Below are 144,179 nucleotides of genomic sequence, written 5' to 3'. Positions count from 1 at the left end.
TATAGGTTACTTGGGAGATACATGATTGTAAGCCAATAAATCAAGATGAGGTCATTACGGCTGGGTGCCGTGGCTTATCACTGTAATTAAAACTTTTCAATTTTCCCCAAAAATGTAGCATATCTATTTCAATTAAAAAGATTGGTATAGGCCAGGCTCAGTGGCTCATGCCTCTAATCCTAGCACTTTGGGAAGCCTAGGCGGGAGGATTGCATGATGCCAAGAGTTCAAGATCAGCCTGAGCAAGAGTGAGATCCTGTCTACAAAAATTAGAAATAGCCAGGCATGGTGGCACATGCCTGTAGTCCCAGCTACTCGAGAGGCTGAGGCAGGAGGATCACTGGAGCCCAGGAGTTTGAGGCTGCAGTGAGCTATGATGATGCCACTGCACGCTAGCTTGCGTGACAGAGCAAGACCCTATCTCAAAAAAAAAAATGAGGTCACTAGGGTGGGCCCAAATCTGATATGACTGCTGTCCTTATAAAATAGGTTCCCCCATTTGGACACAGACATGTACAGAGGAAGACCATGTGAGGACACAGGGAGATGACAGCTATAAGCCAGAAGAAACCAACCCTGCTGACACCTTGATCTTGGACTTCTAGCCTCCAAAACTGTGAGAAAACAAATGTCTATTGTTTAAGACACCATTCTGTGGCACTTTGTTACAGCAGCCCAAGCAGACAAAGATAGTCACACAGACAGTGGGTAGATGGCGTCTGGAGGAGGCCCATGTAATTCAGAGTAAGTACTGTGACAATTCTGTGGAGGACAAATAAATGTCAGCTACAGGCTTCAGCACAAAACTCACAGTGAAGGTGGCAGTGGAACAGGGCCTTGAAGAAGCACAGACGGAGCCTCCAGGACTAGAAAGATAAAAAGGGAAGCTGGCTGGGTGCAGGCAGGGAGCCCAGGAGGTACTTACTGCCTCTGCAAGCAGGGGGGGATGGCTGGGGCTCCACAGGGTGGGAGGCCACTGGCGGCCCCAAGCCTGCTTCTCTGGCTGGAATACCGGGGAGGGGGCAAGGGGACCTGCCAGGACAGCAGCCAGCTCAAAGGGGAGCCCACCAGCTGAATCTGGAAACAGGCCCGTGCTGGGAAGCTCTTAATCTGCCTCAGCAGCTGGCTCTGGGAGCATTGGCCTCCAGGGAGAGGTGCCTTCTGTTCTCGGCAGGAGGTTCCCATCTGCTCACCACCCTGTGAAAATCCACAGCTAGGACCCGCGTGGCGCCTCTCCCTTTTGACCTTTCCCATGTAGAGAACTCAGTTTATTTGTTTTCTAGTCTCATTAGGAGATATTGCTAAAAGGCTTATCCACTAAAACTTCTATTTTTTAGTCTAGCAGGTGGTGAAACTCTCCTATTTAAAATAAAATGTCTTTACCCATCCCCTGTTTCTCCCACTGTGAGGGTTAATTTTATGTGTCAACTTGGTTGGGACACAGCGCACAGATATGCAGTCAAACACTTTTCTGGATGTTTCTGTGATGGTGTTTTTTGGGGATGAGATTAACATTTAAGTCTGTGGACTTTGAATAAAACAAGTTATCCCCCGTAATGTGAGTAGGCCTCAACCACATTCTATTGTGCGCGCATGAGAGAGAGAGAGAGAGAGAGGAGGAAGACAGACAGGTGCTGTTGAAGAGGTTTAGCATTAGAGATTACCAAAGAGAATCAGAGGGAGAGTTTTGTTTTCACATTTTCCTAATTAATTACTGAGAAATAAACCACCTGATCCCTCAAAATATAAAATGATTGAAGGGGAGGGCAAAAATATGTCTTCCGAGTGATTCAAATCTGTGCATAATCAGCATGAACAAAAGCTCCTGCGGATGGGCAGGGAGAAAACCAGGCAGGTAGAGTGGTGTAGTTGAAGTGGGATTGTCATATGAGTTACTCCAAAAGGCATTTTAAAAAAAATACATATTTTCTATTGCATTGCAAAATGTGTATTTTTTTTTTTTTTTTTAACTCTGAAAGAAAGGAAATAGAACTGTGACTTATGTTTCAGAATTTCTGCAACTGATTCCAAGTGCAATCAGGTCGACGATAGTGGCATCTGTTTTTCTACTGGTTAAGTTGTTGGGGAGGATGATAAAGTTCCTGTCTTCTTTCTTTTCCTCTCCTGTGATGCTACTTTTGTGCTAGATTATATAGAGGAAACTGCAGGCTGGTCAACGTTGGTTTCAGAGCTCTGATCTTGCTGCTTTGTGGAGCAGCACTTAAGATTTAGGGCCTTAACTGAAAGCAGGGACTCAGACATTTGTACACCCGTAGTCATGGCAGCATTATTCACAACAGCCAAAAGGTGGAAACAATCCAACTGACAGATGAATGGAAAAACAAAATATGGTATATATAATATAATACATACAATGGAATATTATTCAGCCTTAAAAAGGAAGGCAATCCTGATACATGCTATAACATGGATGAAACCTTGAGGACATTATGATAAATGAAATGCACCAGACACAAAAGGACAAATATGATATGATTCTACTTATATGAGGTACCTTGTAGAGACAGAAAGTAGAAGGTTGGTTACCAGGGTCTCAGGGGAGGGGAGAATCTGAAGTTATTGTTTAACGGGTGTAAAATTTCAGTTTTATGACAAAAAATTTCTCCAGATGGATGGCAGTGATGGTCACAAAATGTGAATGTACTTAATGCCACCAAACTGTACACTTAAAAAAGGTTAAGATGGTAAATTTATGCTATATATATATTATCACATTTCTAAAAAAAAGAAAGAGAAAGAAAAAGACTTAGGGCTTTAGGGTCAGCCTATCCTGGGTTCAAATCTGTATGTACCACTGACTGGTGATACTACTTTGATCTTGACCAAATTTGGGGAGCTAAGAGCCAATTTTCCCATCTCTAAAGTGGTGATAATATGACCTGCTTCACAAGGTTATTATAAGGGTAAATAGCACAACATACGTAAAACTCTGGGCCCAACACTCAGCACATAGAAATGTTCAAAAAACGCTGATTATATCATTAGCCGTTATCTGCTGGGATAAGAGAACTGAAACTTCTAAGAGGAACTAACAGGTTGTAATGCTCTTTCTCTTCTGCTGAAGTTTTCGTGACCCTATGCATAGGCAGAGGAGTTGAAGAAATAACCTCCTCAGTTATGCAAACGTTCCTTCACAACCATCCAAGTTACTCTAGGAGTAAACAACTCCAAATTAGACGAGATCGGACACCTGAGCAGGAAGCCAGACACACTGAAAATGCAAATAAACATCGTCTGCAATATCACAAAATGAACTTACAACACGATATGAACAACAATTTAGGCCGGGCGCGGTGGCTCACGCCTGTAATCCTAGCACTCTGGGAGGCCGAGGCGGGTGGATCGCTCGAGGTCAGGAGTTCGAGACCAGCCTGAGCAAGAGTGAGACCCCGTCTCTACTAAAAAATAGAAAGAAATTATATGGACAACTAAAATATATATATACAAAAAAATTAGCCAGGCATGGTGGCTCATGCCTGTAGTCCCAGCTACTCGGGAGGCTGAGGCAGTAGGATCGCTTAAGCCCAGGAGTTTGAGGTTGCTGTGAGCTAGGCTGACGCCACGGCACTCACTCTAGCCCGGGCAACAGAGTGAGACTCTGTCTCAAAAAAAAAAAAAAAAAACAACAACAATTTAAATGGGGGGGGGGTGGAAATCATGAAGTGTTTAGCAACCAGGAGATAGTATCTGGCAATTAACTGTCCAGTGCCCTTTAACTCAGACCGTGTTTAATGTTACCGACAGTCAGTTTATATCAGTGTGCCCTCCATTGTTTGAGTTTAGAAAATGTATACTATTCCTAAGTTCCTGCAACATTGCTTCTTCTGTCCTACTTTTCCCAAAAAGCCTGAAGTTACTTGGCCATGGAATTTCCTACTATCTTGATGCTAAGTTTCAGGAAAACTTTCATGAAGTTTTCAGGAAAATAACATTTAAATTTTAAATGTTATTGCAAACACTTTTTATCTATCTCTTATCCTTCTGGATCACAACCCATCAGTTGCCAAGTCCTGCAAATTATACCTCCTTATTAATTCCCACATCTATATTCTCTAAAAACCCTACTCAGGCCCTCAGTACTCCCTGCCTTACACACAACGTTCTTGATCAAAGAGCATCAGAGTCTTCTATGGAGCTTTATAAAGTGCGCACTCCTCAGTCCCACCTCTGCAGATTGTAAGTCAGTAGATCTGGGATGGGGCACTAACATCCCTACTTTTAAAAGGCTCTACAGGCAGTTTTGATGCACAACTCTGGTTGAAAACCATAAATTCAGACTCTGGCCCCTCAGTGCAGAGAAATTAACTTACTTGCTCCAAGTTACACAGCTATTAAGTAGTGGAGCTGGGAGAGGAACCCAGGCAGCCTCTAAAGAATGAAAATGGAAGGCTATGAAATAGCCTCCTCCCCCCCCTCACCTGCCCAGGACCCAATGAATGTTACTACCACATGTGCACATAAATGTTGATCAATTAATACCAATTTGATGGTGAGTACAAGTGGTGCTTGTTTTTCCATTCTCGTGATATTTCACTTAGTAGAATGGGCTCCAGCTCCATCCAGGATAACACAAGAGGTGCTAGATCATCGTTTTTTATGGCCGAGGGGTACTCCATGGTATACATATGCCGCATGTTATTAATCTACTCACATACTGATGGGCACTTGGGTTGTTACCACATCTGTGCAATTGTGAATTGTGCTGCTATAAACTTTCAAGTGCAGGTGTCTTTCTAAAAGAATGTCTTAGATGAGTGTGAGTTTCATCTTTTTAAATTAGTTCTTTTCCCATGTTCACAAATATTTTTTGTTTGTTTTTTAAATGCACAAAGATAGTCATTAAAGCATTATGTATAATGACAGAAAGTATAAATAATATAACAAACAAGAGGGGATTGGTTAAAAATTATGAAACAATAATGCAGCCATTAACAGGTATGTTTAGTGGGAAAACACTCATGGACTATCAAATGATGAAAAGTCTGGTGATAAAGTAGTATATACATACAGACAGCCTCTGCTCAGTTGTCCCTAAGGCCTCAAGACCAGGAACAAGACTAAGAAATCCTAAAGCAAGTTACTAGACCACCTATGTAGCACAAGCCAAAAGATTTTGAAACTACTTTTACTACTCTTGGCTTATCATCACTCAGTTCCAGGTTTTGAAAGAAGGGAGGTTGGAAGTTGAAGAGGCCCATAGAGAAGTATTTGGGAGGGACTTGTCCTATGCTACAGTTCCTCCTGCCTGAGCCCAAGGGAAAGATGGAGCATGAGGGATACTCTTCCAGAGCTTGACAGGTGTCCTCTGTGGTTTGGTTTATGACTCCTCTTGAGAGAAATCTCTAATCAAGAGCCTATCTGTAACTGGTGAAGAAAAAAGAAGACTGCCTTGGTGGCATGTGGCACTTCCCCCAGAGGAGGGCAAAGGTAAGATATATGCTTCCTATGGACCAAATACAGGCCCTAGAGAAAGGGTCCTGTTATAAAGGACCCCACTCAGGGGGACCTCCTAGAGGACCACATATTGACAAATCTTGATTAAAGAATCCTCTAAGCATTATAACACAGAAGTGTCTTTATTTGTTGAATGGGGCTTACCACTGGGCTTCAAAGTCCTGGAGCACAAATACAGAGTCCCCCAAACAGAATTCTGAGTTAATGAGGTTTCTACCTGGTGGGTGTACTATATGTCACAGACACTCCCCTATCAAGATCCTGGTGGCCTTTTGACTTGAGAATTTTATATGACTCTATGACACCGTTACTGGCAGCCTTGATTTGTTCTTCAGAGAAATCACAAAGGCATGGCACCCCTCCCCTTCCTATTTATTCCCACCCAGACCCAAAGGGGAACTGAAAGAGGAACGCATACCCTGGTGGAGCAGAGACAGAACAGTGAGTGTATGCACAGCCCTAACTACCACGTACAAATGCCTGTGTGCTGTATGTTTATTTGCCTCACCTCAGTGTCCTAAAGCTATGATCTCTGTTCCCTCCCTTGGTTACTCAAGACAAAGCAGCTAATGTACTTCACAAGCAGGATCCCTGCCATGTCACTGGGTCACAGTAGTAGCTGACATTTACTGAGCTCTTGCTGCATGCCAAGCCCTGTGCCCAGTATGTGTCTCAAGAGAAGTCAAATAATTTGCCTAAACTGACGCAGTTAGTAAGTGGTGTAGCTGAGTTGTGAACACCAGCAATATTACTCTAGAACCCAGATACTTTTCATCGTGATCCCATTCTTTCTGCCTTAACTTTAACCTCAATTTCTTCAAAATAAAGATAATAATAGTACCTTATGTATAAGGTTGTGTGAGGATTAGAAAAATAATTAGTAAAATACTTGACACGGTGCCTTGTACCAGGCAAAATCTTAATCAGTGTTGGTTGCTATGGATAGTTGAGAACTTGCCCGGAGTCACAGTAGTAAGTGGCTGAACCAAAACTCCCACCCGGGGAGCCTGCTTCCGGAATTTTCTCTCTGCTCCTGCCTGCTGCTCTGAGTCAGTGGCAGCACAGGTCGCAGGGCCAGCGCAGTGACTGGCACAAAAGGAGCACTCAGGAAACGTCAGTCTCTTTCCTCTCACACGTCTCCCGCCTTCTCCTCTCCGAGAGACAAACCAATGCACAGAAACATTTTCTTATTTAAGGTAATGACAAGCTTGAAAAAGAGACGCCTGGTTTAATTCCATCTCAGACTTCCTTTCTTGTGCTTACATACAAGTCGAAAAGTCCATAAAATAGAAGGCACAATTTTAAAAAATATATCTGTGTATTTGGTTTTTATCTTCCTCACTGATTATTATTTTGCTCCATTCTGTTCAAACGGCCAGGACAGAATGCGTCCCGGGTTAGTCATGATGCATGATCTGCCTCGTGGCAGACGTAACGCTTACATTGCTCACACACTGCGCGTCTCATTGTGCAATGACAACACTTGCTGTGAGCAGGCACATTCGAGTTTCAGTTTTGCAGGAAGTTGGCAATTACCTGCTATGTCGTTCGCAACGTGACAGTGCACTTTTAGGTTTTCCTCCTTAAGAAATCCTGTACTGTACATAGTGTGGAAGACGGTCATCTGACTGTGTCCTCGGTTTTCCTCCTGCTTTGACGTAATCTTTAAAATCATGAGGCGATCCCTCTGGCTCATCTGTAATCTGCATTACAAATCAAATTTTAAATATTCCCACAGAAAAATTTAGGAGTTTAGAGTCTTTTTAGGAGGAAAATAGCACACGGTCCTATTCTTCACCTCCCTCTTCGCTCTCTTCCGTCTTCCACGGCCACCACCTTAGGGGAGTCGGGAATCATCCCTGAAGTTGGAATGATCTTCTTGGTCTCCACCACTCCCAGCAACTCTGAATACCACTTGCTGACGTATTTTAAAAACATGGATCTGGTGTAGTATTTTTTATGTTAGGACTCGAACACTTTGTTTCATGCATTACCTATATATCCTGTCCACTGCAGCTCCTTTGACCTTGTGAGAGTGGAGGCCATCCTACTCATCCTTGTACGCACAGATCCTATACTGGCCTAGCACATGATAAACAGATATGAAATGCTCTTGTATAATGAATGACATACACAGATCCATGTGGCTCATGACTGGTGACATCATGTTTAAGAAACACACTTCAACTAGCAGAAGGAATTAAAAATAAATTGTATTATTTACTTAAGTAGCTTGTAGGACATTAAAAAGAAATCCAAACCTTCCTTAAGCCCTCCCTCCAGAAGGAAAATACTTTCTCCACCCTCAAAGTACCAAAATTATTCCCTTTTCCTCTTCTCTCTTCTCTCTTCCTGTCTTTTTCAGTAATCTGTTGTGTAGCCCGGCATGGCAGCATGCCTGCAGTCTTGGCCACTTGGGAGGCTGAGGTGGGAGGATCGCTTGAGCCCAGGAGTTACAGGCTGCAGTGAGTTATGTTTGGGTCACTGCACTCCAGCCTGTGTGACAGAGCGAGACCCTGTCTCTAATAAATAAATAAATAAACATATTATATAGATGGATTTTTCTTCCAGCCTAGCAAGAGGGAAACTGGGTTGAAAATGATAAGATTCTTATTAGGGGCTGAAGAAGCAAGGAAGTATGTGAACACTCCTACATTTATCATTTTATCTTATCACAGTTATAATAATAAAAGAGTTTGCCCATCAATTAAATAGGAGCGGAAGCAGGAGGTGAGTGGTTTGTCTTTATGACCAATGAAGAAGACCTTGGCATGTGCTTGTCCATAACTGTGTTCAGTAGCTTCAAGTAAGTGACTCTTCTAAAAGTTTTATCAATGCATATCTCTTTTATTTTTCCTTGGGAAAGAAAATTCTTAAATCTTCCCCAAACAGGACTTTTTCGAATGTTTAAATGGCTTCTGATGTACTGAGTTCTATATAAACATTACCCACAAAGGCAGATCCCTTTGCTCATCAGGAAATGAGCCCTAATCTCCACTCGTCTCCTACTTGCACACTCCATTCTGAATATTTATTGAACTGGGCTCATTACTACAGCATCTTTTTTGGATATGTCTTTCGACTAGAATGGGATGGGGGGTGGGAGATACCTTAAGAATCTAGAAGCAGTGTTTCTGGCCGTGGTAGTAGGTGAGAACAAGCAGTAGTCTCCATGACTTAGAACTATTAATAATGCAAAACTGTATACTGTGCTGGGTCAGGTAGGGTCTAAAGACTGTGCAGAATAAGCATGGCCACTGTTATGTTTCTTCAAGTATTTTCTCAGAATGATATTTTCCCTTTTGGATTCTCTTGGATTTTAGTAAATTTACATTTTAAAATCCCAGTATACTTTAACTGGGCTAAGGGGAAATAAAGAAAGAGCTTTATTTTGCCTGTTTGGGGTCAGGGAGCAAATGAGAAGCACTGGTACCTGGGGGCTTGTAATGTACTGACTATGGAGTTAAAAGAAGATAAATTTATTATTTATTTATTTATGTATTTACTTTAGAGACAGGGTCTCACTCTCTCACCCAGGCTGGAGTGCAGCGGTCTGATCATAGCTCACTATAACCTTGAACTCCTGGGCTCAAGTGATCCTATTGTCTCAGCCTCCCAAGTAGCTAGGACTACAGGCATGTGCCACCATACCTGGCTATTTTTTTTTTTTTATTTTATTTTATGTAGAGACGGGGTCTTGTTATGTTGCCCCATCTGATCTTGAACTCTTGGCCTCAAGCAATCCTCCCACCTCAGTTTCCCAAAGTGTTGGGATTACAGGCATGAGCTACTGTGCCTGGTAGAAAGTTATAGTTTAAAAAATGTATGCGTTTGTGTACATGTATGTGTGTATATGTGTTAATGAAAGAAAATAGGAGAACGTAAAAATTAAAGAAAAAATGTTTAAACACCACCCATGACCAGAATTCTCCTGGTGTGAGACCAGCCTTTCTCTTCTCCGGCTTTGTTTGTGTGCCTGAGCCCCGTGTCCATGTCCCACTGCTTCTCTGGCTTTCTATACTCATTTCCTATCACTGCCATGACAAATGAACACAGACTCTGTGGCTTAAAACAACAAAAAATGATCATCCAATTATTACTGGAGGTCAGAGTTCCAAAATGGCTCCTACTGGGCTAAAATCAAGCCATAGCAAGACTCTATTCTTTCTGGTGGGTCTGAGGAGAATTTGCTTCCTTGTCTTTCCCAGAGGCACCCACAGGGCCCTGTCTTCTATCTTCAAAATCAGAGTTAGCATCTTCAAGTTCTTCTCTACACCCCGCTTCCCGCTTTCACTTTTACAAGGTCCTTGAGGATCAGATTGGGCCCACTCATATAATCCATAATTGCTCCATCTCAAGATTTTTAAGTTAATCACATCTGCAAAGTCTCTTTTATCATGTAAGGTGACATATTCACAGGTCCTGGCAATTATGGCATGAACGTTTTTGTGGCGCTGACCACACTTCAATGCTCTGCACTTTCTGTCCCCCCCACTTGACTGTCTTGCAATAAGGTGGTGCTACACGAAATGGTAACTCAATCCACAGGCTTTCTTCACCAACGTAGTGTTTCTGAGCATTAAAAACTTGAGCAAGTGCCCTTCTGGGACCACTGCACAACCTTTCTACTTCCAAGTGCTTTTCTTCCTTCCTCAAGCATCTTCTCTTTCCTTTGCCCTTCACCTTCATCTTTAGAAATCCAACTTCCTGAACCTCGTTTCATATCATACCTCCTCCACAAAAACTTGCCAGGTCTCCCTAACCATAAATCAGGTGTTCTCTCTCCTTTGAAATACCATCATGTTCTCTTTCCTTTTAAATACAGACATAAGATGATATATACACACATATGATGCATATGTATACATATAATGCATGTGCATATATGAATGATACCTATACATGTATACACATTAGTCAATTTTAGATATGATGAAATAAAATCAGAGAGTTTAAGTCTATATGCCCAAAGTCATAGCCTTATTTTTTTTTTTCTTTTTTGAGACAGAGTCGCTGTCACCCAGGCTAGAGTGCCACGGTGTCAGCCTAGCTCACGGCAACCTCAAACTCCTGGACTCAAGGGATTCTCTTTCCCCAGCCTCCCAAGTAGCTGGGATTATAGGCGGGCACCACCACACCCAGCTAATTTTTCTATTTTTAGTAGAGATGGGGTCTCAGTCTTGCTCAGGCTGGTTTTGAACCCCTGAACTCAAGGGATCCTCCCACCTCGGCCTCCCAGAGTGCTAGGATTACCAGCGTGAGCCACAGTACCTGGCCACTAATTTCAAATGTCCTTTCTTCTACACTATGGCCCTTGTGTGAGCCATAGTATTCATAGGTTTGCTTGTTTTAACCCTCCCTGATGAACTGAAACTAAAGTTACAGACTGTGTCTTATCTTGTTATTACACCCAGTGTTTAATAACTATTTCTTGAATTCTTAACTATAATGAGTCCTCCAGGATTTTGTATGCTATTATACAGTGTACCTGTCCACCTGAATAGTGAATGCACCCTTTTATTCTTTAACAGGGATTAGTATGTCTTCAGAAATATAATAGTGCTAAAGATGAAAGAGATCATCTCAATAAAGAGTTCATTGTTCTCTCTGTACCAGTGGGAGAAAATAGAATAATAACAGTATGCTAGCTGAATAAACCTCTGAAATGTTATGAAATTGTTATTCAAATTGACCAATTTCCTAGTTGATGAGAAGTGACTCCATGGTGTCCAGAAAGGGACTGACACTTAATAGACCCTTTAAAAAATTTTGGCTTAATTAATGAACAAAGTTGTGACTACTAAATACCAAAACAATAAGTCAATTTGTCCAAATGTTTTGATCAGTCAACAAAATGGAAAACATCAGTCAAGACATTTATTTGAATCAATTTGTTGTTAGATTGACAAGAATGAGTTTATCAGTCAAAACAGCTAATCCACATGTAAACTCAAAAATTGTTTGAAAAAGATAATCTTATTCACAGCAAATGCCCTTCCAAAAGTTGTTGACATATTTTCAGGGTTAATATGGGGTTTGTTAACATGTACACTTTAAGCTTCATTAAAAGGCATGAAGTTGACTCTACTTAGTTTTAGGGATAAAATTTCATTTTGTAAAGTATTAATTTTTAAAAAGAAAATCAGATTTGCCATTTGAATTATTTATGAAACCTGATTACCCAGACTACATTTCATTAGATCATTCTAACCTTTAGATTCTATTCAATGTAATAACAGAAAATTGACAGAGAATATTTTTTAAAGCTGGGTGAACATGTTAGAGTAAACTCAGTACTGTTCAAGTTCACAGGGTATTCTGGAGGGAAAACAGCTAAGTATAGAGTAGAATTGACCAAGGTTGTTACTGTCCTTTCTTGATCTTTAACAAAGTGTGCAAGTGTGCCAGTTCCCAAACACTTAAAGTGGTACACATTCTGAAAAATGCTTGCCATATACAGATTACATCTGTCAAAGGCAAGAAATCTAACTTCCACATTTTACATAAGATTTTCCAAATTTGCACAACTCAAATTCGATACTCAATTTGATATATACTCACAAATTTCCCAGTTAAAATGATTCAAAACAAAGTATTTTCACTATGCTCCTATGGTGTAGTAGGTCAAATGGCATTTTTTGTAGGGTAAAAAGTAGTGTTCTTATCTGTACTTTATTTAAATGCTTATATTTTCATTCAATCTTTGCTTAAAGTGTGGCGTGCCATTGAAGGTAGAGAGCAGTCTGCCCTTGTCATGGAGAACCATTTTAAACAGAGAAAAGACCTCGAGGGTTGCTCCAGGTATCTTTTCCCTAATCTCACCACCTTCGTCATGGATGCCAACTGGCCTTTTAAAGCACCATGGAGCTTTCCAAAGACAAGTGCCTGCTAGCACAGAAAGGATGGGTTACATTTTTTATTCTCTAGAGCCAAGCTATATATTTCTTGAGGAAGGTATGCCCTAGATTTTAGGGTTAGATGACTAACCCTACATCACAAGTTGAGGCAGGGGTGGGGAGAAATCTCTTTTGGAGCCAATATTTGCATTTCTAAGTCTTGTTAGGACTCTGATCTTTTTGGACAAAACAGAAAATGCTTTTGTGCTGCAAATGAAATCTTTGCTTTCTTTGCTATTTTCCTCACAAAACCTCTCCTACCTATCTATCTCTTCTCTAGGAACAGCTTGAAGATATTAAAAATGTACTTACCACAATGCAAAGAATTGCAAGGAGATGTTGCAAATCTCCTCTGTCAATGTAATGTCTAAGTTCTCAAATTACTATGAAACATATCTTCCTTATAGAATACAGTATAGTAAAAGTTTTAGATTACTACCCTCAGAAACATATTAAGAGTTATTACAATCTCAATTTTGAGAAAAGAATAATAAAGGAAATTGGAGCCAATACAGGCTTAGACGCTGGGTTGTTGGTTAAGCTAATTTGCTGACTAAATCACCAACAATCATGTGCCTTCTGGTCAAAACAGTAAACTTTAAATGCTTGAAGAGAAGGATCAGCTGTGTTTGTTTATACATCTATCAGCCAAACAAGATTATGAGTTCCAGGAAAGCAGAGTCTGTGTCCTGTTTCCTGCACCAGCGCAGGACCTGCCTGAAGGTGAAGCTGCAATTAAATGAGTGAATGAGTGAGCGTTTACCCAGATCCTGGGTCCGAGCTCTTGGCTACTCCAACTGCTCTCTTACCGCTCATATTGTGAAGTGTTTCTCTCGTTTTATTTCCAGAAAGCAAGCAGGCAAGAAGCTGGCAGGCACCTTTGTGCACTGAACTCTTAATGAGCAATAATAGCATGTGTAGAAAATTCATGGATAGTCCCAAAACTAGTCTTTCCCACATGTGAATTTAACTCAGAGAAAGTTTTGAGTGCTGGGGGAATCAGACCCATTAGGGGATGCACAGTGAAAGTTGCACAGTTCAATTCAACATGCATTTTGTAAATACCTGCTGTGTTCCAGGTACTGTGCCAGCTGTTTAGGATACAAAGGTAAGTTACATATGAGAGACAGAGGGTGAAAGAGAGAGAGACAGAGAGGCAGAGAGAGGAAATGGGCAGTATAAATGGCTAGGGAAGAGGCTTCCCAGAGGTGAATAGGCTTGCGCTAAGTATTGTAAGATAGGCTAGAGTTATCAGGACAGAGAACTGCAGAGATGAAATTGATCATTGATCACTGAGTAGAGGCAAGGAATCAAGAGTCAGCTTGAAAGGGGTGGGTATGAGCAGGTAGAGCAGCTCCATATTGCTGGAGCCCAGAGCATGAGGAAGGAATGTGGGAATGAGGCTGACAGGAAGATGGGAGCCAGACTGTGAGGCCCTTGGAGACCACACTAAGACTTTATTGGGAAAGCCGTGGTGAATCACTGAAGGATTACAAGTAGTTCGCATTGCACCCACCTGAATTGCCCTCTGACCTCTGACCCCTCCCTTGACCTTCCTTTTCCTCACCCTTCACCTCTGTGTATTTCTTATGCCTGCTGGGTGTCCTCTCCCATGCTTTGGAAAGCACTGTAAACCAAAACATCACCAGCTTAGACCATCAAGTCGTCTCCCCCAGAGACTTTGGAAATTATTAGTCAGGACAAGATCACCTCCAGTGCATTATGGTGCAGTTAGGATGCTCTGATAGAACCAAGGGCATTCAGATGGAAGATGTCAAAGTATAACAGAAGAAATGGCTTGGAAAAAATGGCAAAAATGTCTTATGTGTCTCTAAAACATCCCCCTCTCCTTTTGGAGAGCTAGGACCTGCATCCCTGCCTTAGGCCAGGGGTTGGGAGGGACAAGGGGGTGTCCTTTGTTCTTTGTGTCACAGAAGATGGGATTCATCTGGGCGGAGGTGACAAGATTGTTTTAGCCAAAGATGGGAGGATGGGCTTTATCAGAACCTTTAAAAGCTCTGCACTTATGCTCAGAAGCAGGACGTTGGTACTTTGAGTTTGCTAACCTCCTCATTTGCTGGCAAAGTAATAAACTTCTCTTCCCTTCTCCTCAAACCGCTTGTCCTCCTCGTTCTTCTGATATGGCCTCAGGGACAAGTGCTGAACTTTCAGTAACAAAAGGCCTCCACCATTACATTCAAACTTGATGCCTAACAATTGACTTAATTCCACTAAGATTCAAAGTGGGGGAAAGAAAAGGAAGTTTGCTGGAAAATGAAGACAACTGGCTTTTTCAGGATGCTGCTTTACTTCACCAATTGCCTTATTTTAGCTAGTCTTGTACATTCTGGAAGCAGCGAGATAAGAAGTGAGTTGTGATTATATGTGCTCAGGTGATTGTTTGGGGTCCTAGGATGGGGGGAGTGGTGACCATAGAACATGAAGTCCACAAGCACAAAGCTTTAGCGCTAACAGCCAATTTCTTCACCCCAACAATCTCCAGTTCTGGTTCCTACCTTTTCACCTCGTTCTGTTGGTGCTAAAAGGGGCACAAACTGAGGGCTCTTGGGTGAGTGAAAAGCCAGGCTGATTCAAAAATATGCTGGTGCTCTGAAATTCACTTACTAGGTGTTATGGACTCAGTTGTGTCCCTCCAAAATTCTCATATTGAAGCTTTAACCCCCAAGGTGACTGCATTTGAAGATAGGGCCTTTAAGGAGGTAATCAAGGTTAAATTAGGTCATAAGGGTGGGGCCTTCATCCAATAGGATTGGTGCTTTCATAAGAAGGGGGAGATCTCTCACTGTCTCTGCACAGGCACAGAGAAAGATCATGCGAGGACACAATGAATAGGCACAGTCTGCAAGGAAGACAACCTCACCGGAAACCAACATTGCTGGCACTTTGATCTTGGACTTCCAGTCTCCAGAACTGTGAGAAATAAATTTCTGTTGCTTAAGCCACCCAGTCTATAGTCTTTTGTTATGGCGGACCCGACAGGCTAAGACACGTGAGATTTGAGGAAGTTTTAAATTCTTCTCACCCCAGATCCCTGCTCCTGCAGTCCTCCTTTCCCAGAGGCAACCACTGGAAAATACTACTATTAACATAGTAGAATATAGGCAGGTAGACATAGGTAACTGCCCTTTTTATGTGAATGAGGACATTCTACATATATTGTACTGAACCTTGTTTTTTTTTTCACTTCTCCATATTTCACATAAACTTATTTCATAGTAGATGTACATGGAGAGGGGCTTCATATTTTAAAAGTTGTGACATAGCATTTATAGGGATGTAGCACAATTTATATAACCTGTCTTGAGTTGAAAGGATATTTAAATATTTTCAATCTTTGTGCTTCGATACAAATGATGCCACAATAAAACAGATGCACATTTATCTTTGGCACCTATCCTAGTATATGTATAACAAATTCTTAGAGATGAGATTCTGGTTTGAAAATATTTTTATTTTTAGGTGTTTTGTATTTATTTTATAGATACTGCCAAATTCAGCCATTCTTCCAATTTTCAGAACCATCAGGAGGCATTTGGTTGACTACATGGCTACACCTCTCCATGGTGTCATTATCAAAGATCTTTCCTAAATAACCTCCGAATGTGTAATGCTGTAGAACCATCTGTGCCATATAACCTCTTCCTGAATATCCTTCGAACTGGACATAGGGAATGATCCTGGAATGCTGGGCCACCAGAGAAGTCATCTGATTGGCTAAGCCAACAGACCTTCCCTCTGTCATTACACCTGGCCCTGGGCTCCTTCTTCCTGATGCCACAGAAATTGTTTGAACTCAACCTTTCAGATTCTTCTTAGTTTTTACCTAGGAATACAAAAGAAAGGGAATAGAAATAAAGGACTTTATTTTACTACCTCACAGTAGAAACTATGTTTAGATTTAAAAAAAAAAAAAAAAAAAAAAAAAAAAGCCCTGGAGAGAAGAGATCATTTTCTTGAGGAAATGTTCATTGTCTTCACGGATATTTGAACAGGGCTGGACTGCGTCAGAGGATGACGTCAGGTTTGCTCAGGTGAGTCAAAGGTACTTTAGCTTTTTATTTTCCTTATTCCCTCAGTGAAGAGGAATGTAATAAGAAACTTTTGCACTTGTAAATTCTACCAAAAGACATCAGGGTGTGAGGATTTCCACAACTCCAGCTGGAAATCTTTCCTAACAAAACTGAATCTGCTGGATTAGAAAGCAATAAACCCTGATTAATTGTTACTACCATCCTATTATGTTTTAAACTGTTAGAGATTTGGTTTGGGGACCCAAAGTATAGAAATGTCAGGAGATTAGTAGTTTACTAAAATACTATACATTTTAATTCATTTAACAATCCATAGGGGCTTCCTAGGCTTTTGGTATTATAGCTGAACATTTCTTTTCTTGCTAAAATTACTTTTCTTTTAATGCTTAATTATCATTTGAAATATCTTTTAGTGGGTTTTGTTCATCCTTTGGCTCTGAGCTTAAGCATCGCCTCCGGGAAGCATTTCACTGATGACCGTGACTAAGTCAACCCCCAACTTTAAGACAGAAGAAAGCCCACCTCCTTCTCTTCTTAGCACTATCACAGCTGAAGTTTACACTTGTTTTATTTGTTGATGAATACTTGATTCCTACCTGTGCTAAGCTTCTGGAGGGTACAGATAATGTTTGTTTTTCTTCAATAGTACATTCCCAGCACCCAGAACAGGGCCAGGCATCTAACAGGTGTTCAGTAACAATTAGTGGATTAATGTGTTGGCTGTAAGTAAAGTCCATCAAGGGAATTAAAGGTAATTTAGGACACAATGTAAAGGTAGTTTAAGACAAAAAGGTGAGTTTAGATCATTTCATTAAATTGGTCTGGTGTCAAGGGATAAATTAATCTAGGGCTGAAGGCCTAACACCAGAATCTCATACATATATTTAAGTAAATGCATGGTTTATCTAAAGGAGGTAGCATCCAGATGAAGCCTCCTTCTCTGAGCTACACCAGCAGTTCCCACAAGTGTGGTCGTTGGATCAACAGCATCAACATCACTGGGAACTTGTTGGAAATGCACATTACCAGGCTTCAACCAGACCTGCTGAGTCAGAAATTCTAGTGATGGAATACAGCATTCTCTTTTAACATGCACTCCAGATGGTTTTGGGGCACACTAAAATCTGAGAACCACTGACATACATAAATCATATCACTGTTGAATGATGGAAAAGAAAGACCAATGAAAAAGTGGAGTTTAAGTTCTTGGTGTAAATTTGAATGAAAAATGAAGCAAAGAATTGGAGACCAAAGTCCACACAAGATTTCCTAGCTGTGTTCAACAGTTTCCAACTAAAAGTGCCTTGGAGAGAATAAACCTCACTACATCTCCTTTCTCACCACCATGTCACTATTTTTATAGAGTCTCATGTAGAGCCTTGCCTAGCTGCATACAAAGCACTTAAAGCACCAAATGTGGTCTGAGAATAATCCCATCACTTAATGAAGTTCATCAAGCAATAATATTGAGACAACTATAATATGAAATAACAATAATAATAGACAATATTTATAGGAGGGAAGTAGCATAATGATTAAGAGTACAGGCTAGATTTAGACAGCCTGGTTTTGAATTTTAACTCTACCATCTCCTATTTGTGTGACTTTGGTCAAGTTATTTTACCTTTTTGTAACTTGGTTTCCTCATCTAAGCATGGAGTTCAATAATAGTACAGTCGGTCTTTACCTCATGGGATTGCTTTAAGGATTAAATGAAATAATACATATGGCCTTGGCACATAGTTGATGCTCAATAAATATTAATCATGTAATATACAGAATGTGTATACATATACAATCTGCTCTCTGTATCTGCTGGTTCCCACATCTTCAGATTAATCAACCATGAATCGAAAATATTTTGAAAAAAATAAAAGATAACAATACAACAATAAAAATAATATAAACCAAAACAATACAGTATAACAACTTTTTGTATGGCATTTACATTGTATCAGGTACTATAAGTAATCTAGAGATGATTTAAAGCATACAGGAGGATGTGTATAGGTTATATGCAAATACTATGATATTTTACTTTTTATTTTTAATTCATATATATATATTTTATTTCTAACCACTAGACCACCAGGGACTACATCATTTTATAGAAGGGACTTGAGCATCCATAGATTTGGGTATTCAGAGGGGGTCCAGGAACCAGAAGCCCCGCAGATACCAAGCCATGACCATACCTATACACACACATACACACACACGTAAATTGTCTTCCCTCTGCCTCCTCAAGTTAAATCCCAGGTAGCGTCATGACAATAGGGTTTCTGCTGTAAGTTTAAGATACAACAGGACCTTAGGAGGACTTGGGCCTCTTGTCCACGTGAAACTACATGCCTCAATGAGGAGACAGCCCAACTTCCCCCCACCCGCTCAGTCACACACACTTCCCCATCATGTTGGGAGAGTCCGAGAAGGGTCCAGAAATTTCTATCTTCCCTTTCTCCACCCCACCCGTCACCACTAGAGAATGAAATTTGCCAGCAGGCTGGAAGGGTTCTCTTGATCGGGAGAAGGGGAAGGCTCATCAGAAGCACGTGGCAAGAGGACTCCAGGTGCCAAGAAGGAACTGAGTCCATCCTGGCTGAGACAGTCTGGCTGCCCTTTGAGGGGCTTCTCTGAGAAGAGGACGAGTGTTCAGATGATGAGAAGTCAGAAAGACAAACGTTCACTCTGAATGTCACGGACAGGAATCCCTTAACGATGGAGGGAGATCGACTCCCATAAAAGTACCATGGTTTGTCAACCACATTTGACAAGACAAAGCGATCGTAACAAATAGGTTAAAGAAAAAATAATTAAAATGGCTTCAAATATCTATGTTTTTAACTTTAAAAAGGAGCTCTAGAAGACATCAGCTTTCAAAACATGTTAGATTCATCAAAACGTTGTGAAGCAGCTGGGCCGGTAGGTGACCCCTCTGCTGAGGGAGCCGCCGCCCCGACCGTTTAGGAAATATGGCGTCTGCGCCTGCGTGGGCAGCAGCTGAGGAGAGTTTAACCACAGATTTTATGGAGGAAACCTGCACCTCTTTTGAAGGGGGAAGTTTAGGGTCATTTGCATTAATTAGTACAAGGTTCCTTTTCAAGTGTGAGCAAGATGCTGGGGTAATTACTGACCCTTTCACACATTAGCACGATTCTTCTCAGGGCTTGGTCTACACATACAGAAAGTAGGGCATAAACAGTCTCCTTTCACCTGACCCCCTGGACCTGTCCCCGTGCTCCATTATGAGAGAAAGAGGCCATAATTACAGTCCGAATCTTTAACTCTGTATGTAGAAAAAGCATCAAAGAAATCCTTGGAACACAGGCGGAAAGCCACGTTATCTCAAAATAGCACTCAGCACGGGAATGAAGGACATCTCTTCATCCATACGTGTTAATACACACACATTGATATTTGGAAGGATGTTCCCAAAAGGTCAGTTGTTATCTCTAAGTGATAATATTTTGAGGAATTTTGCTTTCCCTTATACTTTGTTATCATGCTTATTTTTAAAAATAAACATAATTTTGATAATCTGAAAAACAAAATTATTTTAATCTTGGAAAAAGGTATTACTATGTTTGTTGAAAGTCCTAAAATGTAGAAAAATGCAGAGTCATATTATCATGCCCTGCCCAATAAACAGTGACAGACATTTTCATGAACCAGATTAGATGAGGCAGTGAAGAAATAGGACAGCACCTATTTCTTGGGAGAAGAATTTGACACAATCTTTCTGGGGAGTAATTTGGCAATTTATATCAAGAACACTAAAAAGATGCGTTCTACATGGCCCTGAAATTCTACCTTTAGGAGTCTATACTAATACAATAAGCAGAGAAATGTGCAAAGATATATAGTTAAACATGTACATCATAGATTTGCTTATAACATCTTAGAGACACAAAATTATGGCAGGTAAGTAAATGAAAATACATCATAAGTAATATGCAGCCAATACAAGCAATGATATAAATGTACATTTTTTAAAATCTGGGGATACGTTCACAATATTGTTATGTAATAAAAGCAAGTTACAAAAGTTTGTGTGTGGTATAAACTCATTTCTGTTTGAAAAGAAAAACACTATACACATGTAGATTTACAGTCTTTTCTTTTTGCCTATCTATATTTTCTAACTTTTCTGCAATCAACATGATTCACTTGTGTGATTAAAAATTAAATATCAGGAAGAATATTAGTTGTAGATACTTAAATTTATAAAATAGTTCATGTGTTCCCCTTACACACACACACACACATACACACACGCACACTTCTTTCTTTTTTTTAGAGACGGGGTCTTGCTCTGTCACCCAGGCTAGATCATAGCTCACTCACTGCAGCCTTGAACTCCAGGGCTCAAGCAGTCCTCATGCCTTAGCCTCCTGAGTACCTAGAACTACAGGCAGGTACCACTACACCTGGCTAATTTTTTAATTTTTTTGTAGAGATATGGTCTCACTAGGTTGCCTAGGTTGGTCTCAAATTCCTGGCCTTAAGCGATCCTCCTGCCTCGGCCTCCCTAGGTGCTGGGGTTACAGGCATGAGCCACTGCACTCTGCCCACATTTCTTATGTACAGCTGATTATTTGCTCCTGGTTCTGGGAAAGCCTATATATGGTCTGGCACCAGCTTCAAACGGTCCCACCGCAGCCTTAAAAATAGCTTCATAGAGTCAATTTAATAAAATGTAATCTTTTATACAGCACTGTTTCCTTTAACTGCCAATCAGCTATCTTTATCTAGAATTCTGTGATTTTCTATTGGCACATCTGAAAAAGATTTTTTCATTCCTTTCAAAAGTCTTTTTACTTGAAACCTCATGTTAAAATCTAAGGGCCACAGTTTGTAGAGAAGGATGCAGTCAGTAGGTATTTAATTTTGTTTTCAATATGTGCTTTCCTATTCAGTGTCCTTTAGGTGAGTGATGGTTTGTTTTGTGTAAGGAAAGAAAGAGGGATTATGTTTTTGCAAGCTTCATTCAGGGACAGAATGTCTAAGCTTCCAATCTGATTGATTGAGTCATTCCCACTAAAAGCAAACTGTAATTTTCATTGGAATAGAAATCGGTGTGATTTAACACATTCCCTTTTTACAGAAGACTACATTTCACAGCCTATAAGGGGACTGCAAGTGACAAAAAGAGCAAAATTCTCACCAGCACAATTTTATGATGAAATGTGTATTTAAGTTTGTATTTTATAGAAGAAGTAGTGGGTGGGGAACCTGCAGCCGGGGGGCCACATGTGACTCTCTGGATCCTTGAGTGCAACCTTTTGACTGAATCCAAATTTTACAAAACAAATTCTTTTAATCAAGGGATTTGTGCTGTGAAGTTTGCGTTTGGTGGAGGGGCCACACTTGGGGATCTGGAGGGCCACATGTGGCCTTGAGGCCTCAGGTTTAGGGACAAATAAAAATTGAGTCTTTTAATAAAATATTTGCCTTTTTCTTAATCTTGATAATGATAGCCCACAGCCAACTCTTAGGCTTAACTTTTGGGAGTTTCTCCTTTGGTGCTGCAGTGAATAAGTTTTTTTTTCTTAATATTTTATATCCAAAGTTTTTCAAAAATTTGGAATCTTCAGATCATAATCTGTTCTATGACTTGTAATCTTGTTTGGAAGCTCTGAGAGGCTGGAAATCATGAGATAAAGGGTCATATATAATTGATAAATTAGAAGTTTGGGGTCATAAGGTGTTACTTTGTGTTAGTATTGATGCCTAGATATTCCTTTCTTTTAAATCATTTAGTCAAGCACACCATAAAAATGTTTTAAATATTTGAGATTCAAGATAAAAAATAGTACTTCTCTAATGAGAATGTTGTCAGTTTAATAAAAAGTATAATACTGTATCATACTGCATATAGTATAATTTTTAAAATATGCTACATTAAAGAGCTTTTGCATTAATTGATATGGTTGATTGGCTTGTATTAAACAAGGGAGACTTCAGCAGACATTTTCCAGCTAGTACTGTATTTGAAGGCCAAGTAACGGGACAACTCTCAGAATGCTTAATTTTATAATAAAAATTAACTTTTAGTGAGAATCTGTGAAGTATCAGTTGCACAAAATATACATACATATGTAGCTGCTATGTCTTGGTGATCTGACCAAGTGACAACCAGGAGGCTGGGTAACAACCTGGCTTTTGGATGAAAAGATAAGCTGAGCCAATCAACATTACTCATGAGTTATAGCTAAGACATCTAGATAAAATATTCAGTTATGGTGGGAGCTATAGCTTGAAAGCGACAACAGAGAAATGGAACCCAAGAGGCTGTTATGTATCATGTATATTAAATTATAAGAGAACAGAAACTATGAGTAAGCAAAGAGGCCGCTCAGTGGAGAAAGGCACTAGAACAGATGTATAGAAGCAGAGATTGGAAGAGAGAGAGAGAAAGAGAGAGAGGGGTGCTGGTCGCAGAGCTTCCTGAAGGTCCCTGATCCTAGCTTAGCCTTTCTGAGCCCTTGCCATATTTTTCTTTTTTTAAAAAAGAAGTCACTGAAGTGACTTCTGACCCTAATTATCAAGAGTAAAAGCACTAGGATTGTTAGCAAAAAAAAAAAAAAACCCAGAACAAAATATGTTATATTTATGCAATATCAAATTATATTAAAGAGGATATAGTCATCAAAAAAACAAGTTGTTGGCAGAGCATAGTGGCTCATGGCTGTACTCCCAGCACTTTGGGAGGCCAAGGTGGGAGGATGGATTGAGGCCAGGAGTCCGAGACCAGCCTGAGCAACATAGCAAGACCCATCTCTACAAAAAATATTTAATAAAAAAAATTAGCCGGGCATGTCGGCATACTGCACCTGTAGTCCCAGGTACTAAGGAGGCTGAGGTGGAAGAATTGCTTGAGCACAGGAGTTTGAGGTTACAGTCAGCTATGATGATGCCACTGTGCTCTAGTCAGGGCAACAGAGCAAGACCCTGCCTCAAAAAAAAAAAAAAAAAAAAAAATGTTCAATAGTAGGTTGTGTAGCAGACCTCTGTTGTGTGGGCCTGTCTCCTTATTCTAATAGTTCTCTGATTTTCTTTTGGGGATTTTGGATTATCCCACACACTGACCCCTCTCCTCCACCACCACCTTCACCAGGGCAGGCATGTGACTCAGATGTAACCAATCAGTGGATGGATCTCAACACTCAGCCCACAGTGACAGGCAATGGCTGTGAAAGCGTTATATAAATATGAACTATTTTAATTCTTGAGAAAAAAAGATGTGTCAAATAACGTGTGGAGAAAGAAGGAAAAGTTGCAATTAGGATCTGGGGCCATAATAGTCTTCTAAATAATAAGATCAACTTCCAACTCTGCTATTAATTACTCAGCTGACTCCAGTCAAGTCCCTTCCCTTTCCTGGGCTTTAATTTCCTTGTGTATAAAATGAGTAGCTCGGTGAATTTTTTTTTTCTTTTCTCTTACCACAATGGCTCAAGAGATAAAGCTCAGTGAATTTGTAATCAGGGTCCCCTCGGGCCCTTTTCTTCCTAAACTGTAAACCTACATTTAGAAATTCAGTAGTTAGGTAACCACCTTCTTCTGGGGCATTTGGTCTCTTGGTGCTAAGCTTGGGGATATAATAATGGTCTTGGCCCTCAGGGAACTTCCAGTAGATAATTTGGAAGCAGGCAAAGTATTTCCCCACCCTGCCCTGTGGTGTAAAGTCTTTGCCTTATCACTCTTTCCCAGCCATTAAAACTGGCCCTCTTTAATGACAAATAGTTAATGTGAAAATGAATCTGTGCTAATAGTTTGCTTTATTTTTTTCTCCTGGAGAGGCTGCTGTCTTCTTCCCTTCCTTCATTCCAGGAACACAGATGCATTTGAAAGAGGTCATTGGGCCACAGCAACTACAACATGGACAGAAATAATATCTCATTCATTTTTGATTTCCAGAGCATCTCAGAATTCAAAAGTGGAGTGATGGAATGAATGGATGCAAGAGAGCACTGTTACAGATCAGAGCTGTTTTGAGGACTCTGTTCCCTTCAGTCACTCTGTACATAAGGATGGTCCTGACTACAGGACCTACAGATCTGTTCAGCCACTTAAAGCTAAAAGAACCAAACTATGGCCCCCACCTTATCTAGGCATCTATTTAAATGCTTCTCCTCTTCAAGTGGGAGACCATCCTTGGGCTTAAAACCAATGAGAATAAATTGAATGCTAAAAATATTCATCTATTTCACAGAGGAACTGGTTACATTAATTAGGTTCTCCTTTACATCATTTCTAGTTCAGGTATATTTGATTGTCTTTTTTTTTTTTTTTTTTTTTTTATCATTAAGTGAGCAGTTAGCTGTACTGGACTAGAAAGCCGCCACAAACTCCTTGTAGTTCCTCTAGTTTTTTGCAATGTTCTACTATCAATTATCACATTATCATTATAATAATGGCAATCCTGATTTCCTGGAGAGAATGTGCTTTAATTTTTCCAAGAAACTAGAAAACAGCTAAGTATTTTTAAATGTTTCTTCTTTCCTTTTGGTATCCAATTTTGTTTTCTAAGCACATTTTAGTGAATTTGTATTGGTTATTATTATTAATTTTACATTTTAATGATCAGAAAAACAGAAACTTTTATATGTTTTGTTCATGTTTTATCCCAGGGTTTAGAGTACAGTAGGCATTTAATAATTATATGTTGAATAAACAAATGAGTGAATGCATGCATGAATTGTATAAGAAAATAGCATTTTAGCACCAGTACATAAAAAAGGCTAAGCTGAATTTATACTTTAGGCCCAGGGTAGAGGTTTTGGTGTCAAGCCACAACTTTGAGTAGTATGACAAGGACGCTCCAAGAGATAGTTGTTGCGTGGAAAGGTATAACCTTTCCATACCCATCATAAGGGTCACAGCTCATAATCCTATAACAAAAGGCAGGTAAGCAAGAGAAAAGCATAACAAATTTATTTAATCAAAGTTTTATGTGACACAGGAAACTTCAGAAATGAGGACCCAAAGACCCAGGGACAACTGTCTATTTTTACACTTAGGTTTGATGAAGAATGGACAGCTGTGTGCAGATGTGATTGGACAACAGGGTATGATCTAATGGTAAGAGACTGAGGGGGAAACCGAACAAAGCCTGTCTGTTCAGACTCTTCTTGGCCTCTCTGTGTGGTATTTCTTCCTCCCCGGTACAGGGCAGGACCCCTTTGGAAAGAGGACCTGCTATCAGACAAGGTAGGCCAGAGAATTTCTTTATTTTTCTATTCTGTATTCTTTATGCCAGCTCCTAAACAGAAAGGTGGGAGAAGATTACAGGAATATTTCTAGATTTTATGGCTTCCTTTGGGAGAGGGGTTTTAGTTTTTATGACCTGCCTTGGAAAAGAAGGAATTTTGGTTTCTAAGACTCATTTCAGGGGAGAAAAATGGCCTGGAGACAGGAGGGCAGGAGAAGATCAGAGGGACTTTGCTTCTCAGGCTGCTCCTGAGGCCTTCCAGTTCAAAGCACTCCACATGCCAAAGTGCCATACTTTGGGGTATCATTTTCAGAGCGGAACACAGTATTAGCGCACTTAGCAGGCCTTTTAAAAATGCCAATTACATCGAGTGAAAGAATATCTATGGAAACACTTCCAAAAACTTAAAAGTTATATAAATAAATATTAATGCAATTTTCACATATGTATGATTTGTGATCTCATTGTTTGTTGTTTTTTTATTTGCCGATTTTGTGACTCGAAGGCACTACACTGTGACTGCAAGTGCCAAATGACATTTTTGAGTTTTGGTCAAATATGTGAAGTTTCCCTTCATGCCTGGAAGTCTAAAGTGTTCGCAGAAGAGGCAGAAGATCTGTCAAAAGAGGCAGATTGGTCAAATAGCCGGTCTAAGCTTTGGGTAAGGAAAGGGAGAGTTACACTGCTTGAGAGCCCAAGGGGTAGGAAACGAACAAGGGCTGTGGTGGCCTCACTAGAAGGGCTGGAGATTCACTTACTTGGCCATTTGAAGTAATTCAACAACACAGGTCAGAGTTTTATAAGTAAACATTTTGAAGTCCATGCAAGACAGTCTCTTTTGACTGCTTTGCTCATTTGGAAAGGGAGAAGCTCCTGGGATTGTCCAGCAGCCACGACAAAGCAGAGTCTGGTGAATTCCCATCTTTGGAAAGAGGAGCCTCTTTTTGCTGAACTATTCCCCAGATTTCCTGGGTGAAAAAAAAAGAAAGGTCATCAGATATGTAGGCAGATGGTCTGCGGTCACCACAAGAGACTGGAAGTACTTGGGGAAACTGAAACTGTCTAGGGACAAAGCTTGCCTGGTTTGTGTATCTCTGGTTTCCCCGATTTTCAAAAAAATTTAATCCATCTATTAAACGTGGATAAATTTCTAAATTCTGCCATGCCTAGTTTTCGAAGCTCCAAATGCCTGATATAGGAACAGCTGTGGTGTGAATTAGTTGGTCTAAGCTGTTGGGCTGCTTCCAACTTCGCTATTGCTCATGCCCTACAGGTCAAGGAAAGAAGTGATGTAATGCACTTAGCTGGGCCACTTTAATTACAATGGAGTGGAGAGGGGGAGGGGTCACAGCAGTGACAAGTGTAGCGCATGACTTGCCCTAGGGATGGAGGAAACAAAAACATCGACAACCATTGGCTGCGTCCACTTCCGACCAGGGTGTCTAATCTAGCTCCAGGTCTGGAACCTTGGAACACAGGTTTCCTGGGAAAAGGGGTGGCGCTATCCCATAGAGCGTCAACCTCAAACACACAAACAGCACACACACACCCACGCAGGCTCGCAGCGTTCTCCCTGCTGGGATGGGCGTGTGGCCCAGTGCTTGGCACACGGTCCCCAGAAGGTTCCCCCGAAGCCAGCCCGCAGCTGCCCAGTTCGGCGCGTAGAGCTCGCGGAAGAACCGCATCCGCGGAAGCTGGTGTCACCCGCGATCGCTCCAAGTGAGCCGCTCTGTCGTCATTCATTCGCAGTGCCCGGAGCGTCCTTCCAGCGGGGAGCGGGGCTTCGCTGGCGGTGCAAGTGGCCGGGACACCGAGTGTTAACGCACGGCGATTGCGGGAGCTCTGAGCAGGTAGAGACAGAAGCGACCCAGGAGTGCGGGTGGGAGCAGGATCGCCCCGGGCCAGCTCGGCCCTGACCGCGGAGCCGAATCTGTTCGCGTCGCCCGCAGCCGTGACCGCTGCAGAGCCGGATCCCAGGACTGAGCTACACCACTTCCTCCTCCTCCCGCTCCCCTTCCTCCTCCTCCTCCCGGCGCCCTGGGCCGGAGCCGGGCTGCGGAACGGCAGGCCTGGGCGTCTGCGGCCGCGGGCTCGCGAGGGGCGGCGGCGCCGCGGGGAGGATGCAGCTCGGCGTGCCCGCGTCCTCGCCGTCCTCCCCGGCCGCCTGCTGGGGCTTTGTTGTGGCCCGGGCGCCGCGGGCCGCCCCCTGGTGAAGTCGCTGGCCGCCGCCGCCGCCGCCGCACCTAGCGGGCGAGCGGGCGCGCGTGTGCCCGGGAGTGCGCGCCTGTGCGCGGTGGTGTGTGCGGGACCCGACCCGCGGCCCCTTTGTGCGTCCGCCCGCGGCCGCCGGGAACATGTGGGTGAACCCCGAGGAGGTGCTGCTGGCCAACGCGCTGTGGATCACCGAGAGGGCCAACCCGTACTTCATCCTGCAGCGGAGGAAGGGGCACGCCGGCGACGGAGGCGGTGGCGGCGGACTGGCGGGTAAGGGCCCCCGGCCGGTCCCCGTGGGAGGGGGACCGAGCGCTGCGGCGCCGCCCGGGTCCTGGGCTGCGGGCACCGGAGACGCCGCCCGGTCCCCTGGGGCTGGGCGACCCGCCCTGCCGTGTTGTGTGGAAGGCAGCGGGAGTCGTGATTTTCAGACTGTAAAGAGATGCTTCTTTCCCACCCTGTCGGGCTATGGGCCCCTTAGCGTACTGGGCGCTCCGTAAGTGGGTGGTGATGGTGGGAGCGCAGAAGAGTGAGCCTGGGGTGGAGGGAGTATTGTCCCTTATAAATTGAATGCGGTATTCCCACCCCTCCCCCCTTTCTAAAAAAATATTGCTTTCCTTATGGAGAAGAGGGATGGAGGAATGTTTTTACTTCACTTTCTTCACTGGCAACAGCAGGATCAGGTATAAAATGCTCTTTTGTTCCCACAGAAGCAATCAGTAAGGAGCTGATGTGGTCATTTCCTATATTAGTTATGACCTAAGGGAAATGAATAAGGAGACAGGAATTCTTTTGTTGCACCTAATTAGACACAAAACACAGCAAGTTATCGGGGTCTGGTTGTAAAGAGAATTGGCTGTATAACTGCATTTTAACCATTTTGGCTCCATCACCTCTTCCCCGAACCCTCTCACAAGGTATTGTTACCGAAGCCATGTCATAGCAATCAGGATTACAAAATCAGTCAAACCCATAAAGTAGTGCCATATTAGAAAGGTCTTCCTTTATTAACTAATTTGCATGGTGGGAGGTTACAGACAATATGGAACACATACCATACTAGAGGAATTGGACCTTCCCCGTCTCTCCCTCTTGGAGTGAACAGAACTGGAATACTTTTTACAGTGAAAAAGTTAACTGAAGAAATAGTAGATGTTTCACTAGAAAGGAGACTGTCAAAAAGAGATGAACTTTGACCTCTTCAGAGTTGAGTATTGTATCACCCTTCCGGAATTTGCATACTAGGTAGAGTGTTGTTTTCAAAATGCCCTGCTATGAAATGAAAATTCTTGGTGTAATATGTATTTAGTTGTGATTATTTTTATAAATTAGTTTTCTCAAGATAAAATCCCCGTGCCCTGAGGTAAAATGCATAGTGGTATCTGTTTGAAAGGTCTTGCTAGCGCATCAAATGGCTCATAGGCAGTCTGATTTTTGTTGTTGTTGTTGCACTTTTCCTACAGTAGAAGAGAAAGGAATCTGCAAAGCTCCAGACCCCGTTCTGGAAATGCTGACCAGTGAACTGGAATCAGAATTTTCCAGTTCATTTTGTAGAAGTCTAACTATAAATGTTAATATGTAACTTGCATATCTAATACTGGGATCACTCTATCCTCCTTTAAGCCTATGACAACAATGTGGAGTAGTTAGTTTAATGTAGTAACGAAGAATATTTCCTGCTGGAGTTAACCCTCTTAGGTCTTGTAACCATTAAGTATCTATTTACCTGGCTCATGTGCAATAATAGGGTGTGAAAAATTCAGGGATGCAGAGCCTTCTTTTCCTATTTAACATTTTTATTGTGCTCCTACTGATTCTTGGAGCTATAACTGACTACAGTCCACTTGGAATCACATCTCATCATTGATGACTTAGTTCTGATAGATAAAATTATATCTTTTAAATTGAGAAATCACGGCTATTGCACTTATTGCTGGAATCATTGAAATTATTGTCATGAGTAAATATATTCATGACAACAAAGGCTATTTTCAACAAACAATGGTTGAAATGTTATACAATGTATAGTATATTCTTATTCTAATGTGAGTTCATTCATTCATTAACTCACTAAATCGTTTAACAAATATTTGTTGGCACATTCTGAAGTGCCAGTGTTATGAAGCTCACAGTCTAGGAGAAGACAGATGTTGATGAAATAATCACATAAATTAATGTACAACTGCCACTCCACAGGGTCCCAGCAGAAAACAGAATCCAACCTAGTTCAAATGAAGAGAGTTTGGTGAAAAGGCGACTTAGAAAGATGGAGGCGGGGTTATGAGAACCTTACACTGGGTTTAGCAGTGAGGAGCTGGTAAACCAGAGGCAGGGAGGATGTTTCTGGAGTCCGTGAGAGCTGGAGCCAGGGAGGAGGAGCGTGGGCCTGGAGAGAAGCAGTCACCCCTGGAAACAGATCATGGTCAAAAGGGAAAGGGGAGGCCATGCCCTGACTTCTTTCTTCTCCCATCCTCCCTTGCTTCTGCCATTGCTTCCCGTCAGCAGAACCTGATAGAAGCCACCTGGACTGGGAGTTCTGGTGATGGAGTCCCTGGGGATCAGCTTCCCAGGGATGGATCTGAGGGGTGGGGGCCAACGGACGGAATATGGCCAGAACAAATAGCGTAAGGAGAATTTCATGATGTTGGTTAGTTCCAGTAAGGAATGGGGGTAGTGGTGGGGGTAAAGGAAAGATTCCCTGAGGAAGTGACCCCTGAGCTAAAAAGATAAGAAAGAAAAAGATCTGCCTGTGAGAAGGGAGGGAGGAGCAAGTGTTGGGTATTAATGGTTGGAAATTTTCTAGATCTCAGGACATTTATATAAAGTTCATTATCTGGACCAATGCAGCCGTGTCCACTCAGCAAGTGGATGACAGATCAGTGGAAAAGGTACTCAGTGTGAACTGTCCGGGAGTGTTCAATGGGTGGCCATTATGATGTTTGGTAAGATGTCAGCACAGAAAGCTACAAAAAATAATGGACCAAAATGAGGATACTTGACACTTTAAAAAAAAATCAAGCTATTCTGTTCCTGATTACAGGTAATATGCATGGGTATTGATGCAATGCAATCTTCTATTATAGATGCATTTGATTGATTTATTTAATTCCTTTTAACTGAGATTTCATACACATAAAAAAAAGAACACAAACCAGATGAAGAGCCGCAGTGATATATTACAAAGCAAACCACTCCTCAGCCAACAGCAGCATAAAAAAATAGAACATTGCCAATGTCCAGACCCCACCCCATGTGATTCCTCCTCAGTCCCTACTCTTGTGCACTCCCGAAGGTAAAACTATCCTGATGTTTTTTGATAAACACTTCCTTGCTTTTCTTTATAGCTTTTGCAACAAAGAACACTTCCCTAAACACAACATGCTGGTGGTTTTGCCTGTGGGTTTTTTTTTTTTTTTTTTTGAGACACAGTCTCGCTCTGTTGCCGGAGCTGGAGTGCCATGGTTCCAGCCTAGCTCACAGCAACCTCAAACTCCTGGGCTCTAGTGATCCTCCTGCCTCAGCCTCCCAAGTAGCTGGGACTACAGGTGTACGCTACCACGCCTGGCTGATTTTTTTTCTATTTTTAGTAGAGACAGGGTCTTGCTCTTGCTCAGGCTGGTCTCGAACTCCTGACCTCAAGGGATCCTCCCGCCTTGGCCTCCCAGAGTGCTAGGATAACAGGCGTGCCCAGCCTGCCTGGTTTTTTTGAGCAAAAAATTGAAATGGAATTATAGAGTATGTATTTGTTTGTGTCTGGATTCTTTTGCTCAGCCTTGTGTTTGTGATAGTCAGGTATGTTGTTGAGGGTGGCTGTAGTTCATTCATTTTCCTATTCTGTGTAGAAAACTATGATATGAGTATATCACAATTTATTTATTTATTGTTTATCAACTGTATTATTGGTGGGCCTTTGGATGACCCATTTTGGGGTATTATAGATAATGTGGCTATGGTCATTTTGGGCCGTGCTTCTTGATGCCTGTGGGCATACGTATCTATTTGGTTTATACACAGGAGAGGAATTGCTACCTTATAGGATAAATGTACTATAACTTTAGCAGATGATACCAAACGGTTTTCCAAAGTAATTGCATCAATATACTCCCACCAGCTGCATATGGGAGTTTCCCTGGCTCCATCCCATATCCTTGCCAACACTGTCAGTCTTTGTAGTTTTAGGCATTCTGGTAGTTTTGCAGTAATATCACGTTGTGGGGTTAATTTGCTTTTTCGTGACTGATGAAGTTGAGTATCTTATCACATATTTATTGGCCATTTGAAATATTTTAACAACCATGTTAGTGACATGGTTGTTCAAGTCTCTTGTCCATTTTTCTACTGGATTGTCTTTTTCTTACTGATTTGTAGGAATTTTTAGAGTATATTCTAGATACAAGCCCATTCATTTTTGGTTATACATGTGGCAAAATCTTTTGTTTCTTGCCTATTTATTTAGTAAAGGATGAAAAGAAATTCTTAATTTATTAATTCGTTCAAGTCCTTTATAGATTCCATTTCCTTTATGGTTAGTGTTTTATTGTGTCCTGTTCAATAAGTCTTTTCCTACTCTGAGGTTATAAAGATATTCTTTTATTTTATCTTCTAGAAACTTTGCAATTGTAACCCCCAAATCACTGGCAATTAATTTTTGCATATTATGTGAGTTTGGGGCCCAGTATTATTTTTTAAATTTGTTGTGGACATTCGTATGCCCCAGTGTGATTTACCGGAAAAGCCATTCTGTCCCCACTGCTCTATAGGGCTGGCTTTATCAGAATTCACGTGACCAAATATGTGTGGGTCTATTTTGGGTTTTCTTGTCTATTCCTTTTGTTTATTAGTATATTCTTGCACCAAAACCACACTGTAGTTTTATAATAAGAGTTTATATTCAGTAGATCAAGTTCTCTAATCTTGTTCTTTGTTCTCGAAGAGTTTCTTGGCTATTCTTTGACTTTTACATTTACACAATACATATGCTCCTCTACTTATAATGGGGTTATATCCTAATAAACCCATCATAAGTTGAAAATATTGTTAAGTCAAAAGTGCATTTTTGATTATGGTATCTTCAATTTACAATGATTTTATTCAGATGTAACCCCATTGCAACTTAAGGAGCCAACTGAATGTGTACAGTTTTTGCATCACTGTGAAGTCAAAAAATAGAAAGTAGAACTATCTGTATTTTAGAGTCAGCTTGTTCCACCAAAACAAAACAACAGCAGCAACAAAGACTACAAAACTATTGGGATTTTGATTGAGATTATATTGAGTCTGTAAATAAATTTCAGCAAAGTTGTTACCTTTATAGCATCCAGTCTTCTGGTCCTTGAACATAATATATTCTTTATCTATTTAGATTTTTTTAAATTTCTCTCAATGTTTCAAAGATTTTTATGTAGAGGTCTTACACATATTTTATTAGACTTATTTCTAGATATTTCTTTTTTTTTCTTTTAAATAATAGAGACGAGGGTCTCACTCTTGCTGAGGCTAGTCTCGAACTTCTGACCTCCAGCAATCCTCCCGCCTCGGCCTCCCAGAGTGCTAGGATTGATTACAGGCATGAGCCACCACACCCGGCCCATATTTTTTACTTTGTTGTATATAATGTCTTTTTAAAATTTCATTTTCTATTTCTTTTTGCTGGGATGGAGAAGTATAGTTGTTTTTTGTATTGACTCTGTATCCAGAATGTACCTAACTTAAGAAATGAATTCTGGTAATTTATCTGTAGATCCTTTTGTACTTTCTATGTATACAACCAAATCGTCTGATCATATTGACAGTTTTATTTTTTTATTAATCTCTATGCTTTTTAAAAATTTTTCTTTGCCTTTCTTCATAGTCTAGGACATCATTACAATTACAAATTGATGTGGTGATGTCCCTTCCCAGGTCACAAAAGAAGGACTTTCAACATTTGTTCATTGTTAAATATGGTGATTTTTGTAGATTTTTTTTCATTTTAAGGAGTTCTTATTTCTAGTTTGTGAGGAGTTTTTAATTATATAGGGATGTTGCATTTTAAAAGATGCTTTTCTGTGTTTATTGAAATAATCCTATGACTTTTCTCTTTTATTCCATTAGTGTGATGACTTATATTAACTGATTTACAAGTGTTTGACTGAACTTCCATGTAATAATCCTAATAATATAGCATTATAATTTATAATTGTAGTATTTTCCTGATGAATTGAGCATTTTATCATTATTAAATGTTCACGTATATCTCAAGAATTGCTCTGGCCTCATAGTTAGAACAGATTTATTTGGTTAGTGTTCGTATGGTATCTCTTTTTCATACTTTTACTTTCAACCTTTCTGTATCCATATGTTATAGATATGTCTTTTATAAATAGCAGATAGTTAATTTTTTCCTTAATACATTTTGAAAACTTTTCCTCTTAATTGGATTATTAAGTCAATGTGCATGTGACTTAGGTTTAAATCTGCTATTTTACTAAGTGCTTTCTATTTTTTCTACCTGCCCTATGTTCTTTTTATTTTCCTTCCTTGCCTTTTGGTGGGATATGGGAATTAATTCCTTTTCTTTAAGTTACATTTTTTGAGCCTCTGTTAGCTAGAAGTTATATATTCATTTCCTTATTCTTTTAGTAGTTACTCTGGAGATTACAAATGATTTTTTACTTATTAAAGTATACTGTTAACTGGTACTTTTATTTTTAAAATTGGTACTTTTAATCTTTTCTCAGATAGTGCAAGGACCATGGAATACTCTTAACTCCCCACTCCCCAACAATTTACATGCCATTGTTGTAATGTATTTTAATTTTTAACATATTTTCAACCCAAGAATATATTACTTTTTTTCTTTTTCTTTCCTTTTTTTTTTTTTTTTTTTGAGACAGGGTCTCACTCTGTCACACAGGCTGGAGTGCAGCGGCATGGTCGTAGCTCACTGTAATCTCAAACTCCTGGGCTCATGTGATTGCCCTGCCTTAGCCCCCTGAGTAGCTAGAACTACAGGTGCATGCCACCATGCCCAGCCTATTTTTTAAAAAAATTTTTGTAGAGCTAGGGTCTCACTGCATTGCCCAGGCTGGTCTTGAACTCTTGTTCTGAAGCAATCCTCCTACCTCAGCCTCCCCAAGTGCTGAGATTACAGGTGTAAGCCACTGTGCCTGGCCAAGTATTACCATTTTAAAAGTCTATATTTTCAGTTAGATTTCCACGTTTACCATTTTTGCTTTGCTTTTTTCTTCCATCTCTGACCATTTTTTCTGGAATCCTTTTCTACTACCTGAAAAACATCCTTTACTCTTTGCTTTAATGAGAACCCACTGGGGACAAATTTTCTGCGTTTTTGTGTCTGCAAATGTCTTCATTATGCTTTCATTGTTGAACGATACTTTTGGTTTGAATGCTTGGCCATTAATATTTTTTAAGCATGGTTATGATGTTGTTCCATTGTCTTCTGATCTACATTATTTCTTTTGAGATGTACTGCCACTATGAATTATTGCTCCTTTGTAGGTAGTATGTCTTTTTTCTCTAACTGCTTTTAAAGTTTTCTCTTTGAGTTTAGCTTTCTGAAGTTTAGCTTTTCTGAAGTTTACTAGATATTTGTGGATTTAAAAAAATTCTGTTTGGAAGCTGGTCGCAGTGGCTTATGCCTATAATCCTAACACTCTGGGAGGCTGAGATAGGAGGATCACTTGAGGTCAGGAGTTCGAGACCAGCCTGAGCAAGAGCGAGTCCCTGTCTCTATAAAAAAAAGAAAAGAAAAGAAAAATCAGCTGGGAGTGGTGGAGCACATCTGTAGTCCCAGCTACTCGGGAGGCTGAGGCAGGAGAATTGCTTGAGCTCAGGAGCTTGAGGATGCTGTGAGCTATGACGATGCCACTGCACTCTAGCCAGGGCAACAGAGTGAGACTCTGGCTCAAAAAAAAAAAAAATTCTTCCTGGTGGTAATGGTTCTTCTTTAGGATGTCTTCCATTGGTTTTGTAAACTTCTAATCCACTGTTTCTTTAAATATGGCTTTGCCCCTGTTCTCTCTTTCTGCTGCTCCAATTACATGTATATTAGACGTTTTCATTGTATCTTCTATGTCTATTACTTTCTGATTTTTACTTACTACCTTTTTAGTTATTTTTTTCTGATCCATGTTTCAATTTAATAACTGTCCTTTCAACTATATTTAATCTTCTGTTCAGCCCAATGATTTAAAATAATTTTTTCAATTAGAAAATTTCTGTTTGGTTCATTTTTATAATTTCCGGTTATCACAATGCTCAATCTTGTTTTCTTTTTTGAGCAAGTATAGTTCTTTTAAAGTTTCTGTTGACTTAAATATCTTGAGCCCACATGGGTCTGTTCTCTTGTGTGTTATTTCTCCAAGTTTTCATTCATGCTGTTAAGTCATCCTTTATGCTTGGCTGCCTTTGATTATGAAGGGGACATTGTACTTCTCCTTTGTAGAATTAATCTGAAGCAAAAGATAATGTTATTTTTTATTAGACAGAATTTTTTTCCTGCCAGTTGCAAACTAAAATCACTTTAATTTTAGGTATCAATATATTCTAAAGCTGAGCTCTAACCTGGGTGGTTTTGCTTACTTAGGTAGGATTCATACTAAGTTGTAGCCCTCCAAGCTTCCAACCCAAAAAAAGGGGAGCATCATTAGCCTCCCTACCTCTTTGGTGGCACTGACCCCTACCCTGGTCTACCCAGTCCATACTTCTGTTAAAAGCACACCCAGACTACTCCCAGCCACTCAGCAGGTCCTTCTGGAAGAGGCAAATGCCTCCCCAAACAATAGTTGCCCCAAATATAGGGCTGTTTCACCTACGTCTCTCTTTCCCCCAGGTGAGGTAATTCGTCTTTTTAAAAGTTTTTGATATTTTAAAGTATATTTTGTCTGATTTGTATAGTTTTCCCTAGTAGTGGATATTGGTATAAATTACCTTGTCTGCCATTATAAGGTAGATGCCATTATTATCCCCATTTCATAGAAAAGGAAACTAAGGCTTCAGAGAGATTGAGTGACTCACCCTCGATCCCACAGCTAATAAGTGGGAGCCTACTGAAATTTGTATTTATTTAGTATTCTTTACAGGATCAATTATAATGGTGTATGTTAACCTTATTTTCCTCTTACAACCCCCCATCCCCTTGAGAATCGAATAAAAGCTATGGACTCCACCTCCAGAAAAATGGAAGCACTCCAAAAATTTGTATGCAAGTTTAGGAGCTTCGTAGATCCCAGGTGAATTAGAACATAGGGGCTTCAAGTTAGAAGATCTCATCAAGAGATGCGGACATATCCTCATAAGCTGTTCTGTCAGAAATGTGTTGAGTACAACTATGCTTATATAGAGAGAGTGTGAAACTTTACAAAGATGTCAGAGAAAGAAAAGGTAAGTTTCTGCTGCAGAGCCATTAGTAACCTAGTGATCCAACCTGCATGAACGAATGCGGGAGAGTTAGGAACGCAGGCATGGAGATGGTATGAATGCGGACTAATTAAGGCTGTATGACATTGTTCCGTGTGAGGTAGAGCATTGTACTGTCCAGGAATCTGACATTTTACACACAATGGAGACTGTCCCAGCTAGGGAAACTTTCCATTTGATAATCAAATAATCAAGTAACTCTCAGTGGTAGGGGAGAAATAACAAAGCAATGTTCACGAAACCCTGATGAGTGCTTGTTTTGAGGAAAAATGATTTCATCTTGCTAATTCATAAGTACTATATTAGCAAAGTTGCAACTAGTTGCCCGTGTGTATTTTTTTATGCAGTTGACCCTTGAACAATTTGGGGGTTAGGGATGCTGATCCCTGTGTAGTCGAAAATCTGCATATAACTTTTGACTCTCCCAAAACTTAACCATTAATACCCTACGGTTGACTGGAAACCTTACCTATAACACAAACAATCTATTAACACATATTTTGATGTTATATGTATCATGTACTGTATTCCTACAATAAAGTAGGCCAGGGAAAAGGAAATGTTACTAAGAAAATCATGAGGAAGAGAAAATATATTTACTCTTCATTAAGTGGAAGTGGATCATCATAAAGGTTTTCATCCTCATCTTCACATTGACTAGGCGGAGGAGGAGGAAGAGGAGGGGTTGGTTTTGCCGTCTGGGGGTGGTAGAGGAAGAAAGAAATCCACTGCACCTGCGTGGTTCAAACCCATGTTGTTCAAGGGTCACCTGTAAGTAAAAGCAGTTAAAGTTTGCGTTAGTTCCTAATGGAGCATAATGTTATGATTAGTGACTTTTGTGTGTGGAGTGGGCAGTAGTCCATAGCTGTGTACGGAGTTGGCTCATAATCGTTACGTAATTAGCAAGTGCTGCTAGCAAGAAGCACGGTTAGACAAAAGCAGATTTTGCTTGCTTGTTCTATGAATTCCTCCCCCTCTGTTATTATCAGCTTTAAGAGAACTTTGTCCACAGAATGATGTCATCACCCACACCAATTTTTCTTGAGCCTTTGCCTTATTCTCCAAAGAAGTAAGAACGAATGCATATAATTTGCATAGGATTTGAGATGACATTTGATATCTTCTGAGTGTTTGTAAACTAATCACAAAAACTAGGCAAGAGAAAATTTACCCTAAGCTTCTTTTCAGAAATGTGAGGAATTTGAGAGGTTGAGGCAGACTTTCTGTTCTAGGGACGCTGCATGTACTCTCTGCTTTGCCATCCCCATGCACGGAGAGGAAACAATTTATGAAGAGATCAGGTTGTAAACTGTGGTATGATTCCCAGGCCTGCCCACAGAAACCTATTTTGTCGTTGTGTACGAATCAAGAATTTATAATTTGGAAGTGGGCAGCTTATAATGCTAACAGCTATAGTAAGCGCCACCTTGGGTTCTAGGTCTTGGAGGTTGAAGCCCACGCATGCTTCATGGTGCACGGTGCCGTGCAGGGAATACCACAGGCAAACTGAGAAAGCACGAGAAGCCAGGTGGCACATGCCTGGCCCCGGCTACTTGGGAGGCTGAGGTAGGAAGATCGCTTGAGCTCAGGAGTCCGAGCCTACAGTAAGCTATGATCGTGCCACTGCACTCCAGCCTGGGTGACAGAGCAAGACTTTGTCTCAAAAAAAAAAAAGAAAGAAAGAAAGAAAAAAAAAGAAAAACCATGCAAGCCTTGCTCATCGCACAACTTCTTTGTGTTTTCTAACCGCTCTCACAGGGATCTACGCGTCAGTCCCTCACTTAGTAAGCAGACAACTGGATTCCAGTCACAGCCCCACCTGTTAGAGACCTGATTTAGAGTTTTCTCTTTCTTTCTCATCTTGATTTCCTTGTTTAAAATGCTGCCTAGTAACTTTTTGGCACCGGTTGTGAAGATTCTATGAGATAAGTTGCATAAAATACGGGAAACATAACCATTCATCAATGACTGCGCCTGTCATTGTCCTCTCCTTGCTGCAGATCTCATGTAGGGATTGGGGGCAGCTGCCCCCCCCCCCCCGCCCCCTCACTGCAGTGTGTGAGTAACTGAAGAATTTGGCAGTTTACAGAGACATTGCATTTTCTAAAGGATTCTCTTAAAGCAAATGGATATCTGTCTGATATTTAGGCAGCTTAACAAAGTTAAGTCAAATATTCAGGCTTTTTGGAGAAGACAATTTTTGATCAGCAGACTTACATTGTTTCTACATAGCTTGCTTTTTCCTTCCTTCCTGATATTGTATGCACATTTTGAAAGTTCTTCCAGTAGAGGGTAGACAGTCTCTCTCTCTCCCCCTCCCTCCTCTTCTCTCTCCCTTTTCTTGTACAAATAGCTCTCTCTGGCAGTGGCAAACTGGGACTGATCACCAGGGAGAGGACTGGAAAATATATATATATATATGGAATTTGGAATTTGGAAACATCCTCTACTAGTTAAATCAGGGGACTGTGAAGAAGTCATTAACCCATTTCCTCCTTTTCTTTGGTTTCCTTTCCTGTCAGGTGTGTGTTCTAAAGAGCTCAGAGGACAGGACAGTCATTTTTAAGGTGTTCTGCAATTGCCACTGGCTTCTAGTTTGAGTCAAATGGCATTTCACAGTTTTGTTGTTAGGTTGTTTACACATCCTTTCAGGGAGCATTGGACCGCTAGATTTCCCAGCTGGGGGGTCCATTCAAGAGACCCATTAAGGTTCTCCTCTACCTCTCCACTGGAGATCTGGATTAGAAATGTTCATTTGCATGAAATCAACTCTTCTACTTTCCGTTTGGGTCCAAGGAGCACAGAGTTAGGTGAATAGTCCCCAAGGTGATGTCTGGGAAATGCACCCTCATGATTACACCTCCATGCCCACCTTTTCAGTTCCATTATTGTAAGGCTTGCTGGGCAGGTATTTGCTAGAGTGAAAGTCAAGTAGAACATTGAGGACTGGATCTCTGTTTACACTTTAAACAAAAATAGTGAACTCTTTGTTTATCTAATTCTGTTTTTTTTTTTTTCTATATTACTTGTTTTGAATCCTTCTTAACACGGAACACTCTCTACATGTCAGTAGGACGTACAAATGAATTTTTAAATCTTAGTGTTAACCTAGGAACCAAAGTGGTCTTTAACAAAAATAAGCAGAACTTAACATATTTACAATTGGACTCTTTAATTAAAGCATAAAAGGAAGAAATCATTAATTCATTTACTCTTTTTTACTCCATTTATGTTTTATCACATTTACATATATATTACTAGAATGAATAATGTAAAATATATTATTTCTAAAAGCACCTTTGTAATAAAATTTCAAATCTATGTGATCTACAGCTAAATTTCAAAACATCGTTATTGCAGTTATTAATGCATGATTACATTTTCAAAAATTAATTTTGCAGTTTACACAGAGAAAGTATAAAGTCAGAGGAGCTAACATTTGCTAAAATCCTCTGTTCAAGCATTGTGCTGAGAATTTTTCATACGTTCACTAATTTGATTTTCATAACAACCCTGTGGGCTAGGTATTCTCGTTTATAGATGGGGAGACTGAGTGCTCAGAGAAGCTAGTATTTATTAGATTTGAAGAGATCCTGCTAATAGCAGGCAGAGCTTGAATTTGTACTCAATTTTGAGTGACTTTGGAAAGAGAGAAGCATTAGAAAGGGAGATTTTTTTTTAAAAAAAGGAGAGAGGAAGATGATCTTGGAATGCATCCTTTGGAAAGCTAAAGGAAACTGAGGCAAAGTGGGTTCCAGTTTTGGAAATGCAATCTTGAGTGTGGAAATGAGGGAAGCTAGCAGATCGAAGCCACACCTTCTCCCATGTGTTTTGATGTCACTGGCTAGCAGCTGTCATGGGTTACAGTTATAGAACTGTATGCCAAGGAGGAAGTCTGAAAACTGTCTCTGGATTTTCCAAAAAAAATTTTCCAGATTTTCCCTATTTGAAGTCTTCTCATTCAGCTCTCTTTGGAACCACAATATGGAGCCATTCCAAGTTATGAAATTAAGAGGACATTGAACATCTGAGTGGAGGACCAGACACAGGAAAGACTTGTTTGTATGAGTAGTCAACGAAGAAAACAGATATTCATGATTATCGTGAGGGTAGGCACTCTCAACAAGTTTATAGCTAACAAAGAGGAAAAATGTAAATTTGACATACCATATTGATTTTCATTAATGCAATTTGTGTTACATGTCATAAAGATTTTCTTTATTTAATATCTGTTACTTTTCCATTATGGGCATAAAACAATTATTAAGATTTTCATGAGATCGTTACGACCTTGGCTCCCCAATCTATTTTTTCTTTTAGAGATACTTAAACTTGTAGCAATTTCAGGAGGTCCTTGAACAACCTGAAATTATATACAAGATCAATAGAATTGAATGTGAATGTGTATTTTTCTGGAGCTGAGGTTCCACCACTTTACATCAGCTCCTTAAAATGAATTGTGAATCAAAAAATTAAGAGTCAATATCCTAAACTCTTACATTGCTCAACTCTGGATTTTCCCCCAAAGCAATTCTCAGAAATTTATTATTGTGCTTGAAACAGGATCCCTGTAAATTGTAAGGTGTCTTATACCATTTCGAGGTAATTTTTTTAGCCTTCCAACCAGTTAAAAATGTTCAGTTTGCTATATATTGTTCAAACAATAGGAATATATAATACTTGTCTTTCACAACAATGATAAAAAATGTTAGTGCTTCTCTCGTGCTCTTACTTATCTGAATGCCCAGATGTGGGGCCCTGCAACCACAGTTCTTAGTTTCTTATTGTGGGGAACACCATAGGGGTATGAGTGTGTGTGTGTGTGTGTGTCACACAGAGAGACAGAGACAGAGAAGGGGGAGGGAGGGAACAGGGCATGGAGTGAGCAGATGGAGGGTGTTGCCTCAGTCTAAGGACTGATACTGTTCTAGCTGCTCCTTTTCGTTGAAGAGCCTCCTTTCCGCAGCAGCTTACTAGGATTCTCTGTAATGTAGCGCATGCAGCTCTGACAAGTGACTCCCCTGCTTGTTCCTTAGCAATTTTCCTTCCCCTCAGGGGAATGGAGAGGAGAATGGGGTCCTAATACGGAACAGTGAGTTGGCATTTCCTTTTTGCACTTGGCAATTCAGGCATCAGCCTAATCATTGTCCAGTTCTGGTTGGGTAGCATGGCTAATCCTTACAGCCCACATTCTTTGCTCCACTTAACTGTCAGGAGGCTAATCCTCAGCACGAAAACCGCAAACCCATCTTTCTTCCTATTCTCTATTTTGCAACGGGACCACCTCTAGTGTCTCCAATACTGCTGCAGTGTAACCTGTGATCTCCCGGGAGAGGGTGCCATGTGCCCTTTGACTTTTTCCTGTTTATCCGCTCTCACCTGTGCATCGGAGCCCACTGGCTCTCTCTCCCTCCCTAATAAAACCCAGTTCCCCCCACTTCTGACAACCCCAGCTTCACTGAAGATTCTGTGGAGTCTTGATAAAGCATCATGCAGTTTGGTTTTTGTAAAAAATTCGTAAATTTGGTCATTCTTTTCAGAACCTTACTAATCTTGTCAGTATCACTCCAATTTCAGGGTGTGTGTTTGCCTAAAAAGCACTCCGTGCCTTTTTTGTAACTTAGGTTATATCCTTGCTAGAAATATGCTTACTGAGTTGTGATCAATCCCCTCTTTCTTAGTGCCAATAAAAACTTTGTGGGCTGGCAAAGGACAACACCTACTCTTTTGTTTTTGTTGTCATTTCAGTTTGTCACAGGGTCTGTGTACAATTAAATACAATAGCTGTACAAAACTTTAGCATGTGTGCTTTTAAAGGCCACTCGCAGGCTGGGCATGGTGGCTTACTCCTGTAATCCCAAGTTGAATCGAGAGGATCGCTTGAGGCCAGGAGTTTGAGACCAGCTTGGGCAAAATAGTGAGACCCCCATCTCTACAAAAAATAAAAAAATTAGCCGGGTGTGGTTGCTTGTGTCTATAGTCCTACCTACTCAGGAGGTAGAGGCAGGAGGATCTCTTGAGCCCAGGTGTTCAAGGCTGCAGTGAGCTATGATTGCCCCACTGCATTCCAGCCTGGGCAACAAATAAATAAAGGCTAATTGCAGGTTTTTATTTCTGTTGTGCTTATCACCCATTTCCTTAAAGTTTAGATGAGCACAGGATTTTATAATGTTCTTAGATGAATGTTATTTTTTCCCTTTGCTCTTACTCACTAGATCTTTGTTTTAGAGGACCCATAATGCTTATGCAAAATGGGAGACAGTATGTTCGGAAAGCTTAGTAAACGTAGGCAGTCTCTTTGGGGTTAATCATCTTTGAAAGGGCCTTGGGAATGTCCTTCAAACAGAATATAAATGTCAAAGAGAATATCTGTTCCTGTTTGAGATCCTTCGTGGCAGATAGAAAGGGTTTGATAAAAAGAAATTCTATACTTATCTTTCATTGTAATTAATATTTTCAGTGAAAGAGTTTAAACATTTTTGGTGGTTGCTTTCTTTTGTTTTTTCTTTCCCTCCCTCCCTCCCTCCCTCCCTCCCTCTCTCTCTCTTTCTTTCTTTTTTGTTGAGACAGGATCTCACTCTGTTGCCCAGGCTGGAATGCAGTGGTGTGATCATAGCTCACTGCAGCCTCGAACTCCTGGGCTCAAGGGATCCTCCCTCCTTGTCCTCCCAAAGTGCTGGGATTATAGGCATAAGCCACCAGACCCAGCTGATGGTTGTTATCTTAAAGGACTTTCTGGAATGGAAGGATATGCAGCAATGCTGTCTCCTAAATGTGTGGCTGTGGTTCTTAACTTTTTTGAGACGTTTTATCTGAAAATGAAAATAATTCCTTCTACCACCTTACATGTTTATTATGAGGGTCAAATGAGATACTGAAACTCCTTTGTGAGCAAAAAGTATTAGGTTTAATGTGGCATTAGGATTCTGTGGTCTCAAATGTAGTTCTCTCTTATCAAAGAATCATCTATCTACTCAACAAAATTAGGAACAATGGCAATGGCAATATCAAAAAGCTACTAAGTAGCCATTGACTCTGTGGCAGCAGGTACCAAGTAAGAATAGTGTAAATAAGGCAGCCTGTCCCTAAGGAGCAGACAATCATTAGAAAGGAGAAAAGAAAGAAAGGAAAGAAGGGAGGAAGGAAGAAAGGAAGGAAGGAATGGGGAGGGAGGGAGAGAGGGAGTGAAAGAGGGAGGAATGGAGGAAGAAGCAGAGGAAAAAGAAAAGTGTTGGTTATAACTGTCTGGGATACTAAATAGTCAGCCCATTGTTTTCTGAATCTAGGTGGAACAGAATGGCTAGTGCTTATTTCTTTGGAAATAGTAGAATGCATTATTTTTATATCTCATGTAGAGTTATACAGAAAGTGTAGGCAGTTCCATGTACCTTGAGGTTTCATGAACCTTTAGATTCCATGTGCCCTGTTAAGATTTTATTCAAGGACAATCAAAGTAGGAAACAGAGAAAAAGCGCCTACTTAACTATTATCTGCACTTGATCTTAGCCAAAAGTCGTGATTTTAACTATTATCTGGAGGCCATTTGTTCAGACTACCCGGGTATAATCTGGCTTTATGGAAATGAGCTTGTAAACACACATAATAAGAATGCAATGTTTTTTAGTTTAAAGTTGTAGGGTTGTTTGCTGAAATTAACAAGGAAAATGAAGATCCGAGGCATCAAACAGTATCAAAACTTTCAGTCCCAGAAAACCCCTGAAGGATCTAGAAAATATCTCTCAAAGAAATTTCTCTGGAAGGACTTTTGTTTTTCCTGGACAAGTCCGGTCCTGACACCAGCTAAATAAAGGAGGGATTAGTAGCTGGATGTTTAATAACTCCTGGCATTTGAAAATCACACAATTACTTTTGAAGGGAAATGAGGAAAGAGGGATGTTGCCTATATTGTAAAGGTCAAATTTTCAAAACTTTGAACACTTAGGAATATTCTTTTATTACACAAAGAAATATCTTTTCCTACATATTTTAAAACATGTAGTCATCTCAGTCTATCTTTTGTTTTTCCACCTTTGACAAAGATATAGTTTATGCTTCTAGACATACATTTCTCTACCACAAACAAGGTTTCTAGATTTTTACGAGTACAAGGTGATAAATCGAAACTGACACCCAGTTCTAATGCCAGGGAGATAGTCTGGAGTGGTGGGGACTGGGGGAATTGGGGAATCCGTGCCCTACAGAAATAAATAATCAGAGGCTATTATTTACACTGGCAATTGTATGGTGTCACCATGATGTATAATTTGCAAATTGTGCTGTTGGTTGGAGTATATCGATAGGAATGTTCATTCCCTAATATTCATTTAGCATCTTTGAGATTAGTCCTAAAGTGTTAGTGATATGGATAATCACACTTTCTACAAAAAGACTCCTGCTTTTCTGATAACAGGGAATGCTGGGGCTTGGTTGAGCGTGTGTCCCTTGGTGCAGACAGCTATGGAAGATTTGAGTTCTGTAATATATGAATGATCTTAACTGGTAATGGCGTGGCTGATGTTACCTGACCAAGACTGGATTTCAATTCAGTTAATGAAATAAGCACTTAATGAGATGAGATGAGAACTGAGCAGTGTTTTATTTAGGAGTTGGAGAACATCAATGAATAAACAGTAACAATGTCCTAATTGGGAAAGGTGTTCTGGTTTCTCAAAAGTTTCCTTATAGTTATATTTGAGACATCTTACAATAGTATCTAGCTATTAAGGCGGAAAGTGTTTGCAGATTTAAATGTATTTGCAACTGTATAAAGATATCCATTAGTGTTTTGTTTCCAAACAAGACCTGTGACAGGTCTCTGACAAGGATGAGCAACTGTCCATGGACATTGCTATCTTGGAAGTCAGGCAGAGAAGATTAAGGTATGATCTCCCCTGTACCTCTAAACCTCATTCCTACTTAATAACTGAGAACCATTACATATTATACATTATTCACACATGTATCAGTACTCTTTTGAGTTTATATTTTCAACTGGTACTCCCTCTAGGGACAGCAGTCTGGTGCTTAAGAGCATGGACTCGTGGTTAGGAGCATGCCTTTGGAGCTGTTACTTGAGCAGGTCCTACACAGGGCATTATGTACTTAGAAAAAGGTGCCCTTCTGAGCTATGCCACCAGGAAGGCACAGCCTCCCAGGCAGAGCTGGGGCAGATTTCAGCACCACCCATTCTTCTCATCCAGGTACGGTTATGCAATGCACAGGCTGCCCAGAGGTATAGAATAGCACTGCACCTGAGTTTGAAATCCACTTACTTCCAAGTGATTTAGGGCAAGTTGAGATTCTCTGCCTTAGTCTGCAGCACTCAGCACCTACAGAGAGCTCATGTCATAGCTATCATTATGAGTAGTTAGAGAACGAGGAGCGGGAGTTGGGAGGTTCAACTAATGGTGCTCAGCTCCATTCCTATTTGATGGTGGTTTCCTTTATTTTAAAGAGGTGGAAGCTTGAAGTAGCCACGCTTCTTATTGGATTCAGCCTGGAGGTCCCATGCACCAGTTAAGGAACATTTTCCTCTCCTGGTATAATGGAGAAGAGAAGATTTAGAATAAGAAGACCTGGCTTTGAGACAAATTCCACCAGTATGTCTTTTTATATAGATACAAGGCAAGAAAAATGATATCCGCTCCTTAGAATTTTTGTAAAGATCAAATGAGTAATGAATGAATACACTGAAGTACTCTGCAGATGTTTAGGGTTTGTGTGTGTGTGTGTGCATGCTTTAAACCATGAAATCATCGCATAGGATTTTAGACCAGGTGTTCATTCTGTAAGACTGGCACCAGCTTGGAAACCATTTACCCTTTTATGAATCAGTCATTTCAGTGGTTTCAGAAACCTTTTTAAAAAAATGGATAGTCAGAAGACAATTTCTGGATTTTGGCAGTGATAATTCCACATAACAATTAGCAATCCTAATAATACTACATAAAACCAGTTGAATGCTTCCTTGAGAGCCTGGCACTGTGCTGAGTGCCCTACACATGCTCTCCCATTTGGCCAACATGACAGCCTCAATGGGTAGCACTTACCATTATCCCCGTGTTGCAGAGGACAGGACCGAGCCTGACGAGACACAGCAGTAAGTGCTTAAGCTGGTGGTATGTGAGCCCAGGCAGTCTGCCTTGAGTCCCCTGCTTAAGCACTCTGCAGCCTACCTTCCTTATCCCCTTGCATCTCTGGAACCTAAAATGCAAGTTTAGCAGGCCCCATGGTCTGAGTTAGAATGTGGCTGACCATCTTTGGATAAAGCACAGGTATCATTTACTTAACTTGAGTTCACTGGTGACAAGCAAGTCCTGTCTGATTGATTGCTTAGAATAGCAGCTCAAAGCATATTCGCGGTGGACAGTGGTTGTTCCAGTAATTGGAATGTCTGTCCACGCTGTTCTCCGTTTTAGGGTGGCAAGTACTCATTATTCACACTTGCTCCATAGCGTTGTTGTGCATCAGTGCTTTGGTGTGCAAACAGCCTCAGGTACTGTTTCTTGGTGTCTCAGGTAGGCAGGGCCATCACACCCATTATTTTTTAAGGTACCTTTGAAAATTTTAGACAATATATGATGACCCTTGGTCATCAACAATTTCAGGTGGAAGGCTTTTTCCTAAACATGTGCCCTTGGTCTCAGACACACTCTGGGCAGGGAGAGACAGTCATTGTCAGAGTAGTCTGCTGAGGAGCTCGATGGTCCCATGCAGGCTTACTAATCGTCTCAAGGACTGAACTCACAGAAAAAGCTTTTTAGTGCCTTGAGTCAGAATGGGACTCCAGGGTTGAAGCTCTGTGAAGTTACAGGAAGAGACAAAGAAAAAGTGGGTGAAGATTTTTTCCTAGCCTCATTAGCCAGGAGTCCAGGCAGGGGAGGACATAATCCCTGCCGCTTACTGGCACTTGGAGATTTTTGGCCCCACAGAAGCCACAACAAAATATTTGGACAAGTCGGTGGAGATATCTCTTCAAAACAGTGCTTGCTCAGATGCAAATGAGATAATTGCTCAAGGGGATTTTTACAAAAAAAAAAAATATGGTAAGGGAGAAAACCCTGTTGCATCACTATTTTTTATTCTATTTTGAAAACCAAAAGGAAGGGAAGTACAGCCCGTTAGGGAACGGAAGTTATCTCCCTGGTGCCTTCACTGGGCTCTTTTCTGTTGTGACAGACAAGTTGAAGTTTGGAACAGTGGCTGGATTCAGTCTCATTTTCCTATCATCAGAATCTTCTAGCATTAGTTAAATCTCATTAAAACCATAGGGATTTGTTCAAACCATGCATATCTCTAACATATTATGAAAAAAAAATTAGCTAATGGACATCTGTACCCACATGACTTTTTTGAGAGCTTCACATGCTGAAATTCAGGGAGGTGGTTTCATTGTATTGTTGCATGAAAGCTGAAATGTCAGCCCGGAGAGAGGGCAACCAATTAATGGTAATTGCGTAGCTCTGGTGAATGAGGCCTGCATGGCAGAGAGAAAATCCCAAAAGGGGAAAGAATAAAAATCAAGAATAGAAAAGGAAACAAAGCACTGCTAAAAGGAGCTAGCGTGGGCCCTGGAATAGTGCTGATAATTTATTTGCATTCCATATGTCTGAATCTTCATGGAAGGAAGTAGGTTTCTGCCTCTTCTAAATTGGTTAACTTAAATTAATGGAAAGCTTTGTTAGCTCTGTTACCTTTCTACCACTTAAAAGTTAAAACCAAAAATCTTTGTATCACTCAGAAACTACTTGAACTTGAGAGAGAATTTCAGTTTCCTTTCCCCTTTTTCTTGGATTATGGCCAACATTCTGGACTGACGTGGAACATGGTATCAGAAGAATGTGTCTAAACTATGTAGCCAGTGACCTTTATAATCACTGTTCAAATTGCATTTGCTAGAACAGTGTTTACCACATTACATTCTTTATTAACTTTGGGCCAGCAGAGCCTACTTGGTTTAGCTTTAGCCTTGGCATCAGGCCAAATATCCGAAGGACTCCTTAGACTGCACCTGCAAATGCTTTAAAAATAAATGTGCATGGAAATGCTACTCCATATTTTTCTGGTGGGCTGTGATTCTTAAAGAACATTTTATATGGAGAAAGAATTTAATTAGGAAAAGATAATACTACATCTGTACAATTAAAGGGATTAGAGATAGCAAAGAGAGACCACCTGGCTGCTCCGGTGGAATCTACCAGCATGCAGTACTTGGATGGGTTCTTCTTTTGCCATTCCCTTTCTTTACCTTTCTGGCTAATTCATCACCTGCTCATCCATTCATTCATTCACTTATTCATCCATCAAACAGCTATGACATGCTTATTACATATAGGCAGTAAAATGCAGAAATATATGACATCTTCCCCAGGCTTGAGAGACTTAATTCAGCAAGAATCTGCACAGATGTTTAATACTGAAATTAGTTTCTTGGTTTTTTTTTAAGACTTAATGAGAGAGTCGTTGAAATGCTCACTGCATTATATGTGCCCTCTGCAGAGAATTGTTATTTGGGCCAAATGGGGATTATAACATTACAAATTGTCCACGCTCTCATCCTAGGCCATAGGTGGTTTGAGACTGCCCCGGGCTGGGGTCTGAGAGCCTGGAGGTGTTCACAGGAAGGGGGCCTGGGCTACCTTACAGCTATGGCGGTGACGGGAGAGAGAATGGAAGGAGAAGGTGCACTAGGGCGCCAGGAGGGAGCCAGGTAGGGTCAAGAGAGGCGTGGAAGTCAGGTCCATGGCAGAGTCTACAACTGGGGCAGTGAATGGAGGCACTCACTGCCTTTCAGACTAATTACAGCTAATTAGTTATTAACTAATTACAGCTGTGTTTTGCCTACTAGGCTCTGCAGACTTCTGGGGACCTGTATACAGCTCAGAGTCTAAGTTCTCTCCGTAAGTTTTAAATCTGATGTTTTCATTTTTATTATGATGTTAATAATGCTAACAAAGTAACCTTAATGCAAGTTTCTTGTGGGTTATCAGAATAACCACCGTATGACCGACTACCGACACCCAGTTTTAGCGTTTTGAGTTAGCACTTAGATTTATGACTCTATCGGCCCCATGTCAGCTGTTAGGAGCCTTTGAGAAAGTGGCGGAGGCAGCTCAGATACGTAAAAGATGCACTGGGGCAAAAGAAGGTCAAATGATTTCACACACTAAACAAAGAACAGAGGGAAAACGGTGGTAGAGTAACCGTGTTGCATGGCAAAAGGTAATGCAGTGTGCTGAATTCAAGAGAACCTGGGCCACGTTACTCTGATCAAGTGATGATTTAGTTTCAACAAAACAACCTCATCTTTCACAATAAGTCAATATGGTTGTTTTAGACTTTTATCGGTTTTATGATTTTTCTGTATTTAATTTGTTAAATATATTTTGGGTTCATAATTACAAATAAGCTTTGAAAATAAGAAGTTTATACTGAGTTTTATGTTTGCTTGTATTTAAGTAACACCATTTTAAGAGAAGGTATTTCTGCGGGGAGGCGGGGGGTTGAAAATGCTTCTCCCTCCAAGGTCCATAATTCACATTTGGGAAAAGACACAAGAGGAAGACAGACTGCAAGTGCCGACCCTCAGCAGCTCTCCCTCAAGCCTCTCCTAATTCTTCAGGTTAATAATTTATTAATCACCTCTCAGCAAAGAACACCCTTGACACAGTCAGGAAGACACCTTTTGACATTTAAATAAGTTTTGAGTAATAATACATTCATGTGGTTAAAAAATACAAGATATTAAAAGGTATAAGAGTGGAAAACTTCTCAGCCCTGTCACCCAACTGCCTGTTATCACCCACTCTAGGTGACCCCTGGATTGATTTTTTTCCATCCTCAGATTCTTTTTGCATGTACAAGCAAATAGCAATGTGTAGTTTTATCCCACCCTTCCCCAAACCCTTTGCACAGAAAGGTTTCTCTGCACCATGCTTTTTTTTGCAGTGAACAGTATATCTTCCTGTATCAAAACACGGGATGTCATCATTCTTTTTATTTTTTATGGTTGCCTATGATTCCATTATATGGCAACGTCATCATTTTATTTAACTGCTCTCCAGTTAATGGACATTTATGCTGTTTTCAAACTTTCACTATAAAACCAATGATGTAATACATAACCGTGTACGTGTGTTATTTAGCTAAGTGATATATATCTGTGGAGTAAACTCAAACAAGTGAAATCAAAGGGCTGTTGGGCATATGCATTTGGAATTTGGATAGGTATTGCCAAATTGCCCTCCCTAGGGGTTTTACCAAGTTACAGGCTCACAAACAAGGAATGCGTGTTTTTCCAGTCTTGCTAACCAGAATGTGTTATCATACTTTGGATTTTTGCCATTCTGACAAGTGAAAATGGTATCTCAGTGTTTTTGTAATTTGCATTTTCTTTTAAGTGATGTTGAACATTTTTCATGTTTATGAGCCATTTTTATTTCCTTTTCTGCAAACTGCTATTGTTTTTTGCCCGCTTTGTAATTTGGTGGTTATACCTTTTCTTACCAACCAATTTCAAAACTGTTTATATATTAGGTACATGAGGCCTTTGTGGTCTGAACTACAAGTCATTCTTTTTTTTTTTTTTTTTTTAATTAGAGACAGGGTCTCACTCTGTCATCAAGTCTGGAGTGCAATGGTGTGATCATAGCGTAGCCTCAAACTCCTAGACTCAAATGATACTCTCACCTCAGCCTCCTGAGTATCTGGGACTACAGGCACATGCCACCATACCCAGCTAATTTTTAAAATTTTTTTTAGAGATGGGGTCTCGATATGTTGCCTAGGCTGGTCTCGAACTCCTAGTCTCAAGCAATCCTCCTGCCTCAGCCTCCCAAAGTGCTGGGATTACAGGTGTGAGCCACTGCACTTGACCTTACTGTTTTAATAATAGTTGAAGAGGAAAAATAAAGTTTAGAATGATATCACTTTTAAGAATTATTAGGTCAGAATCATAGTGTTACCTATCATATGTTACTCTCCACTAAACCAAAGTTTCCTTAAGATCAACACGGCATCACTATGACCCAGCCCAATGTCAGACACATGGAAAGTTACTCAGCAAATGTTTTCTGGATGAATAAATGATTGAATAATAAATAAATTATCTGTTTGGGGCATGTTTAGGCCTCTGACCTAAGTTCAGACTGAATAAAAATATTTGTAGTCTTGGCTTTGTTATGACAGTAATTGACATATCTGTCTATAGCAGCTGTCCCCAACCTTTTTGGCACCAGGGACCATTTTCACGGAAGACAATTTTTCCACAGATGGGGGAGAGGGGCAGGATGGTTTGGGGATGATTCAAGCACACTACAATTATTGTGTGCTTTATTTCTATTATTATTACATTGTAATATCTAATGAAATAATTCTACAGCTCACCCTAGGTTGGGGACCCCTGGTATAGAGCCAGGGGGGAAGGGATTTCAGCAACCACACTTGGATGCAGTTTACATTGCCGCCGCTCCTTCTATATTTCTGAACTGTTTTTTCCTTCATTTATGGAGAATGAATGAGTGAAATTTAAAACTAATCAGGGTTCCTTTCCTTGCTTTCATGCCATTGGAAGCTATTCTTACTGTTGAAACCTGGTCTGAGTAAACCTTTTCTCACCCCCAAAGGCTCCCTGCTAGTATGAATTGCACATCAGTTATTACTTCCATTGATTGGAAAACAGACTCTAGACCCTTTGAGAATCCCAGAACAAGGGAGGGGATACATCCTGGGTTGGTGATGGGACAGGCCAGACCTGGGAGAATGGAGCTAGGAACTTAGACCCACCGAGGCTGGGTGTGTTGTCTGGTAAGAGCTCAGCAGAAGGGGCAGTTGGTGAAGGTCTAGGCAGAGATGGGCAGGTGTTGGCAAGTGGAAGGTCTGCGTGCTCAGGGGAAATTGAGTGTTGGGTGTCATACCAAGACAGGTGTTCAACCACTGGAGAACAACTCTAGACAGTAGGTCAAAATGATCCTGTTATTAATAAGACCAGTGGGCGGATGGGGGCTCCTCAAATACTCTCTCACAAAACAGAGCCCATGGCCAAGTGTCGGTGTGTCTGGTCCCCCCACTCTGAGATGTAGGAAGATGAAGAAAGAGGAAATGGAGTTCACTGGGCCATTGCAGGCTCTTCGGCTGGGTGGCTAAGTCAGGGTCAGAAACAGGGTAGCCAGTATGCCCAGCTGTCTCACAGCCTCCAGGGTCACGCCTGTTGTGAGTGTTTCATCTTAACTGTGAGGCAAGTCTGTGGATTAAAAATTTCTAACAGTTACACAAGTGGGGATTAAGGAGAATACTGATATTTTTATAGATTGTCAGTAAAAAAACAAAAATAGGAAGGATGCTGTGGCATCCAAAGTGGATAAGGACTGAAATAAGGCTCAATTTCTGGAAGCGAGAGACCATCCTATTCCCCTTTGTACGACTTCCCTCTGAGCATCCTCAACTCCTTTGAAGAGATTGTCCTAGAAGCTGATGCACGGACACTACCACAGGCTTCGGGGTCCCAGGTAGCGGCTGCACACCCATGGGGCAAGTTTCTGCACTTCTCTGAGCCCAATGTCCTCATCTGTTAAACAGGGATAATAGTTGTCTGTATGTTGTGAGGATTAAATCAGAAAATGCATATAAAGTGATAAGGGTAGTGTCTGGCATATCATCATTGCTGTTAGACATTATTGGTGATATTTGGTCATTATTTTAAGCATTAATTGGAATAATATATATGCTTGGCATACAGAGCACATATTAATTTCATTTCTGCTCTTTTGTAACTAATCCAACCAGAACGTAAACAAGGCTTCTAGTGCAGATGAAGACCATGTTCCCCAGACCACCCCCGAACCCTCGGGGAGGGGCCCTGGGGACCCCCAGAGCCTTCCCCACTCTTTAGGCCCAGTTACCTGCTGCCCGTTAGGTGCAGGCGTAAGTCTGGAAACTTCCTCTGAAGGCTGGCTGAGTGAATGAGGGCACTGCCCTCTGTGAGGAAGCACTTCCTAGAAACTGAGGCAGGAGCTGCCGTGGCTGACTGGGCCGCAGGGGCGCCCCTCTGGGTGCTCACACAGAGCGCTGGTCTGTGCTCCCAGGTCCAAGGGTCATGTTCTCTCAGGGAGAACAAACAGAAAGTTCTAACCTGCTGAGACCAGAACTTGTTAGTGAGGTTGGAAGCTTATGGGTCACCTTGGAAACCAATTCTTCAAAGCCAAGTCCTCGGGGAGAGGGTGGATTAAGAAGCCTTTACCCTAACAGAAATAACGGCAGAGGACTCGCCCCTTTCCCTGAGGTGGCCAGTGTTACCACCTAATACTATGCTGGGACTCGGTTTCCCCAGCTCCGCCCTGCGGTCCACATCCCTTCTCTCCTTGTGTGTGGGAAGCAGCGTAGTGGACTGGCTTGGACAGGCCAGTAGATCCCATCTTTGCCCAGTTAACGTCCCTGAGCCTCCATTTCCTCATCTGTGAAATGGGGATAATTACCTAGCTGGGTTTTTGTGAGGACTAAGAGTTAATTCTGTATTAGGAACGTTCCTAGCATAAAAGAAGGGATTCAATAAATCTCCACCTCCTCACAGAAAGTTGCCTAACTGGTCTTCTGCATCTGTTTCCCCTTTCCTGACTACTGCACACTGCTGTTAGTGTGATTTTTATACAACACCACAGGTGACTCTAAGCTTAGCCCGGAAACTTTTGTTAGTAAAATAAAGTCCAAACAGTTTAGCGTGAGGCCGCTGGCCTCGATCTGTTGTCGATTCCAAATCTTTCCAGCACTCCCTTGCCGGTGAACTGATGGACTTATTGCTCCCCACACATCCCACGTGCCGTCCCAGTTTGGTGGGTTACCCTGCCACACTCCTCAGCAACCACAGTAGAAACTATTTATTGAACACTTACTGAGTGCCAGGCACTGTGCAAACATGTTTCACATGCATCATCTCCCTTAATCCTCACCACAACACTGTCAAGAAGACACTGTTATTATCTTCATTGTGTGGGTGAAGAAATCGTGTTTTTTATCAATTATATCAATTGTATAGCTCGCCACAAGGTCATGACCCGAGAAAACTGTGGAACTTAGATTCCACCCAAGTTCCCTTTTCTTTTTCTTTTCTTTTTTTTTGGGGGGGGTGGATAGGGTCTCAGCTCTGCAGCCCAGGCTGGAAGGCAGTGGCGCCATCATAGCTCACTGTAACCTCGAATTCCTGGACTCAAGTGATCCTCCTCCCTTAGAGTAGCTGGGACTACTGGTGTGCATCACCACTCCTGGCTAATTGGTTTTTTTTTTTTTTTTTTTTTTCAGACAAAGTCTCGCTTTGTTGACCGGGCTAGAGTGAGTGCCATGGCATCAGCCTAGCTCACAGCAACCTCAAACTCCTGGGCTTAAGCGATCCTACCGCCTCAGCCTCCCAGGTAGCTGGGACTACAGGCATGCGCCACCATGCCCGGCTAATTTTTTCTATATATATTTTAGTTGGCCAGATCATTTCTTTCTATTTTTTTTTTTTAGTAGAGACGGGGGTCTCGCTCTTGCTCAGGCTGGTCTCGAACTCCTGACCTTGAGCGATCCTCCCGCCTCGGCCTCCCAGAGTACTAGGATTACAGGCGTGAGCCACCGCTCCCGGCCTTGGCTAATTGTTAACCTTTTTTTTTTTTTTTTTTTTGGTAGAGACAGGTCTCACTGTGTTGCCTAGGCAGGTGTGGAGCTCCTGGCCTCAAAAGATCCTTCTGCCTTGACCTCCCAAAGTGCTAGGGTTATGGGCGTGAGCCACCGTGCCTGGCCCTATCCAAGTTCTTGATGTAAAGCCCATGGTTTTAAAAGCCCACTTCTACCAAGCCCACCTCCAAGGTGCAGTTCAAAACTGTGTCCTGCATGAGTACCTAAGCCGTGGGTAATCACTGTGTAAATCTGTTATGTGTACCCTGTGTTGTGTACCCTTGAACTGACTGAGCAAATGATCATTTTAATGGTTGCTGTTTATATGTGCTGCTTCTGTCTTCCCAACCAGATCCTATTCTCATAGACAGAAGAGATAGATTATATTTCCAATGCCCAGCAAGGCGTCCTCTCCACAGGTCTCAGTGTCTATTTCACAATGATAAGGATGAAATCACACGCCTCCAGGACTGAGACCGTATTTTTCCTTCACCTCTTCTAGACACTAATAACCATAGTGGCTGCTTACTAAGATTCAGAACATAAACTTAGCAAACACTTTCTCTTCTAACACTCAATCACCTTCTCTTTAATACAAGAAGATGGAAATGTAGATTTTGAAGCTCCTTCCTTGCTCCAAAATTAAGCATTATTTCAAGAAAAATCGTAGTTACATTATACAAGCAGGATACTTTACAGTTTATGAAGCATTCCCATACATAGTATGTCATCTGATTTTCTCAGCAACCCTAGGAAGCGAGCAGGGAAGGTAAAATATCCCTGACTTGGTGGTAGGAAACTATGGCTCAGAAAGGCTAAGTTACTTGTCTGAAGTCACACAGTTTGTCAGTGGGGAAATGGGGACTTGAACCCACCTCCCCTGATTACTTAGCACAACACAATGTTAGAAAGATTCCTATGTCTACCAAGGAAATAAACCATAACAAACATTTGAACATTTTCCTCGAGTTGCTGGGTGCTCTCCCAGATTCAAGTTAAAAAAGCTTAGCTTTCCTAGGGGTTTCCCTGGTGATCTTTTTGGAAATTATTTGAAAATAGGCATGTTGGTAATATCCTAATTTTTTGGCTTGTTCATTGTGAAAGTGTTCGTTCATCATTGTTGTTTATTCATTGGACTGTCTGGGAAAGAGCCAAAGAGGTGTGAGACCCTTTGTTTATATGAGGTGATTATTATATGGAGGATTGTAGGAGGGTAGCTCTGACTTATTTTGCCTCAGGGTTCATTCAGAGGAGCAAGGAATGAGGGTCAGAGAGCTTAACTCTTTTGCAAAAAGTGGATTATTCTGCCCTAAACAAAATTTTCCAAGAACTAGCCCAAATAGCAGCAAAAATCAGGCAAATGTCATATGAGTCACCTTCCAATGTGCATATCTAGATGTATTTTTCCTTAAAAAAGGAAAAGAAAAAAACAACGTATATTGTATTTAAATAAAATAAAGCATACTTAGTGTAATTTTATAGGCAAACTATGGGGAACTATATATTATCAACTGAATGGAATGCTGTCAGTATGCGTTGAAATTAAACGTATAGAAATATTGTGGTGTAAAGAACTATTATGTGCAATGCTTTTAATGCTTTGTTTAGTCTCAGACAGAGCTTTCCACCTATTAAAATATTTTCACATCATAGTACACTTAGAAAATGGTAGTATTTGCATGCACACCAGGGTACCACCAAGCTGTCCTAAGAGCCAAGAGATCAAGTATGCTGCCAGCTTGTCACCATTTCCTGGGGCGCCTCTGGGAAGCTGTGGCCGGTAGATTCAGAGAATTAAGTGGTGGGCCCCTGGGAATACTGTGGCTTCTTTCCCGTCTATCTTTCCCGACTGCACCGTGCTGCACCCAGTGGAAACCCTGAGAGCATGAAGCACACACTTCTCCCAATCACATAATCTTCACGCTACCACTGAGCTGTGGAAAGAATATGTTTTCCTGATCTGTGTTCTTGATTTCACAGAGGCCCTGGCTTCCGACCAGCAAAGGGAAGGTTTGGAAGCCAGCAAGGGCAGGGATGAGATGCCTAGTGCTGCCCTTGCCCATTTTCTGCTGAAGGTGATGGTTTTTTGTGCCCAATATATGGTTATGATTGACTTACTGTAGAGAAATTAATTTGATAGTTGGTATGAAATATTGTCACCACAGGAAACTAGAGTCATGTCTAAAGGGATAAGGGATGGTGAATTAGCCATCAAGGAAGAATCATTGGCATTCTTGAATCATTTATGTAGTAGCTATCAAACAGGAAAGCCTGCACAGTAAAGAAGCATCTTAAATATTGTTATTTTATAACTGCAAAATTAAAAAAAAACAACTTGGGCTTTTTCTCTCTCCCTATTTCTCTCTCTCTCAATTTCTCTCTCTCTCTCTCTCTCTCTCTTTCTCTCCACCCTCAATACAAATGACAGGAAGGAAAGTTTTGCAAAATCTTCCATCTGTATATTCTGGTTCAGGGAACATATACTGATTCTCTACGGAATCATGACCTTTATTTAGGGTGGCCTAACAGAATCTGAGGAAGAGACTGAAACTTTTATTTATTCAAAGAGGATATTGGTTGAGAAACATTGGCATAATTCTTCCATGTGATTTGTCTTTTTAAAAAGTTTTAAAATATTTATTTTTATGTAACACTGTTCTTTTATTGTATCATTGTGTTTTACTAAATGCAAAGATAGATTGAGACTAAACTTTGAGGGTTTGTTTTAGAGCAAGCCTCCATGCTCTACACTCAGTTTAAATGAGCATGCTTTAAATGAGCAGCCATGCTCATTTGTGTATACATGTGTGTGCATGTTCGTGTATGTGTATGTATGTGAGAGAGTTTTGCTTCAAAGATTATGGAGCTAGGTGTAGAAGATATAATTCAGGGTGAAAGAAACAAAAGCCCTTCATTATTTTTAATTTCCCCATTCATTAATAAAACAACAATATAAAAATAATTCCCCTGTCTTTCATCTTTTTTGAACATATTGAAGATATTTTATGTATATGTGGACTAAAATCCAGAATGTATAGAAACTTCTATAAATCAATAAGAAAAAGGTAGACAACTCAATAGAAAAATAGGCAAAAGACTTGTACAGGCTGCTTGCCAAAGAGAATAATCAACTTGCCAAGAAACATGAATAGATGCTTGACTTCAGCAGTCATCAGGAAAATGCAAATTATGACCACAGTGCTACCTCCAGAATAATTAAAGTGAAAAAGATAATACCGAGAGTTGGTGGAACTTTCATACATAGCTGGCGGGGAATGCAAACTGGTACAACCACTTTGGAAAATTGTTTAAATACTGATAAACTAAACTGTTTATCAGTATTCTACAACTATGTTTAGTAGGAATATACCCTATGGCCAAGCGATTTTCCTCTTGGGTATATATTCGAAAGAAATGCACCCATATGCTTTTTAAAAGGGCATGTATAGAATGCTAACAGAGCATTATTCATTATAATAAAGAATGGGAACAACACAAATGTCCATCTGCAGTAGAAAGGATAAATAAATTGTGACATGTCCCACCTTTCATTTTTGCTCATCAATCTCTAATTGAAGACATGGGGTCAGTGACATTGTTAGTATCATATTATTCTGTCTATTGTGACAAGTTTATAGCATGAAAAAAGAACAGTTTCTTGGAAATGACTTTGAAATCACTTTGCAAAGAAATGCTCCCCCACCCCAGTATACTGCTGTTGTTATTGCCAATAATCTTTTCTTTCTATCCATTATTGATACTTTTCAAAATAGTTTACAAGCTATTTCTAGGGCATACCTGAGCTACTCCTTAGGAAATCTCAATCGGATCTAATGTATTCCATAAGGGACTCATCTACCTTTGTAGTTCATTTACTTGTATTGGAAAACACATACTGTTACAATAGACACCTTGACAAATATAAGGGTGTTGCTGGTTACTATACACCTGGCTTTGCAAAATCAAACCATCTTTGGCAGGCTTCTTTGTTTGGTTTCTCTCCCTTGTTGGTGCCATGGTGTTTTCTTTATTTTCACATCCTCCCAGCTCTATTTTCTCTTTTATCTGGACCTTAAGTGAAGATTGCTCTCACTTGATCCATCAGGCACTGAAATTTCTCTGTGCAGTGTTCCTGTGTCTTACCCAGGTGGCTGAAGGCTAACTTAGACCTGAGATTCGGAAGGAGTGCAGGGGGAGTTGCGTGTCCTCAAAGAGGTGAGGTCACACAAAGCTGCAGTAATTAAGCCAGGCTGCTGCTGATCTCCCCTGTAAATACCACGATTGCTTTAATTACAGTTCTGTAGCCACTATTTTTATCTGTTTTAGAATAGTTGGATACAAGACTGGAAAGCATATTATTAAATTGCTGTTAATGCCTTGGCACCTTGTTATATAACACTTGGCTCGCTAGTGTAGAAGGGAACATTTACTCCAAGAGCCCATCTAGATGGAGCCAAGGGGGTTAGTTAGGGGTTTGCCTGGGCACTTTGGGTTGCGAGGAACAGACGCTTGTTCAAGTTACCTTGAATTTGAGTGCCTGGGTTTTGTCACCAGGATGCATGTGAACTGGAACCAGGCCTGGACCGCTGACTAGAGGCAAGACAGCTGGAGAGAAGTGGCTCTCTCCTCCCCCTCTCTGACTCTCTAGGATCACCTGACCTACTCGTCTGTTTCCCTGCACATTTTCCCTCCCTTCTCTTCTTGCTGATGACTGGCCTTCTCAATCTCTACTTTCTATTTATGTTTTTTTTTAGACAGAGTCTTGCACTGTCACCCAGGCTAGAGTGCAGTGAGTGGCATCAACAAAACTCACTGCAGCCTCAAACTCCTGGGCTCACGTGATCCTTCTCCCTCAGCCAGCCCCCAACCCCCAACCTCCATAGCTGGGATTGCAGGCACGCACCATCACACCAGACTAATATTTCTTTTTATAGAGACAGGGTCTCACAATGCTGCTTAGGCTTCTTTTTCTTTACCCTAAATGTTTTCTGCTTTCATATTCTGCCTTACTTGCTACATTCCTTTTTTAACAGACTTTTTCAGCATCCTCTTCTATAGCTACTTGGCTTTTCTCTTAACATTGCTCAGCTCAAATTCTTGAGAAGATGCTTGGTTGACCTGCCTCATCTTTTTACTCTAGGCCACATTTTAGCCCTTCGTGTTTGCTCTACTCTGAGTCCCTGGTGGGAGGCAGCCCCAGGCAGCCTAATTCAGCACCATGCACACTCTGCCTCTCCAGCCCTCCAGGGTGATCCCGAGGGTTGGGATTCTTGGGCAGCCAGTGACCTTTACAGAAAGCAACCAGAGCCAATTGGTTACGTAATTTCATATTTATAAACTCTTATACTGGGATCTTCATTATAATATTTTGTTATTCCTGTGTTAGTTATTTTATTTTTACTTTATTATAGTACATGTATTATAAATAATTATGATTATAAAGTTTTATGAAGTATAGTTCCAAGAGTATAAAAATTACTTTTAATAATATAGCTCTAATAGTTAAAGTCTCTGATTTCTCCCCTATCAGTGTCATTCCCCAGAGGGAACCGTCATTAACAGTTTCATGTGCGTCCTTCCAGGCATTTCCTTTGTCAATATAGGCACAGACAGCCTCCTTCTTGGTCTTGCTTATATATAGCCAAAGGCAACACGTGGTACTTACAGATTTAATAAATATTCAGTAATGAAAATGGTGAAAACAATTTCATTCATTTGAGTTTTGTAATTTTCGTTCTGACAGTGTAAACTTCCTAAGAAAAGCTAGTTATTAAACACCCAGTATCAGCAGCTGGGTGAAGCGATATGGTGCAGTGTATATGAACACGTACCAGTTGGTAGCACTGAATAGCTTCCCATACCAGAGGAATAAAATGAATTTCCAAAAAGATTTCCAAAATGTACAAACCAGGCCCCTCTCCGTCAAAGCATATTTTTGCTGGAGCCACTCATTTAGATACGGACCCTCAGCTTGCACGTTGCATCTTAGCAACAAGATTTCTGTAATGAAATAGCAGCTTTATTATAATCACAGTAACCATCTATTTACTTGATGGCACGATCTCTCTTCGAGTAAAAAAAGTCCAAAGCATAAGCTCGGAGATAATTATGAAAACTGTTAGTTTTCCCATCATAAAAGTATTGTGTGCACATTTGAGAAATTTTCGAAGACACAGAAGAGCATAAGGAAGAAAGTGAAATTATCATCTCACCTACCAATGATAATATTTGCATTTATTTTTGCAATATTTAAAAATAATACATACATTATAATTTTTAATATAGGTGTTATAGTTTTTTGACAGATTGGGATCGTACAGAACAAGAATTAATTGTGTGCTTTTTTTTTTTTACATAACATACTAGGTGCATTTCACCGTGGCATTAGTTATTTGAGAACATGACTTCAAATGTCTACTATCATTATGTAGATATACTATAATTTATTTAGACATTCTGTGTCATTACCTAAATGTAATTTTAAATCCAGCATTATTTCTACTTTATAATTTTATTTCATTGTCGAGTTGTTCTGTAGCTCGTAGATGCTCTCAGTTATGTGCAGACGTACTAAATAAGAGTATGCATGAATTAGAAGAAGAGTCGACATCTTGGGGCAGTAAGTGGCTCCTGCCAGTGGGGCCCACTGGAGAGAAGGGCTCTGAGGGGCATTCCTCCCAGGTGTCCAGGAGGGGATTGATGTGGCATATCTCTCTGAAACAGGGGTGGGCTTCATAGCGATGAACTGTTCCCACCACCAGCCCCTAAAAGGTTTCTCCTTCATCTCTCAAGGCTGAACTTGGCTGCCTTGACCTATCAGTGTCAGGTGTTCAGACCCGTCTCTACAGGCAGCGTTGGAATCAATATACCTTCCTGTGGCATAAAAGGAAGCCGCTGTAAATCTAACAAAGCAGTGTCTACTTTGCTATCACACAGGTGAGGGCTTGATGCATTGGATCACCCAGGTGCCTGTAGTGTTTTTGAGTAAGTTCAGCCCCATTGGCCTCATTGGCTTATGTCAGAGCAGACTTGAGTCCCACACGAAAGTCTGAGAACAACGAGCTTGTTTGTGGGGAAAAACTAACCAACACACTGCTAGGGTCGGGCCGGCTGTGTAGCCTGTACACAGGGACCTGCGCCAAGAAGGGCCCTGGGTTTTGTTTAATATTTTACTGCCACCATCCTGAAATTCTGAAGAATTTTTGAACATGGAGACCTGAATTTTCTTTTTGCACTGGGCCCTGCAAATTATGTAGTTCATTCTGACTACGACGTGAAATAAGATATCACATAAAATTTTTTTTTGAATCATTCCTTGTCGGACACCACCCCAAAGAGAAGGAGAAGCCTATTCCCGCCGCTCTTCCTCTGTGCAGGAGGAGGCGTGTGCGAGGTAAGAGCAGGGCCCGCGGGCAAAATGGAGCAGCTCGTGGAAGACCATGGCCTTCAAGGGTGCTTGGGAGGTCGGAGCAGCACATGCTAATTGGCTACAGAAAAAATGCTCTTCAGATTTCAGTTTTCTGCTCTGTTTGTTTAGTTACAACCCAGCCTGGGCTTTAGCTTTTGAGGTGGAAAATATGAAAGTCATGGCTTCTTTCTCTCCCTTTGAGCTTTAACTTTCTGGGTTTTTATATAAACATGCATTTCAAAGCCCCTGTGATCCAGGTTTGCTGTTTGAAATACTACAGAGTGGGTGCTCTCTAGTATTTGAGAACATGGCTTTAAATGTCTACATGTCATTATGTAGCTTAGCTTTTGCATTCTGCCCCCTTTAGCCTGCTCCTTTCTTTTAAAGAAATGAGGCAAGGGGCTCTCAGGGACCACCCTAATGGTCCACACTTTTAAACCAGTGCCCCCTGGGGGATAAATGTGCAACAAAACCTTCATGCCCCCTCCACTCACGTACCCCTGCCTTCCCCTGAGAAATGATCTTGTTGAGTTTTGTTTTAGTTGGCATTGTGAAAATAATAATTTTTTCCCAAATAAAAAGTTATAGAATTGAATGTGCTCTTTAAAACTATACAAATGATTCTAATAAACACAGTGAAAATGACTGCCCTAAAGCTTCCCCTCATTAGTACTGTCTGTTTTTAAAGGCCGGATTTTCAAACTGTTACCAGTCTGCCTCCAGCTAAGAACAGAGATTAAGATTAAGCATTTAGAAACCTAGAGCAATTTGCTGATTAAATTTAATAACAAAAAAAAATGGGAGGCTTGTATTTTTTATATCTTTTTTATATCATATAAATATTTTAGTATTTCATATGCATCCTATTTTACAGAAGTGTGAATCTATAGCTGCTTGGAGACTAGAAAAGAAAGAAACAAAAACTGGTTTTTAATTGCAAGTAGGACGGGAGGCACTGTCGTGATCGACACTCGGCAGTGCATTTGCTGTACTACTAGGCTGCTCTGTAATTCATCTTTCCACGGTGACGAGTTCCTATGTGTGTTGAGGGGGTGAGACTGGCTCCCTCACCTCAACTGAAGTGTTATCTCTGAAGGCAGCTGTGACATAGGTGCAGCTAGAACAGTGTCACGAAAGGCCGCTATTAAAGTTGAGAGGAAGGATTGTGGATGGCCTGACAACATTCCATAGTAGGCTTATTAAAAACCATTTAAAAAAATTCTTTTTTATTGATACATAATAGTTGTACGTATTTTGGGGGTATATGTGATATTTGGATACACGCCCATGATGTATAATGATTATATCAGGGCAAGTGGGATATCCATCACCTTAAATATTTATCTTTGTATTGGGAGCATTACAATTCTTCTCTTCTAGCTATTTTGAAATATGCAATATGTTGCTGTTAACTATAGTTTCCCTACTGTGCTATCAAACACTAGAACCTATTCCTTTTATCTAACTGTATTTTTCTACCCATTAGCCAACTTCTCTTCATCCCTCCCACTTCCCTTCCCAGCCTCTGGTAATCACCATTCTTCTGCTCTCTAGCTACATGAGATCAATTTTTTATTTTTTTTCAGCTCCCATACATGAGTAAGAACATATGATACTGAGAAACCATTTTTATCTAAAGATGCCGGAGGGAGTAGGAGATCATTTAATACATATGAAAATATAACTGCTCCCAGACAGTTCTACACGGAAGGTCGAATCCTAGTATTGAGATGGGTTACATGCCTATCCATATGCTTTTGGTCTCTTTCCCTTGTACAGATATTACCTTATAGGCAGTAATACCTGTACTTGAGAATAACTGTAATACTCTTTGAACTTATAAAGCAGAGAAAAATGCATTGCCCCCATCTCCTGCGCCAGCCACCTCCCCCAGCTAGCCTTCCGTGTTCCCACCTCCTTACGTAGAGAACAGTGGGGCTGGCCAACGTTAGCCCATGCTTACCTTCGCATTGTTTGTGGTGACACTACGAACTAAGGTGCACTTATAGTTATGGAGGTGACCCTCACCTGGCAATTTCAGCATCCTTCGCACATGCACACAAGATCATTTTCATATTCTCTCCCCTGTCTCCTGGCCAGTATGGTATGCAAACACAGTGTTTACCAATCTGTGTGTTGGGCACAAGGGTTTCAAATGGTTAACTAAATGTTTGGGTTTTCTTGGTTTTTGACAACGACTGCTAATCTCGGGACTTACTTCCCAAAGTAGGAAAATAGGAGACTTGTCCTTTCCCTAAATATCTCTGCTTTTGATCCAACTTAATTACCGATAAATCTCAATATCGATGAAAAAGTGACTAATTCCTTCTGAAATTAGAGAAATTGATTTCCCAAGGTACACAGTGTCAGACAGGAGTTTGATTTGCATTACCTCACATTCTTTTGAAATGAGATTTTTCTGGCCTTTTTCTCAAGTCTTGGTCTCCTTAGATTGTAAGATTCTTAGACAATTTTAATTATTTAATGCAGATCTGCTAGAACTTGCTATATTGGGAACTGTGGTACAAAGATGAATAAGTTCTGAAAATAATTCTTGGTTTCTCCCAATGTTATCAAACTGAAAACTTTGTGGTCCATATTATAAATATTCAGCCTAATGTGCTGAGCATTGTTGTGGGCTTTGAGAATTCCCAGATAAATAAGGCAGTGCTTGTCCTCAAGGAGCTCACAGTCTGGTGGGAGGAAATTGCACCTTTTTGTTTTTTGCAGTAGAAAAAAATGTGATAATTACCTGAGTAACAAAAAGTGCAAGTGGTTAGCAGAGCCCAGAAAAGGGAGCGGTTATTGCCAGGAGATTTGGAGGCCTGAGTGTTGAGCGTGTGGGGAGAGTGCTGGGAGAAAGCAGAATACATGCCTTAGGTGATCTTGACCTGGATGTTGAGGGAAATAGAAGTTTTCCAGGAAGAGAAAAAAGAAAGAACATTTCAGATCAAGTGAAACCCTTGTGCAAAGCCTTGAAGGCTTTCAGATCTAACAAGCAAACAAAGCTTGTCAAAAGAAGTTTAAATGTTATGGTACTAGAGTTTGTATGTCTGTCTTCAGCTGTTTCCAGATGTTTTTGTTTAATTACTTTCTGTGCAATATCATGTAGCCCATATTAGTGCTAAGACTTCCAGGGAAGATATCAGTTACATCTAGGGAACAGCAGGCAGAAGAACAAGGTGGCAGCAGGTGATGTACAGAAACCTCCATCTTCCTGGACAGTAAGCCAGACATGGGAGTGATGCATACAAGTTGCAAAAACTGATACAAAATTCTTACATTTATATAGAAGGTGTAAAAAGAAGTAAATCCAAATATACCGCTTCTCTGGCTTTAGAGAGGTCAGTGAATATTTGCTGAAATGAATCAAAATCTACTGTCTATATTAGTGAAAACCTCCAGATGGTAAACTCTGAATGTCCAACCTGGACCTCTCAGCAAATGTCAGCACAGTCAGAAAGGCAGATAACTCATAGAAAAGGAAACTGGAATGGTCATTAAACTGGAGAAGATACTCAAACTCACTAATAATCAGAGAAACACAAATTTAAAGAAGTAGATACCATTTCTCACTCTTGAGATTGGTGAAAATCTAAAAAATCTGATAATACTAAGTATTGGAGACATGGGGAAACAGGTATTGTCACACTTTCCTGGCCACTTTGCAGAGCAGTTTTGTGATATTTAATAAGGTTTTAAAATGCACAATTACATTCTAAAGAAATATGCTCACATGCTTAAGAATTCATGTACATAGAATATAATTACAATGTAAATTATAGCAAAAAATTGGAGATAAACCTAAATGTCCTTTACTAGGAAAATGGATAAGTTATAGTATATTTATGCAGTGAAATATTACACTATATTTAAAAAGAATGAATCACATTGACAAGTATAACCTGGATAAAGTTTACAAACATATTATTGGATAAAAAAAAATAAGTTGCAGTATAACTTATAAAATGAGTAAATTGTAAAATACCCACCAGTGTTAAATCTAGTTCTAGGTACATACATATGGGTCAGTAGGAGTATAAGGACCTGGATGGGAAGAATATAAAACAATTTAAGAGTGGTCAATGGGGAGAGAGAAATAGGATTGAGGGAGTGCAAAGGAACCTTCACTGTGTTACATTTGCTTTTTTCAAAACAAACAAACAAACAAAAAAACAGATCTGAAGCAGATAAAGCAAAATGTTAAAATCAGAGTAGCAGTACATGCATTTTGTAATTTCCTATACTTTTCTATGGTTTTGAATACTTCATGAAACAGTAGTGCTTGGTACGTACCAGGTACGCTCTGGGGTAGGTACTATTTCCACGCCAGGACGCAGGGGCACAGAGAGACTGAGGAACTGGCTAGTCTGTGAGGCGAGGCCGAGCCCACACCTCTGCTGTGGACCACCTGGCCCCTCTGCCGTGGACTTCATAGGTCTCTAACCATCTCTGACTGGCTTCGTGGCAGAAGGAGTAGAGGAGGCCAAGTGGTCTTTAGGATCCTGTCCAATTTAACATTAAATTATCCGAGATCATCAGTAGATGGATTGGTCGTTTCCATGAGCACATCTCGATGTGCCCAGCACTCTCCTGACCCACCCCTGCATGGAGGGGCGGTGGGGTCCCCCCTGCAGCACTGCAGACCTGCTGGATCCCACCGCAGCCCCGGCCGGGTCCCAGGCAGGGCTCTAGGTGTGGAGTGGTTCACACATCCTCTAGTGCCCACAACCAAGGGGGAGGCTTAAAGTACCAGTTTGGCCAAGTGTTTCCCGAATCTCCTTGCAAACAGCACTTTTGTGTTCCAGGATGCTCCCCAACCAACGTAATAGGTAGATGCAGAGAAGAGTTATTTTGAGGGCCGTAGTTTGATTTAGTTATCTGAGGCAATCAGAGATTGTTTAATGCCAGAAATAGCTGACTAGAACAGCTGCTAAAACAGCGCTTTTTGTGGGGAATGATAAAAAGGTTCAGTATTTTGACAGCTATTTCGGAGGTATGAGTAATAAGACTTCTAAGAAAATCCTAATTGATGCTTTTTTTTTCCTTTTCTTGATTCTCCAGACCAGATTTCCCATCTCCTAGTATTCTGTGAATAGGAGGAGGATTTTCTCTTTAGAGTCTTGACTTCTTATGTCAATAGAGTTTAGACAGCACAGTGATCATTTATTATTTAGGTTTTAAAAAAGGTACCGAACTTATCTATTCATCAAACATGTGTTCAGGGCCCCAAGCAAAGTGCGGGGCCTATGGGTCCAAAGGAATCAGTTAGACCCTGCCAAAAGGAAGCCCCCAGACTGGAGAGAGAAGAAAAAAAATAGAGCAAGGCAAGATGTGCAAGTAATTTTAAATAAATATAGTAGGCATTATAGAAGCAGAACTGGGAGAGAAAGTAGAGTTATAAAGAGGAGGCATTAAATAATGAGGAGTTTGTCGTTTGAGGTGGTGGGAGGCAAGAGCAGACAGACAAGCACTGCCCAGGAAAAGCCTGGTCAGTGTTGGCAAAGGCAAGAAAAGGCCCAGCACATCTGGGTTAATGTGGAAAGAGTGTGTTGATTTGACTTGCCAACTGCCTACCTCAATTCGCAGTATTACTTTCTGTTTGGATAGCCAGCGCCTTAAGTTTTCAGGGAATTTTCACAAATATTTTCTCCTTTAAATGCACCTAATGTGAGTCTCCCAATATTATATTGTCCGTAATTTATTTTATAATAATATTTCATCATGAACCTGTGGTAAGTATGTGTCTATTTGCTGGTTTTCATCTGTACCATAGTGGAAGCTGGCGATGCCGGTTGTGAATGCGTATGTAGAGTTGGTGAGCTGCCATCTGATCAGAAACCCTCACTCTAGGGGGGTCTACTTGAAGCAATTCAGTTTTCTTTACCTCTGATTGACACCAGAGGTTTTGTTAATTATTGTAGAACAGTGCATGTTGGGGTTGGGTTTTAATTGGAAACATTTGCAGTGATCAGGTTATGGTGGATTGGGTTGGACCTTTTCCGAAGTCTTTCCTCTTCTGTGTTACAGAGTACGTAAGTTTAGTGAGCCATTAAGGACGCAGAAGCTGAGGGTGCAGGAGGCTGGGTCTTGGGGTTGGGGGTGGCACAGCCAGGGCTGAAGCATTCCGGAACCAGGGTTGCCTCTGTCCGCTGCTCTGCCCGGTGAAGTATGCTTGCCCTCGGAAGCGACTTCGTCTATGACGCCGTGACTCTTTCAGAGGCTTGTTAAACCACACAGGCTAATTCTCAACTGCAACTGCCTAACCCCAGAATAGGGTTTGTGTGCCTTAGAACCAACTAATGTGGCACTTCCGGTAGTTTTAAGAGTTTTATTTCTTCTTTTGATTCAAGAAGAGAGAGGTAGTACAAACACCGAATTATCATGGTAATACATTTGTAGTTCTAGTTAACATAGAAGGAAATCCAGTTTTCTCAGCCAGCACTATTTTCTATTTTTCCTGTTACTCTACTCTTCCATCTGTAGATAATTGAAAAATATTCAGAGGTCTTTGTAGTAAGCCTGAGTCACAGTAAAGCAAACAAAAATGCATATATGTGACATTAGGTGGAAATCTACCCCGTTGGAAAACTTTGCAGGCTTGAAGAATTTTATTTTTAATATATTTCATACAGGCCAGAGCAAACAAATGAGTTAATTTCCACTTTAGCAAAAGTGGGTTTTTTTGTGTGTTTTTTTTTCCCGGCGTGTTCAGGTCAGCTAATGGTCACTGTGGTTTGGAGTTAATCTAAATAGATTCCTTGCCCTTGGACAGAGACCAAGGACAACTGTAGGACTTCCCCATGGTCTACCTCACTTAGGCTTCTTGATTAATAAGCCTCGTTTAGGAAGGCAAGCGCCATTACGATCACTTTACAATTGAGGAAATCAAAGTGACGAGAAGTTAGATGGCCTGTCCCACTCCACAGAACTAGTTGTAACAAAGCGAGAGCCAGAACTGAGCTCTTCTGAACATGAATTGACTAGTTCATAGCTCTTTCCATGACCTCAGGCTGCCAGAGAGGAGGGAAGTACATTTCAGTGGTACTGTGTTTATCAAGGTATTATTCAGTATGGTCAGAACAAAACCTCAATACATTATTACAAAACAACACAGCAAAAGGTACTGGGGGTAACATTTTCAGAAGAACCTGTGGCCCAGATTCAGCACAACTTCACAAGAAGCCTGCACTCATGAAGTCTTCAGTGCCCTGATGGCTGACACCAAAGTTAGTGGCTTCCAGTGTGCTAGACAGTTTCAACAGTGGCAGAGTAAGGGAAACTGGGGACCTTTAGCCTCTGCCTCCCAAGTCTAACCACCATCAGTTCCATCCCAAAGCCATCCTCAATAAACGTGAAACCTAAATAAAAGTAAAATTAAGTTAAAGGCATGTCTTGGTAGGCTCTAGTCAGGTGGCCTAACCTCTCGTTCCCAATAGCCTGCCACCCCTAAGTCCTATTATCCTCGGTCTCCAGAACAATCCTGTGGTGGTGATATTGTCTTCATCGGGCACTTGAGAAATCCAAGGCTTTGGAAATGAAGTGTCTCGCCCTACAATTATTCAGCTGGTCTAAGTTCCTAATTGGTCCTTCTGAGTGCAAGCCCTGCTCTGTGCTAGATTCCATTCATCTTTGGGGTCATTATGGGCATTTAAATTGTGGGAATTTAATTATTTGGATTCATCCTGCCAATTAAGGGATCTAGTTTATTCTACCTTAGTGCATATGTGTGATTTTAGAATCGTGTAGAAGATGCTTGGTGTCTAATCCCGACTCAGTGTGGTTAAAAGGTGGTTAACGGAGATATCTGCACTGATGACAGGCTCTCAGTTTGAAGCTGTCAGAATCCTTTTGCTGTCATCACTGTTCCTGACAACTTGGCTTGGAATACTGAAAAAGGCTTGCTGAGTGAGGAACAGGATCGTGCGTCTGCGGCACGGCTGGAGTGCCTCCGCCAGGTCATCTGGGTAGACTTCTCCTTAGAGGCACCTTCTAGCTTGGATCACTGAATTACCTTCTGCTCTTCATTTCCTTTTCCTTGTCAGCTTCCCTCCTGGAAAGAGAAGGCACTGACTCTTCTTGAGTGAGCATCAGTATACTGGGCATTTGTATTTCTCACAAATAAGTTGCTAACTTCATTTGCTGAACAGCCAGGCTTGTCTGGACTCGGAAAATGTGAGCAAATTTCCCCAAGGGCCTGGTCAACTGTGGATAAGTGGATCATGAGGTTCCTGACTTAGAGAATTCAACTGTGTGCTACCTAAATTGCATGTCCTGATCCTCAGCCTTATTCCCGCGTTATTAGAGTATAGGATGAGGCTCCATTTTCCCTGGGTATCATGATTGGTGATAACAAATGGCAAAGAACTCCACTGTTGAGATGGGAAGGTCCTTCTGTTGCAGGGCCCTTGCTCTCTCCTAAACATAGCACGTAAGCACTGCTTGGCCTTCTCCTCCACTGGATTATAAATGCCCTACGGACTCTGTCGTTCTTCAGCTTTATGCCCACAGGATTAAACTTGCACACAGTAGGAACTTAGTGTGTGCTGAGCTCAATCTGTGTTGATTTTTTAAATCCAAAAGGAAAGTGGGGCAGATTAAAATAACAAGTGGGGCAACCTGGCCAACTATGTTGTGATTTTTGTCAGGTTACTCAATTTAAGGATTTGTTTTTTAGGTGAAAGGGGAAAATAAAAACACATCAGGCATTAATGTAGGTAAAGCAGAGACCGCCAACATACAAGTGCTTAATGCTTTGCAGATTTTTATTTTAAATAGACATTTATAAATACCATATGCCAGAGACTGTGCTAGGAGCTTTGTTAGCCTTCCATTGTTGGTTTTCTTTCTTTCTTTGTTTTTTGAGACAGAGTGTCGCTCTGTTGCCCTGGGTAGAGTGCAGTGGCATCCTTATAGCTCACTGCAACCTCAAACTCCTGGGCTTAAGGGATCCTCCTGCCTCAGCCTCCCAAGGAGCTGAGACTAGAGGCACGCACCACCATGCCTGGATATTTTTTTTTCCTATTTTTAGTGGAGATGAGGTCTTGCTCTTGCTCAGGCTGGTCTTAAACTCCCGAGCTCAAATGGTCCTTCTGCCTCAGCCTCCCAGAATGCTAGGATTACAGGTGTAAGCCACCGCACCCGGCCGCCTTCCATATTTTTTAAAGCAGCAGACTATTTTTCAGCTTGTGCAGTGTCTCCTGGAGTCTGTTGGAACACACAGTGTAGAGCCAGCATTATCATGCCTGATATGAAATTTTGTCAAGGCACGATGCAGTGGGAGGTGGGGTTGTTAGAAGAACCAACAGAAGGGGCACAGTCACACTGCCCTTGGGAATCTGGGAAAATACAAAGGAAATCCTTACCTGTTTCTCCCCATTTTCCACCGTCAGGCCTCCTGGTGGGTACACTTGATGTCGTGTTGGACTCCAGTGCCCGGGTGGCTCCTTACCGAATCCTGTACCAGACTCCAGACTCTCTGGTCTATTGGACCATTGCCTGTGGTAAGTAGCAGTATTCTGAAATACACGAGTTTACAGAGAAATGTTAGGATTAACAATTTTCTGTTGGTCGGGAAGGAATGTGTACTTGCTAAGTGCAATCACTGGTATTTGAGGGTAATTAACCTTAGCCATTTCAACACATGAACTCAAAGTCTCAATGGCTTAACACTGTAAGTTCTTTCTCACTCTGGTAAAGTCCTGTTCGGATCATGTTGCCTCCTTCATCTGTAGTGACACCCTCTAGAACACAAGGCCTCCAAGGTCAACTTACAAGGGAAGAGTGGGAGGTTGGAGCACACCTGTGTTTAACTTCCTTAACTCAGAAGTGACACACTCCACAGTCTGTTCCACTCATGCCTCATTGGCTAGAAGTAGTCACATGGTCCCAGTATAGCTGCAAGGGAAGCTGGGAAATGAAGAGGACCATGTGGAATACGTGGGTATATTAAATGAGAACCAAGTATATCCTAACAGTACTTCCAGAGTAGGGATTGTTTATTTCTTATGATGATAATCTGTAATGCTGTGCTGGGCTTAAAATGGTGGTAAGCAATCTTGCTATTACTGGATCTCTCACAAGAATTCCAATCCAAAATGGCCAAGTTATTTATTAGTTATTTGTTGTATGTGGCTTTTAAAATAACCATAGGAAAAGCAAGGGCACTGAATGAACACTTTTTTTAATTTTAATTTTTTTGCCTCTACTTGATTTTTTATTTTTATACCCTCCATAATTTCCACTGTTATTAACATCTTAGCATGGTATGTTTGTTGCAATTAATGAACCAGTATTGATGCATTGTTACTAAGTAAAGTCCATAGTTTATTCAGATTTCCTTAGTGTTTCCTAATTTTCTTTTTCTGCATCCCATCCAGTGTACCATATTATATTTAGTTGTCATAACCCTTTAGATTCCTCTTGACTCTGGAGGTTTCTCAGACTTTCCTTGTTGAGGATGATCTTGATAATTTTGCAAGATATTAGTCACGTGTATTATTGTAGAATGCTCCTCTATTGGAATTTGTCTGGTGTTTTTCTCATGATTAGACTGGAGTGGAGAAAGATCACAGAGATAATGTGTCATTTTGTCTTGTCATGTCAAGTGTATATATTATCAACATGATTTATGACTGCTGATGTCCTCGATCACCTGCCTGATTAGTGGTTTTCAGGTCTCTCTACCGTACAGTTACTCTGTTCTCCTCTTTTCACACTATACTCTTTGGAAGGAAATCACTATGCACACTTAAAGAGTGGGGAGTTTTTTCTCTCTCTCCTTTAGGGTAGAATATCATAATTTATTGGGGATTCTTAAGTAGTTTTGTCTCTTCTCCCTCATTTATTAATTTATTCAATTATTTATTTTTCACTCTGGGTTATAATCCAATACTGCTCTATTCTTTGCTCAAATTGTTCCAGTTTTGGCCATTGGCAGGTTTTTTAGTTGACTTCATTCATTTTTTAAATTGATCTTTACTTGGTAGGAAGTGCTATACTGGGATCTGAAAATATAAAGACAATTAGATTTGATCTCTGCTCTTGAGAAGCTTACAGTCTAGTGAGGATACAAATAAATAGTCAATTACAGGCCAGTGTGAACAAGTACCATACATTCCCATTTGATGCTGGGTGCCCGACTAAATACCGGAAGAATATAGGCCAGCCTTCTACATAAATAGAGCAGCTTGTCTGAGTGTGATTTCAGGCTGCTGGAAAGCTCCAGTGCCCTGGTGATGCCCTTAAGGATTTAGTGGTACTTGAAATTCTAACTGTAGCTATATCCCTTTAAATTTACACTGGTTGAGATGCAAACAGCCCCATGAGAGACAATAGACTATAACTCTCATTTGTATATGCCTGTGAATGAGGGCTTCAGGGTTTAGGGAATTGGGAAAACTCTTCTAAAAGTGAAGGATGGGAATGAGAGGAGGGGATAAAGGGTAAAGGAAGAGGGAAGCTGAGATGCTGAAGACAGACTTCCCGGTGCAACCTAGGCTTAGAGAAAACAGCACTCCAGCCACCTGTACAAGTTCACTCACTGCTAAGGAAAACTGTAGAAGGTGCAGAGCCAAGTGGCCTGTGGTGGCTGGCTGGGAAAGCGTCACATTCTAGCAGCAAACAAGCTAGAATAGTGTTTCATAGCCAGCAAGTAATGAAGTAAAGAGAAAGGAAGTTAAAATCAGGGAAAGCCACTGAACCACTCAACTTGATGGCAGTGTGGAAAGGACCCTGTGGCCTCGGTTGCACCCACCTTCCACCGATCCCACTCCTGGTGCCCAGGTGAGATCCTTGGGAGGTGGGGAACCGCCCCCTGCCCCCTGCCTGCTCCCCAGCCCTCAGATCTCTCATTACATCCCTCCAGGCTCCTGGTCTTCCCTGCTCAATTTATGGTGATATGAGGAATTGGTTTGTGCCTCTGGGACTTTTCATCTTCTACCCCTCAGCAGTCACCATTTTTGTCATTGACGTTTATATTAATAATGTCATTGCCTAACATTATGATGACTCAGTCAGTTTCTTGGGCTTTGGCACTCCATGAAGCAGATCTTCCTACAAATACTCTTATGGGGTAGAACCGGGAGTTACAAAGCTGAGTTATTTCTGAATTAATTTGCTGAGCCAGGCTAAGGAACACTATGCTGTAAATGCTGATGGTGTAATTTATATGCTAAAGAGATATACTTTTATTTTCCTAGTAATGCCTGTCAAAACGGCATGATCTCATTATGATACACTCAGAATGGTTTTAGCTTTTGTATGTATTGATTACTCATAGACATAGCTCTGGAATTTCCTTATGGAGGACTCAACAGAAGTGACAACTGTTGTGAAAGTCCCATTCATCCATTAATTATTCTTTCTCATCAAGTTCTGTTTAAAATCCAAATTTACTGGCTCCCTTTCATGAGAAGATTTTAAGAGTGAAAGCTGCTGCCATAAGATTCTTTTTATATTCTGACCTTTCTGTTTGTAATTTTAATTTTTTTTAATAAACTACAAAGTTGGTATGTAGTAGAAAAATAGGCCGCAAGGTTTTAATTTGCTTGAATTTCATGAATTGTTGCTGTAAGATAAACTTCTGCAGAAAATTGGGTGAGGCTAATTCACTGCCTTGTAGGGTCTACAGGATTATAAAACCTTATTCTCTAAACTTATTTGTGTCATGTGCCTTGTAAATCTTCAGTAAGCATAGACTGAATTAAAGGGAACATTTCCCATTAATATTTTGACATAGACCACTTGCTATAGATCAGCAGTGTTACTGAAAGCTCAGCACTTGTCCATGAGGCCACATCAGAAGAACCAAGAACAAGTGGTTTGAGGAGGGAGGAAAGAGACATTTTAATACTTTGCCAGCAAAGCAGAAGGATGGAGACTGCTGTCTGAAATGCCATCATCCTAATAATAAGCAGAAATACAGAGCTTTTAAAGGATGGGTTCTTAGCTTCAGGCAGTTACTGTTCAACTATAGATGATTCCCGTGCTCCCCTCTCCCGCTGAAGACAATCCCCTGACCTCCACCCAGGACCTCCCTTTACCAGGTCCTGGCCGAGCCATCTCCTTTAGCACAATAACAAAAGACTTAGCTGCTTCTCCCAACCACTGGCTGGAGGCAGGGATGCCGGTTTTAGTTCTCAAAAAGGAGTGGAGGATGTGTTAAAGAGACAGAAAATATTTTTGCCCTTTTTTTCCAGGCCATTCCCTCTGTTACAGCAGTAGTCTTCATGGTAGATCCTAGTTGTATTATTTGCCTTAGCCTTGAGCCACGTGAAACCAGGCAGGAGGAATTTTTCCATCCTAGTGTAACTGATTGCCAGTATAATAATCACCTGGCCTTTGGCAATATGAACCATACAGAAAGCAAGCGGGGCTAGAGTTATCTGGTGAGACATTACTTTCACACACTTCTTTTTATTATCTTCTAATGGTCTATCCAGATTGACTTGAAGAAATCGATTATTTACATTTCCTTGGCATTGAGAACTTTAAATGGGAAAGGGAGTCAAAACCTTTCCTAAATCATGACACTTTCTTTTCACTAGAACACAAAATGCAGTCTCTGTTCTCTTTGGTTGATGGGCCATTGGGCCAGCAATCCTAGCCTACAGAAGAACATTTTGCTTAGTGCTTTGCACAGTAAGTTGTACTTTGTGCCATCTCTGAGAACATAAAGGAAGCAGCTTTGTAGGAATTTCCAGCCTGTTTGTGAGCTGGTTATGCTGTACACTGACAATTCGATTCTGGCACTCCTGGCTTACCAGTCAATTGACTGGTATTTTGCACCTGGGCTCACCTTACAGTACTAAACAGGGGCAAGTATGCCTCCAACAGATGGTGACTTGGACGTGGTGCCCCAGAGGCAGAAGACAGCCCAGTCATTTGTACTCCGTGGCCCTCAGTGGGCAAACGGAAAAGGGTACCCCCTTTGGCTTTCTCCATTATAAGAACAAGAAGGTTCTCACAGTAAGAAGAGTTATACAATCTCAATGGGAACATGGACACATAGAAATGCAGGTAATTTCAAGGATGTTTTCTAAAGAAAAGAGTTCTGGGACAGCTTGGGAAAAGAATTAGGGAGAAAGAGAAAGAAGGAGCTGTTGACAGTTCCCTCTGGATACGTCTGAACTTCGAACAGAACTAATGAAGGACATGGAGTGGAGGGGATGTGTTTGACCAACAGCTCACCGATAAGGCAGCACTGAGCAGTGCCTTGATTTGGCTGCCCATTGGTTCGGTTTGCCTTTTCTTTACCATTCCAGAATCTCATCTGGCTAGAGGGTCATTCCGTTTCAGAACTGAAAGACACATCGGCTATCATCTCGTCTGCCCCTCTTAGTTTAATAAGATACAGAGGCAAAGTGAATTGCCCGAGTTTGCATCCTACTTATAGCTAATTGTGTGTGTTGGGTTTGTTCTGGGTGGGAACCTGAAAAGTATGTATAGGAAGTAATGCTGTTAATGGAAAACTTAGATAGTGATCATAATGCCTGAGAAACAAAAGCTGCAGGAGTCTGGAGAGTCTGGAGGTTGTAAATGTGACTCCCACCACAGACAGCTGCAGCAAGACTGGCATTCCTGTCCCCACTGCTAAGGACGAAGCTACCCCCTCCCCTATCTCTGCAAGTGTTGCTCACCACACCGCCCCCCCAAAACCCTCTATAAAACCCAAGGCCTTCCCCTCCCTCCCCTCCCTCCCCTCCCTCGGGGTGGATGCCTTTTTCAACCTCCACCCATCTGCACACAGATGCTCAAAATAAACAGCATTTTGCCACACATGAGGCTTCGTGTGTCTCCCTCCTGGCTCCAGACCTAACAGTGCGGAGCTCATACCAAGTCCTCAGGTCTCCCCACTCCCATCCCAGGACTTTTTAAGTGGTACCATGTGAGCTTTTATGATTAAACATTCTTTTAGGCAGCAGCTGGTAAGAGCCAGAGTTTAATCAGAGATTGCTAATAGATTCTGCTCTTGCCATTATTCTCCACAGTAGACAGAGAACATGTTGGGTCATTTCGTTGCCTTCCACATAAGACAGACATAATGTGAAAGTTCGTGAGTATTTTTATGATCGTTTCTTGGTCTGCATACCTCCTGAATAGTTTCTCGTGTCCTTGGCAACACAGCAGGTTAAAAAAGCAAACAAAAAAACTTGCTCTTTTTTCTTCAGACAATACATGTTCATTGCAAAAATTAGAAACTATAGATAAGGAAAAAGAATAAAAAAGAAAAAACTATATAATGCCACATCTCAAATCATCACCTTCCAGACTTTAAAAAGTACATAATACACTTTATATATTTTATATATCTCTGTATAAAATATATATGTATATATACCATATACACTATGTATATGCTCTCTATATATGCTACTTATATAAATATATATAACATATATTTAAAAGCAAATAAAAATGAAAACAGTATTTAATGTAATGAAAATAACTTTCCATAAGCTTTCAATAAAATGTATTTATTTCTATGACACCAATTTTAATAGGTAGATATTCTATTATGTATATAACACAAATTATCTAATCAATTGTGCTATTATTGGAAATCTAGGGATTTTCTCCTAATATTATTGCATTTTGAACAAACTTAGTGAATATCCTCCTAACAAAACCTTTGCACATTCTCTTAATTGTCACCTTAGGATAAACTTATGGAAGTAACAATGTTAAATCAAAGAATATGCATATATTTAATATTTCTAGCCCAATTACCCTCCAGAAAGATAGCCATTTACATTCCCTCCATCTGGGTAGGAGAGTGCCATGGCACTTAAGTAAAATAATGTCAACCACTGATTCTTAGCTGCCAAGGTCAAATGAATTACCTGGGGCTCTCTTTTTTCAAAGTGATTATAAAGCTATGAGCATATATTTATGACCTGTGAGAGATTATAAGCAGAGTTATGTCAATACTTATAATAGTTACACAAGGAGTTCTCGGCATATCATATGTACCCTTTACAATCAAACATAATGGTGCCAGGGCCAGAGAGATTTCTGCTGAATGCATATTATTCAGGCAATAATTAAGCATCTGATTTTGTGTCCTGACATCAGAAGTTAGAACTATTTTCTGAATCACATTTCAAGATGGGGTCTTTGTGTTTTGCTGCTTATAATAGCAAAAGTAACTGTTTAGTGCTTTCTATGTTCTAGGCTTATGCTAAGGACTTTCCATGTATTATTGTCTGACTTAATCTCCAGCACAAACCAGTGTGGTAAGTGTTATTACCTACATATTACAGATGAGAAATCTGAAGCACAAAGAGGTTAAGTAACCCACCCAAGGTCCCTAAAGCTAGTATGTGGCATTGTGGGTGTTTGAAATCAGGTGTACTTTTTGACATCAAAGTTTATGGTCTGAGGTATTATGTAATATTGCCTCCCTGCTAACCAGGCTCCTGATTACTCCAGATAATCTAGCCTCTATTCATAATAACCGCACTTGTAAAATATGTTAGGAGATGGCAAACTGTACAGTTAAGAGCATAGGTTTTGGAGCCGGCAAAATCTGGATTTGATTTCAGAGAAATGTGAAAGCCTGTCCTCATTTATAAAAGGGATTATAACTGGACCTACTCGTAGGACTGTTATGAGATTATATTCAATGAGTCAATAAAGCGTGGCAGCTGGCCTTGCTAAGCACAAATAATAAAGAACATTACCATTATCATCGTATTTAACCTGTTCATAATTATGACTTTAATTAGGTGTGTATTTGGAAAAAGTAGATTTCCTTTTTGTTTCTAAAAATGTTTCAAATCACCACATTATTTTTGGGTCTTATCTTTTGCCCTCTCCAAATGCAAATTTGTAATTTTTCTGGGTGTAGAAAGTCCAGTGATAGCTTTGTAAACAGAGGAACAGGTGAAGTGTGACTCCAGTGTGTTGGGTATTATTCTTGCTTTCACTTGGTATTTAAACTTTGAAATTATCGTCTTTGTGGCTAAGGTTGTATTTGGACAAAGCCACATAACAGATGATTTCTTCATTTTTTTTCCCTTTATTTAAGTAGATGCAAGTGCTATTAATTTAAAGACTGGATCAGCTTAGTGATCCTAGCAGCCTGTTCTGAACCTGAAAACTAGGTTGGTTGCTTTTTAATCCCTGCGAAGTTTAGTTGGTTTTTGTTTTGTTTTGTTTTGTGCTGTGTCATGTGTGGTTTTTACTTTTGTATGCACATTACAAATATCTCCCTACACATGTGCATATACACAGTTACAATCAGTGAGAATTTACTATTTTAGTTATTCTGGAGTATAGATTTTTCTCAAGTTCTGGAGTCTTGCAAGTAAAATGTATCATTAATCGTGCATCACAAAAGAAATATCCACCAAACAGCTATAGGTGGGGCCTTAAGCCTTTGTTCTTAATCCTCAGAAACCAGATATAATAGAATTATTTTGTGGCTCCACCTTAATGCTTCTTTCTTTTTATTTCAAGTAGACTTCTGGTGCTTTAAGATAGATCTCAAACTAAGCGAGAAATTAGACTAGGATGATGTAGTAGTTTTCATCATCATAGGTACCATTTAAAATTTGCCCAGATCTATACATAGTGCCGGTGGCCATTATTTTAAAGAACTGCTCTAAATGATAAAGATTCTCATTTTTCAGAAATTAATGTCTAAGTAACCTTTAGCCCATCACATCTGTTGATCTAGTTTTTACCACAGTAGAACGCTGTAACTTGGTTTTCCTGAAGGATTCTCACACTGGACACCAGCTTTCTTTGTTGTTCCAGCTGATTACACAGTCAGGTCAGCTTGTTTGTAAATGGAGCCTTTCCAGAAAAACCGGCCCTTTCTTTGTCTTCTGATCATCTTAACACAGTTTGCTCAAACTGCTGTGTAAACAGACCAGTTCCTTTTCAGAGCCATGACCAAAGAGCTGCGTATTATCTCACTTTAAATAACAAAAACAAAACATTCTAAGACCTCAATCATTGCAGCACTTGTACTTTCGTGAGAAATGAAAGTGCCATTTATGAGGAATATTGAGGATCCAGACATATTTCCTTTGGAGTCTCCCTGGTTCCTACAGGGTGGTCCAGAAAAAGTGACATTAGCTCTGTTATCTCTGAGAGGTAACTTTAACCTTTTGTTTGTTCTGGGGTAAGACATATACCACCTGCTTCCAGAAATATTTTTTACTGGACGGGCATCTTCAGAATTTGTCTGGTCTGTTGGAGGAAGCGAATCCGATCCTGCCTTATCCTCATACTGTTAGTCACCAGAACCTGGAGCCAGAACCGCCTATTCTCGCTGAGTCTTTGTGCAGTTAGGAAAGAGTTCGTCTGTGCATTTGTGCAGCAAATGCAAATGTAGAAGTGCTTTTACATTATTCTCCCTGGAAAGTGTCTGGTGGGTATAGATAGGACTCCATAGTTCAATTCCTAAAGCTACTGTTGACTGATGGCATTTGTCTTTTTCTTTCCTCAAATAGTATGGGATAATAATGGTTTCATATAATGATATGCAAAGTTCTTATCTGAAATCCAGTCTTCTGGAACTCTTGGTATCTCAGGTTTGGATGTAGCTGGAAGAAACCTCCAAAACGTGTTTGGCTGTGCAGGAGCAGGCCCAAAGCGCTGAGTACACCGAAAGAGTTGAAGACCCAAAGATACTGAGATTCACAGTCAGTCCTGTCACCTCTTCTCTACATGGGAGCAGGGAGTGGCTGGTGACAACTCCAACAAGCCAGGCTTTTCATGTGACACTGACAAGTGTAGGAGAAATAATGAGATAGAGGGCAGAACAGACACAGCACAAGCAGCAACAATAGGTCTGGGGCCAGCGGTGGTAAGTGAAGACAGAAATGTGGGTGTTACATCTCTGGCAGTGAGCAGTATAGAAAAGAGCCAGTGACAAACACGGTGTTGGGGGCGGAAGGTAGGGATTATGGAAATGATGGACAGTGGGCAGGGTGGAGGGCGGGAGGGCCTGGGGCAGCAGAGGAGACAACAGGCGGGGAAACGATGGCAATAGTAAACCTGAACTTCAGTACAAGAATATTCAGATGGCTATTCGAACATGGGGTGGGCAAGACACATCTCCGCGCCAGTGCAGGTTGGAGGCATGAGTGAAGGTTTGCTGAGCGCACACATGCACGCACAAACAGTTTCTACTGTGGGCATGTGGGCAGGGGATGAGCATGTACATATATGAATGAATATGTGCATAGAGAAAACTTTGAAGGCAGCATGTGCAAAGCTGAAGACACAGCTGTTCTACTGTTGGTCTTGCAGTGGATGGGCTTTTCTATCCGTGACAACCGGGGAACAGTGAGGTTGAGCTGAGGTGGTGGGGTCGGATTCTATGACCACTGTAACAGAGACTCTAAAAGTCGAATACCTGGTGTGAGGATCTGGTAAAGGGCAGGGCTTGGTGAGATACCAGTGAAGAGCCAGGCTGCCCTGGCTGAGCCAAAGCTTAGCCTCCGGAAGGCATATCCGTGATCAACATAGGCAGGGGCAGATGAGAGGCAAAAAGCAGAGGCTGCGAATTGTGCCTGATGGGTCTGCAGCTGAGTCCCGTTATTACCGAACCAAACTGGGGTCCGCTCACCAGGTGCAGCAGAGCCAAACACTGAAGCCGAGAGTTGCAGCTGGAGGAAAAAGCTTTACTGCAGGGCACCAAGCAAGGACTACAGTCGGCTAACACTTAAGACCCAGACTCCCGATGGCTTACATGTCAGGGTTTTTAAAGACAGGGGTGTACTTCGGACAGGCAAAATTGCAAATCAATACAGAGAGGTGATACATTGTCCTGGCCCCAAAGGGCAGGATATCTTGAAGTGGGGGCGGGGGGTGGGGAGGGTGGCATAGGTACATTCTGAGATTCTTAGATTAGTGAAAAGGAATGTTAAAATGGGTGTGACAGGCCTCTCAGGGTGAAATTTAGAGCATAAAATAGCAATCAGAGTTCAATTCCTCACTTCCCACTTACCTGCATTTTCCATCCGGTGGGTTTTTCTGAAAAAGAACTCAAGAATTTATGTTAAGTTTCCTTAGGGAACCAGAGCACCTCCTGACTGTGGCCAGCCTGGAGGATGGTTGTTGTTCCCCTTTATATTTTAAGGCTAGCCAGGTGCCCGGAACTTTCCCTGAAGGGACTCAAGATGGTTTCTGCTAGTGCGGCTTGAATCCCCCAAATTTCTGATAAGGGCTAAAGGTCAATCTTGAGCTCTCCCTACTCTTTGGCTATTTCTCTCCCAAGCTAGCCAGCAACCTGCTGGGACTCTTGTTTTCACAAACATCCCAAAAGAGCCAACAGAAAAGAAATGTAAATCTTTCTGTTTAAGTTCACCAGCTCACAGCCTTTAGGATTTGTTTCTGTAGCCTAAAGGTGTTCCTAGGAAGCTCCCAGACCAGACAGCAGAGGGTAAACTCCAGGCCTTTGTTTCCTGCCCAAAACCATATCTCAGGGGCAAAAATGACATCCCCTGTGATAGGCCTGACCACATCTCAGGGATAACCACGTCACCAGGAACAGAGAAGAAGCAAGAAAGACAACGACGTCTCCTCCGGACTGCCTGCTCATTACTTCACAACATTACTATTTTTTCTCTTTGTCCATATAAATGCAGAAAGCCACCTGGCCAGCTGCTGGCATCTTCCTTCTCTTTCTTTGGGATGCCATGCTCTCCCCACCGCCCTCTCTCTTTCTCTCTCTCTCATTCTCTCTGTCTTGCTAAAGGATAAAATAAATTTTACTTATATATCTTAATCTCTGTGTGAGAAATCTCTCTCCACCCACACTGTGACCACCTACTAAGCTTTCCACCCCAACAGTTTCTTTTTTTTCTTAATTTCCGTGCTTGGGGGGGCTGGCAAGCCCCTAAGAGGGGTCCCTGTGCCATCTCACCGTGGGTCCCCGGAGTGCCTCTGTCCTGAGGTGCAGCACATTTGCCAGTGCCAGCACGCACAGATGGAACAGCCAGGTGGAGGGCACATGGCTGGCATTTATTCTGTACGAGGCTTTATCTGTATCTGCAGCATCACAGCTAGTGATGGTAGTGACCTGCTTACAGACAAGATAGGGCTCAGTATGTCTTAGAACATTTTCCAATTAGTATTTAAAATTTTTAAGTTTAAAATGTTTTAAAGCTCTCTGGAAAATTTCAGAATGACTCATTCCCTAAATAGGCATTGTATTTTGCATTTGAAAAGTATTTTCTACTTTACAAAGTGTATCTGCAGACTTTGTTCCTTGTGATTTTTACAACATTGCTCTGAGATGGGTAAGAGTTTTTTGTTGTTGTTTTGTTGGGTTTCTTTTTTTTCTTTTCCTCCATTTGCATTTTGCATGCAAAGTATTTGAGACAGAGATTAAGTATCTGACTAAAGTCACCCAACTGGTGGCAGAGAGGGAGGGGTATCCAGATGTCCTGAGTTCCAGGTTTTGCCCTGACATTTTAGTACAGTCATCCTATTGCTTTCACACGTGGTTACCTATGGCCCGGGATGAGTGAGCATGAAAAATGCCCATGAAGAGGAGCAGACAATCTATTCTTTAATCTTTTCACAGCACTGCTCTCCACTAAATCTGCTTTTTATCTTCTACATAAACATCCCTTGTAGGTAATTTTGATGTTTAGTCTTAAAGTAAAAGAAAGTGAATGTGGATTTTGTTTTGTGATATTGTAAATATACTTGGTCTTGGATCCAGTTTCCTGGTGTCTAACTCCTAAAATCTTTGGAATCTCCAAAGTGATATCTTTTTGTGTGCTAATGAGTTGATTGAAGGCTGGCAGCCCCTAGGTAGCTTCAGGATGGGGGGCTGGTCACCTGAAAAGACCAAGGCAGAATTAGAGAGTGGGAACTTTCAGTCCTATTCTCCCCACCCCCTTCACCTCTGGGGAGAGGAGAGAGGCCCAAAGGTTAAGTTGATCACCAATGGCCAGTCATTTAATCAGTCATGCCTATATAACAAAGCCTCCATAAAAACCCAAAAGGACAGAGTTTGGGGATCTTCCAGATAGCTGAACACGTGGAGATTCTTGGAGGATGGTGCACAAGGAGGGAGCATGGAAGCTCCATGCCCCTTCCCACATGCCTTGCCTTATGTAATTTTTCACCTGTATCCTTGTAATATCCTTTATAATAAACTGATACCTATAAGTAAGTGTTTCCCTGAGTTCTGTGAGCCGCTCCAGCACATTAATCAAACCCAAAAAGGGAGTTGTGGGACCCCAACTTGAAGCTGGTCAGTTGAAGATATGGAGGCTTGGACTTGCTACTGGTGTAGCAGGGGGACACTCTTGGGGACTGAGCCCTCAACCTGTGGGATCTGGCACTATCTCCAGCTAGATAAATGTCAGAATTAAATGGGAGGACAACCAGTTGGTGTCCACGCTGCAGAACTGATTGCTTGCTTGGTAATGGAGAGAACCATCCACATACATTTGGTCACAGAAGTCTTCTGTGTTGATGGTTGTTGAGTGAGACAATAGCAAAAGCACTTTGAGTTTGTGCGCAAGTTTTTCTATGGTTTTGTTTGGCCTTTCCTCAAACAGTGGATCTGAAATTTCTCAAGCATACCTCTCATCTCTAAGAGATTTTAGGTCTGCTGCCACAGTTCTGAGTATAATTGAAGATACGTTTGTGTCTCCTGCCTTTCTCTCTTTGTCAGGAATCCGAGTGAGGTTCTGAGATCTCTTGAATTACTGGTGACAAAGGACAGAAAGAAAAGACACTTTAAAGAAATCAATTAAAAGATAACTTAGAAATCTAAGGAGAAGCCCGAAGGGTGAATCAGTGAATCACAAAATCCTTTAGTTCTGGAATGAACAGTGCATACAATTTATGTATATGACATATGGATGATCTATAAAAAAAACTACTTTTCTATAAGATCATTAACAATTATTAAGGAAATTTAGTCTAGTATCTTTATAATGATATCCTGATGGCATGCCTGTTATGCCCTGCACTTGTGAGCAAAAAACAGGGTGACGGTTATAGATGCTGCAAGGCGAGGATTGTTTAAGTTTGGAGGTTGCTGAGTGAGGTGACTTATGCTTCTTATGACTGACTGAAATGTAGTGATCAGAAGGAGGCTGCAAGGATGACCTCATCCCATTGCATTTCAAGGCAGCCGTGCTGGTGAGAGCCAGGCTGCTGTTCCCCAGCGACAGTCCATTTTCACATCTCATTCATAATTGAAGTGAGTGAGGGTGATTTTTTGCCCATTTTAAGAGGTGGTTACATCAGATCTCCAGCATACCAAAGCTCTCATATTTTTACAACTTAACAGCTGTAACCCAGTATCTTAAGATCTATGTTAATCTGTAAAGTGCAAGTTCTAGAAGGGAGAAAAGAGGAGGGAAGTGCTAAATTCCTAGTGTAGAAAAGCAATTTTGAGAAATGTTGACACCTTCCAATCTGAGACAGTGTCCTCAAAGCTTCCGGACTCACCTGATCTGACTTGACTATAACACAATACTTACTCTTGGGTTTCCACATCCTTAATTGTCTCGTGTGTGTCTCCGCTGGAGGACAGAAAGCATTTTAAGGCAGAGCTCTTGGAATGGTGGTCTCCTTTGATGGTGTCAAATATATGGATGAAATGAGCCTGGTTTAAAATGTCTTTGGCATGGAATCTGACATTTATTATTATCATTTTTACATTTGTGCAGGCGGTTCCAGGAAAGAAATCACAGAACACTGGGAATGGCTTGAGCAGAATCTGCTGCAGACACTCTCCATCTTTGAAAACGAGAACGATATCACCACATTCGTGAGAGGAAAGATACAGGTAGTGGTTTGTTTTTTTGTTTTTTTTTTAATCCAAAAACTATTTTAATTGGAAATAATTTCAAATTTGCAAGACCATTGTAGAAATAAGAATTGTTTAAAACACACTTGTATACCCCACACCCAGATTCATCTGTTGTTAACATCATACCCCATTTGCTTTATTATTTATGTGTTCACTGCCTCTCTATTTGACAGGAATTTTCCCCAAGTACTTCAGTGTATATTTTCTAAGAATAGGGATATTCTATTAAATAACAGCACTATGTTTATCAACTGTAATATTTAACATTATACTTAAATTTAACAATGCTATACTTTAATAATATTCTAATTTTGTTAATTGGCCCAATTTTGTTCTTTATAGCCTTCCCCCCAACCCCACTCCAGTATAGGATGCAGTCTAGGAAGGTATTGCGTTTAGTTTTCATTTCTTTAATCTCCTTCAAGCTCATGGAACATTTCTATAGCCTTTCTTTATCTTTTGTGACATTGATGTTTTAGAAGTACACAGTTCTGCTTTTTTAATAGAACACTTTTCATTTGGGTTTTGTCAGATGTTGCCTTATGATTCAATTCAGATTTCGCATTCCCGGATGGAATACTACATGAGTGATCTTGTGTCCTTCTCAAGGTGTCGTTTCTTGAGGCACCTGGTACTCATCTGCCCCTCATTGGTGTTACAAACCCAGACAAGGTGTTACCCAATTTCTCCACTGTAGAGTTACTAATTTTGTCTCTGCAAATAATAAACAATTTTCTGTAGGAAAACATTTTAAGACTACACAAATAACCTGGTCCTTACCAAAATTCCCCTCTTAATTTAGCATCCATTGATGATTTTTTTTTTTTTTTTGTCTTAACCAATGTTTGCTGTGATGGTTTGCAAAGTGATAATTTTATAAAATGAAGGTTTTCCAATTCCAGCACTCTCCCACATTCACCAGTTGGCAGCTATTATTCTACTGTAAGCAACAAACTTCCGTTCATTTATTTATCCATTGATTATTGATACAGACTCATGGATTCTTGTGTTTTTCAGTTGTTTATATTTCATTACTGGACTTAATTATTTTGGTACTCACACTATCACAGATTGAGCTATAGGGAGCCCCTATGAATTGCCTCCTTTGTCCTTGTCACATTCTGCGTTATTTTTTAAGCACTTCTTTACTTGTGAATATAACAGGATGTTCCAGGCTGGTCTTGTACCTTCCCTCTCCCATTTGTTTCAGTTTGCTTTCAGTCTTAGGTTCTTTCTCCTTCCCAGCATTGTTAATTTTAGTTTCTTTTTTACATACAGAAAATATTTACAGTACTTACAAAAGTCAAAAAGTGTTTCTATCTTCTGCATCCCTGCCAACCTGTTAGTCCTGATTCCTTGTAATCAACTTCACAGTTATCTGATTTATACTTCTTGTGTTCCTGTGTTTTGTTTTGTTTTGTTTTTTGTAAAAACAAGCACGTATATGTATTTTTCCTATTTCACTTTAACTCTTACAGGTAAGGCCTCACATATGTGTGCTGTTCTGCATTTTGCTTTTTTCCCTTAACATCTCCCAGATAACACCCCATATCAGTTCATAGAATTCTTCCACATGTCTTTTTTTCCTTAACAACAACAACAAAAAAAATTAATAATTCTTTTTCTTTTAATTTTGAAATACTTTTTGGACTTACAGAAGACCTGCAAAGATAGTACAGGGAAATCTTACATGGCCTATCCTGGCTTCCCTCAATGTTAACATATGGTATATAACATATAGTTATATAACCATACTACATTTATCAAAACTAAGAAATTAAAATTGATCTAATACTATTAACTAAACTACAAACTTTACTTGGATTTTACCAGTTTTTTTTTTCTACTCCACACACTGTTTTTCATTCCATGATTCAATCCAGGATCTCATGTTTCTTTTAGTTCCTCATTCATTTTTATAACAGCAGATTATGTGTGTAACATAGCTTATTCAACCACTTGCCTATGCTTGGACCTTTAGGAAGTTTCCAACATTTTGCAACTACAAATAATACCACAGATACATTTTCACACATATGTGTAGTTGTATTGTTGGGGATTGTACATTTAGAGTACATTTACAGAAGTGATATTACCAGATCAAAGGATACACGCATGGGTTGTTTTACTGAATATCGCCAAATTCCCCTCTGCAGGAGTGTTCTGTTTTACATTCCCACTGGCTTGTGTTGGAGTTCCTCTTTCCCCCCAGCTTCCCCAACAATGTGGTTATCAAGCTTTTGAGTTTATGCCTATCTGATGGGGGAGGAATGATATTTCAGTGTTTTAATTTATATTTGCCTTATTTATAAGAAGTCGAATATTTTCTCATATGTGTAAGGGCTATTTTTTTTTATGTCTGTGTTTGTAACTGTCTGCTTTTGCCTATTTTTCTATAAGACTTTTAGTTTTATTTTTCTTTAATTTTTAAAAGTTCTTTATATAGGCTGGACATGGTGGCTCATACCCATAAGTAATCCCAGCATTTTGGGAGGCTGAGGTGGGAGGATCACTTGAGCCCAGGAGTTTGAGGCCAGCCTGGGCAACATAGCCAGATCCTGTCTCTAAAAAAAAAAATTTTTTTTTATTAAATTAGCTAGGCGTATTGGCATGCACCTGTAGTCCCAGCTACCTGGGAGGCTCAAGTTGGAGGATCACTTGAGCTTAGGAATTCAAGGCTTCAGTGAGCTATGTGTTAGATCCAGAGCCTAGAGAGAGAGAGAGAGAAAGAGAGAGACACGAAGCCTCATGTGTAGCAAAATGCTGTTTATTTTGGGCATCTGGGTGCAGATGGGTGAAGGCCAAAGAGCATCCATGAGAGAAAAGGGGAGAGCCTTGGGTTTTATAGAGAGTTCCTTAACAGGGAGTGAGTACCTGGGCCAGAACAGCCGTTGCAATAAAAAATTCTTTTCAAACAACCAATTTCTGGGACCCCTGAGTCAGTCTCATCCTGTAGGGATAAGGGAGGACGGTAGTTCCGTCCTTATCAGGGGGGATAGGAGTGCCGGCTGCAGCTGTCTGTTAGGTTTACAACCTCCAGGGACTCTCCAGACTCCTGCGGCTGTTGTTTCACAAACCTTGGTTTTCCATTAACCGCATTCCGTGTCCCATACATACTTTTCCAGTTCCCACCTGGAACAAACCTAACACTATGAACATGGCACTGCACTCCAGCCTGGGTGACAGAGTGAGACCTCATCTCTTGAAAAAAAAAGTTCTTTATATAAAGGCCATTTGCCCTTTATTAGGGACATGTGTTGTAGGTATTTTCCTTCAGGTTGTCATTTGCCTTTCGACTTTGCTCATGATCATTTTTGCCATGCAAAGTTTTAAATTTTTATTTAGTCAAAATTAGCAGCTGTTTCTATTACAGCACCTGGATATTTTTAGTCAGAGTTAAAAAGCTTTTTTTTACATCCAGGTTAAGGAGGAATTCTAGGAAGTGGGCCGACAGAGCACTTCTCGTTAAAATGCCTAAGAATGTTCAATTTTATTGTATTTTTTCTAAGCTACTAAACTTTTACATGAACATGTAATGATTTATAATCAAAAAAAGAAGTAAAAACACACAAATAGAATCTCATTACTCTCTCCGGTATGATGTTTTTGAAAGAGTGAGCTGAATTTTAACTGGACCATATAACCTTGATGAGGGCTGGGCAGTACACAGCACGTAAAATAGTATCAGCCTCTTCCTTTACTCCCACCCCAGCACCTCGAAATGAGTATTTGATCACTGCTTCAAGATTTGTGAATTCAGTTTCTATTTCATCCTTATCAAAGATGTTAGAAAAGTGGTGAAAAAGATCAAAATGGAACGGGGGAGGATCGGTTTGAAGGTATCCCCCCTGGGGTCGTCTCCCAGGAGCGGGTAGCAGCTTCCAAACAGAAAAACAAAAAAGCCTTGACTGAGAGTTGTTATATTGATAAAACAAGATTTTATGCATCTTCATTTTATTTCTGAGTCCCATATCTGAATTTCTGGAAGTAACGTAAATGGGGTGGGTCCGAGGATTGCAGGTGTGATCCTGTAGCAGGGGCTGGATGAAAGGAGTAGCCAAGGGTCGATGGAGGGAAGACACGGAGACATGAAGTGTCTTCCCCATCTGGGAGCCATTGGGGGCTCTCAGTTTCCTTTCACAGGCCTCCCTCAACTGTTAGCATCTTTGGGGAATTGCCACAAATAAAGAGCTGTAGGAAGAAACCAAAGCTTAGAGACGACAAGAGCCGGGAGAAATTAAATAAATAAATAAATACATCAAGGACCAATTATGTCAAACAGCCGTTCTTCTCACTGTTTGTATTACACTAAAAATGTCAGATTTAATTCCCCTGAAGCCAATTATGAGGCGGGAATTGCTATTAATGCAGTTAGATGTGAAAGAATGTCATTCATGTGCAAATGCATGTTTTAAGCTTCACATGTTGTCCAATAATTAAGGGAACCAACAAACTTACTTGTTTTGAGACCAAATTAACCTTTATAAATTATAAATGTAATACTTAACTACAGAGGCAACTATAATCTAAACACCATTGTGTATTTCTTTCTAGACTTTTAATGTGCATATTTATCCTAATAGTGGTCTCACTGTACATGTAATTTTGTACTGTGCTCTTTTTTCCTTGACTGGTATCTCCTATATCGTTATATAATTTTTAGTTGTTATTTTAATGACTGAATATTATTCCATAATTGACTTTACCATTTCTCTCTTTCTAGAAGTCATCTTAATTTCTAGACTAGGGAGTGGCAGGCGCAAGTAAAAATACAGTTAACATTTTTGTTTATACAGTTTTCCCACAGGCTGTGTGTGTGTGTGTGTGTGTGTGTGTGTGTGTGTGTTTTCCCCCATTGGGATAGATTACAAAATGTGGATTAATGGGTTAAGTAGTTGAAACATCTTTAACAGACCTTAGTAGACACTGTCAGTGTGTTAGAATCTCTGTGTGATTATACCATTGCTTGCTTTTAGCATTATAAGTTGCTTAAGTGATTTTTCAGCTATAATAGGTAAAAATTGAAGTCTTAATGTTTTAATTTTCTGTCTTTGATTATGAGGTTGGAACATTTTTTTCACGTTTGCCAAGTTCAGTTTTTCCTTTTTATAAATTACCTGTCAATGATCTTTTGCATATTTAAATTTGTATTGGACATCTGATGTATTAGGATTGCATTTATTTACCAAAGTTATGAGCAGCTGTTGCCTAGAACCAGAATGACCTATTTCATCTTCTGTAGAACTTAAGGGAAGGAGATATTCCATCTCTTTGTTCCATTGTCCTGTCTACCTGCTAAAACATGATAGCCAACTAAGGACAGTTTCTGCTTCCCGGACCCTGTCTTTTCTTCAAGGTGGGAAAGCTGGAGGTGTACCCTTATGGGGATGGGACTGTTACCCCTATTGTTGAAATTAGGTGGCAAGGCCTGGTTTGTTGATCCTAGTGTATTAGGCCCCAGTGTGTTGCAGAGTGATGTTTATCAGTTCTCTATCCTCATAAATTCCCTCACATTTAAAAACATTTCCTTTTTAAAATATAAATGAGCATTCTAGAAATGTGGTATTTAATAGATTTTTAGATAGCATAGTCTGAACTTAATGTTTTTCTGCTCAAAACGTGTGGGCTTTCATTTGATTTGTTACATATCACTCCTTTCTCATATCCTCCCCATTGTGGCCTTAGGTAAGAGTCATACATATTACAGTGGCCCAGGAGAGCAGCAAATGTCAGCCTACCTGAGAGTCTTCGGGCTTACTCTGTGTGGATTGGCCTTTGAAATTGCCTGGGGACCCAGCCTCTGCTTCCTATTAGTGGGACCTCTTTCAGTTACTTTTGTATATTCATTCATTTCTTCTTTCACTCTTATGTATTTTTGATCCCCCTCTAAAGGCGCTGACAACTTTGAAATGTCACGCAGGCTGTAGGTGTATTTGCCAACTGGGGAAGGTTTGTTTCATCCCTGTTCCTTTATGAACTGACTACTTCTTCCCACTAAAGGTTCAGTGCCTCATGCTGCCTTCTGGTTGTCTGAAGTCCCAAATGTAACGCTGTACCAACGCCTGCTCATTCCTAGAATAGCCCAGGTCCAAAATTGATCTCCCCTGCCCTCCATCAACTCAATATCTTTGTTGCCTCAAAAGAGGGAGCAGTATCAAAAGAAATTAGAGGGAAACAACCTTATCTTAGATATTCTCCCATGGAAGCACATTGCCATTCAATTGCCAGCCACACTGCCCTCCAGTATGACAAAAGAACAGGAATCATCAACTTGATACTTCATTTCTTAAGCATTGCTAACTGAAACCATTTTAGATTTTAGAAATCTGCAACTCTGGATTATACAATAAAGACTAAGAGATGGCCCCCTAAGATACTTTCTAATTTGAAAAAACAATATATACTAATTTAATTATATTTTATTGGATATCTTTTAGGTGCTAGATACCGGTGAGAAAAAAATGTCCAAGACACTGTCTTTATCTTTGGAAGTCATATTTAGCGGTAGAGGGACATAAAAACAAAATATTTTCACCAACATATAAATTAAGAGAACATAGAACGGAGAGTGCTTAGACCTCATTTGGGACTGGGTTAGTTTCACAGGGAACGTGATATTTATACCAAACTAGGAAAGGTTGATTTGGGAAGATGGAGAAGAGATTTTTATGGCATAAGATTCAATGCAGACTTCTTCTTCTTCTTTTTTTTTTTTTTTTTTTTTCCCCACTGACAGCCTATGGAAGTGTTTAAGGTGGGAATGCTATAGTCAGAGTTCTATTCTAGAAAGTGGCCATACGAAGTATATCAGGGTGCAGAGAATGTGTTGATGGGATGCCAGTCAGGAAGCTATTGTGTTAATTCCTGGATTGCATAGAGGGACTTAGGGATGGTTTCCTGTTAGAAGAATAGGTTGAAGACTTGTCTTGGGGTTGTGTTTGCCCACCATTTTGCTGATACCGTTATTGTTGATGTGCTTACTTTTAACTGGCATTGAATGGTGATGGAGGTTATGGAAGACTAAAGCTCTCTCTCCTGCTATTTATGCCTCATTACCACAACTGCTGGCAACAAACAGGGTGAAAGGTCTGGCAGTGGAAATAAAATTCAGGAAATAATTTCAGTACATAATGCAGAGAGAATCAACAGTACTTAATGTAGGAAGTGAATCACGGTTGGGAAAAGGTTCACAGGAGGTGGAGATTAAACCAGACTTTGGGGCGTGGTAGGATTAATGAAGCAAAGGAGAGTCTGATTCCAGATTTTAGGCAGGCAGAATGGCAGGACCACGGGCAAGAAGGTGGAAAAGCTCAGAAATGACACCTTCAGGCCCTGAGGGTGCCTCAGGCTGGCTGAGGCAGTTACTAATGGGAAATTTTGGTCGGTTGTAGTAGTACAGTGAGAGGAAAGGTAGCAGTGTTGGTTGGATCCAAAATGTACGTGGTCTAGAATTTTAGGTTTATACTGGTGGTGGTGGGGAACTGCTCAGGATTTCGGTAATAAGAATTTTGTCGTCAAAACCAGTATTAGGAAGATGAATTTGTAAGGAGGATCAAGGATATATTGCAAGTTTTAGAGCCCAAATGCAGGAATTCCAGGTATGATGAGGCAGTTGCCATTTTTTATTCTTGGCATATGGAGGACTCAGTTATATCAGTGAGAATTTGAGAGGTTGTCCAAGTTAACACAAATATACAATGATGCTGTTGGGACCTGAACCCTAAGACATTCTTGCTCTAAAGGTCAGGCTTTTCCAGTGCTACCTTGAGCTCAGAGAAAATGAAGAAAATGAAGATGAGGTAGGAGGGATTTGAAGATTACAACATCAAAGGTGGAATTCAAGGAAGCATTTTCTATTAAGATATATAAGTAGAAGCCGATTTTCAGGGAATTACAGAGGAACTGGGTAACAATGAAATGGCTTCTCAAGCTACTGCTATGGTGATTGAATAGTAGATTAAACTGATTACTGGCTATGCAAATATTTTAGTTCCTGTCCAACTGTCCAAAAATCCTGTGTCTATTATAATTTTTGCTGTCATTCACCCCTTTTCTGCTCAAGTGACTACTTGTTCCTTTTCTTTTTTTTTTTTAGGTTTCCCAGTGTAGTGGGTCTATGGACAAGTGTCAGTTAGTGACGTGTGTTCGTGTGTTTCATTGGTCTTCCCTCTCTCATTCATTCATGATAGATTTGTGTTGATTTTGAGAAAAGCAGAAATTGACCTTTGGGATGACTCTATCATGATAAGCCTAATAAAAACAATAGAACTAGCAGAATCTTTACCTCTTCTCATTTGTAAAATAAAACTATGGGCTTCATTCCAAATTAATGTAATAAAATAATTAGCACCAATAAATATGTGATAAAATCTACATTGTCATTTGAAAATCTTTTAGTAAACAAATGCCACTTGTTAATTGGCTTAGAATATAAGAGTTGCCTTTGATGCCTTTAATTCTTTGAATTAGAGGATTCATTAATTTTTTTAAAAAATTCAAGCCTTAGAAATTGTTTTTTCCTTTCCAATATGTACAGCTCTAGTCATATTAATGCCAGTTGTATATATGCTTTGTGTTTAATCTCTGATTAGGGCATCATTGCAGAATATAACAAAATCAATGACGTAAAGGAAGACGATGACACAGAGAAGTTTAAAGAAGCCATCGTGAAATTCCACAGGCTGTTTGGGATGCCTGAGGAAGAGAAACTCGTCAACTATTACTCTTGCAGCTACTGGAAGGGGAAGGTCCCCCGTCAGGGTTGGATGTACCTCAGTATTAACCACCTTTGCTTTTATTCTTTTCTTATGGGAAGGGAAGGTAAGTCATCTAGAATTTCAAGAGGAAACTTTGTAAAGTCTACTGAGGTTTGCCCTAAACTCATAAACCACATCAAGATGTCAAAAATAAATTTGTAGTTATAACTGAGTCAACACTATTTTTTGATTATTTAGCAGGTGAATTCAATTATTTCAATTCACTATTTATAAAGAAATTTGTCATTAAGTCATAAAGATTCACTAAAGATATAATTGAGTAAATGTGGACTTAAATCTATACAAATTTTGAACTCAGGATGTATGTAATCTGGGTTTTTCTCCTAAAACTAACAAACAAAATAACCACAGGCTTACACACTCAAAGGCATTCAGTGGAATTGGGAAGTGGGGATTAATATATTGAGATTGCAATATATTGAAAGGATTTTTGGGAGCCAGCTGTTGACCCAGCTTTGTTCCCTGTGTTCAGCCAAACTGGTGATCCGGTGGGTGGACATCACGCAGCTTGAGAAGAACGCCACGCTGCTTCTGCCCGATGTGATCAAAGTGAGCACGCGATCCAGTGAACATTTCTTCTCTGTATTCCTCAACATCAACGAGACCTTCAAGCTGATGGAGCAGCTTGCCAACATAGCCATGAGGCAACTCTTAGACAACGAGGGATTTGAGCAAGATAGATCCCTGCCCAAACTGAAAAAGAAGTCTCCTAAAAAAGTGTCTGCTCTAAAACGGTGGGTGATAGAGACTTTGAGTTTTCCAGACTTTAGAAGTGAGAAAGCCATCCATTCATTCATTTGACTTAACCTTTTCTCAGCAACTTCAAGGGTTCTGAAAGGTTTTCTGGGTAGAGATACAAAACCGAAAAGGACTGCCTGAGGTACTCCCAGTTCAGTAAATGGGACAGACATGACCTGCTCCAGCACAATATGATGGAAACCCTTGTGGTCCTGTGAACAGAGTGCCATGGGTGTACACACAGGGAATGGTTAGCTCATCCCAGATAGGGCGGAGTGGGTAAGAAAAGCCTCTCAGTGGAGGCTGCTTTGAGCTGGGCTCTGAAGAGGCAGTAGAAGATACCCACGCAGGCATAGTGGTATGGATTTTTCAGGCAGTGGGAAGAACATGGTGAGGGAAGCACAAGGAAGAACAGAGAGGGAAGTAAGTCCATTGCATGGCTGGGAGGTGGCAGGGCATGGAATGAGAGAGGCTGCAGAGAAGCCTAGAATGTGGGAATGGAGCTAGAGAGAGAGTGAGGGAAAGTTGATGGCCTCTAAAGTATGACTGTGCATAGAATCGTCCTTCACTGAGATGGGGAATGAGAGAAGGAAGAGCGTGTCCAAGGGATATGATAGCTCAGTTTTGATTATGTTGAGTTGAGTTGCCTGCAGGACATCTAGTTGAAGATCGGTCCAGTAAGATACACGAAATTGGAAATCATTGGTGTACGGGTAGTAGATGGAGTCTGAAAAGAAGTCGTAATTAAGATGTCTTTGGTGATTTGAGATATGTTTCTACAGAGAAGTGCGGGATAAATGCTGTTACTGCAGTAAGTCAAATAGCAAATAAAAGGAAAAGAAAGGTAATTAGGCAAATATGCACTGCTTTTTAAAGAAATTCAATGTTCAGCTAGGCGCAGTGGCTCTCACCTGTAGCCCTAGCACTTTGGGAGACCAAGGGTGGAGGATCACTTGAGGCTAGGAGTTTGAGACCAACCTGGCATGGTGGCACATGTCTATAGTCCCAGCCACTTGGGAGGCTGAGGTAGGAGGATCGCTTGAGCCCCAGAGTTTGAGATTGCAGTGAGCTATCATGACACCACTGTACTGTACCCCAGGGAACCAAGTGAGACCCTGTCTCTATTAAAAAAAAAAAAAAAAAAAAAGGTAGAGGAGGGAGGATTGCTTTTTTTTTTAGAATGGAAAATATTGAACATAGGAGCGAATACAGGAGGCAGATGGCAAGAGTTGTTGGTGAGAGTAGGTGTGAGGACAGGAGAGGGCATAGAGACAAAGCTGTAAGTATTAACAAAAGGGTAATTTAAAGGATGACAACTTCCAGAGCATGGACAGGAGGCCTATGTGTGCTGATACCTCTCCCTTTGAAACAGAGAGGGAGTAAAAATAGGTGAGGACAGAGGTGATTTTGGAGCTAGACAGGAGAGAATTGGAAGGAATGTCTTCATCATGGCCACTCTTTGCTCTGTGAAGCCAGAGACTAGACCCTCTAGGGCCTGAGGTGGGGTAAAGGCTTGACGGGAGAGGTTTAAACAACTAAAGTGATGAACAGGAGAAAAAGAACTCAATAGGGAAAGACTGCAGTCCACAGAACACCCAGCTGAGGCTGGAAACCATAGTTGTCCAAGAGTGGGTGGTTCTTGTGTCTTTTCATGAAGTTGTTGTTTTGGGTTTTTTTTTTTGCCTCTTTAGGGTGGACAGTGATGCCCAGCAGATTCATGTGGCTTGTTGGCATTCTCATGAGGTCTTGCTGGTTAAGGTGCCAAAAGTGGCGCTGGATCAGAGTAAATGTAGTGACTTCTTTAGAAATTACTGCACTTTTTAAGAAAGAGAATGAATTTCCTGTTCAGGACTATTTTCCCTAAGATTCTTTAACGCTTACAGACATTGATTGCAAAGTGGCTACACAAAGGACCTAAATATATTAAATAATTTTTTAAGGCTTTGGGGTCATTAGGTCGGAGTTAACTCCAATATAAAGTTAAAAAGGTGGGGATGATTCTAGCAAGACTGATAATGGGAAACTTGTGCTGGGGAAATTGCTGCATCATTTGGAAGATTTTTTAAACATTTTTCTTGTGTGAGGTGAATTATAATTATTATAATTACTGTCTTCCAGTGATCTCGATGCCAGGGCAAAGAGCGAGAGATACCGAGCACTTTTCCGGCTCCCCAAAGATGAAAAATTAGACGGCCACACAGACTGTACCCTGTGGACTCCCTTTAACAAAATGCACATTTTGGGGCAGATGTTTGTGTCCACAAATTACATCTGCTTTACCAGCAAGGAGGAGAATTTATGTAGCCTCATTATCCCACTCCGTGAGGTAAGTGTCAGATAAAAATAGGTATTGTGAGAGTTTCGTTCATAATACTTTTCTACATGAGCCAGGAATATTTTTTACCCCCATCTGGGTGGCTTTTAACCATAGGCAAATGTTCGTAAGTCTTTGGTGGAAACTTATCTTTCGTTTATTGTCACTGCTGTGGTTGTTGGGCCCCTGTGAGACCTCTATTTGCAGAAGCAGCATGGGAGTTTAAAATGTAGGTTTTATTATTATTCAGGTATGGTGAGGCCAACAGATAGGGGGATGTTTGCTTGTTATTCTCACAGATGCCAAGAGGAGAGGCCATGCCATGCCGGGTGCGGGGCCACCCAGGGAAGCACCAGGGTCGGTCAGGAGGCAGGAAAACATGGGCAACATGCTTCATTGTGATTTCCAGGGGAAGAAAGGGGCTAGGCAGGGTAAACAGGCTTAGAATTGACTCGTTTGAACAATTTTGGTGGGCTCTGGGCATAGGGGCTGTCCTTAATTGTCTGATTCCTGGCCCTGGGGTGATTAGGGCAGGGGAATAGTGACCCCGAGTGTGAGAGCTCGATAGAGGAGGTGGTTGGAGTGTGGGCTCTGGGTTGGTTGGTTTGCTTATGAAAGCAGTTTTCCAGGAATTGGCTAGCCCTGGGTAGGGAAGTCCTTCCAGGGTCAGCAAAGCCTCAAGATGTCAAAACATCAAATACAGAAACTAGGAAAGGTGGTTATTACACCTTGCTCACAGCGTGAGGGCACCCTGGTCTGAAGGAGATACTCCAGATTGCGAGTCAGAAAGCCAGGCTTGTGTGTGGATCTGGCCTGCTGATTCCACACATTAGAACCATCACGCTGCTGGTCGGAGTAGCAGATTCCTGAGCCTATCCCAGATCTTCTGCACCTGTATCTCTGCAAGTTTGGGATCTGTATTTTAATAAATTCCCAGGCTGATTCTCATGCATAGTAAAGTCGAAGAAACATTATTATTGTTCTGGGGTGGAGGTGAGTTCCATACCATCCTCAGGGTGATAGGTTACTCTGGTACTTGTCTGGAAGCTTTGCTGAGGTTTGGGGTTGACAAAAACCCCAGGTTAAGATGTCAGGGAAGGGGCAATGCCAGGGTCTGGCAGCCTTGCAATTTCTAACGGGGCAATTTCCAATCTACCTTGGTCCTTTTCTGGAAGCTAAGGTGGCCAGAAGCTTTGGAGTTTTAATTAGGATTGTTCTTATAATGAAGGATTCAAGTTTCCTTCTGCCTTCTTTTTTTTTTTTTTTTTAATTATTTAAGTAAGCAAATTTTCTTCTTTTCTTTTTCTTGTTTGAAGAGTAATGTATCCTAATCACAGAAAATGTATAAAAGTATAGACAAATAAAAATAAAAAATGTGTCCCTAGTTCCCCCATTCACTGTTAACATTCTGTTGTACAGCTTTCTGGGCTTTTCTGTGCATTGCTATGTATATATCATTTATATAATTTAGATGTAAAACATTTTATGGGGAATTTTTATTTTTACTTATTTCAGTTAGCAGTGAGTATATCTTAAACTGTCCCTCAAATCATTAAATATGCTACTACAATGTAATTTTTCTTTTTTGAGACTAGTCTTTCTATGTTGTGTTTGCCAGGCTGGACTTGAACTCCTGGGCTCAAGCAATCCTCCCCCTCAGCCTTCCAAGTAGCTGGTACTATAGGCACATGCCATTGCGCCCAGCTTGCCATGTAATTTTTAATAACTGCATATTATTTCACAAAGTGTATATACATAATTTATTTATTCAGTTACCTTTGGTTGGACCTTTTTATTGCTTCTAACTTTCTCTCATACATATATAATTTTCCTTAAATCACAAATTACAAATTCTCAGAAGCTGAATTGGTGGATCGAAAGGAGTGCAAAATGTTCAGCAATTGACAAATCTAGTTCTCCTTGTTATAGGGTCAGCTAGCTGGTGTTATGACACATTTTGAGGCCAGGATATATTGTTAGGTCTGAATTCTGAGGTGGACAATTCAATGGTATTTACATTTGGCTGTGAAATATATTTCATAACTTTTTCTAGCAAATTTACCCTCTTAGTAGTCTTTGCTATAGGCTGTTATTAAACATAATTTTCTTCACTTGATTCTAAACTGATTTTCTTCATCAAGTACTACCTGAGTATAGTAAAGCAGCATTACCTGGAAAGGTGAGGGAAACCCATTCAGGAATTAAGAATAAACCATGGATGTGCCATTTACAGGTCTGAGCAAGTCATCACTCCCAGTTTATCCAGAGGGACATGAGGACTAGAGAGGGTCTAGGGTCTAGAGAAGACATCTGCTCGCCTTCTGGCCACCACCTCCCGGGTGTTGGGACCAGCTAGTTCTGTTTACGTTTTAGTGCCATTTAGAATACACTAGTGAGAGCTCTGGGGAATGGAGAGAATGATGATTCATATTTTCAGCCACCTGCTGCTTGCTAGTTTTCCCTGGTAGAGCGGGGATACGTCAGACATACTTCAGGGTGAATCAGAACAGGGGCAACCTGTGGAGGTAGCAATGTAGAAATAAAGCATGTTGTGGTTAGAGGACGCAGCTTCAAAGAAGTGCTCAGAGAGACAGCAGTGCCTTCCCTGGGACCCAATGAATTGTGGAGCTATATTGATGGTAGATCCCTAACCGCAACTAATGGAAGAAACGAAGGGCTTAATGTAATTTTTATTACCTTTAGGTACCGATAATGTCAGAAAGGTGTTGGGGTGGGCCCCACCTTCCTTGCAGGCATCAGTGTTCTCCCCATGAGCTGGGTGCCTTTCAGAACCCAGTCAGCTGATCGTTCAGTGGGAGCTTCCATGGGAACATTACACCCTCCTTGGAGTGGCCACTTGTAGGATTGTGTGGACTAGGAATTGTTTTATTTATTTATTTATTTTATAAATAAGCTGAATTATTGACTAGAGGTTGTTAACATAACATCCCACATACTGACTTTCAGTAGATGCAATCGGCAGATGCTAAATGTTTACCCAGACTTATGTTGCTATAGATTTTGAAGAAATCACTGAGCCAACAAAGCAAGAGGAGGAAGTTTCTTTCTCTTTTTTTAATCATAAATTACCTTGCATGTGTTCCACATTAAACGCCAAGATTTGATTAAGTTGTAGTCTATTTCGTAACCCAAGTTGGTTATGAAAATGTGTCTCCTTACATTGTAGAAAACACTAACATAGCTGTCCCCTTTCCTGGTGGCACAAAGCTTATGGGATAGAGTTCTACTACAGCTCATTTGTCGGTGAGAAATATTTTGTAACCCATGTGAGCATTCACGTTTTACGTGAGAGCTTCCTTGTTTCTGTGTTCATGATCCAGACAGGTAAAGGCCTTTTTTCGCTTTTACTTTATCCAGATCCACATAGCTCTCTGTGTTTTAGACACATAATTTGAACAGTTAATCCCCTTGGCATTTTCCATTTATGCCAGAAACACTGTGACCCAAAAGAACCGGTAAAAATTTGATATGAGAAAAAGAGCTTTTTTCTTAAGTGTTGTTTAACATGTCTTAAATGTCATTGGAAAATGCTTTTCATGAGAAGGAAGTATTTTTGCCTTTATCTAGCTTTTATTGCAGCAGAAAAAAAAATCCTTTATGTGCAACTCCAGGTGTCTCAGAGGATTCTGTATACATAATCTGAAAGTCAGGTCCACGTGCACGCATACACACACACACACACACACACACACGCAAGGTCTGCTAGTTCAGGTAGGGTTGTAATTAACCTGTTTACATCACGTCTGTTCAGGAATCGAGCCTTTAAAACTTTGAAGCGGTAGGAGGTGAAGGATGCAAAGCCCTGGAGTCTAAATGGGACATTTGAAGGATTGATGGGGTTTTGAAAACCACTCCAACATTAAGCTTGGTAAAAGGAACCAGTACTGTGGCTTATTTTCTGTCTCTTGTGGATGATGAAGCAGCTAGGAGTCTTCTCTCCTAAGGCTTCATGAAATGTTAATGAAAATCAAAGGATTCCTTCATGGCAAGGTTTCTCAACGTTGGTACCACTGACAGTGTGGGACGGGCTTTGTTGTCAGGGGAAGGGGCTGTCCTGTGCACTGTAGGATCTTCAGCAGCATCCCTGGACTCTGCCTACCAGATGCCACTTGTAACAACCAAAAATGCCTCCACATGTCCCCAGATGTCTCCTGGAAGGCAAAATCACTCCCAGTTTAGAACCACTGATTTAAAAAGTCCAAGCAAGATGATTCCAGTTTCTGGTATAAGCTCCAATTTGATTTGTTATAAGCTGTTTTATTTTATTGGAACAGAGTCAAAGTTTCTCAATTTTGCTTCAATAAGATATGGGTACTTCCTACAAAAATAACAAAATTGCTGTGCTCCTTCTTCAGTGCCACTCATAGGCTGCTGCTGGGTAATGTTTGGAAAGTCATGCTCGTTGTTTCGTGTTTCTTTTCAGGTGACAATTGTGGAAAAGGCAGACAGCTCTAGTGTACTCCCCAGTCCTTTGTCCATCAGCACCAGGAACAGGATGACCTTCCTATTTGCCAATTTGAAAGACAGAGACTTTCTAGTGCAGAGGATCTCAGATTTCCTGCAACAGACGACTTCCAAAATATACTCCGACAAAGAGTTTGCAGGAAGCTACAACAGTTCCGATGACGAGGTCTGTGGAAGACACCTGAAGGTGTTTGGGTTTATCCTGTTACTCTGCCCGAGTGTGCACTTCCCCGTCCATTTTGTTTGATCTTCAATCTTTGCCGCTGTGGCAAGGATAAACAACCTACCCTGATGCCCAGAGCAGTAGCTCAGCAATACGTCTTTTAAATTGCAAGGAGTTTGTATTTGGGATCGTAGTGCTAGAAGGAGCCTTATAGAACCTTATCTAGTCTAACTCTTCTATTTTACAGTTGAAGAAATTATTAAGTAATTGGTCCTGGTTACATAGCAAGTGACTCTGGTCCTATATAGTAGAGTTGTTGAGAATGGTACAGAGGTCACCAAGTAAACCTGAAATACAACATCATTATGGTGATTTTGTTATGATAAAATACATAACGTGTCCCTATGGTATTAGGCCTTGGACCAACATCAAGGGAAACTGGAGCCCTGAGAAGATACGTGACTAGCTAAAGTGATAGAGCAGGTTACTGACAGATAAAATGTGTTTTAAAGATGTTAAGTTCACACATAGAATCCCTGTTCCTGTCCACCTGCTTCAAGCTTATGTGGGCATTTCTGAGGCACCAGACACTGGAGAGGAGATGAGGTGATCTCATAAGCTCTTGATTCAACCATGGCTTGCTTTGCATGCATGCAAATCAGAGACACTAATGGCCACTTTGTTGCAAATATGCATCTAAAATAGGAAGGGAACCTATTTTGAGCATCAAAGCGCTATAGCCTATGCCCCAGGCACCTAAACAGGTGTCTGCCAAAATGTTGCCTTGCTGCTTTTCTCCCGTTTCTTCACATAGCGAGAAACATCTTAGAAAAAAATGATGTAGCTATTGATACCTGTGCAGAGCACCCTGAGGAAGTAGATTCAGTTGCCCAAATCCTTCCAATGTCTAGCTCCTCCCTGTGTCCACAGGTGTATTCTCGGCCCAGCAGCCTCGTCTCCTCCAGCCCCCAGAGAAGCACAAGCTCCGATGCTGATGGAGAGCGCCAGTTTAACCTCAATGGCAACAGCGTCCCCACGGCCACACAGACCCTGATGACCATGTACCGGCGGCGGTCTCCCGAGGAATTCAACCCCAAATTGGTGGGTGCCTCTTGCTCTTTCCTGAACCTTTCTGTATTAGAGCAATACTATCAAAATATTTGTTGCTGTAGGTAAACTCATAAATATCTATGTAAGTATAGATTTTCCTATACGTAATGCAGATTTTGTCTAACTATGTCATTAGGCTTCAGAGTGGCTTCGGGGAAGGAGACACGTCCTCGTGGGTAGGAGTGACTTCTTTTGATCTTGTTTTGTTTTCAATTATTGCTTAATTTAACCGACAAATAAGTACACAGCTTCTCAGCCCACATTTTAAAAGGATTAACTTACTTTCAGTTGGGGGTGTAGACATAAAACCATAAATACAATTGGCATTTTGCTGATCCATCTCAGTAAGGGAGGTTTTGACTCTGGGCCAAAAAGCTTCATGGCAGAACCGCAGGCTACGATAGGTGTGTAGAATTGGGGAACAACTCTAGAAAGTCCGAGCTCCTTGTTCTCGTGATTTCTGTTCATAACTTGACCACTCCGTTCAACAGGGAGAATGTTCTGACCTTCCAGCACACTTCTGCTTGCCATCCTTGAAGTACTCTGGGACGTCGTAACGTTTCGTTATCCCTTTCAGGCCAAAGAGTTTTTGAAAGAGCAGGCCTGGAAGATTCACTTTGCTGAGTACGGGCAAGGGATCTGCATGTACCGCACGGAGAAGACGCGGGAGCTGGTGCTGAAGGGCATCCCGGAGAGCATGCGCGGGGAGCTCTGGCTGCTGCTCTCAGGTACGGCCGCGCCTGGGCTGGGGCGCTGGTGACAGTCTGCGCCACCCTGGGGGTCCCCGTCCGCCTTCCCTCATGCATCACGGGTTCCTTCAAATGTGTAACCCCTAATTCACAGCCACATCTCATTTGCTCACCAAAGTGCTGAAGTCCCTCAGTTACTCTTCCCATCACGAAAATGCAGGACTCATAGTAAGCTGACCAAATGTTGAAGCCACTATCCCTCGAGTCCTCATAACCACTTCCATTTCTTCAGAAAGCCTATTTAGGAGAAAAAGAGAACCCGTATTAAAGAGTAGAGTACTTTGTGATTTGGGGAGTTCTTTTTTCCCTTTCCCAGCTACGTCAGCTTCATTGAGAATGTTAAAGTGTGGCACATTCTCAGAGCTGTCCCCAGGTGCGGCAGCAGGAGGAGATGGGAGGAATAGGAAGGCCCAGTTCTTGATTTCTGCCACCTCCTGAAGTCCTTAGGTATCACAGGTGCCATGGAGTGAGGCCAGAATCGGCACTGGGACCTGAAGCCTACCCAGGTCATACTTTGTACTTCAAGGTGGAGATGGCAGGAAGGACAGAAGGGGACGTGTTTGTGGACCTGGGGGGGAAGGGCCACCCATCATCACTGGTCCACGGACCAGGCCCTTATGCCTGAACTAGACCCGGTGATGTCAAACGTTTGAGCCCTGCTGCAGAAACCAGAGGCCCTTCAGGATAAGCCCGTACTACTTCCTTCCATCCTACAGCGTCCAGTGCATCCCAGGGATCTTAATGTCCCAAACATCAGAGCAGTCCTTTAGGTTTCCCCAGACTTTAATGTATAAATCAGTTGCTCTACCTGGTTTGAAGCGTGAAATGTAACCATTCTGCATAGGCTCATGGGATTATTTTTATTCAAACTAAGATGGTCCAACACAAGTGCTATTATTAAAAGTTTTTATTTTTGAAAATGACATTAAAATTAAAGAATAATTACCAGACTTACAGGAAAGCTATAAAAACTCATAGTTCTTTCTAAAAGTAGATGCAAATGGTAAAATTGCCCATAATGAGATGTATAAATGTCTCAGAAGTAGGGGGGTAGGATCTTGAAAAATAATTGGTTTTATCTATTTCATGTAAAACCGATTCATTCTACCTTCATTTACACGTCTTGTTTTTCATTTTCCCTAAGTAGACCAGCCACAGCTCCTCATTTAGAAACCCAAATTTGAGTCAACTCATCTCTAATTAAATATCAAGCCCAGGAAGATCATTACCTTCCAATCTTCTCTTGTCTTCCTTGTGTTCAGTGAACTAGTCACCTTGACAACCAGATGCAGATCACTGACACAGTAAATGAAAATTTCTACTTTCATCCTCCTTGTTCAAACTAGAAGTTATTTACAGCTACGTTTTAGATGAAAATGAAACTCGTATGAGCACCAGTAAACCAGTGCACGACAACAGTACACAACCCTATTTCAAAGATATGTTTAAGGTTAGACCCAGTGTTTCCTTTAAGTGATGGGCTATGTGAGACCGGAGGTGAAGTGGTCTACACACACCCCTCTGCTGGGGAGATAACTGAGCCCATACGGCCACATACCTGGCAAGGGGGTCACATGGAGGCCAGTTCTCTCCCAGTGGGAGAGCCCAGCTCTGAGTCAGGGGCCCAATATGGGTCTCACCTGCTTCCCATGAGCCTTCTGGTCACTGCATCAGGACGTAAACTCAGCGTACCCACTGAAGTGAAGTGCAGGCCAGAAATCCCAACCCATCTCCCACGAGTACAGAGCAAAGGCTGCATCTTACGTTGCTGACAGGCAGGCTGCCCTTTCCAGGGAAAGTGTGAGTGGTAAGGCTGGCTCTCTCAGTGACCATCAGGGACAAGGACCAGGATAGCCCAGTGGTCTTGGGATATAAGTTTCTAAACTGTGAAATGTAAATGTTTTCCCTGTCATTTTATGTATATAATTTATATTTATCTTTTCTTTTTTGTGAAATCTTTAATGAGATATAATTCACAATTCACCAGTTAAAGTGTACAATTCAGTGGTTTTTTTTAGTATATTCACATTGTACAATGATCACCACCATCAATTTTAGAACATTGTCATCATCCCCTCAAAAAGCACCATGCACCTTTCATCAGTCATTCTCCATTTCCCCACAACCCCTCTCCTACACCTAGGCAATCTCCAATCTGCTTTCTGTCTCTAGACATTTCGTATGCATAAATGCAATCATATAATATGTAGTTTTTTGTGACTGGCTTCTTTCACTTAGAATGATGCTTTCAAGGTTCATCCTTGTCATAGTATGTATCAGTATTTCATTCCTTTCTATGGTCAAATGTTATACCATTGTATAACTATATATATATAACTATATACTATACTTTGTTCATCCATTTATCAGTTATTGAACATTTAGGTTGTTTCCACTCTTTGGCTGCTATAAATAATGCCGCCAAGAACAGTCATGTACAAGTTTTTGTGTTGATAACATATTTTCATTTCTCTTGAGTATATATACCTGGGAGTAGAATTTCTGGCTTATGTGGTAACTCTATGTTTAAGCTTTTAAGGAGCTACCAGACTGTTTTCCAAAGGAGCTATACCATTTTACATTCCCCTAGCAGTGTAAGAGTTCCAATTTCTCCATATCTTTACCAAAATTTATTATCATTTATCTTTTTATTATAGTCATCATAGTGGGTGTAAAGTGATACCTTGCAAGTTTGATTTCCATTTCCCTGATGGCTAATGATGCTGAGCATTTTTTCATCTTCCTTGTAGAAATATCTGTTTGGATCCTTTGCCTACTTTTAATTGGATTATTTATCTTTTAATTATTGATTTGTAAGAGTATTTAAACATATTTTAGATACAATCCATTATCAGATTTTAAAAAAATTTTGTCCCATTCTGTGGGCTGTCTTTTCACTGCTTTGATGGTATTCTTTGAAACACAAAATTCTTTAATGAAGTACAATTTATCTAATTTTTTTGGTCACTGGGCTTTCATGACATGAAGATTTAGCCCTATTCTATTTTTTAAGAGTTTTGTAGTCTTAGCTCTTACATTTAGGTCATTGGTTCATTTTGAGTTAATTTTGCATCTGGTGTGAGGTAACCATCTGATTCATTCTTTTCCACATGGATATCCAGTTGTCCCGGCACCGTTTGTTGAAAAGAATAGTCTTTCCCCCATTAAATTGTCTTAACACCCTTGTCAAAAATCAGTAAATGTTAGGGTTTATTTCAGGACTCTCAATTCTAGCCCGTTGATCTATATGTCTGTCTTTGTGCCAGTACCACAATCTCGATTACTTTAGCTTTGCAGTAAGTTTTAAAACTGGGAAATGTGAGTCCTCCAATTTTGTTGTTTTTCAAGATCGTTTGACTATTTTGGGTCCCTTGAATTTCCATATGAATTTTGGATTCATATGGAAATTCCATATGAATCAGCTAGTCAAATTTTTCAAAAAGGACAACTGGGAATTTGATAGATACTATTTTGAATCTGTCGATCAATTTGGGGATTTCTTATCTTAACACTATTACTTCTTCCAATTCATAAACACAGGATGTCTTTTCATTTATTTAGGTCTTTGTTAATCCCCTTTAGCAATTTTTTGTAGTTTGCAGTGGGCAAATCTTACATTTATTTTGTTATATTTATTCCTAAATATTTTATTCTTTTTGATGCTATTGTGAAAGGAATTGTTTTCTTACTTTCGTTTTCAGATTGTTCATTGCTAGCATATAGATATACAATTGACTTTTGTATATTGATCTTGTATCCTGCAGCCTTTATGAGCTCATTTATTTCTTCCAGCTTTATTGAGGTATAATTGACAAAAATTATATACAATTTTATGTTTTGATATACATTGTGAAATGATTACTGTAATGAAGCTAATTAACATATCTTTCACTTCACATAGTTACCAGGTTTTTTTCTTTTATTCTGTGTGTGAGTGGTGAGAACACTTAAGATCTACTCTCTTAGCAAATTTCAAGTACAATACAGTATTATTAACTGTAATCACCATGCTTTATATTAGATAGCAAAAGCTTTTTCATCTTACATAACTGAAGCTCTGTACCGTTTGAACAACCACTCCCCATTTCCCTTCCCCCCAGCTCCTGGCAACTGCCATTCTACTCTCTGCTTCTGTGAGTTTGACTATATTAGATTCCGCATATGAGTGAGAACATACAATATTTGTCTTTCTGTGCCTGGCTTATTTCACTTAGCATAAGGTCCTCTGGGTTCATCCATGTTATCAAAAGTGACAGGATTTGCCCCCTTTAATAAGGCTGCATAGTATCCCACGGTGTATATATATTATACTGCATTTTATTTATCCATTCATCCCTCAGTGGGCCTTTAGGTTATTTCCGTATCTTGGCTATTTTGAAAAAATGCTGCAGTGAACATGGGAGTATGGATATTTCTTCAAGATACTGACTTCATTTCTTTTGGATATATACCCAGAGTGGGATTACTGACTGGATCATAAGGTAGTTCTATTTAGTTTTTTGAAGAACCCTCATGTGATTTTCCATAATGACTGTACCAATTTCCATTCCCAGCAAGAGTGAACAGGGATTCCCTTTTCTCCACATTCTTGCCAACGCTTGTTATCTTTTGTCTTGTTGATAATGGCCATAATGGTATGAAGGGATATATCATTGTAATTTTGATTTGCATTTCCCTGATGATTAGTGATGTTGTGCACCTTTACATATACCTGTTAGCCGTTTTTGTTAGGGTGGAAAGCCTAGTAGTACTCACGGCGCAGGTGGAGAAAGATTTCTCAGGCAGAGATTAAGATACATAAAAGCAAAATTTATTTTATATTCTTAGAGGAGAGAGAGAGTGAGAGGGTGAAGGAGAGAGGGGAAGGAGGGTAAGAGAGCAGGAAGGTGGCGTGGCCTACCAAAGAAAGGGAAAGGGATGCCAGCAGCAAGGCCAGATGGCTCGCTGATTTTAAGGAGGACAGAGAGAAAAAAAAGTGATGGTAGTTGATAACGTAAGTGGCAGCAGGATGTCAAAGTCCAAGACTTGGTTTCCTGCCTTTCCTTGGAGAAGGGATTATCACAGAAGATGTGACTCTGTCCTCGAGATATGGTTGAGGCTATAGCTCGTTCTCTTGCTCTCTGCTCAGGAATTCTATGAAAGCAGATTCTGAAAAAACAATTTCGAAGGAGAAATTTACATCTCTTTTCCCTCTATTCAGCTCTTTTCAGAAGTTGTGCAAAACAGAACTCCTGCAGGGTTCCCGTTAGTGAGAGAACTCATAGGATTGATCTTTACCTGTGACTGGGGAAATTGTGGGATTAGGTATTGTCCTGTTATTTTTGCAAGGCTACCCCTTTCAGTTTTTATGTCTTCTTTTGTGAAATGTCTATTCATTTCCTTTGCCTATTTTTAAATCAAATAATTTTTTTGCTATTGAGTTGTATGAGTTCCTTATATATTTTGGATATTAACCTATCATTAGATAGAAGGTTTGCAGATATTTTTTTCCCTTCTGTAAGTTGCCCTTCACTCTGTTATTTTTTTGATGTTCAGAGCTTTTTAGTTCCATGTCATCCCACTTGTTTATTTTTTGCTTTTCCTGCCCGTACTATTGGAGTCATATCCAAAAAATAATTGCACAGACCAATGTCAAAGAAGCATTTTCCCAATGTTTTCTTCTATTAGTTTTGTGGTTTCAGGACCTATGTTTAAGTCTTTAATCCATTTTGTGTTGATTTTGGTATATGGTGTGAGATAAGGGTCCATTTTGATTCCTCTGCATGTGAATATCCAGTTTACCCAATAGCAGTATTATTAAAATTTAGACTTAGCTGTAAATATTTGCACATAAGGTTTTTCTGTCTTCAAGAATCTTAACATGAAAATATCTCAGATGGATGGTTTTCAGCCCAACTCTGCACCCTGATCACCACGATCTGAGGAACTGCTAGGAATACCCTCCCACCCGCTGCAATTTTAACAGTCTCTCCAAGCATTCTGATGCCTCCGCCTACTCTTCAGTATGGCCGTTAAACCTTTCAGAGCTAATACTTTAGCAAGCAGTTTTCAAACTTATTTTGAGAGGCAGAACCTCCTTTTTCAAGTGAAATCTTAACAAAAACCACAAAAAAATAAAAGCAAAGCTTCTGTGGCTAATGGGAGAGATGAGAGGGTGAGGCCCCTGCCTGGGCTTACTCTGATGACTCCCCTCCGCCACCCCTAAGCAGCCCCTCAGGGCTATCTGCAGAAGTTCCTTGGAACACAGTTTTGTAGCTTGGGAACCTCCACCTTAGGAAGTTTTTAAGTAGCCAGTTTACTATGGATATAAAAGAAGGAAGGAGGCCACAAGCAAATTTCCCAGTCTAGCCAGGATTGCAGCACACCACATCTATGTGATTTCATCTTATTTCGGAAGTTTCCTTCCAGAGGTGGGTAAGTTGTGGCTGCAGACCAAAGGGCAAGGCTTCTACTTTCCTGATACTGTATCTGTTGGGTTATTTCCCAGGTGCCATCAACGAAAAGGCCACACATCCTGGCTACTACGAAGACCTAGTGGAGAAGTCCATGGGGAAGTATAATCTTGCCACGGAGGAGATTGAGAGGGACTTACACCGCTCCCTTCCAGAACACCCAGCTTTTCAGAATGAAATGGGCATCGCTGCTCTAAGGAGAGTCTTAACAGCTTATGCTTTTCGAAATCCCAACATAGGGTATTGCCAGGTAAATGTCGCAGATGATCTATACTAAAAAAATAAAGTTTTTATTTGCCAATAAATAATGTGAAGGAAGGATTTATGGTTAACAGAACTATCACTGCACCAAGGTGCAGTGGCACTATTGACATTGTGGACTGAATAATTCCATGTTGTGGGGGCTGTTCTGTGCTTTGCAGGATGTTAGTAACATCCCTGGGTTCTACACACTAGATGCCTATAGAACGCCCCAGCTGTGACAGCCAAAAATATCTCTAAACATCACCAAATGTCCCCAAGGAGCAGAATCAACCACTGCACTGAACAGAGGAGCCAGGAGACACAAGTGCTCTTTCTAGATTTGCCTCTGTCTAGCTGGGTGGATGGGAGAAGATCCTGCTCACTGTCTGATCCACCCCTCATCCCACGCTGGAGTAAGGGAGCGTGCACCTAAGCTCCGAGCCTTTCATTGGGGATTGCCACCGTGTTCCTACTTTGCATCCTCTTAAGCAGTAATATCCTTGAGAAGACAGCTTGTATATGCTAGGGTTCTGTTCCAATACACATTAGAATAAATGCTTGACTCAATATAAAATAATGTTGCCCAAATACCAACTAAAATCATCTCTTGTACTGGTACATGTGCCACAATTTTGGGAAGCTCCAAAATAATGTTACCTTAGAGTCAAAGGCCACATCATCAGAGATGCCTTCCCCAACCATCCAGCAAAAGCTAAAGGAGGCTTCACTCTTACTCTTATGCATTTCCACACAGGTGCATGTGCACACACGTGTTAGTCTCCCCGTACTGCATTATTTTGTCTTTTAATAGCACTGAATTGAAATAAACCCCCCAAATGACTAACTTTTTCATCTTTCTCTCTCTAATACCAGCATTTAGGGCCTGTGAGACTTGTTACCACTGTGTTCCCCCATCCGCCAATACCTAGCCCAGAGCCCGTTACAAAGTAGACCCTCCAAAACACACATCTTGAGCAAATAACTAAGAAACTAACCATGACGATGATCATATACTTAGAGTCAGCAGGTTAATTCTCAAGTGGAATTTTAATAATGATTTTACTTGGGAAAATAATGAGTAAGACTTACAAGAAAGAGCCTATTAGACCAAAATACATTTTTTGAAATTTATATTCTAGAAGTCTGATGAACAATTACTGGTTTCTAGGAGATCAAAAAAAGTAAAGTACAGGAGTTAGTTGACTTCTAATATAATGGAATTCAAATTTATCTTTTGATCTTCCTCCCTTTAATTAAGAGGACTATTAAAGGAGTAGAGCTGGAGTGGTTATGAGCTATCTGATAATATCTTTTAATAAGGTACAGTTCCTTTAGAATTTAAATCACTGGTACTTATCACTACCATCTTTCTCCAGATGGGAATAATGGGTAAGGCCTCTAACGTTGAAAGTTTGCATTATTCTCTGAGCTTCGAGCCATGTGTACATGATTATAGAAACTATTATGGAAGGTTAAAAAGGAAATATTTACCTCACTGAATTAAGGATTAAGAATACTGAGAGATTCTAGCAAATTAAAAGCATTGTCAAATAGCCTTTGAGCAGGGATTTTGAATGAGGGTTTGCCTGTACATGTTTAGGGCTCAGTCTGGTGAGTGTTGGTGCTAATGAAGACCCTGAACAGTTATTGTCTCAAGGACTAATGGTTTTTAATTTTCCAAGGGTCATACACAAAACAAAACTCAGAAGAATATGTGACAGAGGACTATGTATGGCCTGCAAAGCCTAAACATATTTATCTAGCCTTTTACAGAAAAAAATTTGCTGTCCCCTGTGAGAAGAACTCAATAATTTTTTTTAGGTGAATCAAATTGCTTATATTTTCAAATGTATTTGATGGCATCCTCTTTCACTCCTTTAGGCCATGAATATTGTCACTTCAGTGCTGCTGCTTTATGCCAAAGAGGAAGAAGCTTTCTGGCTGCTGGTGGCTTTGTGTGAGCGCATGCTCCCGGATTACTACAACACGAGGGTTGTCGGTATGTGGGAGTGTAATTAACATTTTAACCTACATTTCATCAAGGTGTTTTTAGAGAAATATCAGCTAGAACACTATTCCAATCACCGTAAGTCAAGAGAGTTTCAGACTACTCCCGTTTTTCCAAATGGAAATGAGAGGGCTTGTGGTAGGTTATACACAAAGGAGCCTTATGGAGCTTAAAGAAATACACACATATCACTGTTACAGATATTATTTTAGGAAACATTTGATGTGGGTGTCCCTCTGTGACATGTGAGAGCCACACCAGGTATACTAGCCATCACCACAAAGACATTTGACAAAAAAAATATATTTTTAGTGAAGAGGATTGGAAGCAGGGGTGTTCAAAAGAGGCCATCTGGAATGGAGAAAATAGAATATAGAGGTTCATCCAAAGCTAAGTTTCTAAGGTATTTTTCAGACTGGTTTCACTGCAAAGCAAACACCTTCTGTGAGCATTTAATCCCCTCAAATATCAGACATTCGTTTGAGCAGGACAAGTTTTTCATTGCTAGTGTGGTACAGATGTATCCTTCATGCTTCCCTCTTATGTTCTCTCTGTATTTCTAAATATTTGCACACCAATTTGATTCATAGACAATATTATCAAAAGATGTCAGTAAGGTGATCATGAATGTGTATAGCAGGAATGCTTTTAAGTTTTAAAAAAAAAACAGTAGTTTAAAAAAATGACTTTTATGTGAGGACCTTGCATCCAGAAGAGTGAATTTTTTTAAAAAATAAGATTTTTGCCATGTAAACTGTTTAGATGTACATTTGGAGCTACAGTCATGCACTGATGTCTTGGTCAAGGACAGACGGCCTATACAACAGCAGTCCCATAAGATTATAATGCCGTATTTTTACTGTACCTTTTCTACATTTAGATATGTTTAGAAACACAAATACTTACCATTGTGTTACAGTTGCCTGAAGCATTCAGTGCAGTAACATGCTGTACAGGTTTGTAGCCTAGGAGCAATAAACTATACCATATAGCCTTGGTGTCTGGTAGGATATAGCATCTAGATTTGTTCAAGAACATTCTGTATGTTTACGTAAGAAGGAAATTGCCTAAGGACACATTTCTCAGAACATATCCTGGTGGTTAAGTGACACATGACTGTGCTTAGATGTGCATTTCATGCCTAACCAAACATTATGTTGCCAAAAAAATAATTAGTTGTATGTCATGAAAACTTTGTAAACTGGCTTTTTCAACAACCCTTATAGTTGTCATGTTATTGCTCTTTTATGGTAGGGAAAACAGGACAGGAAGACCCCAGAAAGAGAAGATGCAGCCAGAATTAATCTGGTGACTAAGCTGTGTTGACACCTTGGCCTAATAACATAGTAAGAGCAGAACAGTTAGCAGAAAGAAACAGAGTTCTGTGTTAGCAGTAATTGTGAACTGGATTACCATAGTCAAGCCCTTTGACTGAGTTTGTCAGTAAGAAGGTGTAGTTGTTAACCTGTGTGTACACCCTGTTGCAGGTGCACTGGTGGACCAAGGTGTCTTTGAGGAGCTAGCACGAGACTACGTCCCGCAGCTGTACGACTGCATGCAGGACCTGGGCGTGATTTCCACCATCTCCCTGTCATGGTTCCTCACGCTCTTTCTCAGCGTGATGCCCTTTGAGAGTGCAGTTGTGGTTGTCGACTGTTTCTTCTATGAAGGAATCAAAGTGATATTCCAGTTGGCCCTAGCTGTGCTGGATGCTAATGTGGACAAACTGCTGAACTGCAAGGATGACGGGGAGGCCATGACCGTCTTGGGAAGGTATTGCTCTGAGCCTAACTTTGAAAACCATCTCTGGGGTTCGGGTGTCTTCCCTGTGCTTTCTCTCTTTCTCCTTCGTTTCATGGGTCTTAAGTAACGTGATGGTAATCACAATGCCCGCTTCTCCCTATGGTTGAGGATTTATTTTCGTATACTTTTTCTTTAGAAGTTAAAGAAATTTCGTTTTTCTTAGGGAAAATCTATCCTTTGTTTTAAAATGCAGAGATTGTAGAAAATGACTGGGGAACTAGAATGGGGGGATTCCAAGTTAGCCTCCCGTGACTTCTGATTCATTTCTTCTCCCAGGTATTTAGACAGTGTGACCAATAAAGACAGCACACTGCCTCCCATTCCTCACCTCCACTCCTTGCTCAGTGACGATGTGGAACCTTACCCCGAGGTAGACATCTTCAGACTCATCAGAACTTCCTATGAGGTGGGTGACGTTTCCTAGCTGAGCATTCACAATACTCTGAGATTGTTATGAGGGGCTCAGCTGGACACATGCATCCCACAATTCCGTTGCTAACCTGTCTTAGCCTGTTTTGTGCTGCTATGACAGAATTCCACATGCTGGGTAATTTATTAAGAATAGAAATTTATTTCTCTGTCCTGGAAGCTGGGAAGTCCAAAATCAAGGCACTGGCATGTTAGGGCCCCATTTCTCTGCTTCCAAGATGGCGCCTTGAATGCTGCCTCCTCTAGAAGGGAGGAACATCATGTCTTCATATGGCAAAAGAGGGAGAACCCACTGCTGAAAGAGCCCTCCTGACCCAAACACCTCCCATTAGGTCCCCCCATATGCTTAAAAAAAAGGTCTTACTAAATACTGCTTTGTCACATTCTATTAATATTATTCACTTAAAATATATCATGAGTATTCTCTAATGTTTTCAATATTGTTTAAAGGCATAATTTTAATAAATTCTTCATATTCTGCTTCAGTGAGGTGGCAAAATTAACTGGTCCCCTTTTAGTGGACATTTACTTTGGTTTCTTCCAAATTCTCAGTATTATATGGCATTCTGTGATGAACCTGTACCCAAATGTCACATCTCTGATTATTTTCTTAGAATCTTAGAAATGAATTTACACCAATAGATCAAAAAATATGAATGGGTTCTGAGCTCCTGGCACACACTGTCCAGCTTCCATTAAGGTTGTCCCAACTTATAATTACACTATTAGAGATGAAGAATGGCTGGTTGGGCCGGGCATGGTGGCTCACGCCTGTAATCCTAGCACACTGTGAGGCCAAGAAGGGAGGATCAATTGAAGTCAAGAGTTTGAGACCAGCCTGAGCAAGAGAGAGACTCTTTCTCTACTAAAAATAGAAAAAACTGGCTGGGTGTGGTGGCGCATGCCTGTAGTCCCAGCTACTCGGGAGGCTGAGGCAGGAGGATCACTTGAGCCCAGGAGTTTGAGGTTGCTGTGAGCTAGGCTGACGCCACGGCACTCCAGCCTGGGCAACAGAGTGACACTCTGTCTCAAAAAAAAAAAAAAAAAAAAAAGATGGCCATTTTACTTCACCCTCTCTAAAACTGGTTACTATCTTAATGCATTTTTAAAAAATTATTGCCTTGGGACTTTTGGATAGTATTCTTGTCAAAAATGTTGGATGATTTATTCTTTGAGGAAAAGAGCCTATATGATTGTGGACAATAGTTATTAAACCTATGGGTTGTTTTTCTAAAGGCATCCTTTATTGGTAAGAGAACTCTAGACCAAGGTAAAAAGCTTAGTATGTGGAAGCTCAGCTTTATTCTGGAAAGCAGATAAGCTAACATCACGCTGAGGTCAGCACTTCGCTCATTTTTAATGGGAAAGAGAAGAGGCTGAGACACGACCAAGGGCTGGTTTCCACTTACATCCTGTCTGGCTGAGCCCTAATGATGGCCCGTGGGGCTGCCAAACACCCTATCAGAGGACACAGCCGCGGCTTCCTTCCTCTACCTGGGAAGACAACCCCTTTTATTTATATCAGTGTCTGTGTTACCTGGTCTTTCAGTGCATGGTAACTGGTCTTTTGTTTTCTCTCATGTGCTTAAGTGTCACTGCCCGGCTCATGTTTCCAGTGGCTCCCCGACGCCGTACAGATCAACTTAAAGAGAACACCACACACTCTTGCTGACCTTTCTTCCCTCTCCTATCCATAGATTGGTGGTTCTCAATCCTGTCTGTGCATTAAACCACTTGAGAAACTTTTTTAAGGCCAGGCTTTTAAAAATATAAATCCCCAGGCTCCATTCCAGACCAATTAAATCTGAATCTCTGGCATGAAGCCCAAGAGTAGGTCCTTTTTTTTTTTGTTTTTAAAGTTCCCCAGACAATTCCAAATGCCAGGTAAGAGTTGAGATTCACTGCTAGATGCAGAATGGGGTTAATCACTGATGCGGATTAGAACCTGGTTTGGGCTAAGTCTTGACACCTGAATGTTCTGAAGAAGACAACACATACCTTTCTGTTCTTCAGGATAATTAGCCATAAAAATTAAAAAGTGGGAAATAAAGACTGAAAGCACTTTCACCTTTTGAGGTTTGGCCGAGGGCTCTCCAGGTTGCCGGGAGTTGGTCTGATATTGATCAGATTGAGCCTGGTAGGTAGAGACAATAACTTCACTTCATAAATGCCTGGCAGGGAAGAAGATCTCACTCGTTGTAAGTTCTCTTAAGCACCTAATGAAAGGAATTGTTTAGATGGTTTGAGACTCGTGTTCTTCTGTGTGGGCCCTGTGTGTGAGACTCTGCATTTTTGGCAGAATTATACAGAAGTAGAAGACAAAGCCCTAACCTTAAAGCTTGACTTACAGACTGAGATGCTCCTCCTGCATTACTGGTGGAAGATCAACTGGTCAGATTCAAGGGTGTCGGTGTGCTTTGTTCTGATTATGAGAAAGGAATGCCTGGATCAAAACTCAGTTCCCAAGATTAGTCCTTTAAAAACAGAGAGAAAGTAAAATGTACTCGAAAGGTATAATCTTTGGCTGTAGACCCCAACTTGGGCAATATAGTTCAGAGTCCACCACATAGACCAGTCTGTAAGAGGTGTTTATAGGAACTGGAGTTCTCCATCAGCACTGGAATTTTGGTTGCACCCTATCGTTCCCTACACTTGATATTGTCTGTCACCTTTTCCTTTTCAGGAGTCCCCAACCTATGGTGAGTTGTATAATTATATCATTATATGTTACAATGTAACAATATTAGAAATAAAGTGCACGCTAAATGTGATGCACTTGAATCATCCCCAAACCATCCACCCCGACCCCCGGCCCTCGGTCCATGGAAAAATTGTCTTCCATGAAAATGGTTTCTGGTGCCAAAAAGGTTGGGGACCACTGCTAAATGTATTTAACCATTGCAGTCTTTGCTTCCATGGGTTAAAGCAAACTCATGCTTTAAGCAGAGTTTCTTTATTTTTCTTCTGTGTCCCTAAGAAATATAAAACCTTACAGATTTCCTCTTTACCTTAAAATAGGAAGACTCGTATGGCTTTTGAAATTTAGCTTAACAAAGAGTTAGGCAGTGCTAGGCGTTTTGGAGCTTGTAGAGGGGGCTAGCTCACAGCGTCTACCATCTGCAGACGTGCACCATGAATTTCTGGACCAGATGGACAAATGCAGCTGAACTAATGACCAGGAGCACAGAGTCTCACACAAGGTTGGAGGTTTCTTCCAACCTCTTGGTCTAATAGCTAGCCATAGATTATATACTTCCTTTCTTCTTGTTAAGAAAATTCTTCCTGTGAAGCATTTTTTCCCATGCCTTACTTAGCCCTTCTTCTTGGTGAACTATTGACTTAAGGAAGACATATTTGACTTTGAAATTTAGTTCAACTGCTGAGGTGCAAAACAATTTCCAGATATTTATTTATGGTCACTAGATAGCTTTAAAATAGTAAATAAAGGCATAGTCTAGGATGTCATGTGACAAGTCCTTTTTTTATATGTGTTAAGAATGTGTTTCAGCCATTCTGCAGACATGACACTGTGTGCCCTAGCAGATTTTTTTCAGAAATACCAATATTGCTCCTTTCCAGAAATTTGGAACTATCCGGGCAGATTTGATTGAACAGATGAGATTCAAACAGAGACTGAAAGTGATCCAGACATTGGAGGATACTACGAAACGCAACGTGGTAAGTCCTTTGAGAAATAGCAGGCGGCCTCCTGTCTCCTTCCTTCCTCACACTCTGCCTGCTCGTACATTCCTGCTTCACAGAACTGAAGATGGTTTAAAAGAAGAAAATTCGGGACTTTCCCAGTATGACATTTTTTGAGTTTGTGAAATTCATTGTGCTGATTATTTTTATAGGTACGAACCATTGTGACAGAAACTTCCTTTACCATTGATGAGCTGGAAGAACTTTATGCTCTTTTCAAGGTGAGTTTCAAAGTAAATTCACACCCATTCAAAGGAGTAAAAGAGTTCGCGGTAATAATTCAGTTAGTTCTTGATCTTTCTGTTGAAGGGCTAGCACAAATCTTCACATGCACAGATAGGAAGGTAGAGCTGAGAGTACAAAACTGGAATACTCACTATGAAAAATAAACATGTTCTTATAACTAACACAAGTTCTTGTTTTAGCTCCCTCACACTTCATCTAATATTCTAGCTGTTTCCTGGGCCTAAGGAAATAGGCTATTGCTTCTTAACACTCATTAATGCAATGGCTGAAATTCTTGTACTTTGTGATTTCCTATATTAAGCTGCAAAACACCCTTACAAAGAGATCCTATGTAGCTAGAATGAGAATAAAGCTGTTTAAATGCCTAAGGAAAAGCATAATTGCTTAAATTTCTGTGATTTCCATTTTATAACTCAGCCCCTACCAATCTTGATTCTTAATAAGAAAGTATTATGTTATTAAATAAAGGAATACATCATTTTTTTCTTCTAGAAAAAATGGTTTTGTCAGAACTATCATCATCACCATCATAGGTTAAAATGTGGCAATTGACAGGAAAAAAAGTTTAAAAGATGCTTTTTACGCAGGTACCAATTTTATCACCATCTCTAAGTACTGTCAGAACTAAATTTGGCTGTTTTGAGCATTGCAAAGATAGTACAGGAGAGAACATAATGGAACAAACATAAAAATCAGAGTGGAGCACGAATAGTTCTTACAATCAGAATGCGATGGTAGCGAGCATGGCTTTGCGGTGTTCTTGCTCATAGTCCCACTTGCCTGTGAGCCACTGGGGGGCACCACTGTTTTCTTTATTTTGGTTTCAGTAGCGCCTGGTAAAGTGCTCCAGTGTGCGTCCTAGTGTCGCTCCCCTAGCAGGTGTTCCAAACGTGTGTGTCGAATTAGTGATCAGTTCTCAATATAGCACAGTCCCCGTGTTGTTCTGACAAGGAAACAGGTGCGGAGAGGCAGAGGCGCTCTCAGTGTCAACGCTGGGTGGCGTGCACTTTGTGTAGCCGCAGTGTTACCAACAGGGGACAGGGGCCCCGCCACCAGCCCCCATTCAGCACTTGCGGGTGGAGGCTCTGTGGTGTGCAGCTCATGAATGCTGTTTGCACGTGTTAAGCACCCGTAGCTAACTGCCTTGTGTAAGTTGGTTATCCATAAGGTACGGTCCCTCTGTTTCATAAAGGAAAGATAATGATCCAATGGAGATCAGATTTTCAAGGGACGCTGAAGATCTTAAGAAGTCTTCTTCACAGGGTGGTGGGGGGTAGGGCTGGGATTCTGGGGGCGCTAAACAGAAGTGGGAGAAGCAGCCAGAGGCAGCAAGACCACAGACAGGGAAGAGAAAGGGCTGTGACAGTGGACGGAGGAGGCTGATTCTGGGGGACACCAGAAGGAGGGGGACTGGGGCTCATTGTACAGATGTCCCAGATCCGGAGGTTGTTGAAGCCAGGTCTTCCCGGGGCAGTGCTCCACTCCTGGTGTGTGCGCCTTCAGGGAGCAGGTGTGTCACTGGAACTCTGAGAATATGCTCCAGGAAGCAAGCTTGTTTCCTATTCAAGGCCCTGCCCTAAAGGTATGGTGACAGACTCAGTTATCCAGCTCTCTGAGAGTGGAAAAAGCAACCTAAGACCTTTGCTTGGTGCCAGGGACCAGACGGAGTCTCTGGTACTGTGGAAGCCAAGATAAAATCTTCACTTACGGATTCTTTCTTGAGTCGTTGGAACACTTTAATTGGCTTTAGTTTATTTTCGCAAATATTTATTGAGTCATTGCTCTGTGTCAGGCACCCTGCCAGGCTTTTTAGTCCTATCAAAAGCCAATTTCTTGCTGCTTTCCTGAAGATACAAAGGAATGATGCAGTCCCCTCCCAAGTAACTTACTGCGTGGGCTTTGGGGTAAAACTTGGCGGCAGAGGGAGGGACACTAGGGAATGCCTGAAGCAGATTTGGTAGAAAATGTAGTTCAGGGCCCTTTGCCCTAGTTTCTCTTGAACTCTTTTTAAATCAGTCCTTCTGTTTCAATCTATGGGCCCCTAACCCCCAAATGATGGTCTGTGGGGTCTCATCGAGGAACAAGGGAGGTGATCTGAAGGGCTTGTGTTCTGCTGGTGGTTGCGAGCTCCGTGAAAGTGTCTGCACCCGTGTTCTGGCCTGGTTCACAGTAACTTGGGTGCTTAGGAGGAAATGCTTTGGGTAACCTTTATCACCTGATACAGCTGAGGTATAGGGGACCCCTTCCAGGGAGGTATCACCAGCACTGTCCTGCCCACAGAGGGTTGCCGGGCTCCACTCATGCTAATTCAGAGAATGGCCCAGTCCGAGAGGCCACTCTGACCTCAGCATCCTCCTCCTTCCCTTTGACATCTCCCTGCCTCCACCCTGCAGCCAGGAACGCAGTCCCAAGGCCCTGCCAGGCTTCTCTTTTAGCTTATTCACTACCATTCCCAGTAAATATTAATAATTGCAATCAGAACATTGATCATCTTGGCTCCTTTTCTAGTGAGAGCAAAATTGAAGTACTACATATTCACAATGGACTCCTCTCCTTTTCAGAAAATCAGAAAGATTTTCAAAAGTGCTTTTATCTGTTATAATATTTATACATGCTTATAGTGAAATACTCAGACAATGAAGTAGGGAATAAAGTAAAAATAAATCCTCCTTCACATGCTCCTCTTGTCTCCCTTCCTGCCACCCAGCTGACTCTAAAAGCCTGTGTGTGGGCGAGGGTGTTCTTCCAGACCTTTCAAGTATATGCTTTATATTTGTGGTCTTCCTCAAATGCGTGTGTATTTCTACCAGAGTCAGTGTGACCTCATGAATAAAGAGGCTGCCTCGCTCCTGAGGACAGAAACAGGAAGCCGTTAGCTGGATCCGGATCTCTCATCTGCTCACCTTGGTGGTTCCTATACTAATAATTTTTCTAGAGCTACTTGCAGGTGTGTGAAATAGGATGACCACATCCCTGTACATTGAATACTGTATGACTATAATGTTTATGTGATTTTGGTGACCAGGAAAACGGGGTTATGTGTAATCTGTGGGACTAAGGAAACCCCAAAGCTCATCATCATGATTCTGCTTGAACCAACTGGCTGGTTGGCCTTGTGTGAGCCTCCACGTGGGGGCTTTACCAGCCTCACCTAGAAAACAAGGGGGTCACATTATGTAAACTCCAGATCGTTTTCGATTTAGCATTTTATTTATTTCCTTTAAGTTAAAAAAATTCTTTATGGGAATTATTCTGAAACGTGAGTGTGTAATCTGCACATCCAGTAATTGAGCCGCACTTTCCTGCCAGGGGTAAGCTGCAGGGGTGCTGGCGTGGAGTCAGTGGAGGGCTGGGCAAGTGGGGACATGTGTAGAACGAGGAGACCCAGGGCCCCGTGGCCAGAGCCCTGCCCCAGGGGATGCACACAGGTTGACCTAAACCTGAGGGCCCGCCTTTTATTCCTGGTATTTGCTGCAAAACCAGAGTCCCTAGTGATCATCCTTCTTCCTTTTTCAGGCAGAACATCTCACCAGCTGCTACTGGGGTGGGAGCAGCAACGCCCTGGACCGGCACGACCCCAGCCTGCCCTACCTCGAACAGTACCGCATCGACTTCGATCAGTTCAAGGGGATGTTTGCTCTTCTCTTTCCCTGGGCGTGCGGAACTCACTCTGACATTCTGGCCTCCCGTTTGTTCCAGCTGTTAGATGAAAATGGAGACTCTCTGATTAACTTCCGGGAGTTTGTCTCTGGGCTAAGTAAGGACGTGATATTATTGCATGAACCTGGATGGGATGATGGGGCCATGACCCCAGCGTTCCCTGGTGCCGCCCTCAGGGGCACAGCCTGAACCGCCTCTGAGGATTGGGTTTAGGGGGCAGAGAAGCACATGTGAAGGCTTGCAAACTGAGTGTAAAAATTGTTCTTAATTCATGCATATATTGCACGGAGAAGTCATTGCCTTCTACATCAGACAGCCCTCAACATTAGTTAAAAATGCATTATTAGAGAATTCACAAGACAACAAAATGCCAACATAAACACTGAAACCACAGACCAGGACAGCTTTATGACAGCAAAAGAAATGTTTGGGTGGTAGATTGCTTTTCTTTGACAAAAAATTATATGTAATATATAATTAAATATACAATTTTATTACATATAATTTCATAATATTTCATTAAAACATTTCATATTGTTTTTGATAAAGGGCTGAAAAACCACAACAGCTCTGCAGAATCAATGGAAGTCTTTCCTCTCCCTTTTGTCGGGAGGAAGGACTGTTGGCGTGAGCTCCACGCCGCCCCAGCAGCACGCGGGCAGCTGCCTGTCAGCCTCGCTGTCTGACTTTCTTACTGCCCTATGTATTACTGCCTTTCTGGACTTTGTTCCATATATAACTGGACAAAAAAAGCTCCATGGTACTAGGGCTTGGCCCACCTGGTGTGAGGTTGTAGATGCAGCAGGCATTATGTCAGAATGAGGTAGGAAGGAATTTTCTTTAAAATGCTAATTATAACCTTGGGCCATATACTCAAAGAGATACAAGTAGAACTACCATTTGATCCAGGAATCCCATTACTGAGCATCTACCCAAAAGAACAAAAGACTTTCTATAAAAAACAAAAATCTGCACTAGAATGTTGATAGCAGCACAATTCACGATTGCAAAGATACGGAAACAACCCAATGGGTATACACACACCTGATGGGTGTGGTATGTGGTGCACACCGTCTGGGGGATGGACACATTTGAAGCTCTGACTCAGTGGGGCAAAGGCAATATATGTAACCTAAACATTTGTACCCCCATAATATGCTGAAATTAAAAAAATAAATGATAAACCCAAGGAAAGGTAAAAAGGATAGATAGACCCGACAGTATTTCCAAAGAGCACCCTTAATCTGTAAGAATAATGTCTGGAAAGCATAAAGCCCTGAGGAAGCTGATGGTTTTTTAGAAAGGGAAGGGATGCAGGTGAGGACCTTTTAGGTTAAAAAAAATTATATAAAATTCTCATCTATATGCTTAAAAGGGAGAACCTGGATGGACTTGCCTTTATTGAATGCAGGTACTGTTCTGATGCTTTAGAACTTGTACTCTATCACTTAATCCAAATGACAGCACTTAGAAGCAATAATAATAATGATAACTACCATTTATGCAGCATTTACTCTGTGCCAGGCACTGCCCTAATGCATTTAATTTGCCCAAGGGCACACTGCTACAAAATTTTTGTTTGAATCCAGATACCCTGGAGGCACAATTTGTGCTGTTACTATTTTGCTTTATTACCTACCTGCTTGCTACTAGTATCTCCATTTTCAGCTAAAGAAATGGAACCTCAGGAAAGTTAAGTAACTTGCTGCAACGTTTGTTTTTAGCCAGTCAATAAATATCTGTTGTTCAATTGAACTGAGAGACACAGTTCAATTCATGCCTATGTCATGGATGTGTGTGAGAGGACAGCCCTACACTAGGTGACAGGTTAGACAAGATAACCCCTAAGGTCCCTTCCAACCCAGATTCTGTGATTCCTCTTTTTCTTCTTTTTCCAAATCCAATTCATCTTTAACTAGGTGCCCTGAGAATATATACTTACAAAAGGTTTTCAGATATTATGAATAAATATGGACTTTAAAGTAAAAAGTAACAGAATTCTTTTGATTGAAGCTATGGTCATATGAAGACAGATAGGTTAGAATAAATTAAAATGAAGAAACATTTAGGGGAACTCATACGATTAAAAAAAACTTCTAAAATGAGTAATTTGAAGTAATCTTAAACACATTTTGAGATTATTTCTGAACTTGAATAGTTATTGAGGGTATTGTGGCCCAATCACATAACTTTTCTCATTAAAAATACCAATTTATTATGTGTCAGGCACTATTCTAAGTGTTTTATATGTATTAACACTTTGTTAATGTACTGTCATAGAGTCTTGACATCAGGATCACTGGTAGGATCTTCTGTTACCATCGCACCTTGCAGAGGGGAAACTGAGGTACAGACAGGTTAACTCTCCCTAGGGAACATAGTAAGTACAAACCAAGCAGCCTTAACCCAGAGCTCTTAACCCAAGTATGTCCTGGCCAGACCTATTGTCACACAATGGCCTGGTTCCAATTTGTAAGCAGTAGACTTGCCAGGGGAACACTGGTCTGCAGGGATTACTAGCACACACAAGGTTTTTCACGTTGGTACTTATGTGCCTTCTAGGTGCCGCATGCCACGGGGACCTCACAGAGAAACTCAAACTCCTGTACAAAATGCATGTCTTGCCTGGTAAGTGAGCCACGTAGAGCAGCACATGTATCTGTAACCATGACCTGGCTGGAAATCTCTCTTTTTGGTGTAACCTGTCTGCTTCTTTTTGATATACAAAATGATTCATTGGTCATTAAGAGTGAACTGAATAATGACTATTTATGTTAAGTTCCTGACTGATCCTGGGCTTGATTCTATGGTCATTTACCTGTTTGAAGTGTGAGTTGTGGTAAAGGAACAGAGCAGGAATCTGCAAGAGAAAGAATAAATAGCATTTGGTAACACGTGGGACTCAAGAGCTGCAAGAGCGAACATGAGTGTAGGAGACGCTGAGAGTCAGAGTCTAGAGGGAGCAGCCTCAACATTGACAGGAACAAGTGGGAAACATGGTGAGGTTTTGAGTCCAAGTTTAAACAAGGTGGGTCCCAGCTGGGATATATCTAAAATACTAAAAAAATACTAAAAATATATATATATATGTATATATATATTAGTAGAGATTGGTGCTAAGGATAGAGACAGGGTAAAACTATAGATTTGGGAATTATCTTTATAGCTTACAATTTCCTAAAATTTGGTTCATAAAGCATTATTCCACAGAATTTGGGAAATTCTTCATACAAAGGAAAATGTAAAGGGACACTTTGGTGTGGGGGTGTTAAAAGGGAAGGTGGAGTTAGAAATGGAGCGACCCCCCCAACTAAGGTCTTAGAGACAGTAGCATTCAAGGCTCCCCAATGATGTGACCCCACCCCATCTTTGTAACTTTAGCTTCTCATCCCCGCCCCATGTCACTTCCTTTAGTAATTAAGCACATTTTCATTGAGTCATGGCCCTGCCAGTATGAGAATTCTGTTTCCTCCTCTCCCTAGAGCCATCCTCTGATCAAGATGAACCAGATTCTGCTTTTGAAGCAACTCAGTACTTCTTTGAAGATATCACTCCAGAATGTACACATGGTAAGTGACCTTTCTCACCAAGGGTACTATATTCATTTTCTACAGAGCCCTCTGTAATGGGAAAAGACTTGCCTCCAAAGCTAGTTAATCAAAGATGTATATGAATATGGTTGCCTAATATGTTACTTTCCTTTCAAGTTTTTGAGATCAGGCAACTACTGGGGAGGCAGGTACTTCAGCCCACTGAAGAGACCATGTACCATGTTTCCCAGGGGTTTAGAAAAAGCATATTGCACACAGCCATACTCTTTGCTTTCCTCTCCCTGTTAAGGTCAGGCTTGTTAAGAACATCATCCTGTTTTTATGCAGGTATCTAGAATTGGGACTGGCATTTATATAAAAAAGCATTCCCTTATATCCGTCTTTGCTCTACAACAGGGGTTGGCAAGCTATGGCCCAGGGGCCAAATTTGGCCCACCACATATTTTGTACGGCCTGTGAACTAAGAATGGTTTTTACATGTTTAAATGGTTTTCACAATCAAAAGTAAAATAATATTTCTTGCTATGTGAAAAGTACATAAAATCGCAACTTTAGTGCCTTATAAATAGAGTTTTGTTGGAACACAGACAAGCTCATTCACTTACATATTGCTTATGGCTGTTTTCATGTTGTAGTGGCAAAATTAAGCAGTTAAGGCAGAGACTACATGGCCTGCAAAGCCTAAAATAGTCACTGTTTGGCCCTTTGTGGAAGAATTTTGCCGACCCCTGCTCCATGTGGATAGGTCTACAAAACATAATCCAACTCGTGTATATCTCCAAATATATATATATTAAGTCATGTACTGTTTTGTCATATATGAATCTAAGCAGTGTCTCTTGGCTTTGTACTGTAGTAAGCTACTTACTTTCCAATTCATCAGTAAGCCAGCTTTATCAGTTCACCTAAATCTGAAAGTAAATGTAGGTTGCTCCTAGATTCTTTTGCCTCTTAAATTTTGCCATCCCCAAATTAGCACAGCTTAGACCTACTTTTAAACTGTGAACACCTAGTGACTGAATAGAGAGAAGTGAGCCAGCCTCGGTTTTACTATGATTGGCAATATGATCTGAGGGTAAGAGCTTTAGATGGGATGCCAGCTCTGTGTATTGTTATCTAGGTGACTGTAGGCAGACGCCTGCATCTCTGAGCATCAGTGTCCTTGTGTGGAGAGTGAGGATGATAGTTGTCATGTTGGGTGTAGTTAGGACCTAATAAAATAATGTAGTAAGGCTTTTTGCATAGTGCCTTAGCACATCCTGTAGTATTCTCAATATCATTAGCAATCAGATTCGGGCTGCAAAATGTTAGCCACACATTTCTTAGTGAACACTCATTTCAGAAAAGGATTCTCTTATTTCAGAAATGCTTCAGGAATGGTCACATGCCAGTAGCATTTAATATCATTGAAAGATGCTTTTTAAAGGATTTTTTTTTTTTTTTTTTAGACAGAGTCTCACTCTGTTGCCTAGGCTAGAGTGCCGTGGCATCAGCCTCACTCACAGCAACCTCAAACTCCTGGGCTCAAGCGACCCTACTGCCTCAGCCTCCTGAGTAGCTGGGACTACAAGCATGTGCCACCATGCCCAGCTAATTTTTTCTATATATATTTTTAGTTGGCCAGATAATTTGTTTCTATTTTTTAGTAGAGACGGGGTCTCGCTCTTGCTCAGGCTGGTCTTGAACTCCTGAGCTCAAGCAATCCACCTGCCTCAGCCTCCCAGAGTGCTAGGATTACAGGCGTGAGCCACCGCGCCCGGCCAAGGATGTTTTTCTAACACCAAAAGTACTATTGCTTTGTATTGAAATTTTTCAAATAGGTAAAATATATAAAATAAGCTAACCCTGTCTTAAAACCTTACCATACAAAGATAAGTAATTATTAATTTTGAAATCTTTTTCAGTTTTTTATTCATATAATATGTGAAATTATTCATATAATATGTGAAACACACGCACACATAAAACTGGGATCAAACTACCTCTACAGTTTTGTATCCTGCTTTTTTCGCTTAAAATCCAGTGAGAATATTACTGTGTCATTAAGAAATATTTGAAAATATGTTTTTTAAGTGGCTATATAATGTCCTGTTTAAGAAGACAAGGGTGGATTCCTTAAAAGCCACATTTTGCAGGGCCTAGCAGCAGAAAATCGGTCTCATATATGCAAAGTTAAGAGATAGTAGAGAAAGGAGGGAAATCAACATTCATTGGGGCAAAAAATATATTCATCCATTTTTTAAGTACTGGAGACTATCTGGCATCATCCCTTTAAATTTTTTTAAATCAATCAACTAATTTATTTATTTATTTTGAGACAGGGTCTCACTCTGTTGCCCAGAGAGAGTACAGTGGCATCATCATAGCTCACTGCAACCTCCAACTCCTGGGCTCAAGCGATCCTCCTGCCTCAGCTTCCCAAGTACCTGGGAATACAAGCATGTGCCACCACGCCCAGCTAATTTTTTAAAAATTTTATGTAGAGACAGGGTCTCACTATGTTGCCCAGGCTGGTCTTGAACTCCTGGGCACAAGTGATCCTCCTGCCTCGGCCTCCCAAAATGGTTGGATTACACCTTTAATTTTTAATTGTACGCTGAGCCCCGGCTGTGAGAAAAAATTCCAGAGGAGTCCTTCACCTAGAAATAGGATTGTCACTTAAAATAAGGGACTTCTAATAAAATTTGAATTTCAGATAAAAAAATAATTTGCTCAGTATAAGTATATCCCATGTAACATTAGGGACATACTTATGCCAAAAAAATTATTTGTCGTTTAGCTGGATTCAAATGTAACTGGGTGTACAGGTGTTTTATCTTATCTGAAGGTTTTTCTATTTTCTACTACAAATAGTAATGGTATGGTCATATTACAATATAACATCTTACTTTTTTCTTCTGAATATTTCTTGGTAGTTGTTGGATTGGATAGCAGAAGCAAACAGAGTGCAGATGATGGCTTTGTGACAGTGAGCCTAAAGCCAGACAAAGGTACAGATATCTCCCCTGCATGTTTACCTTCTTGCTGATGAACACTTGTTTCTTGGCGCGTAAACCCTTCTTTCTTGACATTTGCGTTGTAGGGAAGAGGCCAAATTCTCAAGAAAATCGTAATTATCTGAGACTCTGGACTCCAGAAAATAAATCTAAGTCAAAGAATGCAAAGGATTTACCCAAACTGAATCAGGTACGTGCTCAGCAGTTCATCTATTTCAAGCCTTGATGCTCTTTTTTCCAGTCTGAGATAAATGTAAAATCGGTACCCCTCAAAGATAATGGTAACTTGGGGGCACTTAATTAGTATCCATTTGGAACTATCGTGTGCACGTTTTTATACATCAAAAATATGCTCAGTTGAGAGAATATGACCTCTGCAGAAAAAATGTGAACCACAAAATATTGTTTTTAGAGTGCTCGCATCGTCTTCCAATCATTAAAGTTACCCTCAGATAGTCAAAGACAAGGACTATACTGTTTTCAAACCACTGTGCTCAGCTATAAAGATATCTCACACGTTTTCCTTAAAAAGCTGAAGTATAATCAAAGAGAGAAAAACAATATAAATAATTATAACACAGGATGAAAATGCTGAGTTTCATAACAAGAACAGAGTCACCTGGGTGGGGGCTGAAGGCATTAGTTCTGTCCAGGGAGATAAGGGTGTCACGGGAGATGGGGTTGGAGCCAACCTTGGAAAAATTGAGATCCATCCTAAAGTGTGTAGACATGAAAAGAGATGAGTTTGAGATTTCCTTAAGGTACTTCAATAAGGAAAAGGAAAATAAGAAAAAAAAAGTCAGTGAAGCAAAGATACACCACATAGTACCACATAGTCATTCTTGACCCTAAGTGATGTGTACATGAAAGTTTTATTTTTTCCATTTTTTTCTACTGTCATGGATGTTTGAAATTTTTCAAATTTAAAAAAAAAAAAAAGGAAACATCAGTAAACAGACTTTAAACAACATGCCCATCCAGCCTGCACACAGGACTTTCCAGAGATCTTTAGGAGTCATTATTTAAATGGCTTTTCAGTCCACCTCAGTCCTGTCTCTCGGCCTCCCAGATTTCACATTCTTTGTGTTTTTCCAAATCACTCTTCAGGGTCAGTTCATTGAGCTGTGCAAGACAATGTATAACATGTTCAGCGAGGACCCCAATGAGCAGGAGCTGTACCACGCCACGGCAGCGGTGACCAGCCTCCTGCTGGAGATCGGGGAAGTGGGCAAACTCTTTGTCGCCCAGCCTGCAAAGGAGGGCGGGGGCGGGGGCAGCGGGCCGTCCTGCCACCAGGGCATCCAAGGCATGCTCTTCCCCAAGAAGGGGCCCGGCCAGGCTTACGTGGTGGAGTCTGTGGAGCCCCTCCCGGCCAGCCTGGCCGCCGACAGCGAGGAACACTCCCTCGGAGGACAGATGGAGGACATTAAACTGGAGGACTCCTCGCCCCGGGACAACGGGGCCTGCTCCTCCATGCTGATCTCCGACGACGACACCAAGGACGACAGCTCCATGTCCTCGTACTCGGTGCTGAGTGCCGGCTCCCACGAGGAGGACAAGTTGCACTGCGAAGACATTGGGGAGGACACGGTCCTGGTGCGCAGCGGCCAGGGCACGGCGGCGCTGCCCCGGAGCACCAGCCTGGACCAGGACTGGGCCATCACCTTCGAGCAGTTCCTGGCCTCCCTCTTGACTGAGCCTGCCCTCGTGAAGTACTTTGACAAGCCCGTGTGCATGATGGCCAGGATTACCAGTGCAAAAAACATCCGGATGATGGGCAAGCCCCTCACCTCGGCCAGTGACTACGAAATCTCGGCCATGTCCGGCTGACGCGGGCGCCTTCCCTGGGGACGGGGGGAGGGGGGGGCTTTTTTATGTTCTTCTGTGCCGGGGTTTCTTTCTTTCTTTTAAATTAAATATTTATTAGTACCTGGCTCGAAGCCTAGTGTTTTCATAACGTAATACAATGAAAACTGTTGGAGAAATATTTAAACACCTCAATGTAGGTACAGTTACACTCTTGCTGGGGGGAGAGGGATTTACCAGAATACAGTTTATTCAGTGAATTATAATAAAAAAAAATGAATCTGTCAGTGATATGTGTGTATTATAACTTATTAATCTTGCTGTTGAGCTGTATACATGGTTTAAAAAATAGTGCTGTTTAATGCTAAATAAGGCAGCGGTCATTTGTGTATTCAGGCTTTTTAAATAAAATTAGAGCTGTAAGGAAAATGAAATACCACTGTTGTTAAATGGAAAGGCATTGTCCGCTGGGGTAAATCCTGTACCACTTTAGGAATATTTTTAAGATTTGAAATATATTTCATAAAAGTCTCTATTCAAAAATCGTATTAAACAGATGTTCTCCTTCAAAGGGAAAACATTTGGGGTTCTAAACAATTATGAAAATGTGTTTGGTTTTTTTTTTACATGATGCCAGAATAACACTTGTATTAGATCAATTTGGACAGATACCACACCAATTTTGCATTAAAAAAATTGTTCTGATTATTTATGTCCGCTGATCAGAATTCACTGAAAAGTAACAGTCTTTTGTAACAGAGAATCTGAGAGTGGCAGCAGAAATAGAAGGCTCAGTATAGGTTTTTAGTTTTGTTTATTTCAAAGAGTAAAAGTTCTGATGCTTCTGATACTCAGTGTTCAGCTTCTTGTTAGTGCAAATAAAGCAAAAAATTAAACAATGAACTTTACCATTTCTGTATTCTCCATAGACTCAAGAAATTTATACCATGTATCACATATGACCATCTTTCCATTAAATCAATGTAAAGTAGAGATAATGTAAACTGAAAAAAAAAAATCTGCAAGATAATGTAACTGAATGTTTTAAAACAGAACTTGTCACTTTATATAAAAGAATAGTATGCTCTATCTTTTCCTGAATGGATGTGGAAATGAAAACTAGCGCACCTGCACTTTGAATTCTTGCTTATTTTTTATTACTGTTATGGTTTTGTTTTTTACAGACATTGGAAAGTTTTTTCTTCTGATTGTTGAATTCACAATCATGGTCACATTTCCTTTGCTTACTCAGAATATTCCTTTCAACACATTCCTTTATTTTATTATACATTGTGTCCTTATTTTAGCTGTTGCTGCTGTTGTTTTTTGTTTTGTTTACAGATGATTTTTAAACTGTCAAATGAAGTAGTGTTAACCTCAAATAGGATAAATGTGAACAAATAAAATACATCAGATACTCAGATATGTCTTTTTTTCATCTTTGTACTTGAGTTCCTGCCTAAGGCAATGCCATTATTTCTTTCACAACTTTACAGGGGAAATTTTATTAGGCAATCATTTTGACTACATAAATAAATTTTATAGGCAAATATTTTGAGATAAGAAACACCATTTGTAGCCTGTCAATGACTCTTAAAATAGGACAATTGTTATCACTTATCTAATTTAAAATACTATCCTACATAAGTAATAACAGGTGAAAACTCCTCTGTTTCGTCCTTACTAGTACACATTTGGTATGTATTTAATCAAGTATGTGGTCATTTATTTGATTTGACTCTAAGATTGCTATACATTATCCCATGTATTTCTATCTGTAAGATTTTAAATATGCCCGAACAGAGTCACCAAACAGCAAGTCACTCTGCAAGCCTATGTCTCTATGGATGCTGAGAGTTATCTCTTGTAATTTTGTCCTTATTCTTTCAAGCCCATCATGGTGCTTTTCATCACAGCGGCAATATACTGCATAATGGCAATTTTTAGTCTGTTTTTGCTTCTAAGGGCTACCTAGGGAGGGGCCCAAGCCCTTGAGTTGCTATTTCCAGTTTAGCCTATGGCATAAATGGGCTTGTGACCACCTCCGAAGAACAGCCTGGGAGAATCATTTTGCCCTCAGCCTCCAGAAGACAGTCTGCACATTTCAAAGCATGTTTTCTGAAAAAAAGATTAAAGTTCTTGTCTAGTTTTTCTTGGCCATGTTATGTGTTTTTAGTATCTCCATGGGTTGTTCCTTTGGATTTCAACTTCTTGTGATTTACCATCTTTTCTGAGTGGCCACTTTACAGCCAGGCCTGGGAGTCTTTCCCGTGCTAATAATGCTTATGCCAATGCTGATGGTGGGATCATATCTATATCCCAGGGAGCTTGCAGCTCCAGAGCACGGCCTCAGTGGAGCTTTGGCATATGAAAACGCAAAAGAGAAAGCTGTTGCTAGAAAAAAGGAACAGAGCAAACCATGCACAGCCTGGAAGTGAGTGATGCTAGGAAAAGGGACAAGGCCAGAGAAACCACAGGTCTAAGGACATCATTCCTCCAGCATCACTTCAAGTCTGATTCTGGGGAGTTGGGGGTTAATATATGTGGAAGTACCACAAAGAGAGCCATGGGCAAGGAGGAGGCTTGTGTCCCAACAGCATCCCCACGCCCATCAAGGGGACACAGGCAGGCACCAGGCCACTCCCAGAGCCTGCTCTGGAGAGAGCAAACCTCTTTAGGGAGGTTGGCTGGGCGTCTCTTCACCTCCTCCTTCTTGGCCCCAGAGATTCTACAGGCACCTCCCCAATCCCAGTAGAGCAGTTTTGGCCTGGTCTCCAGCTGAAGCTTTGTCTACACGAGCTAAACTTAAAGCGACTCTGCTTCTTGAATCTAACAGTCATTCAAGGGGAGGGAGGTGTGGGCGGCTGCCTTGCTTCCGCCTCCGGTTAAGAACCGACCTGTAGGAAGGATTTTCTTTTATTATAGCACCAACTTCTAACCTGAAAAGAACACAGTTGATGTGGTAAGTACAAAGCATTTCACACTATTTTCTGCTCTGAAGTGACTCCTTTACATAATGTTTAGGACCCTGTGCCTTTTGTTTAATATATTCCTGACAGTCTGACTCTTTAAAAGGAAATCACAGGAGCCACAAAGGACGTTATGGTTAGAAACAAAGTGAGTATAGTAGGCCAGGCTGAGACTCAACTTTCTGTGGGCTTTGTTGACATGGCTGGCTACCAGAGAACCAGCTCTGCACAGCAGCTGGGAGCAGACGGCTGGGAGCCAGGCTGTAGATTATTAGGACTTTCTGGATTCCTCACCTTTCACCTTCCAGAAAAACTCTGCAAACCTAAATACTACAGCTCTTAGAACACTTTAATGGAAAATATCAGCTAGATTGATGCCACGTCGTAGGACTAGGCTGGAGATAATCTTTCGAGCCCTGTAATAGGTGTAGCAAATTCATGCATCTTAGCCTGTTGTGGATTGAGCAGGCTCTCAGCATCTTGTCTCTTCCTGACATCTTCGTACAATATCTGCTGATCCAACCCTGATGCCCCAAAATGTGACCCAAAGTGGGGGCTCGGAGGTTGGTGCTCTGATGGAAGGTTAGGTATGCATGTACAGTCCCTGACCCTGACACTCCAATAGTTTCCTTAATTGTGTCTAATTTTTTTTTTTTTTTTTTTAGTAACTGGAAGGCAGTCGGTAATTCAAAATGGCCCTCTGGCTGTTTGTCAGTGTGATACAGTTACTCTTCCAGTTGTTGGCAAGCAAGATAGAAATGGTCAATTGCGTAAGGTTGTAATGCCACACTTTCGTAGGTGTACATGAACGCTTGTGGCAAGTGTTTGAAACAAGCCTTTGGGGCCACAACAAAAATTGATGGATTGTTGCTGTTTTATTTTCTGGCCCCTAATCCCTCCCTCACACCCTCCAGCTATTCTTTTAAGGTGCTGCTCACATGATCTTTTAAAAACTTTGATGTAATCATGTTTTCCCCTGCTTCAAACCTCTCAACACCCCAACTCCCACAAGCATTTAAGAATGTTTATGATTCGTTATTGCCTGTATCTCTATAGATTGTTTCTCAGCTCTGGTTGGTCGTCTAAGACATAAGGAACTAAAAATATTGAAGGTATTACAGTGCATTCCTTTTCTCCATTCGCTTGTTTCCGTACATAATTGACAGCATCCTTTGTCATGCTGTCAAATCTATGAGCTGGGTGCAATGTTTCAATCCCTTCCTCAACTCCTGCTGCAAATATAGACCTAAGAGTGGGAAGTGCAGGAGAGTATCGAGATTTGAAGCTTCAGAAATGAAAGAAAGGTTGGTACTAACCAATAAGTGATCAGTGTGAAATTCGTCAAAGGCCAAAAATGAAACTTTAGCATCAGAATTTGGACAATGCCTCTATAATTTATACTGATTTTTCAGGTAGTATTTTCAGGGTAATGCAACACAATATCACTTCTCACTATGAGACATAAAGAACTGTACTTCAGAACAAGGAAAAAAATGAGACAGTAACACTTATACTTTGCTGGGTCCTTTTTGAATGTTCATGTAAGCTGAGAAGATACTTAGAGGAGTCCATGAAAAAATAAAATCACAAAGCCTTTGGTGATGGGCCACTGGGTTATTTCCTCAACAGCTGGTCTCTGAAGGAAGAAGGAAATTTGTAAATACCTGCTGCTGTGGAGTTAACCTGGGTATATTGGTTTCCTAAAAGACTTAAGGAACATATAACATTATAAACCCTTCGAAAATGAGTAAGATGAAATAGCTTTAATAATACACACAGGTTGACATGGAGATTTCAGAATCTCCTTTGGAATTCCATCTTCTTTCTAAATGGGGAGGAGCAAAAAGGACCATTTTAGAGCAAAACTGTCTCCTTGGTGGCTTGAGCAGGTCCCAGTGTTTGCTGTGAAGACACAAAATGGTTGGAGTCCCTTAGGCTGTACTCATCACTCCCAGAAACTTTGTCACCACCTCATCCTCCAGGGCTCACTCTAGAGGACCTGAGTAAACAGTGCTGACCCAGACTAGGGACCAGCAAAAGATTCAGACTATCTGGGAGATTGCAGAGCCACTCAGCTCCCCAGCAAAATGCTTACCCATGTGCTGAGATTTCTTGAAAAATGACAATTGGTGAAAGACTTGTCTCTGGGCTTAGCCTTGCTGCTATGCTAAATTGAAATTCTCTATATCCTACACTAGAGAAGTTTCTATTTAAGCGTCGTGCCTCTGTATGAATACCATGTAATAGTATCTAATTGTTTTTGTTAATTTTTTTCAGACAAGTAATACACAGATGTGGCAATCAAAAATGAATAACCACAATGATCAATAGGAAGTTATATAGAAAGAAAATCTTCCTTTATTAATGCTTCTACTCCCCCTTCCCTCCTTGAAGGTAAGCATTATTAATAGGCTGAAGTTCATTTGTTCCATAAATTTATACACATATCTATGTACATGTATACATTTTTAAAACACACACAAATGCAATCAAACTAAAGGTCATTCTGTGATTTCATTTTTTACCTAAGTGTCATGGAGATCTTCACATGGCAATATATGGAATTCTGTCTCATTTATTTTAATGAAAACACAGTATTCCATACAAAGCGAATATTGTGTAATTTATTTAACTATACCTATGCTCCTCCTACCCCCAGTCTCAGTTGATGGACTTTTACTATGTGTAGGCTTTCCTTACTAGAAACATTGTGGCAATGAATATCACTAGAAAGACATCTGGGACATATATAAGAATATTTCTTTGGGATAGAATTGAAAAAGTAAAATTGCTAGATCAAAGCATATGCCCGTTTAAAATTGTAACAAACACTGACAAATTGCCTTCCAGGATAACTCACTTGTTTGCACTCCCATCAACACTAGTGCTGTCTTCTCACATACCTTCAGCAATACTTGAAGTTCATAGTCTTTCAGTTTTTGCTAATCTGATGTATGAAAGATGATATTTCATTTCAACTCAAATTTCTCTGTTAGGGAGGTTGAATTTTTAAGTGTTTATTGTTCCTTTAGATTTATTTTGAATTTGTCTTCTAACTTTGCTGTCTTGCATTATATAGTAGTGTGTAATTTTCATGAGATCAAATCTGTCACCCTTTTTATATATGGCTTCTGTTTTTTGTTTCTCCAGTTCTTAAATGCCACTGGCTATGACAACAATGAGAGAATAAAATGAAAGGAAAAGAGGAAGTTATTAAGCAGAATGAATTGCTCCACCCAAGCTGAAAGCCAGTGGCTTTCCAAAGGGGAGGGAGGATATATATTTTTCAATGATATACTTAATAGCCACTTTGTATTTGCCAGAGAGCAGACCCAACCCAAAGCCTCCAGTTACACCCATTCAATGGCATCCCACATTAGTTCATTAGTATCTATTCTACTTGATCCCACTAGGGGGTGATGTTGGGCTAAAGACCATTCCCTGTTACTAAATTTGCAGCCAACATTCAGTATACTCTGGTTAGTTTTATTTCTCCAGTCAAAACTAAAAGGATATACATCTCCCCTTAATGCTAGAGACAACTAGGGCAGAAAAGAGGGCAGAGCTTTTAATTCAAGTGAAACTGAAATGATATTATCAAGAAGAGCTTGACAAAAGCGTCTGCTCCCGGCAGCACTCAGCAGAGACAATGTGCTTTATTCCATTACAGACAGGGGGAGGGGAAGCCAAAGAACAAAAGGAGGAAGAGATTAAATGGAAGAGAGATGATGTCCTTCATGACGAGAACGTTACCTAACATTGAATGTTTCCACAGGATTTTATTTCCGCTTAAAATGTAATTTCCTCTTGGATTCACGGCCTTAAACTGGCAAGATCCCTTCCTACGGCCCTGCCAAAGCCATGTTTCCGCCAGTGCCAGGCTGTCTGCGAGCCACAGAGCCCTCTGCAGCCAGCCTGCCTCTGGGACCCGCCATCAGAGTGTTGGCCTGGGGCACAGGTGACACCCTGGCGGCCTCCCTGACAGTCATCAGCTCACGCAGAAACACAGGGAGCGGAGGCCAGTTTTTCTCCGTCCCCTCCGCAATCCTGTGCAAAAGCCCCGTCCAGGTGAGATCACCCTTCAACCTTCAGAAGATCTCCACCTGCCTACGGGAACTCAATTTTATGGCACAGTTTTAAGTTTCTCTGCAATGGAGGCAACCTCAGTTGCTCTTTTAAAAGCTCCTTAAAGACATGAAAGGTCTGAGTGAAGAAACTTAAACAAAGATCAAAATGGTGCAAATTAGATGAGACACGCATTGAAAAACTCAAAGGTGTTACTTTAACATAATCCAGCCTGGATCTTGTCAGAGGGGCGGAAGCAGGTGGGCCCTCCACTGAGAAAGCTCATGGGCAAGAAAGTGGGGCGATTTTCTTTTCCAAGCTGGGAGGGGAGAGAACTGTAGGTATGTGAGAGAAAAGACACAATGAGCTCGCTGAGTAAAATAGCGAAGCCAGATCTCAAGAGCACTGAGCGTGAAGGAGCCCGGCCCCCAACGGACTCTCACATTCCATTCTGGTTGGCACCTTTGCTGTGACTCACCCCACGGTTTTGCTAACTGAGCCAGGTGTCAGCAGGGAACACAGTCACTTTCTTCCACTCCCACCTGTGATTTCTGTGGCTCTCCTTCCCCGTCTGCAGATGGAGTGATTGTGAATGGGAAGGGCTACTACGGCCCAGTTTAAAGTCTATAACCAGAGAGCGTGCGGGGGAAACAGAGTGGAAAAGTGTTAGGGAGTCAGCAAAACAGGGTGCATATCATGGGAGCCCCCTGTGATGGCAACAAACATCACTCCCGCACACAAACCTCTGCCTTTTCTAAGTTGTCTCTCGTCTCTATCCTCTTTCCCTGCCTCCCCACTACTGCAGCTGCCATTGAAAGGCCTCTAAGTCCACACGCAAGCCTGGAGATCTTCGTGAGCCCCCTGGTTCCTGAGAAGAGGAGAGGAAGAAATTCAGTAGCTCTGCGTACTGAAGCTCAGCATGTGGGCAGACTCTACGCAGGTTACCTGTCCTTCCCTCTGCTTGCATTTTTCATCTATTTACAATACAGCCTGAAATGCCTTCCCTAAGATCAGGACACGGACAAGGGTGACCTCTATCAAACTTCTCTTCAGTATTATAGAAAAATCCTATTCTAAATTAGAACCTCGGATTATATACTCTATCATAAATTAGATTATACTCTAATCATAAAGATCTAAAAAGAGGGATGAAATAGACACATTTTCAAATTATCCAGGGGAATGAAAACAGCAAGTGACTCCAAGTCATCATATCTATTTATTTTATGTAAAGTTTTAGAATCCAGGAGCCTTAGAGGATGACGAAAATCTTGTGGGGCCCTACCTGGCTCGGGAGGTGGGACTGCAGGCTGGGTGAGAAGCTGCTCTGAATTTCCATCTCAGGAGCACGATGGAGGGTAGAGAGTATTTTCAGGCCCGGAAGAGGTATGCAACTTTACAGGCATCTCCTCTCACCCTTCCTTCAGCTCCTGTGGATCACTGTTCTCACGGGTAGTGACAATGCTGGGCACTGAAAATGCACTGTTTGAATTTTTTTTCTTTTAGTTGAATTTCCCTTAGAAAAGGCAAGATTAAATTCTCCAAAAGCACAACTGTGTACCTCTTGTGGAATGCAGAACATAAAACTTACAGGGCAGAGAATCCTTTGGGGAAACTTGGAATTTGGATATCCAGAGTTTGAGAAAATGCACTAGAAAAGGAAAGTTTTCTCCTCCTTTCCTGAGCCTAGAGTTTTCCATTCCTTTTCATTATAGCCACATTAATGGAAAACTCTGCAGTTAATAAATTTCTATATAGTAGCAACTCCAAGTGCCTATTTTAAGCCTGGCACCCCCGAGACCATGAAAATTATGGTTTATACTGGGAAAAGTTTTGGTTGGTACTTAAAGAACTGGTTGAAATGTAAAGATCTAAATTTTTAGTTGATTAAAATTAAGATTGTAACACAGTGTACAAGTCACAAATATGGATTCTAAAAACAACTTACGAAATCAAGTGACTCTGATCTACTAAGGAGGACTGGAGCCAAGAATGTCTGAAATAGCTGCTGCCAATTATTAAGGGCATGTCTGCAACAAACAGTTGATCTAAGGGGACAGGGCACTTGGCTGAGTTGCTAACTGGCCCCAGTCAAGTTACTTATCCACAGAAATTTGTTTATTTAAAACATACGTTGTGCTTGTGTGTACCCGGCAAGTAGAAGGCACAAGGGATCCAATGATGTAGCATTTTGATCCTCGAAGATCTCCCAATCTATTAGGGGATACAAATGCATAAATAAAGAATTACAGAACATACAGAGGTGCAATGAGAGGGACATGCACAGGGAATCTGGAACCACTGAAAAGGTACCTAACCAGCCTGGGGAGGAGGGCTCACAGAGGATGAATGGGGAGGTGACACCACTCTTAGGCTCAAGAGTGAACAGGAGTTGGTTAAACACAGAGGACAAAAGGGAATTCCAAGCAGAGAGTACAGCTAAAAAGTGAGACAGAGGCAAGAGAGGACATTTAGGAAGAACAGAAATCAGTTCAGTGCTGCAAGGATGTAAAAACTATTGCAACTTTTGCTCCCTGACTTTCTCTTTTATTTTAACTTCATTTATTTACTTATGATGGCTTTTATCTTTCAGAAGTTTTACATTTTTTATTATTTTAAATTTATTTTTTATTCATATACAATAATCTTTTTGATGTATAGTTTTATGAGTTTTGAAAAATTCAGAGTCGTGTAACCACCATTGCCATAATTACGATACAGTAGCGTTTCATTGTAACAGAGGGAATGGCCTGAAAGAAAAAAAAAAAAAAACCTGGCAAAAAGATTTTCTGTGTCTTTAAAACTTTCCCCACTCTGGGAACTGCAGCCTGGCGCGCATCCCTGAGGCAGGTGAAGGCTTTTGTTAAAACTCCCAGGTGGCTCCAGCACCCCCCAGTGGGCACTGGTGGAGTTCGCAGGCTTTGTCGTTGACAGGATGGGATGATTAGAGTAGTTAATCACAGTAATTGCCTGAAGCTGAGAACCCTCCCTTTAAAAGCTCTGTATTTCTGCCTGTGTTCAGGAAATTTGGATTTTGAGATGAGAAGATCTATCATTTTTCCTCTTTTGTTGGCAAAGTAATAAAAATGTCTCTTTCCTTCTTCCCCAAACCGCTTGTCCTCGTTCTTCTGATTCGGCCTCCTGGACAAGTGGCTGAGTTTTCGGTAACATCATTGCCCTCCCAAAACTCCTTCATTCAGCCCCTTTATAGTCAAACCCTCTCTCCTCTCCCTGGAAATCATTAATCTGTCCTCCTGTACAGCTTTGCCTTTTCCAAAATGTCACATTAACGAAGCCATACAGTGTGTGGTCTTTTGCATTTGGTTTCTTTCACTTAGCATAATTCAGTTGAGATTCATCCGCGCTGTTGCATGTATCAGTATATCATTCGTTTTTATTGCTGAGTAGCATTTCATTGTGGTACAAACGTACCACAGTTTGATCATGCATTCACCAACTGACTTTTCCAGGCCCGCTCAATTTCCAGTCTCTGAAAATTAGGGTTTAGAGCCTAAGCTTATTGTTCAAATATTATCCTTTTTACGTTTCGTGTCTTCTCTTTTAAAAATCATTTTTGCGTTCTGTTTTATAACCATGTTGACAACAACATATACATTTATTTAAGTGGCTTCCATACTCACTGCCAGTCCTTTCATATTCTAAATTTTTCATTTTTTAATTGACAAAGATGTTTATTTCAAGTTTTTATAATTTCAAAGTCATTAGTAAATCTCAGATTAACATAAACAATGCGCAGTCAATAAATTTTTAATTAATGTAAACTTTAATGTGGCCAAATGTACTCAACTTTATTCCATGTTTGTCTTAATTCAAATTTTGGTGGAGAACTTTCCTGGACAAGTTCCTGTTTTGCTTTGTATTATATTACAAACAAAATCACAGTCCCAAATGGTATTTATTTAAGAGATGGAAGTTACAAGCGGTACTTAAGTTCAAATTTACTTCTTAAACTTTGAGTATGAAAACCCCAACCACCACTGTACCATGAGTGTTGATTCATTCATCTAAGTAAGAATTTTTATATGCTTTGAATCATCATACTCAGGATAATCTAGAATGTGTTTTTCTCTTTGAAAGCAAAATATTTAAGCTTGCTCTCCAACTATTTAGAAATAACAAACCTTTTTGCTTAATTTTAACATGGCAACTTATTAACAGATTATTTTTGGTGTAAGTTTTTCTATTTATTCAAGATCATGGAATTTAAATAAAACAAAGCTGTATTTAAAGCTGATAAGTGGATTCACATGTGATACTTTGCCTTTTAAACTAAGCTTGTAGCACCTAAACTAGTAAAATGTTTAAAAAAAAAAACTATTGATAATGTATACACAAGAGATGTTCATCTCAATATAGGCTGAAATCTATGCCTAGAAAAAAAAAAGGTTACTATTGAAACAGTAAATACAGTGTCCAGTTTCCAAAAAAAAATACAAAAATAAATAAATAAATAAAATAAACTAGGACCAGATCACAGTATAAAATCACATCCAAAATGAAAAGATAGACAGGCTTATTTACATTGGAAACTATCTGTCATGCAGAATATTGTGCACCAGTTATCAATCCAGGGGAAAAAAACACCATGCACCAGTTACCAATTCCAGGCGAGAACTCTAAACACCTCTGCCCATTGTATCTTGACATCAGAGTAGGCACGGAAAACACAACGCAGTAAAGCACTGGATGAAGCAACGCTTTAGCTTTATTTACATAGAGAACAGAGCAAGATCAGCTTCCATAGCCTGTGATGCCGGAAGGGGCCAGTGGGTCT

At 40.8% G+C, this 144,179-nt stretch overlaps 1 protein-coding gene across 1 annotated transcript; it reads left to right on the top strand.

Annotated features, from left to right (window-relative positions):
- The first annotated feature begins 27,177 nt into the window (after positions 1-27,177).
- On the top strand, positions 27,178-133,773 carry TBC1D9 (TBC1 domain family member 9). The gene is made up of 21 exons (XM_069493303.1): positions 27,178-28,121; positions 72,714-72,824; positions 86,976-87,094; positions 95,710-95,938; positions 96,368-96,629; positions 98,752-98,959; positions 103,392-103,598; positions 104,526-104,696; positions 105,283-105,433; positions 111,942-112,156; positions 114,031-114,148; positions 115,645-115,930; positions 116,237-116,366; positions 119,969-120,067; positions 120,244-120,312; positions 123,854-124,094; positions 126,560-126,625; positions 127,480-127,566; positions 130,464-130,538; positions 130,631-130,734; positions 131,652-133,773. Exons 1-21 carry the CDS (start codon positions 27,992-27,994, stop codon positions 132,372-132,374), a joined length of 3,801 nt encoding a protein of 1,266 aa, XP_069349404.1. The 5' UTR covers positions 27,178-27,991; the 3' UTR covers positions 132,375-133,773.
- Positions 133,774-144,179: the final 10,406 nt, after the last annotated feature.

This window comes from Eulemur rufifrons, chromosome 18 (genome assembly GCF_041146395.1).
Source record: "Eulemur rufifrons isolate Redbay chromosome 18, OSU_ERuf_1, whole genome shotgun sequence".
Classification (NCBI taxonomy): domain Eukaryota; kingdom Metazoa; phylum Chordata; class Mammalia; order Primates; family Lemuridae; genus Eulemur; species Eulemur rufifrons.
The sequence above is the reverse complement of the archived record's forward strand: the minus strand, read 5'-3'. Positions and strand labels throughout refer to the sequence as shown.

Coding starts and splice junctions, on each gene's coding strand:
- TBC1D9 (XM_069493303.1), top strand. CDS start 27,992: ATGTGGGTGAACCCCGAGGAGGTGCTGCTGGCCAACGCGCTGTGGATC. Junction 112,157..114,030: donor CCAACATAGGGTATTGCCAG/GTAAATGTCGCA, acceptor TCACTCCTTTAG/GCCATGAATATTGTCACTTC. Junction 127,567..130,463: donor CACTCCAGAATGTACACATG/GTAAGTGACCTT, acceptor ATTTCTTGGTAG/TTGTTGGATTGGATAGCAGA.